This window comes from Anabrus simplex, chromosome 3 (genome assembly GCF_040414725.1).
Source record: "Anabrus simplex isolate iqAnaSimp1 chromosome 3, ASM4041472v1, whole genome shotgun sequence".
Lineage (NCBI taxonomy): Eukaryota > Metazoa > Arthropoda > Insecta > Orthoptera > Tettigoniidae > Anabrus > Anabrus simplex.
In genome coordinates, this window is record NC_090267.1 from 422504800 (window position 1) to 422648978 (window position 144179).

Sequence of the window (144179 nt, forward strand, 5' to 3'; positions counted from 1 at the left end):
TAATCTGCAGTGTAACTCTGTCAGGGGGGGGCACATCGTTAATGCCCAATACTACTGCAACTTTCTGCTGTATCATCTGAGACGAACACTTCGGCGCAAACGTCCAGCACTGCTGGATAATGCAGTCACACTCCATGATAACGCTACAGCCTCACTGCAGACGTCATCAAGAATTGTGTGCGGGTGGGCGTGGGAAGTACTATTTCACACACCCTACTTACTAGACCTCAGTCCAAACGACTTCGACCTCATCCCGCAACGGAAGAAAACATTGCGTGGGAGGCTCTTCGCAAACAGGGCGGATATCAGCACGGCATATCGGTGGCAGGTGGCACACAATGATGCCAGTGCCATTCTACACCTTCCCCATCGTTGGCAACGCTATTTGAATGAACTGGGGGACTATTCTGAAGGACAGCGGTTGAGTGTGATTTTGATTCAGTTTTGTTCGATTTTTACTCGTGCACAATGCGTGTGTTTCATTTCAACCTTTGCCGTGTCTTCCTGTACTGGAACCCTATCTTATACTGGCATTCAGATACACACTGCTTTACCGGTTCAATGCACCTCGTGGAATTCTCATGTTGATATACCAAGATATACCATGATTGCCTTGACTAATGGAATGACTCCGGTATTGTACAAAATGCTCTGATGCTATATTTCACCTACACACACAAATATATCTGATATCTGCATACACTTTTACATATCACTAAGCACTAAATAACCAACAGAAATAAGGCTTCACACTCACCATATCGGTGATATCGTTATATTTTTCTGGGGTTACTCACCTGAAATGAGAAAAAGGTCAAGATTAAAATCAAGAAATAGTTCAGTAAACAAAGGCAGAACACATAACACAACATCTGTATGTACAATAATTTTACCCGATTTTACGTCCTACTATAAACTTCGACGGTTTTCGGAGATGCCGAGGTGTCGGAAATTTTTCATCATGAGTTATTTAACGTGCCAGTAAATCTACCAACAGGAGATGACATATTTGAGCATCTTCAAATACCAACGGTCTGAGGCAGGATGGAACGTGCCAAATTGGGCTCAGAAGGCAAGCGCTCTACCGTCTGACTAGTCAGCCAGGCGTTTGCATATACATATCTACACGATCAACAGTAGATTCTCTGTCACCTCAGAATGGGAAAGTGCATGCAGGATGTTGAAGGAATTTAGAGATACTCTATACGCATTGTTACAAACCTATCAAAGACAAATTTATACTAGATAATAATAATTTCGTGTGGCTATTTCTAGACGAGTGCAGCTCTTGGAAGGCAGACCCACCGATTAGGGTGGGAGGCAACTGCCATGTGTAGGTAACTGCGTGTTATTGTGGGGGAGGATAGTGTTGCAGGGATATTGGGGACAGCACAAATACCCAGCCCCAGAGCCATTGGAATTAACCAATGAAGGTTAAAATTCCAGACCCTGCCTGGAATCGAACCCGGGACCCTCTGAACCGAAGGTCAGTACGCTGACCATTCAGCTAACGAGTCGGACTTTACTATGTTGTAATATTTCTGTAGTCACTCCGGTCGCCATTTATAAATTCTCTGATTCAACCGACCTTGAATTTACATGAAATAAAAATATGTATTATAATAATAATAATAATAATAATAATAATAATAATAATAATAATAATCATAATAAATGTCGCCTTCTATGATTCATAACTGTACAGATTACGATATTAATCTTCATGGGATACGATTAGTTGGAAATAGATAGTAATTTAATGAATACCATGCAATTAACGAATTATAGGATGGTCGAACACAAAGTCATCTCTTTGCGGAAGAATATGAAAAATCCATTACTTACGTACAGCCTACTAATTGAGGGAGAAATCATTTGTGTAATAATGATGTCCTGTATCTACGTTACTCCGTATTGCCGCTGTGTGAAATCTGTTGAGGTGTTAAATAATATGTTTTTAATTTTACAAACAATATGAATTGAATGCAAGAAGATTGATTTTAAAGTATCGTAAATTTATAGTGTTCTGTTTATGCTGTTTGTACAGCACAAAGACATCACCAGTAGCCGTTTGCCAGGACAGCCATGCTTGCCGCAACCCTCACGTAGTGGCCAGCGTCCTTAGGCCTGGTGTAACCCTAGGCAACCTTCGTGACGTGCCAAGAGTTTTCGAAAGTGTACGATAACGTTTCGATGCTGTAATACAGAGTCACTCATATAAACCCCGAACGAACGCGCGGTGTTTTTGGCAGATGCAGTATGGGAGGCGCGCGCATAGTTCTTGATCTTGCAAGCAGCCTGTAAGTGCTAGACCTGGCAAGCATGAGTCGCCAGACTGAATCTCAGCTGTTAACTTGGCGAGGCAGTTATTATTGCAACAACGTATTTCCGTATGTAAAAGTTCTGGTTTCATTTTAATGGTCATGTGAACAGTTATACCTCTCCCTAATGGCGTGTACAAAATCCTAATGATGTTTATAAACTTCAGGGCTGGCATTTTAATGCCATGTCATCTTTTAATTGGTTCACTGCAAACATACAGAAATCCTGATCATAGCTCTTACATTGTAGAAATGCTCTTTTATTGGGTAATTTTGAACATTTTTTGCCATTTAGTTTCTAGGTCATTTTCTAAAATTATACATCATTTTTGCTTATTTTATGGGATTTATTAGACTATTTTATACTTTTTGAGTCATTTTCTTACATGATCGATATTTTTCAAGTATTTACGACTGTGGTATTGTATATTGTCGCAACTTTAAGTGAGGATGAATACTGAGACTTGAGAATCTTCACAACGCTTTGTCAATCTGGGGATGAAGAAACTTTGTTCACCCCTTACTTCTTGGAAAAGTCCACATTCCAGGAGATACACCTCCAGTTGGAGAAGTCTTCCTCGTGAACAGTCGAGCTTTCCTTCTGAAGACGCGGAGCAAATTTCTCTGAGAAACGTGACATGGCAACAGCCCGAGAGCTCATTATAATGTGTATAACATAAATATATGCAATACCAACTCAATTAGTAAATCACTTAAAACTGACTTCATTTTTTAATGTTTTCGGATCACTTTACTGGATTTTTGTCTTCATTTTATAGATAATTTTCACACTTATTTAGGTCATCAATATACTGGCCCTGCTGATTATCAAGCGATCTTGGCTCGGCTAACGTCTGGTTTACAGTGCCCCGTGTTTAATTCCCGTGGGCAGGATCGGGATTTAAACCACATGTAGTAAAAAGTGAAATGGCGTATGACTTTTAGTGCCGGGAGTGTCCGAGTACAAGTTCGGCTCGCCAGGTGCAGGTCTTTCGATTTGACGCCCACAGGCAACCTCACGTCGTGATAAGGATGAAATGATGATGAATACGACACATACACCCAGCCCTCGTGCCAGCGAAATAAACAAATTATGGTTAAAATTCCCGACCCTGCCGGGAATCGAAATCGGGACCCCTGTGACCAAAGGCCAGCACGCTAACCATTTACCCATGGAGTCGGACACTACATCCGGTTAGTTCTTCTGACTCGGAGACTGAGAATTCGCGTTCAACTTAAAATAATATCTTCACCTACATACAACTCATCACACTACTTACTACAGCAGAAACACGTAACAGAGAATTGATCCCTCGACATAGAGCTGGCACCAAACAGGACATCTGGTCGTAAAACTTGGCCAAATCCCATAAAGTGCCACTGTCAATAAAATGGGAAGAAGAACAAAAAGATTATGAAGAAATAAAAGTCCATTCCCTTAGAAATATATATACATTTTTCTTTAAATTTATGGCAATTTATACTTAAAGTGAAGTGAATTCTGTTGCTAGTTCACTATACCGTGTGATTCATCCGCCCCTTACAATGTAGTTTCATGCAACCCGCAATATTCACCCGCACTAAAAATCATCTGCCCTGCCGGTATGCTCAGACGAAACAACCGGATATCTTGGTATTTACCCCCTCACCATGATAGGACGCCTTAATATTATACTCATATTAAACACTGTAAGGCATGCGTGTGCCTTCTAGGTCATAAGAACCTGACTCGCCGGCGAAACAGTACATTGATATTGTGGCCGCAATAAACATAATACAAGCTATAAGCTTCACAGCGTGTCGTACGGGACCGTAGCGCAGTCGGTAAAGGCGCGGCGGAGAAGGCTTACGTGGGACGTTCGAGTCCGGGGCGTGGATTCCGTATTTTTTTAATATTTGTTAAGTATGTACCGCATGTAATGCAGGTTCAATACCCGCTTCCATGAAAATTGTGTGTGAATGAATGTGTTTCTGGCCCTGAGAAGATACGATTAGTTAGCAGGCCGGACACATACGGACCGGAAATAATAGGAACACAACTGCACTGACAAATTTTATCGCAGCAAATGCTCGATGTGGTCCGTCTCTGTGGTGTAGTGGTTAATGTGATTAGTAAGGTCCAATCAGGTGATTCCCCAAGATTCCACACCACACATACCCTCCCCATCGTACGCTTACTTGATGGGCCGTCTGTCGCACGCAGTGAGGATCGTCCGGACTCCAATAGTGCATGGTGTGGCGATTGAGGTTCCCATTATTGTAGAAGCGCGATTCGGCCGAGAACAAGATGTTCGATACGAATGCTGCATCGTACACCAGCCTACCTAACAGCCGCCAACAGAACTCCATTCGTGCTTCGAAATCCCGCCCATGGAACTCTTGGTGTAGGAAATTTATGATCATGCAGTATTCGCCGGGCGGATGGCTGGCTGGTGTTCACATGTTGTGCAGTCGCTCTTGTACTGATGTGTGGACTATTACGAGCTGCCTCCAGAACGCCCTGTTCTGTTCCACCTAATGTAACGGGCCTATGGAGAACTGGTGGCTGCTTGGAAATCCGCTTGTTGTTTTTAGGCGTCTTTAAACACGGTGGAATGTCTTAGCAGCCGGGTGTCGCCTATCTGGATACCGTCCTGGTACAGAAGTAGTGCCTCGCACACGTTGTCTTGATTCTCCATAAATGAGGAGCATGTTAACGTATTTCTATGCGGAAAACATGCTGAATGATGTTATATTCAGGCCCTAACTAGAGGAGCATGCGCAGGGCGCAAGATGAATAACAGAGACGTTATACAGTTCGAACGTGACAAACGTGGGCCTGTGTTTACGTATTCAAACATTATACCTATGCAAAAATATGTGGATGATGCTGTATTCGAACCGCTGATGGAACATTTCACTGATTGCTACGATAACGTCTAACCACATCCACTATGCTACACTTCTGGGAACATGCTGGTAGTACGAGAGTACAGTATATACGCCATCCGGTTCGGTGTTTAAGACATTAATTACTGCACTGTTACCTATTTTTAAGCATTGATTCCCGTCTTCGTTACACCCGGTTGCGGGGTACGGTACATTAACAAAGTAACATGGTCAAAGGACGTCGCTACATGATTTCAAGGAGTCATGTTTTGCGAGCGGACGATATAACCTGTCGGTGAGGTAGAGAATCGTGTGCAAAGTGTGCTCACCGGACATTAGTACCATAGAGTACGCCAGCAAGGGAATAGCCGCCTTATGATCATGACGCATGTTAGTTGGGTTGCATTAAACTGCATTGAAAGGGGCGACTGAATCACACGGTATGTCAATGAAATACATAAAAATAAAGCGAGGAAGAATTTTTTCCTGTATTACCGATTTGTGAGCAACAGTTTGTTATGTTATATTGATATAATACCACAATTATTATTATTATTATTATTATTATTATTATTATTATTATTATTATTATTATTATTATTATTATTATTATTTAATCAGTCTAACATCCAGCTTTGGGTTCTCCCCCGTACTCGGCGAGTGATCTCACCTCTACCACCTCATGGGCACTGTCCTGGAGCGCGAAAGATTTGGTCGGATGTACAACTGGGTAGGAGGACCAGTATCTCGCTCAGGTGGTCTCACCTGCTATGTAGAACAGGGGCCCTGTTGGGTGTGGGAAGATTGGAAGAGACAGGCAAGGGAGAGGGAAGGAAGCGGCCGTGGCCTGAAGTTAGAAACCATTCCTGCATTTGCCTTGAGGAGAAATCGGAAACCACGGGAAGCCACTTCGGCGGTGGCTGAGGTGGGAATCGAACCCACCTCTACTCAGTCTACCTCTCTATGTTGAGCAGACCCCGTTCCAGACCTCGTACAACTTTTCAAATTCCATAGCAGAGCCGGGAATCGAAACCAGGCCTCCGCGGGTGGCAGCTAATCATACTGACCATTACACCACCGAGGCGGACACAATACCCAAATACGAGCTCAAATTTAGATCAGTTCTAGTTTTTTACGTCACAAACCGGCATTATGCCGAAAAGTACCAGTTCATATTTTCCATCGGTAATAATCGATAATAGCAATCATTTTGAAATTTTATGTTTATGTATTGAGTACATAATCGTTTCATTTTATCTGGTTTTCGTCTTTTGAAAAACAAAATTTATAAATAAGTTTACTACTCTTAATATCATTACTCAAGACTATTTGAAGTAAAATGTCAGAAATGCGTCAACACCATACCCTTTGAGAAGTGAAAAAAAATATGCAGGACCATCTGGGGACTTCTCAACGAGTTCTGTGCGTGTCCGTCGGGAGGTGCGTTCAGAAAGAATGCCCGTAGGGGAGCCTAATGAGCTTCACTCTTTAATGAGAACTCTTAAGGCAAAGTATGAGAGCAGCTGCCTTTAATTAACGTATCTGACAATATCGCTGTGAAAGTTTTCTGAGCCCCACATTAAATAAATCCTGGTAGCAGTAGCAAACGTTATTTATTTATTAATTCATTCATTCATTCATTCATTCATTCATTCATTCATTTATTTATTTAACGTAAAGGCTGTGTGGCTCAGGCGGCAGCGCATCATCCTTTCACTGCTGGGTTATGTGGTTCAAATGCCAGTCACTCCATGTGAGATTTGTGCTGGAAAAAGCGTAGGCGGGACAGTTTTTTCTCCGGATATTCCAGTTTTCCCCGTCATATTTCATTCCAGAAACACTCTCCACTATTATTTCATTTCATCTGTCAGTCATTAATCATTGCCCCACAGGAGTGCGACAGGCTTCGGTAACCGGCACAATTCGTATCCTCGCAGCTAGATGGAGACTTCATTCATTTCATTCCTGACCCGGTTCAATGACTGGAAGCAGACTGTAGATTTTCATTTATTTAGCGTAGAATATGTTATTTCGGAAGAACTACTTGTTCAAAAGCGACACACAGACATCCTTCTGATCAGCTGTGGTCATAGTTCTCATAACTATTTCAAAGCACATCTTCAGGGTTAAAAATACACCTATTTAGAATTTTTAAAGCACTTTTAGGGAAAATAATTGTTTATTAGAATAACTTAATTAAAAAGTTATCTGATGTTTAAAGGGCCTAACAGCTAGGACACCTGCCCCTAATGGTACAAAAATTTTTAGTGTATCCCAGTTACTTTCTGGGTTCGCTGGAGCCACCCAGATGCATTTTGGTTTTGGCCGGGAGTTCATGACCGGTTGCCCTTCCTGACGCCTCGTGATTTTTGAGACGAAATTATCACGCAGGATCGATGGGATTCGAACCTCAACTGTCTGGGTGGGAAGCCAGCAGCTACGTCACAGACTTGATCACGCCCCCCAAGTATTAGTAATTATAAACATGCTGTAAATACACACATAAAAAAGAGTTTTGAATCATATAGGACCCAGGAATTCCCGACCATTTACAAGAAAACGAAAGCGTGCAGAGGTACCATATCACCTTTATTTATTTCCAGGAAAATATATGACAACTTCTACAATGCAGCGTTGGTTTCTTAATTTGAGTTAATGAGTACAGCATACACCAGTACCTTCAATACCGGGCAACAAATCCCTTTGCACTGATGCACACCTGATTTCGTCTTGGCATACTTGGCATGTCTCTCAGAATGGATGGTGGGTCGTGACGTCCATAAAAAAACCTTTCTGTAATTTATCCCAGACATATTCGATAGGTAACACGGCAGGCATGCTAGTCGAACGATATCGTGACCACGAAGGAAGTCATTAACGAGAACCGCACGATGGATGCGCGCTTTATCGTCCATTAACCCGAAATTACGCTCCAAATTTACGGCGTTGCGAAGTCATTATGGGTCGGAGGATCTCCTCCTTGTACCGTTCAGTCATAACATTGTCTTGTATGATGGCTAGGAGTGACGTACGGTGGTCCCACATAATGCCACCCCGAAATATCAGGGAATCACCATCTTGCTGCACTTGCTGACAGTGTGTCTGAGACGTGACCTATGACCTCTTTTTCCTTTTATAATTTGCTTTAGGTCCCAACGACACAGATAGGTCTTAATTATTGCGACAATAGGACAGGAAAGAGTTATTATCGGGAAGGAAGAGGCCGTGGCCTTAATTGAGATACAGCCCCAACATTTGACTGGTGTGAAAATGGGAAACCATGAAAAACCATTTTCAGGGCTGCCGAGAGTGGGGATCGAGCCCACTATATCCAGGATATAAGCTTACAGCTGCGCGCTCCTAACCGCACGGCCAACTAGCCAGGTCAGATTACCTCTAAGCACGTTGTCAGATTTAAAGCTTGTGTGACACACATCAGTGAAAGGGAATTTATAACAATTCTGAAGTGACCATTCAGCAAAATATTGTGCCCATCTGTACTGCGCACTGTGATGTCTAGGTTTGGAGCTGGGCCTCATCACGTGTGCCGAGAGTGAAGTTGTGCGTAGTGGAGCATGTTTTTTCACAGTTTGTGTTAAAATAATAATTTCGTATGGCAATTTCTAGCCAAGTTCAACCCTTGTAGGGCAGACACTACGATAAGGTGGGAGGCACCTTCCATGTGTAGGTAACTGCGTGTTATTGTGGTGGAGGGTAGTGTTGTGTGTGGTGTGTGAGTTGCAGCGATGGTGGGGACAGCACAGACACCCAGTCTGCGAGCCAAGGGAATTAACCATTTAAGGTTAAAATCTCCGACCCGGCCGGAAATCGATCCCGGGACCCTTATCCATGGAGCTGGACTCAGTTTGTGTTGACATGTGGCTCCAAGAAGACCATCATTTAGCACATTGACGTAGTGGTCATGGTTCCTCCTAGCTGAAATTTTGAGGTAACGGTCATCGACTGCTGTCTTAGAACTTGGATGTTCTGTGGTAGGCTTACATCAACAGTTCCTGTCTCCCAGTACTACATCACTTCGATTTCAGCCCACACTTCGAGCAACTGCCCTTGTTCACAAACAGTGTGATTATGCGTACACGCTCACATGTCAGCATTGCAGACGCCCATTACACTGCTCAGAACACAACTCTAATGCTTCCACAGTAGTTCTTAAACGTGAACTGAAATATAGCTTTCCATTTGAGGGTGGCGGTATGCCTGTTGGTTGGGGTACATGCAGTTGCATGTTTCCAAACATTGTAAGGGTTGTCTTTCCGTCTCTTTGTACAATACGACGCATGGTTCTTACATTGGGAAGTTTCAAGTATGTTTTGCTTAATACCTGAGCCATCTGTTTATTTATTAAGTACGGTATGTACTGATGTGTTAAACGTTTTATGTAGTCTTGCATCAACCAAAATCTGGAGCACATGCGAGTCCTTCTTCATGCAGTACCTCTTAAGTACCCATGGCAAAGTGAAATGGACAATGTAAGATTAGTACCCACTTTCATGCAAATTGTGTGTGAATGAGTGTGTTTGTGGCCCTAAGAAGGGCCAATTAGTTAGCAGGCCGGACATATACAGACCAGAAATAACAGGAACACAACTGCCCTGACAATGTTTTATCGCAGAAAATGCTCTATACGATGACCGTTTTGGTTTATGCACAATCGGGACCGGTGTCGAATCGATCGTCTTGGGCGCTGAAGCATTACAGCTGTAATTGCTCGGCAGGCATCCGTGATGAGTTGTCGCTGGTCGGGATTTTCCGGCGCTTGAGTGTAAAAGACGTTCTTCAAATGTCCCCACAAGAAGAAGTCTAAAGGCGTTAAATCCGGTATTTGGCGGGCCAAGAAAAAGAGCCTCCTCGTCCTATCCATTTCCCTAGCAGTTCCTCGTTCAGATGGTTACGAACGGTCAAAGTCGAGTGTAGGGGAGCTCCATCCTCTTGCAACCACATCGTCAAACGATCCGTCCAATGGCCCAAAGTCCAATCAGGGGAGCCCCCAAGATTCCACACCACATATTCCTCCTCATCGTACTTGATGGGCCGTCTGTCGCACCCAGTGAGGATCATCTGATCTCCAATATTGCATGTTGTGGCAATTGACGTTCTCATTATTGTGGGAGCGCGATTCGTCCGAGAACAAGGTATGGGATACGATTGCCGCGTCATTGTCCAGCCTGCCCAATAGACAACGACAGAACTCCATTCGTGCTTAGAAATCCCGCCCATAGAACTCTTGGTGTAGCTCAAGATGGTACGGGTGAAATTTAGGATCATGCAGTATTCGCCAGGCGGACGGCTGGCTGGTGTTCGCTTGTTGTGCATTCGCCCTTGTACGGATGTGTAGATTATTACGAGCTGCCTCCAGAACGGTCTCTTCTGTTTCATCCGATGTAACGGGCCTATTAAGGACTAGTGGATGCTTGGAAATCCGCTTGTTGTCTTTAGGCGTCTTTCAACACGGCGGAATGTCGTAGCAGCCGGGTGTCGCCTGTCGGGATACCGCCCTGCTACAGACGTAGTGCCTCGCACGCATTTTGTCTTGCTTCGCCATAAATGAGGAGCATGTCAACGTATTCCTCAGTGGAAAACATGCCGAATGACAGCAGAGATTACAGTACAATTAGGCCCTAACCAGCCGAGTATGCGCAGGGCGCAAGATGAATAACGGCGTCATTCTACTGTTCGAATGTGGGCCTGTGTTTACGTATTCAAACATCATACAGGTGGAAATATATTTGAACTATGGAGGATTCGAACCGCCGCTGGCACATTCTATCGATTGCTAGGCGAACGCCTGACCACATCCGCTACTCTACACTGCTGGAAACATGCTGGTAGTACGACGAGAGCAGAGAACATACGCTATCCAGTTCGGTGTTTAAGACATTAATTACTGTACTGTAACCTAGTTTTATGCATTGATTCCCCCAGAGGAATGCGACAGGCTTCGGCAACCGGCACAATTCCTATCCTCGCCGATGGATTGGGGCTTTATTCATTTAATTCCTGACCCGGTCACATGACTGGAAACAGGCTATAGATTATCATTCTCCTCTTCGTTACACCCGGTCACGAGGCACGACACATAACGTAGTTACATGATAAAGGGACGTTGCTACATGATTTCAATGCGTCATGTTTTGCGAAGGGATGATATAACATTTCGCTAGGCTTCGGAATCGTGTGCAAAATGTGCTCACTGAACATTAGTACCATACAGTACGCCTGCAAGGAAATAGCACCCCTATAATCACGTGCACGTTAGTTGGGCTGCAGCAAACTATATTGGAAGGGCCTGCTAAGTCACGCTGTGTAACTTGTATGATACAATATTGCATGGTCACTCTTGCTGTCAGGAAGGATCCGTTCTTTCGGAATAAACTGTAAATGACACTCTCATGCCCTTGCAAGAAAATTAGAATTATATAACTAGAAAAACTCTTTGATGCTAAGTGTTGGATCAGGTTCCCTATACGTCCAACCATTAAGGTCTTTCATAGACGGGTAGAAACTTCATAATATCATACAGTAAATTAGGAATGGATTCCGCATTAATTCAATAACAAATAATGATATACGTGAAAAAGTGTGCTTATTGTACACGAACCAAAACAACATATACGGTAATATTGAAAATTCACAAAATCATTTTTATTTAAATTACGGAATTGTTCATATCCATATATATGTATAAAACTCCCATAGCCCAGAAGCAAAGACATAAAACTGTTTCAAAAATAAATTACACGATAGAGACAAATATAGTCCAAAATTCAATGACCGAAGTATTGAAATTCAATTCAGTGTTCTCTTATGGATCAAAGCCAACTGGTATAGAAAATATATGTACCCCTGGAGCGACATCAATACTCGTGATTGCGGTATACAGCCCTGTACGCAAATACTTAACATCGTTTTATAGCAACAAACAGGTCGTTGATTTGATGAAAAAAAAACATTTTAAATGTTTGAGGTCAGACAATTTACTCTTATCGAAACGAGCCATGTTTATATGGCAGGTAATTTATTTCTAAACATTTCAGCCTGTGGAATAAAATTCTGGAGTACAAAAGGCTGTATTGATACAAAGAATGTCGGTTTAGTGTTTTAGGGGAAATTATTATTTCGAATTTCTCTTTAACTTCATGCATGTTTCATAGATTTTGAATGGCTACAAATATTTATAAACTTTAAAAATCACTCCTGTTTATAAGAACCAGAACACCTTGAAGGACTGGAGGCAGGAAGTTCATATTCACAGAACAGGTGCATAAGTATGTTCTGAAGAGAAGGTTAGCATTTGAACCATGTCGGCCCTCAGGTTCAAGGTCCACATTGATATCTCAGCGCACCACCACCGACTGATAACATATGCCTGCGGCTCTCAGTGTTGCTATAAACTGAAGGCAATGGATCAGTGTGACTTGAGCAGACGTGCAGGATGCCTCGCAGACGTATGCGAGAACCGTACCGTCAAACGAGTGATTTTGAAAGAGGGTGCATTATGCATCCATTCGGGAAATTGCTGCTCGTGTGGGACGAAGTGTGTCGGCAGTGCAACGGGTGTGTACAGAATGGTTCACAGAAGGCCGTAGAACACGATGAGATGGGTCTGGTCGCACCACCAGACCACCCTCCGAGAAGATCGACACCTCATCCGAATAGCATTGCTGGACAAATCTGTGTCTTCATCAGCTCTGGCGCAAGGTTGAAACAGTGTAACACATCGTACACTATCAAGAGTGACAGTCTGTCAACGTTTATTACGGTCTGGGTTACCGGCGCGTCGTCCACTTCTCCGCCTACCGTTGACTAATGTGCATAAACTTGCTACAATGCAATGGCGTATGCAACGGCGTCGCTGGGGACAGGAATGGAAGCAGATAGCGTTTTCAAACGAATCCAGGTCCTGTTTGTTTGAAAATTATGGCCGCATTTTGGTTCACCGCAGACAGGGGGAGGCATCACATTGACTGAATTCGCACAAGACATACAGCGCCAACTCAATGCCTTATGGTATGGGATGCTATTGAGTACAACCACAAATCACAGTTGGTGGGTTTCCAGGACACTGTCACCTGTTTGACCTACGTGAATGACATCCTGTGACCCGTAACCATACCCTTTCTGCACGACACATCAGACGCCATATTTCAGCAGGACAATGCTTTTCTTTTTTATTTTGTTATTTATTTATTTATTTAATTATTAGATACAGCCTATGGAGGGCCATTTTACACTAGTAATAATAATAAGTTTAAATACGTATAAAAGATAAAGGTATAAACAACAATATCAAGTAACAATAATAAATTAACAATTTTAACAGTAACAACAATGACAACGGTAACTGGCAAGGGTCGGTTACTGAAATTAGGAAGAAGAAAGGTCGAGGGTTGGAGGGACGGAAGAAAGTTAAAACCTGGGGAGGACTTAGAGGAATCTTCTAATTTTTTTTTTTTGTTTGAAGGATGCGAAAGGTGTGAATATGTCAATATCGGGTAGTGAGTTACCAAGAGTAGGGAGACGGTGGAAGATAGAGCGTTGTTGTAAAGTTAGGCGCGGATGGGACACATGATGGGTGCGCTGGTTGCGTGTAGGCCGGGGAGGAACGTGTATAGGGAAGTACGCCGGAAGAGTATTACATTTGGTGTAGCCATTGATTATTTTGTGAAGGTAACATAGATCAGAGAACTGTAAACGGCTTCTCAGGTCAAGTATATCCAGATAGTTCAAAATGTCAGATTTAGTTTTGTTCTTAAAGACAGGATTGCGAGTCTTAACAATGAAAGTGAAAAAGTTAAAAATACTATTTAGTTGAGATATGTTTGTTGCTTTACGTCGCACCGACACAGATAGGTCTTTTGGCGACGATGGGACAGGGAAGGGCTAGGAGTAGGAAGTAAGCGGCCGTGGCCTTAATTAAGGTACAGCCCCAGCATTTGTCTGGTATGAAAATGGGAAACCACGGAAAACCATCTTCAGGTCTGCCGACAGTGGGGTTCGAACCTACTATCTCCCGAATACTGGATACCGGCCGCACTTCAGGACTGCAGTTATCGAGCTCGGTACAGGACAATGCGCGATCCATGCTGTTGTCACAAGATGTCAGACTGTTGCCCTTTCCAGCCCGATCACTGGACATGTCGCCAATCGAAAATGTGTGGGATATGGAGAAACGACGGGTGCAAAGCTGAGACCCCATTGCAAACCACGAAAGATGAACTGTGGAACCATGTGAATTCAGTACGAATGGTTACACCCAGGACGCTATTCGCGCCTTATACGCATCGATGCCAGCACGCATGGAACAAGTTATCTGTGCCCATTGAGGACCCAGTGCCTACTGGGCAACAGGACACATACTGAACCCAGGTGACTGAAATACTAATCGTTTCTGCAGAACATAATAATGGAACACGTCCTTTGAATATGGACTTCCTATCTCTAGTCTTTCAAGGTGTCCTATTTGTTAGGAATATGAGTGTATATCTACTGCACAAGCCATTTGTCCAGATTTCGTGAAGACTTGTTCAGTTAAGGCAAGAAATATCGAGACTTACTTGTCCTAGAAGGTGGTAATTTATGTTGATTTAGAGTAAACCGCCTGCTGCATAAGTTGGATACATTAGTTGCTATGATGTCACTTCCTGTCTGCCGTAGTGTTTATGTGGTAAGAACAACTCGGATTCCCTAGTGCCGGTCCCAAGCCCGGTAAAGGAGGAGGGTCAATGGCTGGTTGTTGAGTCTTGGGGGTTGCACTGATGTCGAGTAAGTGCTGCCATTGAAACTCAAGAAATGCTTTAGTTGACAGTCCATCTGTCAATGTAACCAGCAAATCCTACCCCTCATGGGGATGGGTGAGGGCGAGTACCTGGCGCCTTAAAGCTGGGTCCACCGGGCGAGTTGGCCGTGCGCGTAGAGGCACGCGGCTGTGAGCTTGCATCCGGGAGATAGTAGGTTCGAATCGCACTATCGGCAGCCCTGAAGATGGTTTTCCGTGGTTTCCCATTTTCACACCAGGCAAATGCTGGGGCTGTACCTAAATTAAGGCCACGGCCGCTTCCTTCCAACTCCTAGGCCTTTCCTATCCCATCGTCGCCATAAGACCTATCTGTGTCGGTGCGACGTAAAGCCCCTAGCAAAAAAAAAAAAAAAAAAAAAAAGCTGGGTCCCTCGGCTAAGGTATGGTAACCCCTACAGAAGTGTCCCTGGTCCTCCAGGTTGGGGGTTGTGCGAAGGGCTGGTAACTCTTCCACTTAAAAACTTACCTCACTCATAAATCTCAGATGAATAACCGGACGGATTCTATGATGACGACAAAGGCAAGATCAAAGGCCAAACGATTTGGAATTAGAGATACATTAAAGTTGGGAACTTGGAACGTGAGAGGCATAAAAGGAAAAGAAGAAGAACTGGATAGAGAGCTGGCTAGGAAAGAAATCAGTGTTGCTGTAATTACCGAGACAAAAAAGAAATTACAAGGAACAAAATAAATTGATAAATACACTATGATTTATAGCGGAGTTACACAGGATAAAAGAGCTGCAGCAGGAGTCGCAATATTAATAGACAGGAAGTGGAAAAACAAAATAGAAAGTTACACCATTATAAATGAAAGGATTTTGGTGCTGAGGTTGAAGGTAGAGAGAGGGAAATTAACCTTGGTAGCTGTGTATGCTCCTGAAGAAAACAAACAGGAAGAATCTGAAGAGTTTTATGAAGTTCTTCAATCAGTGTTGGATAACATATGTAAAAGTGACTTTGTTGTTCTGGCTGGTGATCTCAATGCTCGAGTAGGAAAAAACCAATTGCAGAAATAGTGGGAAATAAAGGTGAACCAACTTTGAATGAAAATGGTAAATTATTGATAGAATTTTCATCCTATAATCAATTAAAAATTACTAACACCTTCTTTGAGAAGAAAGATATACATAAATTCACATGGACTGCAAGAGGACAGCGATCAATTATTGACTATATAATGGTCAATAAAAAGTTAGGCCCAGATGTAACAGATGTCAGAGTACATAGAGGCAGCGATTTATATACAGATCATTATCTGGTCATTGCAAAAATCAGAATTCTTGATAAATGGAGGAAAAGGCTGAATAGAAATATACACAGAAACCAAGAGATCTATAAGGTATATTTACTACAGGATGATGGAATAAAATACTTATATCAAAATCGGCTGCAACAGTATTTAGGTCAGATTCCGACAAGTACTGGTATCAACAAAGAATGAGAAATCATAACCTCATCAATTCAGAGGGCAGCAGATGAAGCCATTGGAGTGAAGAAGAAATTTAGGAGAAAAACTGGGCTTAAAACATGGAATAAAGAAATTTCAGAAGCTGTCAATCAAAAACAAATATTATATCTAAAAATTATACAGCATCGAACCCCACAAAATGAGAAAGAATATAAAAACAGCAGGAACAAGGTCAAGTCACTAACGAGAAAACTCAAGCAAGAATCATGGGATAGGTTAATAAACTCAATAGAAGATGATATCCATGGTAGGCAAGAGATGGCATATAAGTTATTGAAGCACCTCAACAGTGATGAAAGAGAAACTGCTAATATAAATGTAATCGAAGAAGAATCGTGGATACAACACTACAAAGAATTGTGGTATAACGGAAAGTATGGAGAGAGTCAGGAAGATCAAGATATAGATATCGACATTGAAGGAATTGACCTAATAGATATAGAAGAACTTAATACTGTTCTGAAATCTTTCAAAAATAGAAAAGCACCAGGGTTAGACAACATAAATATGGAGTTGTTCAAATATGTTGGGATCATTCTTAAATTTAGAATATTACATTTAATTAATCTTTGTTGGAAAAGAAGAAATATACTCGAAGAATGGAGAAAAGCTAAAATAATATCACTTTTCAAGAAAGGAAATCGAAGTTTTTGCAGGAACTATCGAGGAATAAGTTTATTAAATGTTGGCTATAAAATATATGCTAACATAATAAATAATAGACTTAAAATCATTACACACAATCTCTTATTGGAAGAACAATGTGGATTTAGGAAAGGCAGATCCTGTACAGATAATATATTTAGCCTCAAACAGATACTAGAGAAGAGAAGAGAATTTAACTTGAATACTTATGTCGCTTTTGTCGACTATGAAAGGGCTTTTGATAGGGTAGATAGAGAACAGTTATGGAATATAATGGTAAAAAATGGATACCCTAAACATCTTATTCAAGTTATCCAAAGTCTGTACAAAAGGACGAGAACTGTGTTAGATTTAGGATACAAACTAACGGAAGAAATATTAATTAATTAAGGTGTACGTCAGGGATGCAGCCTCTCTCCAACACTATCCAATATATATATAGATGAAGTAATGAGAAATTGGAAACGAATTGTGCACTCTGGAATAAAATTGAACACAAACACATACATAAATACTATGCTCTTTGCAGATCAATTTATCCTGGAGGATGATGAAGATAAACTCCAGAAATCAATACATCAGTTAAACACCATTTGTAAAAGTTATAATCTTCGGCTATCCAGAACAAAAACCAAAGTTATGGCATGGTAAGGGAAATATCCTATCAGAGCGAAGATAGTAATCGACAATCAACCAGTAGAACAAGTCACAAATTTTAAGTACCTTGGTTGTGAAATATCTTTTAATGATGATGACGAGGTGAACAAGCAGCTTCATCGATTTCAATATATGTGTGGGACAATTCGCCGAACACTGAAAGGAAAAGTAAGAGAAGATACTCAACTTAAATTCTATAAGACTATGGCTGTACCAACTTTGCTATATGGAAGTGAGACATGGGTAGATAAAATAAGCTATAGGAATAAAATATAATCATCTGAAATGAGATTCCTAAGATCAGTGAAAGGATACTCCCTAAAAGATAAAATACGAAATGAAGGGATAAGACAAGAATTAAATATATTCTCAATGAATGAAAGAATATTCCAAAACAGGATAAATTGGAAAAACCACGTTCTGAGGATGGATAACGACAGAATCCCAAAGCTTGCCCTAGAATACCATCCTACAGGAAGAAGAGATATTGGTCGTCCTATGAAGAGATGGAATGAAATCTGAGGTCGGAACAGGCTATTAGCCTAATCCATGAAGAGGAAGTAAGTAAGTAAGTAAGTAAGTAAGTAACAAAGGTAGCATCTACGTCTTCTAAGTGCCATTAATTTTTTTTTGCTGATGTTCCCCATTTTCCCGGAGACTACCAAAGGTAGAGCTATGAATTTTTACCTGTCATCACCAACATTTTGTTGTTTATTTATGGATCTATAATTATAGAGGTACCACACATAATTTGATCATAAGTTTTTTAAATAAATTAATTTCAAAATATGAACTTGACTGAAAATCATACCTTGATTTCTATATAACTTGGAACCAATAAAGTAGATCACAAAATGTATTATATATGAGTCTATAACTATATAAATTCCGCGTTATTACCTTGGACAGTCCCAGAGAAAGAGGGATGTAAATCTGTTACACTTTACATTACCAGGACAGGCCTTTGATATCCCCTCAAAGCCGTAAATTAATGCCAGCCGCTTCTCGAGGGTCAGAGAACCTATATCTTACCGCCCATGGTACTCTTCATATCGTAGAACTAATCCCAATAAAAGTCGACTCGTAAAATAATAAAAAAACACTACTTGGCCTGAGCAACGGTTTCTTGTTAGTTGAGGTCCATGATTTCGTCCGTTTCTCCGACTATTTCCATTAGACTGGCAGAGCTGGTAAGAAAGGAGCCGGCTGGGGTCATTGGCTTAGACGGCAGGGTCGGGAATTTTAACTATCATTGGTTAATTCCGCTGGCACGGGGACTGGGTGTCTGGGTGCATGTGTCGTCTTCATCATCATTTCATCCTCATCATGACGCGCAGGTCACCAACGGGAGTCAAGTAAAAAGACCTGCACCTGGCGAGCCGAAGTCCTCGGATACATCCCGGCACTAAAAGACATTCGCCATTTTATTTTTCCATGAGTAACGTGGACTTACGGTGTTCCACACACAGTGGTACTACTCACGGTAAATGTAATGCACACAGGTAACGCAGACCTATGGTGTTTCTCATATTACGGCCCCATTCATAGGCAACCGAAACCCATGGTGTTCCTCACATACGTATACTAGTCACGCTGACCCGTACTATGCCGTCTTGTTTCTCACATAGTGGGTACTAATCACAGGCAACGTAGACCCACGGTGTAGCTCACATACTGGTACTAATCACAGGCAACGCAGACCCACGGTGTAGCTCACATAGTGGTACTAATCACGGGCAACGCAGATCCACGGTGTAGCTCACATAGTGGTACTAATCATGGGTACTGTTAAACCCATACTGATTCATCATCTGTTGCTACTAATCACAAACCTATTGCGTATCCGTCATAGTGGTAGTACTCGATAGTAAAAGCGACCCATGATGTTCCTCCGTGATGCTACTAATTACAAGTAGTCTCATGGTTCTAATTCAATCATCCCTTGATTAAACCTTTTAGTCGCCTAAAACGACAGGCAGGGGATACCGTGGATGTATTCTTTGTCTGGGTCTCCCACCCACAGATGGCGGAAAACTGTTGCATCAGTTGCGAAATACCACTGTATTTCTGAAAGGCCAAAACTGTTTTAATTCATGATATCAAGATCAAGACTTCTGTTAACTGCTCCTGGATATACACAGTAGAATATAGAATGATTGTTGTTGGAAACCATAAAAGAATTACATTTCCGTCATAAACAAAATAATTGTTCTCTTTAAAGTTGTTTTGTTTCACTTCAGTTATTTTCCTCCCTCTTGTTACGGGGCGGGAGGACGGGGGCGGATGCGTTTCTTTCCGTCTTGAGAGGACTTAGCAAGAAAGCTGCTTACTTGCATACAGAACAAGCAGGATCGGAAAGAAATTCTGTTTCTTCTACTTACAAGTTTATTGCTGTAAGAGGGTTGTTCGCGAGGCTTAATAGAAGTCACGACACACAATGATATTTCATTTAAAAGGCATCTCGACGTTTTTCAGAAGACGGGTTTAAGGACCATGTAGAGAAAATGATGGAAAAAAGATAAAATGTTCACAGCTCATAGGTATTAGTCTTATTAGGGACCATGAATCTTCTCCCTCCGAGACAGATGAATAATAATAATAATAATAATAATAATCCCTCCCAATCCTGTGGACGAGAACGTTAGAATACATCCATAAAATCCGCTGATTGTCGTAAAAGGCGACTAAAAGGGGACACAGAAGGATTTATCTTGGTAGTGTGGGTTGGCAACCACGGACCCCCAGCCGAGGATGGTATTGCTTCCACTTACTTGTGCCAAGATCCTCACTTTCGTTTTCCCCATCCGACCTCCTTTGGTCAACGCCTGAACTGTTCCAACCCAGGGGGTGTTCGATTTTCAATTCCTAGGGGGCCTTTTATTTTCACTCCCTTCGCGGTCTTATATTTCTTTGGCCGATACCTTCATATTTCGAAATGAATAACCCTTTGTACTTTCCCCTCTGATTAAGTTAGTGTTAATAGAGGATGTCTGCCCAGTTGCACTTCGTCTTAAAACAATAATCAACACCACCACTACGTCTCCTTATACATACGCAGCTGCATCGGAGCTAATGATTCCTATACATTTTAATTTAACTTCTTTTCGAGCATAATATGATAGGCCAATTACATGTGACGTAACTGTAGTAGTAGTAGTAGTAGTAGTAGTAGTAGTAGTAGTAGTAAAAGTAAGTTCATTTCTTGCTTTTCGGAATTGAAGACATTCGAATTACAATATTGACAGAGCATACACCGAATAGAATCCGGCACCTATAATATGTAACTACTGTAATGCGTGAGAATTATATACATACAAAAATTGAAATAATTCATGCAAATTTTTTTTGTTGTTGAATATTTCTCTTAACCACATTTCTCCACTCCCTCTTTCGTTCAACAAGTCCTCTTGACGCATTCTTCTTTCCTCTTTGTCCGGATACACTCTTATAACAAGTGTATTATCGTTTGTCTTAATAATATCCATTAAAAGTACTGTAGGTACTGCTCTTATTGCAAGTTTCGACTTCCAACTAACTACACCCGATATCAATTCGTGGAACAATCCTCAAGCCTTCGAAGCAGCAATCCACAATGGACGCTCCCAAGATGAAACCCTCTGCGTCCACTTTTGGTCGTCTTTTAAAACAGACAGGGGATACTGTGCATGTATTGTATCACTCCCATCACAGGAGGTTCAGATGATGATGATGATGATTATCAATATTGCTAAAAATTTATTACCGAGCTCGATAGCTGCAGTCGCTTAAGTGCGGCCAGTATCCAGTATTCGGGAGATAGTAGGTTCGAACCCCACTGTCGGAAGCCCTGAAAATGGTTTTCCGTGGTTTCCCATTTTCACACCACTTACTTGTGCCAAGATCCTCACTTTAGTTTTCCCTATCCGACCTCCTTTGGTAAACTCCTGAACTGTTCCAACCCAGGGGGTGTTCGATTTTCAATTTCTAGTGGGCCTTTTATTTTCACTCCCTTCGCGGTCTGCTAGCTCTTTCCTGTCCCATCGTCGCCATAAGACTTATCTGTGTCGATACGACGTAAAGCAAAAAAAAAAAAAAAAGAAAAAAAAAGAAATTATTGCCGCAAAATTCGGAGAAGATGTACCGTAAAGTAGTATATAAGATTTTAAGCCTGTTAGATAGAAAAAGTTTTGAACACATTTCATAAATCTCCCCGCCATTTTGGCCACTCTGTTCATTCTTGTGACCATAAGCTATCTATAACGTAGTCTGAAAAATCCATCAAATTGATGAACTATTCTAACTTATTAATGGAAGAATGTTATTGGAGGAATACACCCTCCAAAGAAATTAGGTAAACGGTGATTTTTTTTTCTAATTCCTGAACTTGGGAGGAAATTGTAATATTAAAGACAGTCAGTGCAACTTCGTACACAGTGTTTTTGTTGTAAAATGTATTTTGTTGATTAGATTGTTGAAATATCTGCATTATAACTGCAGTGTTTAATTCCATCAAAATTATTAATTCATTCTTTGCTATTCTCATGCGAAACTTTATATTATTATCCTTTTGTATAATACCCTTTATTTCCTTCCATACAACTGACCATTTCATACCCTAGCTCTGCATCTGGTCACATTAGTAATTGAAATATACGGAAATATAAGAAATAAGTCAAGTTACCAGTTCGTATGGATTAATTCGTATCAGAATTTCGATCACAATAAAACTAACAATTGTTAGGTCATTAAATTATACACACGCGTATTTCTACTAAAGCACGCAACACCTTCAAAGAGTTTTATATATTTTCCGGCGTTGTAACGTCTCTGAAACAGGGTTTCTTCTTACGAATATAAAAAGTGATGCAAATTATACCCATTTTACAATATGAAGAATTATATGGAGTTCATGCAGTTAATGGAAAACTGAGTTCATTTCCTATGTTTTGACGTGTCTTCCTTTGAGATTAAAATCCGTGCAGGCCATCTTGTTGAACTAGTCGGGAATACGCATGGCCTATACAATGCCAAATATATCTACGCTCTGATGGAGCTAGCTAGAGCGACACATCAAGTCAGCCATAGTCAATAAGCTATATACCATGCAGGTAATCTCTTGCAATGCTAGAATACCGACCTGTGTGAATGGATCTGTATATTTTTTCAAACTATATTACACAACGCTGGATCATTTGGTAATTTCTGAAAAAAGCATTAAAGGTGTTCCATATCAATATTTTAATCTTATATTTCTTAAGAGGTATTTCTTGTAAAGATTGTTTGTTTTTAGACTTTATCAAAGTATTCGGTAGACGGTATAAACACTGTATTGAACCTGAAGTTCATTCAGTATTCAATAAGTAACACTAAAATCTGAACACTTAGGCATTTAATTTTGGTTGGAAAAGACAGTCGTATGCATCTTGCCTATAATGTTTATTACTAAATGCAATTATAGGATCGTTGCATAATATAGTAATACACCAATGTGTGCTTCTGTTTGGGGCCCATTCCATTAAGCTTAGACGAGAGATCTAATGATAATTTTATGGTTTTACGTCCCACTCACTACTTTTGCGGTTTTCGGAGAAGCCGATGTGCCGTAATTTTGCCCCACGTAAGTAACTCTTCGTGCTTGTACATTGAAAGACATGAGGCAGACATATCTGAACACTTTCAAATAGCACCGTATTGAGCCAGGATAGAAATGCAAGTGACTCATTCCGGGTAAATTTAGTGCTTCTGGAATTCTGACGTTCAGTTTAGTAATGGGAATTTAAAACCGACTGCCTTAGCAGGGGCACCACGAGCGGGAATCAGCTTCACCCTAAAACATGCACAGTACAAGATCTACTTCAGGCAACAGAAAATATACTGGATGTCGCCAATTTCTGGGCAAAAGTAGTATAGACTTCTTCTTATAAGTGTGACTTTGTGTATAATATATTATTTTACTGAATTATATACATGTATTTATAGTATTAGTGCTTCTGATGCGAATAAATAAATAAAATAAAATTCCGGGCAAATGTGGAAACGATTATTGTACTATAACTTATAAAGGATGAGGCGGTAATCGTATTCAAACTCATATAACCGTGTACCAACCAACAGGCAGAATGAAACATTCTCTCTCTTTTTTTTTTTTTTACAATTATTCTGTACGTCTCACCAACAAAGATAGCTCTTTTGTCAACGATGGTATGGTATAGGAAAGGGCTAGGAGTGGGAATGAAGTGATCGTAGCCTTAATTAAGGTACAGCCCCCAGCATTTGCATGCTATGAAAATCGGAAACCACGGGAGATCATCTTCAAGACTGGTGACAGTGTGGTTGGAACCCACTATCTCTCAAATGCAAAGTCACAGCTGCATGCCCTAACCGTGCCGCCGCTTGCTCGGTGAGGGGAAGAAAGGAAGATCCGCGATGAATGGGGATACAAGGCGTCAGTGGAGATGGAACAGTTCTGTCCATCTATTCCATGATGATGATGAAGATCACAGACGTTTGTGCAGTAATAGGATAGGCCAAATAATTTTGCACTCCAACATTTAACCATGCAGTAAATAAGCTAAGGAATCTGTGAAGTATGGTCGCGCATTATATCACTTCACTTTTTCCCAGCTAGTCTCAAGAAGGAAGCAGAGAAGTGAAGGCGGCTCTGAGGATACCACATATACCGAGCTCGATAGCTGCTTTCGCTTAAGTGCGGCCAGTATCCAGTAATCGGGAGATAGTGGGTTCGAACCCCACTGTCGGCAGCCCTGAAGATGGTTTTCCATGGTTTCCCATTTCCACACCAGACAAATGCTGGGGCTGTACCTTAATTAAGGCCACGCCGCTTCTTTCCCATTCCTAGGCCTTTCCCTTCCCATCGTCGCCATTAGACATATCTGTGTCGGTACGACATAAACCAAGTAGCAAAAAAAAAAAAAAACAAAAAAAAAGAAACAAAAAAAAAAAGGTTCCACATACAGCTTCACGCACAACGCAGATCTGCAGAACACGTTCGAAAACTGTCGTATTACGCACTTCTCTTAGCCTATCGTAATTTAAAAATATTTATATACAGATTTTTCTTTATGTTATGAAGTATGTTTTATTTTCCCATTTTTATTCTCTACTTTAAGATCAACAGGCAAATGGGTAGTGTCAGCGTGCTTTTCCTGCTTTCAAAGTATTCCTTTCGTGCTAAAATACTCATTTGACCAGCCTGCTTTCACGCTGCCTGCGAAGAAGGCTTGCTTTTTCCACTTCCACTTCACAGTTTCCGTGAGCGGACTTCAGTAGGTTGTACCCCTAATGATTATGATAATCTTATATTACAATTTTTGTAAAGATTAAAATTAATATTCGCTTTGTTCAATTTGCTTTCTGACCTATTATTGCGTAAAATTCTCGGTTCTATTTTGTGATCGTTTCCTTGACCGAGCAGCTTCAGCTTGAGCAAGCACGCCCGCTCATTGCTGTTCGCGGATCATGGGCAGTAGAATAGAATAATCCCATCGCCCAGTTCCAGATCGCCTGGAACTGAGGAGAGAGAAGTCATTTATTCTAATTCATATTATTCTGACAAATGAATGTTTTTATTACATTTTAATTTATCTACTAAAACAAAACCAAAACGCCATGGCACTACAGCCCTTGAAGGGCCTTGGCCTACCAAGCGACCGCTGCTCAGCCCGAAGGCCTGCAGATTATGAGGTGTCGTTTGGTCAGCACGACGAATATTCTCGGCCGTTATTCTTGGCTTTCTAGACCGGGGCCGCTATCTCACCGTCAGATAGCTCCTCAATTCTAATCACGTAGGCGGATCGAGCCTCGAACCAGCAGTCAGGTCCAGGTAAAAATCCCTGACCTGGCCGGGAATCAAACCCGGGGCCTCCTGGTAAGAGTTAGGCGCGCTACGCCTACACCACGGGGCCGGCAAATTTATCTATCACTCCCTTGAAAATTTCATATACACATAATTACTATTTATACCTAATCTCTAAATTGTAGTTCTTTTTAAAAATTATTTATTTTTCTCCCAGACATTAACACGTTGGCTGCCGCCTGACACGCATATTGTATAAGACCCGGTTTTGCTTGTGTTTATTGGTCAGAACTGTGATTGGGCTTTGTTACTCTATAACGACACTGAAATTCAGGTTCAAGTTACGCTTTCGTGTTATTGGTTTGTGAAATATCGCTTTCAAACATGGTGTAATGATGGTCGAAAGTGACAATGACAGTTCCATTCGTCCTTCAAATTCCAACACAAAAAGTAAATGAAAAACAGATCAATGAGAAACGACGTAAATTGTGCTACGAAAAGTGGAAAAGAACTGACTCCATTTATTATTGTGCTCAGTTCCCTGGAAACCCTGCACTTTGTTTAGATCCATGCTTTATGATTTACCATTAGCGCTATAGAAGATGAGAATGACTACAATAATATTCACTACTGCATCAAAAACCAGTTACTCAAAGATATTCTTGGTGTGAAGGATTATTACAAAACACTAACATAATTTGTTACAATGCACTATACAAATGCTGTATTATGAACACGCATATTGATGAGACACAGGTGCGTCTGCCGCTACCTAGGATAATATATCGCTCTTCAGTGCCGATGCCGCACTTGTGATTTTTCATGTGTACGCATAAAACATTCATGTGTAATGTACTACCATCTACTACCAACTAATAGAAAATAAAAGGAAAACACATTGGCTTCTAGGGCAATTCATAGGTTTAATTGAGGTGGCAGTGGACGTGTTGAAGAGTATTTTATAGCTTAAGACAACATGTATCTTACCCTTGTCATTAATTACTGCGAGTACATATTTGTTTTGTTACGTATCCGTACAGATTTCTCCTTAGCTTACAATAGACATTGTGAATTATTATCTGAGTGACTGGACGGACGGGACGGGACGAGATGGATTAGCTGCTCACGTATGCATGAATGAATGAACACCTCTCTCCCCCAGTCACGGATAGCCACCAACTGAGGAGAGAGCATTTATAACTAATGAGTGACTTGGATGATTGGATGAACTTAATGCTCTGAGCCTACATATACGGAGTCCCAGTAGACGAGGTGAGAACACTCCAGTGTGGATGGATAAATGATGAATGAGTGAATGAGTGAATACATGACTGAGCTGAATTTAAAAGTCTATCTGCCAGTCACGGATAACCACCAACAGAGGAGAGAGCCCTTATTAATTGATTAACGACTGGGTGAATGAATAGATGCACCAGTCATTGGCAGTATCCGAGTGAGTTTCCCAATTGAAAACCAATATCTGCAGAGCTGAAATAATTCTAAGCTCCATTCCCCAGTATTTCAAATATTGTACATGCTGTTTCTGCTATAAATACACGGAATAAATACGTGCGCGTAGAGGCGCGCGGCTGTGAGCTTGCATCCGGGAGATAGTAGGTTCGAATCCCACTATCGGCAGCCCTGAAGATGGTTTTCCGTGGTTTCCCATTTTCACACCAGGCAAATGCTGGGGCTGTACCTTAATTAAGGCCACGGCCGATTCCTTCCAACTCCTAGGCCTTTCCTATCCCATCGTCGCCATAAGACCTGTCTGTGTCGGTGCGACGTAAAGCCCCTAGCAAAAAAAAAAAACGGAATAAATAAAATGTGAACTTTGTGAGCGAGAATGTAATTATGTGTGTGTGTAATTAGAGAAGAGAAAACATAATACACACAAAGTCAGGATTGGGATTATATACACCAGCCTTATAGAATTTACACAAAATACCCGTTTTAACGGCACAGACACACAGTGAATAATATATCAAGTAAAAAGAGTTAACTGTTTGCGGTGTCCATGGTAGCAGCCTTGCTGATTAACTTTGTGCTGATCTGATAATAGAAACGACACTAAATTACATGGTGCAGATAAAACCAAAAAGATGTCCTTCTCTCTTTAAATTCATTGGAACAGAGCAGAACGCAATAGGAGGCTTTAATCCAATTAGTGTGGGTTGTACAATTAGAACGCAGCCAACTTAGTTAAACTGGGATTACCCTTGGCGACGCATTTATTGAGTTCAAGGGATAAACCCAACCTACAGTAGTTTCAATATGGTAACAGGAGAAATATATAAGTATCGGAGTGCGTCCAGCTAATATAACTGATACTTCTTAACGTCTGCACATTGTAGCTATGTAACGTTCACGTTTACCAATATCCAAAAACTTTAGTGTGGATTTGGTCCTCTGATGCCCTTGGTGTGCAGAATGTAAGGTATGATCGCATTTGAATGTCGGCTATTATGAAGGTTGCCATTATATCGGAGTTATAAAACAAGACAACAAGTAAGCTCCAGGATTAAGCTTAACGTTGAACCAAGATTGGTTTGAAGTCATAATTTACTTCAGTAGTAGCTAATTACGTTGTCTACATATTTACCGGACTCAGTTTCTTATATACTAAACACTTCTAATACCATTAATAATTTTAGAAATTAAGCTTGTAATTATTTTACAAATTAAACATATTATTAATATTTCGTTATGCCCATTCATAAAGCGCCTTGGAACTTGTTCATTGGTTTGAAGACTTTCGCTTCCCTATTCTTCTGAAAACTCTTCATGAGCTCACTGTGTTGCCTATTACGTTCTTCTGACTTCTTTGTACGAGTCAGTCCAACTGCTAGTTTTGACCACAAATATGTGTGTTTATTTACTGAGGTCCTGAAGACTTAGCGATGTCCAATTCATTCAGGTCCCCTATTGTTTCCTCCAGACAATTTATTCTCCTGTTTTAGGAATTTATTACACTGAATATCTTTTTGTGAGTCTATTATTATCCATCCTAAAAATGAGTCAAAAAATTTCAAACATCTCCTCCGCGCAGTATTGATAAAACTATCTGTTTTACTATAGAGGTGTGCAGTTTGCCTTTTGATCCAAATTCCATTTTCTTGAATCGGGCCGAAAATTTTCCTAGGAACTTTCCGTTCTTGTTTTTCAGTATCTACAAGTTTAGAATGACCTCCTACAGTTAAGGTTTCTCATGCATATAGAGTTTCCGGTAGAATAACTGTTTTCTAATGTTTAACATCAGCATTACGTGACATTACTCGTTTAGTGTAGTGAACTCATGTTAGTCCAAATGCCCTCTGAAGTCGTGAGGCCCTTTCTGTATTGGGCAATCTGGCTAATCCCGAAGGAAGAATTTATTTCTTTGCTAGTTTCTTTACGTCGCACCGATACAGATATATCTTATGGCGACGATAGGACAGGAAAGGCCTAAGAATGGGAAGGAAGCGGCCGTGGCCGTAACGTACAGCCCCTGCATTTGCCTGGTGTGAAAATGGTAAACCACGGAAAACTATCTTCAGGGCTGTCGGCAGTGGGGTTCGAACCCACTATCTCCCGGATGCGAACTTACAGATGCACGCTCCTAACCACACGCCCAACTCGCGCGGTAAGAAGAATTATTAATTTACTGCTACTACTAATAATAATAATAATAATAAGAAGAAGAAGAAGAATCAGAAAAGAAGAAGAAGAAGAGGAAAATCGCAACAACATCAACAGAGTCGAGTCATGATATCAGTAATACCACGTAAGGTGAAACCTTGGGTGTGGTAATTTAGAATATTAATTATAAAGAAAGAAAATATATTTAAAAATAATGCCTGAAGTATGAGTATGAGTGAATGATGGGTACGATCTACACAACATGGTGGAGCATCGAACAGAAATTAAATATGACGACGTGATAGTTTCACTTATTTATTTCTTCAATAACAATTTTATTATCCAATGCAAAGGATTTTAGACGCTTCAGACTCATTTCCTGGATTTATGAAGTAGCAAAATAACTGTTTGTAATTCCTAATTCCAGGCACCTGATATCTCTTGAGTTCATTTATTTAATGAACCACATTCTTTTATATGTACATATGTGGGAAAGCAGTGAATTATCGGCCTCTGGATGCCAAGATCGCGGATTCAAACTCGACGTTGGTAAGTGGATTTATGAAGTAAGGGAAAAGGACCTTTTTGTGTTTATCCAACAATAGGCCTATTCATTAAAACTCGGCAATAGGTCACCTAGTACTGTGGAACCTTGACCAAATGGTCAGGGTAGTGGCCATCGATTCAGACTGTGATATGTTCGATTCCCGGCCGGACATAGAATTTTATACACGTCTTGTTAATTCTTCTAGGTTGTTGTCTGGGTTTTGTGTTCGTATGAACACATATCTTCACAACATAGAAATACGCAGTAGTGAACACAAACTTCCACCTACTGTAGGATTTACGTCAAATAAGACATCCGGCTGTAAAAACGAGATAATCCACGTTAAAAACCAAGTAATTAAGAAAAGGCGAGGAAAAAGTAGAAGGAGTTCATCAAGTAGATTTTCTTTTCCTCTTCATCAAAAATTTTAATGATAACCATACAGAAACTTGAAGGAACACAACAGCAAGCAAGCCTCAGTTTTTTGGCGAACTAAGGTTGAGCATCTTGGAGGACGGAAAACACCTCGTGAAGAATTACATGTGGAGTACTGGATGACTAGGTTATCTTTAAAACGGCTGCGCTCGAGTGTTAACAGGTGAAAGACGACCTTGTACAAGTGGGGATACGGAAAGTGAAGACTATGGCCCATCTGCTAGATTGTCATCTTCGTCCTGCTATATGCACTAACAAAAAAGCTGTTTGAGTCGACAAACAATGCACTCAAGATTGCTTATTTCTGGTGCACCACAATAGGAACCTTTATTGCACCGTATTCTATAGACTTTTTTTGTACATTTTTATATACATATATATTTAAGTATGTATTTACCTAGACTTTTGACATTCCGGGCGAGTTGGCCATGCGGTTGGGAGCACGCAGCTGTGAGCTCGCATCCGGCAGATAGTGGGTTCTACCCCACTGTCGGCAGCCCTGAAGATGGTTTTCCGTGATTTCCCATTTTCACACCAGGCAAATACTGGGGCTGTACCTTAATTAAGACCACGGCCGCTTCCTTCCCATTCCTAGGCCTTTGCTGTCCCATTCTCGCCATAAGACCTATCTGTGTCGGTGCGACGTAAAGCAAATAGCAAAAAAAAGAAAAGCCTTTTGACACAATATAAATATATAATATAATTCATTTTCTTTACATTTCTCCCAAGACTGTTTGCACATGTGTAAGCATTCCCTCATCATTTTACAAGATAACGGTCAAGCACATGATGCACAAACTGCGATAGACTTCCTGAGCGTAGCAGCCTTATCTTCAAAGGGTTCCAAATTAAATCACCCGTCGGGCCAGGGATTTTATCGCTGTGCGAGTTTTCATGGTGCACTACAATATGAACCTTTACTGCACAGTATTCTATAGACTTTTTTGTGCATCTTTATACAGTCTATATATGTTGTATGTAACTGGACTTTCGACACGATATAAGGTGAAGGTGGTTTCCCGTGATTACCCATTTTCACAGCAGACAAATGCTTGGGCTGTACCTTAATAATAATTATAATGATATTTGTTTTATTCTCCACTAACTACTTTTACGGTCTTCGGAGACGCCGAGATGCCGGAATTTAGTTCCGCAGGAGTTCTTTTACGTGACAGTAAATCTACAGGCATGAGGCTGTCGTATTTGAGCACCTTCAAATACCACCGGACTGAGCCAGGATCGAACCTGCCAAGTTGGGGTTAGAAGGCCAGCGCCTTAACCTTCTGAGCCACTCAGACCGGCGGGCTGTACCGTAAGGCCTCGGCAGCTTCCTTCACACCCCTAACCTTTTCCTATCCCATCGTCACCATAATACCTATCTGTTTCGATGTGACGTAAAGCAACTTGAAAAAATTTCTTCGGTGACAACAAGGTGGATAGCAATGTTTGATTAGGCATGGGCTGCAGTAATGGCGTAAAATATTTGTTCACTCTGTTGTATTTTATGTTCTTCCTAATTGGAAATACTCAGCTTTCTTTACATTTCTGTAATTTAATCAAAGAATTATTTTAATTACTTATTTCAGCATTTTAAATGCTTATTTTGAACTTAATTATGGAGCTTCAAAGTCAGCAGACTAGTGACAGGTTTCCGTGCAACGATAATGATTTTCAAAATATAAAGCCTTAACCTATAGTGAACTTAATTGGTCTGGAGAGATTCTAGAATAGAGGTTAAGTAGATCTTTTGAACTGCCTTTTTTGGTGATGAATAGTTGAAAGAATCTCCATCTATTCTTTGTTCCTCAGTAATGAATGAAGTGTCACAGCGAGGTAAAGTCTTTCACTTCACTCCCTTAATGATATCTAATATGAATAAACCCAAAGTGGATTTGCGGTGTAATTTTCTCCCTCTTCTGTAACTCTATCCCCATGTAAACGAAATTCTCTTTTCATATTTTAACTAACGCCCTCATTACATAGCTAACGTCTAAGGTGATACAAAACGTCTTAATGTTCTCGTGATCCGAACCTCTGCCTAAGGGAAAACCATTATTTCTTCAAAGAAGTCTAAACGCGAGCGGTCTTCACATTGATATAAACATGTTGCAATATATTCCCGCACACAAAATTTCGGAGTGCAAATTCATATTTATCGCTAAATCTTTTGGGTCAATGGGAGAGTGTCGGGCACTGGATTCTGTGAGCAGGTTTTTCAAACCCCTTCGAGGTACTGTTAATTCCTGGAATCCTTGCCTGTGCTAGAAGTGGGGAGAGGGAGAGAGAATTTTGAATTGAATTTATTGATAATTTACATGCCACTAAAGCTGAGAAGCCACTTTATGTAGCGTCTTCATATAATACTGTACAGGTTTATGAACACACTCATTTAAAATAATAAATTAAACTTTAAGCTTAAAAATGAACGCACTGATAGCAAACATTAAATTAAACAATACACTAAAAAATAAAATACGGCTACCAAATCCAGTAAATTAAAACGTACATTATATAATAAGAAAGTAAAACATTAAGCCTATTTATTGTTTTAGAGTACAACAATCTAAAGAATCTAAAGCGAAAAACAGAGAGTAAAACAATATTCTAAGAAATATTCGTATTTGTGATTGTTAGACCCAATAATGCGTGATCTCAGCCTCTTGAGTAGCCTACTCCTCCAGATGTTAAGGACCGCTTTACTTGAGTATAGTTGTTCGTGATATTTGCGAAACGGTGAAGATGATTATAACTTTTTTTTTTTTTTGCTATCGGCTTTACGTCGCATCGACACAGATAGGTCTTATGGCGACGGTGGGACAGAAAAGGGCTAGGAATGGGAAGGAAGCAGCCGTAGCCTTAATTAAGGAACATCCCCAGCATTTGCTTGGCGTGAAAATGGGAGACCACGGAAAACCATCTTCAGGGGTGCTGACAGTGGGATTCGAACCCACTATCTCCCGAATACTGGATACTGGCCACACTTAAGCGACTGCAGCTATCGAGGTACGTGATGCAGTGCAAACAAAGGGTTTGTTAAATTTAGTGGTACGATGGGGGGGATTGGAAGGGCACTTTTTAAACCTATTATCTCTGTTACGTATCAACTCCATTGGCTTAAAACAGAGGTACTAACTCTGGACATTCCGGCCCGCGGGCGCCCAGCACTGTAAGTGGGCGGACTGGCAGGCGGTGAGCGCAGCGTATGCTGTTCAACCACAGTGACGTTGTGGCTACGTCACAGGCCGTGAAGGTTGGGCGAAGTTCTCCCACTCAGTCTCGATCACTGCTGCTATACCCGATATTGAAACACAGACAGAAAATAATGAAAGAAAGAGGGCAAAAATCCAGGTCATTTTCAATTTAAGTTGTAAGAAATAAATTATGTTTATATATTTTGACCGGATACAATAACAAAAGTTAGGCCTACAACCTCAAATATTTTTATAATGTACGTAATGAATTGCAACTTTCACTATTACATTTTAAGAGGTGCTTTAGAAACAGTTCTAATATAATACGGAGTTAAGGTGGATAAGTTGTGGCTTGTGCTTGTTTGGGTTTAAATTATCTGATGAAATCACCAACAATCCAATCATGCTTACCAGGAATAAAATCAGTGAGCTTATTTATTTCAATCAATCTCATACTACTGATCTGCATTTAGGGCAGTGGCCTAGGTGGAAGATTCCATATCCGCTGTTTTCTTAAATGACTGCAAGGAAATTGGTAATTTATTGAACTCTCCCTTTGGTAAGTTATTCCAATGCCTAACTCCCCTTCCTATAAACGAATATTTGCACCAATTTGTCCTCTTGAATTCCTACTTTATCATATTGTGATCTTTCCTACTTTTAAAGACATCACTAAACTTATTCGTATGCTAATATCATCCATAACAGCTCGGAACACACCACTTAATCGAAAAGCTCGTCTCCTTTCTCCCAAATCCTCCGAGACCAAACTTTGCAACATTTTTGTAACGCTACTCTTTTGTCGGAAATCACCCAGAACAAATCGGGCTACTTTTCTTTGGATTTTTTCCAGTTTTCGAATCAAGTAATCCCGATGAGAGCCCCATACACTGGAACCATACTCTAGTTGTGGTCTTATCACAGACTTACATGGCCTATCCTATACATCTTTACTACAAACCCTAAATACTCTCATAACCATGTGCAGAGATTTACAATCTCATATATGTGTTTAACCCACGGAAGATTTTTCCTTATATTAACACCTAGGTACTTACAATGATTCCTATACAGAACTTTTAACTCATCAACTCATTAATTAAAACTGAGAGGACTTTCCCTATTTGTGAAACTCACAACTTGATTTTGAACCCTGTGTATCATCATACCATCGCCTACTGTCTTTCTCATAGCATTATCGAGGTCATTTTGCAGTATTTGAAGGCATACTGTACATCCGTATGGCAGATACATGTAGTTGTTGTCCTTTAATATTGGATAGGAAATATCTATATCCTCCCTCGTGATGAAAATCCCTCTCACAGTTTAGGTATTATCACCGGATGCCTTTTACATCGTAAATACTATTTTTTTAAAATTTCACTGAACAGGGAAAGTCACACAACACGACAATACTGAGCAAAATTTTTGTTGCATTATGTAATTATTTAACGTTTTGATTAATGAATAAGGACAATTTTTCTTTTTTAAAAATGGAAATAATGTTATTCCCATCCAACGAATTGTAAATCGTAGCTTGTACTCTTAATCCCTGTACCTTTGTAGATTGTAACACAAAAATGTAACATGTCAGTTTTATTTGAATGAATAAATATAAGATTACTGACTGTTTATATAAAGCGCAGTATATATCAAACCGGAATATCTTGAAAAGGTCAGTTTTGTTATTGCTATTAAAGAGTTTTGTTTTAAATAATAATGTACCGCAATCAGCACTTTGCTTAGTAGTGGAGGAAAGCTTCGTAATCACAATCGAACGACAAAGTTCCCTCACTTCCCTGAAAAATAGGATCGTTGTCTCGCTTCACTGTGACGTATACTTGCTACATTTTAAGAGGTGCTTTAGAAACAGTTCTAATATAATACGAAGTTAAGGTGGATAAGTTGTGGCTTGTGCTTGTTTAGGTTTAAATTATCTGATGAAATCACCAACAATCCAATCATGCTACGTAAGCTGCCCGCATTTACGTCACACCAGCCTGGCCGCACTGGGCTAGCCTCAGCGGGCGCCCAGCTGAGCAAAATGCAAAGCAAAGTCACCCCCGTACAGGCCATGAAGGCCGTGGGAAGAATGGCAGGTAAAGGCACGTGATGGGATAGAGTGGTTAGCCCTACGTCCGGCCACCTTTGCCCCAGTAATTAACTTGGTACTCATTTTTGGTGCAGGCTGAGTGAACCTCAGGGCCATATGCATCTCCGGAATTGGAAATCTCGTTTCTTAAATTTTACGACTTCCTGACGGGGATTCGAACCCACGTCCTTCCGGGCGAACCGAGCACGCCTTTACCGCTTCGGCCAGGCAGCCCCTGCTCTGCTGAGCACCTCTTTTTTAAATGCGTTATAAAGGTAGGATGGGGTCTTCAGTTTGAAAATTCTGTGCGTAGTAACAGCTATTGAGATTTTCCGACGTTCATGGAGTTTCAACCATTGCAGCTGTATATAATTATATAATAGGATGTTATGTGGTCATCACGTCTGGCATTTGACACGTAAGGCGCACATGCGTCTTGTACCCTCTGTAGTTTTATGTTCAAAGTTCCAGATAAGTCTTTGTATACGACTGAATTATCAATGATTGGGAGGAGAGCTTTTTTAAATGTGAATTGAATTTGAATTTGTTGATGATTTACATGCTGCTGAGGCTGAAAAGCCCCTTTACGTAGCGTCTTCGTATAATACAATACAGGTTTATGAACACACTAACTACATGTTTATAATACTAAAATATTAAATTAAACATTAAACTTTAAAAAAAATTAAAATACAGATACCAAATCCAATAAAATTCAAACAAATTTTATTAGAAGTAAGAAAGTAAATCATTAAGCCTATTTATTATTTTAGAGTACAAGAATCTGAAGAATATAAAGCTAAAACAGAGTAACAATTTTCTTAAAAATGTACATATTTCTGATTTTTAGACACAGGAATGCCTGATCTCAGCCCCTTGCGTACTCCTCCAGGATGATACGTCAGCGTGACAACGATCAGTTCGGAAGCCTCGTTTTGGAGAGTGGTCAGCCGCACAGTTTGTTGTTTGTGAACACTCCGGCTGTGTTTTCCGTTTGGACAACATTAATTAAAACTCAGTCATAATCAACCAATAGAGTTCGGTTTTCCCTGCCGTACGTAGACACCTGAAAAGGACTTGAATCAAAATGCCTGCACAAAGAAGCTGAGGCCAGATGATGCTATTTATTATTTATTATTTTTCGTCACAAGCACTACTGGTCTAATAGAAATCCAATTAGCCAAATGACAGTTTGACATTGACTAACCATTTTAAATGAACTATTAATTGAACTGTTCATTGAAAAATGCCTACAGTACTAGATTGATAATCTGTAACTCCAATACAAGGCTTAGAGTGACAGTCTGCCACCAATCATTTTTCACAGCGTCAAGCTCCTAGACTAATTATTGTAACATTTTATGTCTACCATCTTGAATAGGCGATGCATTGTGAAAACAATGTTACAGAATATCGGACAGAAAACTGTAATTGTAGTCCTTTTCCACGCTCACCAGAGTGAGCGGCTCAGATGGAAGGCAGTCTTTCTGATCCGAAGTTGGTGGACTGGATCCCGACTCAGTCCGGTGATAATAAATTTTAAATATGGAAAGGGTCCAAGCACACCAGCCTCGTATCGGTAGATTTGATGGTGATGATGATGATGATGATGATGATGATGATGATGCTTGTTGTTTAAGAGGCCTAACATCTAGGTCATCGGTCCCTAATGGAAAGAAACGAAACGAAATATAATGCAATTTAAAAATTCAAAATCATCCACTGACCAGAATAAACAACGTGATGATTTATAATGAATAGATGGGTATGAATGTAAAACAACCAGTGGATCCGACCCACAATGCCTCATATTTCCAGAAACTATCATAAACAATAGTATTACTGACCATGGGACTGCTTCTGAAGAACAATCCTGAATTGAGGATGTTTGTTGTCTAAAGGGGTCCAAAATCAAGCACATAGGCCCAACATAATGGTACTCATCACTAGTTAAATAGAACCATTGTATTTGTCAAGTTGCGGTACTAATCAAAAGTAGCGCAGGGTCACGGTGTTCCACACATTATGGTAATACTCACAGTTAATGAAATTCGCACATGTAATACAAACCTACGTTGTTTCGCGCATTGCGGCGCCATTTACAGGCAACGAAAACCTATCGTGTTCAACACATAGTGGGTACTAATCACAAGGTCTCGTACTATCCCGTGGTGTTCCTCACATAGTGGGTACTAATCACAAGGTCTCGTACTATCCCGTGGTGTTCCTCACATAGTGGGTACTAATCAAAGGTAACGCAGACCCACGGTGTCACTCATTATTATTAATACTCTCTCGTTTCAGCGCAAGTAATTTGGACAACTGACACTGTAGCTTTTCTCTTAAACGAGACTAATCAAACATTCTACAATTCGGAAACCAACTGAGACAGCTACTGTCATCGACAAGGAAGAAATCGTCTTAATCCTCTGTTAAAATGTAGCAGTCAGGAATGAAAGTTAGCCACAGTGGAAGTTTAGTGAGAAGCTTAAAGTTATAAACCTCACCTGAACAGGCAACTTTTGTTTTCCATACCCTGTCACGATAGACCCGCGTGTGTGCATGTGTGTGTCCTTGTTGTTGCTATGTAAATATGGTTGGATATATCTTTAAGAAGCACTTCACGATCGTCACGCTAGGGCTAAAACTTATTTAAATTCTGAACGCGAATGGAATATATTATGCATGTTGTTTGCTCCCGTTTCGAGTGTCAGGTTTCCGCAAAATGCAAAACATTATAAACTGTAAAACATCTAAAATTTGAGGCGTCGGCAGTAGCACTTGGTTGTTAGTATAAAAAATATTGTAGCTTCTAAACCCTATTCACCGCTTTGGTCCGGAGCTTTTTAAAAATTTGTTCTGAGTTCAGTTACCACGACCACGACCTTAAAATCGCTTAGAGGAATTGGAATGTGATGAATTCTGCTAACGTAAATGAATGGTCATGCTTTATTTAAATCTACAAGAATGTTCAAAATCCGAACAAATAGGGTGGCTTGTGCATGTTATTGCTTCAAGAAACTGATCGATTTTCACCCATGAGCACATCCTTGAGTGGTATCCACAGAAACGTTCATCATCACTTCGCCCGGATTCTTAAGCTGTGATAGTGTAGAATACAAACGTACGATGGAAGTAATAAGTATGCTCTTGTCTGCACAATGGTTATGCTAAGAGGTTTCCATAAGCATTAGGGTACGTTTATGCTGCAGCCTGGCTGCTAGCACATAGCCAAGCTTCGCTGCTCGATGTTAGGCGATGATGAAACAAACCAATGAATCTCAATCAGTGCGTTTACCCTGGAGCCCGGCTCATAGCTACGCTGCTGGCTGCTATCCTCGCCACATCCATGGTCTCAAACACGTTTGATTTTCGAGCCTGGCCCATCGCCGGCTATCCTGTAACTTGGACTGTGATTGGTTGTTTCAAGGTCACCCGCTCTCCCACTCTCCCTATCTTAGCACTCTATACACACGTTCAGTTTCAGTGATCACTTGCTCACTTGCTATCTCAACCTGTCTTCGAACGCAATGCGATTTGGAGCCAGCGGCATGCCCAAGAGGTTCATATGGGATAAAAGGAGTGACGAGCGGCCAGTAGACCTTTTCCTACGTTTTATGAGGGAGAGTAGCTTGTTTTATCGTGTTTAAAAGTAAAGTTTTTATTTATTTTAATTGGTTTATTGTTAACTACTATTTTACTTTACCAGGCGAGTTGGCCGTGCGATTAGGGGATTGCAGCTGTGAGCTTGCATCCTGGAGACAGTGGGTTCGAACCCCACTGTCTGCGGCCTGAAGATGGTTTTCCGTGGTTTCCCATATTCACATCAAGGCAAATGCCGGGGCTGTACCTTAATTAAGGCCACGGCCGCTTCCTTCCAATTCCTAGGCCTTTCCTCTCCCATCGTCGCCGTAAGACATATCTATGCCGGTGCGACGTAAAGCAAATAGCATTTTTCTAATCCTAGTCAGAGGGTTAATTACAACTTTTAATCCATTTCGTCTCATCTCGTACCATCAGGGGCCGATGACCTACATGTTAGCCCACTTTAAACAACAAGCATCATCATCATCATCATCATCATCAAACTATAGAATGACATGGCAAAAGAATGCGGAACGATTACGTAAACTTTGTTCTTTTATTCTTTGCCATTTTGGGGACCTCTATCATTACAAGCAGGTGATTTATATGAAGTACCTCGTTTTTTATGGAAAATTCGACAGTTATTTTTTCAAACTGTAAACACATTTTGTTAAGGAGACCTAACTAAAGTCAAAATGACATACTCCATAACCCCGTATTTTACATTATTCAAAAGTACACTGTTAAATTAGGAAATTAAGCATTTGTAGCTTCATTCTTCAATCAACTCCCGCAGTAGAAATGCACTGAAAAATCCAGGCGAAGCATTTTACATTTTTTATTTCACATTCAATGCACCAAATTATTGTAAGATGCACTCGCCAACAGAACTGCGACTCACTCGTTAAAAACATCTCTGAATTTATTCCGCACTTCAGAAGCTTCAGCTGGAGCTGTGTTGTTTGTCCTCGACGGGTTAGCTCTGGGAAGTACGTCTTCGTAGTCTGTTTTTTTTTTTGTTTTTTTGTTTTTTTGCTATTTGCTTTGCGTCACACCGTCACATATATCTTACGGCGACGGTGGAATAGGAAAGGCCTAGGAATTGGAAGGAAGCGGCCGTGGCATTAAGGTACAGCCCCGGCATTTGCCTGGTGTGAAAATGGAAAACCACGGAAAACCATCTTCAGGACTGCCGACAGTGGGGCTCGAACCCACTATCTCACGATTACTGGATACTGGCCGCACTTAAGCGACTGCAGCTATCGAGCTCGGTAGTCTAAGTGTTCATGCCCTCTATATCTATAATCAAATTATGCAAAATACAAACCGCCTTAACTATCAGTTCCTCTGTTTTGAATTTTCGTCTACAGCTGAGAGCTGCCAGCAGCGTGCGCGCTGGGCTGCTGTAGGGTAAAAGCTCCATGGCGAGCAGCCAGGCTATAGCAAGCAGCGAGGTGCTAGGGCGAGCATCCATGAGCCAGCAGCGAAGCTGCAGCATAAACGTACCCTTAGGCGTACGGCCTAGTGATGGAATAATCGAATAGTGTTAATAATAGAATAACCTCCATCAAATTATTAAAATACTCTAATGAATAATCGAATGGGTTTCAAATATCATTGTTTTAGTGATGGCGTTTTCGAAGACTTTTAGCACGCGAGATGTCGCGCCCGCGGCAGTTTGCCGCACTTTTTAAATATTCGTTCATAATTTCGTCGCTAGCCGCTGTAGAGCTTAGGGCGCTCGTTTCATCCCTCCCCTCCCTCTCTCTCACTTGACGTTGATTATCGTCAGTGTAATGCCTGCTGCCGTCCGGAGTAGTTTAAGTTTTCTTTCACTCTTGCATACGCCGCGGCAAATTGCCTTCGTACGAACCCTCGCGTAGTGCAGTCTTACATGACTGCATTTCCAAGAAAGTCTCTTAAGTAAAGTTCACGAGGTTTATGATGGCTTTCAGTGAAGTATGGTGCTGTAGTTTTATCTTGAATTGTGACCAAATCATTCATTGAAATGTACAAATTCAAATGTTGAGGCAATTTGCTCTCGCGTGACCTCTGGCGCTATTTAAAAATTCACGTAATTTTCCCAGATTTTGCAAAAAATTTAATAAACTTTTTTTATGTTGAGAAAATATTTTTGCTGGGTAATGATGTTTGTACTAGTTTAAAGTCAGTTAAACAGGGTACATCTTTATATTTTTATCAGGGCATTCAATGCAAAAGGAAAATAGCAGCTCATTAAAGTATTAAGCGTGAGCAATTTGCCTTCGCGCGACCTCTCGCGTTCTGAAACGTGTGCAACCTCTCGCGTGTTAATATTCAAATAACCTCCATCCAATTATTTAAATATTCGAATAAATAATCGAAGGAGTTTCAAATATCATTCAGTTGTATAGCATAGAATAATCGGAATCGTCATGATAAACTCTTAGGTTTAAGTGTGTCGGATGGATAAACGACTGTAATAAGCGAATAGATACTCTTACGAAAATTAGAAGTACGTCTTTCTTTTTTCAGATGTTGGCGCGTGATGCAGTATATTAGTCTATGCAATATAAGTAAAGCCAACGGCCATAGCCGTGTTGAAACACCGGATCCCGTGAGATCTCCGAAGTTAAGCAACATTGGGCGTGGTCAGGAGTTGGATGGGTTGCCACGCGCTGTTGGTGGGGGGGGAAGGGAATGGAGGATCGGAAAGAAACTGGCCACCCTACCGCACGTAAACTCCGGCTCAGGAACACCTCTGCGGAGGTTTGGACCTGCCTTCGGGCAGAACACCCTTACCTACCAATATAAGTAATGGTATCTGAATGCATGACTCATTCACACGTGTGGAGCATGTGTTCTTATTATTTTCGGAATGCTTGTAAGAGACCGTTCGTTCTACTTACCCACTTCCTGTAAGGTAATGGAGATAGGTAATTTTAATTTCCTTGTCATGAGATTGATGAGTTGATGGCAACCTTAAGATTACTTTTCATTCCAATATTTCGACAGAATTCACAATTATATTGCCCCATTAATTCCAATGAAATTTTGATAGAACAATCGAAAATTAATGGAGTATTTTTTGTTTATTTTTGGGTTATTCGATTACTTAGTATTAATCAAATAGTGGAATAAAATGGAATAACCTAATAAGGGTTTATTTATATTCGATTATCCCATCATTAGTACGGCCCATCAGAACCCGGGAATTTATGTTATTCTCGCTTAATTAAGGAAGGGGGGCTAGTTGACACTTCCTAATAACCACATTAGTTTGTATTCTAACCAAATACTACCCGAAAGCCCCCCTCGTGGCCATGAGTGCTAAGACATTGCAGTCTATATGGTCTGATACTATGTTTAAACGGTTCGAGTCCCGTTGTTCGAAGTTTGTTAGCATTAGAATGTTGGCCGACAGGGTGGGGGAAGTGGTGATACAAAATTTCTAATTATAATCATTATAAAGTATCAAAGCTGATAGTAGTACTTGTCTGCCTGTTGCCATTTCTTGATGGATACAGTATTTTTGTATCCGTCTTTTGGCACAGGCCAGAGCAAAGTGTAGCTTCCACCGAAGTCCCAGTCTCATCCATGGCTGTGACAATATGGAAGCTACTGGGGTATGGGTGGTGCTGAGTAATGACATTTCGAGCACAACTGGTGTCTGAGTGTTATGAAAGGTGTTGCTCATAGGATCAGTCGTGCTGCAGTGGCACCTTTTGGTCCAGTGAGGAAAGCAATGGCAAACTACCTCATTCCTCATCTTGCATAGTACGCCTTATTTGGGCTCTGCCGTTATTTTTTGCAGTTTCCCTATAACTGCATAGCCTTTGGTGGTGCTATTTGAGGATCCAACCAGCCTCTGGGTTGATGACCTAACAGACAGACAGTAGTACTTAATAATAATAATAATAATAATAATAATAATAAACTTCGCTAATCGGCCAACTAGGGACCACGATAAGCCTCACTTTACATTCTGGCATTTGTTCATTTTTCGTTAGATCCACATCGTCTTCATTAGCTCACTGTGTTTAGCAAGACGTTCTTCTCTCCATTTCGCACCAGTTACCCGTTTTTCATCCCAGAAAGTCCTAAATGTCTTGATGGCCGTTCTGAAAAGATTTCGGTCTTATGCATCTTCTGCTTGTATGCCCAGTTCAGTAAGATCTTTCTTGACATTAACGTACCATGGCATTGCCGTTTTTGGTTTTGAGTCAAATATACTGAAGATACGTTTCGTCCATCGAGAGTCGATCATTCGTCGTATATGACCGTAGAAGCGAACTTGCCTATAGGCATTTTGTCCGTGATCTTCTGTATCTTAGAGTATACTTCTTGCCTGGATTTTCTAATGTAGATGCTGTTTTTGTAGTTTGAGCCAAGTATCTTTAGCTCTTTCCCCTCTAAATCCGCAAGCAGACATTTCTTGGACAGGATAAGGTATTCGAATGCATACAACAGCGATACTGGTTTGATGGCAGTGCTGTAGTGACGAATTTTTGTGTTCAGGGAAAAACACTTTCCGTTGTTTATGTTGCGGGTGGTTTGGAAAGCGACTTCCATTTTCTTGATTCCTGCTGCTCTGGTCTCTTTGTCAAGTCCATTTTGCTGTATCCATTCCCCAGGGTATTTAAATTTATTAACATAGTTTATCGTTCCATATTTGGTGTTTAGTTGTGCCGCATCATCTTTGATGTTCGACATTACTTCTGTCTTTTGAAAGGAAATTTGTAAACCTCTGTTCTGATACTTCCTTCAAAACATTTATCTGTTCTGTTACAATTTCGAAATTTTCTGTCATCAGGGCTATATCAGCAGCGAACGCTAAGCAATCTATTTACGCTCCGTTTTCCTTTGTACCAATCCTTACGGGTTTGTTAAGGTTTCTTTATTTTAACATATTTTGCCACTCCTGCATTTCCTTCTCAGGTACGCAGTTGAACAAAAGAGGTGACAGCCCATCTTCCTGTCAAACGCTTGTCTTGATCTTAAAGGGTTCGTAGAGATATCCTTGGAATTTTACTTTGGATTTGTTATTAGTTAGCGTTGCCCTTTTTATCATCAGCAGTTTCTCATCGACTTCCATTTCTGCAAGTATGTTATGCAGTACATCACGGTCGATGGAGTCGTATGCTTTCCTGATATCTATAAATGTCGATACATAGGTTTGATCTCTCAGCATATGGAATCTTATTATGGTTGTTAGGTTAAGTATTTTTTCTGCACTAAATCGGCCTTTCCGAAAACCTACTTTGTATTCCCCGAGTTTGTGTTCAACTTGCTGTTCTAGTCTTTCAAGGATGGATAGTGACAGCATATTTCAGGCCACTGACAAAAGAGAAATACCACGGTAATTGTTCACATCAATATTTCATTTCTTGTGTAAAGTATGGATCAAAGCTAGTTTCCAGTCCTCTGGTAGCTGTTCTTTTCCCATATATCAAGAACGGTTTGTGTAGGACATCAATTGCTTTTTCCGAGGCATGTTTCCATGGTTCTGCAATCATGGAGTCATCATCAGAAGTCTTGTTATTTTTCAGTCTTGTTATGTGACGTTTGATTTCATTGCAATTTGGTGGAGACTGTGGTAGGTTTTGGCTCAGTGGTTTGTTTGTTTTTATGGGGGTTGGCTGGATTTCACAGTTTAGAAAGTCGTTAAAGTACTTAGCTAAGATTTCGCAGTTTTCTTCATTTGATGTTGCAAGGTTTGCATCTTTCCTTAGAAAGCAAAGGGAAGGTGCCTGGTATCATTTTACTTTCTTTTAAAAATTCTTTTTAAAATTGCTGAAGTATACGTGGGTCCCAGCTCTATGAAAGTCTTGTTCAATCTTGTCCATTAGTTACTTTCCACTTGCGTTTCTCATTGCGTATTATTTTTGCTGTTTGTGCTTATTGTGTTTTGTACATCTTCCAATCTTCTTCATTTTTCGAGGTGTAATACTTTTTCCAGGCATTTTGACGATCCCCTAAGGTCTTCTCGCAGATATCGTTCCACCACGTGTGCTTCTTCTTCTTCTTCTTCTTGATTTCAGCCATGCATTATGCAGCTTGTATCATCTGCTTTCTCGTGCAGTTGAATTCTTTTCCAACCGAGAGGGATTGGCCGAAACTATATTACTGATACGTAGTGATCTGAGTCTATGTTCATTCCCGTTTTTACGGTAACGTTCATGATTTCCGAACTGTATCTTCGAGATATAGCAGCATGGTCTATTTGGAATTCTCCTATTGTTTTTGGGCATCTCCATGTCGTCTGTTTCCTAGGTAAGTGACGAAATTGTGCTGACATTAGTCGAAGGTTATGGTTATCACATAGTTTAATGAGGCGTTCATCATTCTTGCTGGTTCTTTTTTGTGCTGGGTAGAGCCCAACAACTTTCCTGTGTTTCCGTTCACGCCCTACCTGTGCATTAAAATCGCCCATTAAGATTTTGACGTGGTATTTCGGGATTTTCGCTAATCTGGCATCCAGGATTTTCCAGAATCTATCTGTGTCTTCCAGGTCTTTATTTGTTCATTAGTTGGAGCATATGTGCATTGACTAGCGTATATGTTTTCTTTGCACAACGCAGGGATACTACGTATAACCTAGCATTAACATCTTCAAAATTTGAGATTGACCGAATGATTATGGTGTTGACAGCTAAAGCTGTACCGAAGGTAGGGGTGCTTTTCATCACACTCTTATGGGATTTCCTCTTTAAAAACCGATACCCTTCAGATTCAAACATCTTCGTCATTGAAACGAATTTCCTGCAGAGCCATTACTGCAATTTTATTTTTGAGGAGGGCATTGGTTAGCTGTTTATGCAACCTTACCAATTAGTAAACAAAACATTCAAAAGAAAAGCACAAACATCAAGAAGAAAACAAGCACAATACTTACCGAAAGGCAGTAGCATAAAATATGAAGCGTGGAGGGCAAAAGCGAGAATAAAAAGGCCAGAGTCTTACATGACTTTGACAGGTTGCCAGGTAAATATTGCTAGCTACCAAATGACACACCAGATAAATTTGAAATGAAGAAAATTTACTAAGCAAATGTAATTTGAAAATGGTATAAAATAAGAACAATAAATATATATATATTTCTTTTTCTAAAATTTAAAAATGCAATCAAACTAGATGAGAAAAACAGTATTTTAAAATAAAGCTGAAATTAAGGAGAAATGAAGCTCACATTAACATAGGCTTCCGCCGAAATTAAGGTTTGAAAATTCATTAATAACTCATTACTTTACATGCAGAAAATAATATTATTTAAAAATTGGTTGCAACCGATATGCGGGCCCGCGATATAAAATCACTTTAAAATTGAAATTTGCTACACTACTAAAATACTAAATTACAAGACGCACACAAGGACACACGAAAAAGAAGAAAAATTAGTGGCTCCAACCGCGAATTAACATTACACCAAAGAAACGAGCTAGATGGAAACACAATTAAATAATAGCGCACAGCAACCCCAACAAAATGAAGTATATTAAAGGAAATTTACAATTAACGGTGCGCTCATAAAAATAATTAAAGAACACTGAAGCACCCAACAGGAGCTACCCATTACCGACGCGAAGCCAAGATCCCGTAATAATCATCAAAGCCACCCAAAAAATAGCGTATCTTCAGATTAGATAAGAAGGGGTGACATGACGTAATAAAGACAAAAGCAAGGAACCCAAACAAAGGGAGACACGTAATAAGACAACCAAAGAAAGCCCCCAAATTAAACTTAATTTCGACCAGCAAATTTCAATTTTAAGATTTTAAGTTATTAAAATAATAATAATAATTATTATTATTATTATTTATCCAAGAGGTGATAGTACCAGTTTACATTAGCTTTAGTTAATCAATTTACCTGCAGTTTACATACTCTAGAACAGAGGGGGCCTTGGAATGCGCTACGATGCGAATATGAGGTGTCATTAATAAAGGCCCGTAACAATGCGATAATAATCACGTACAGATAATCAGCCACGAAGGCAATAGGACTAAAATCAGACAGCAAATACAACCAACAGGGAAAAATTAAGGGAGAAAATACGCACCTAAATGAATTACAAAAGAATAATAATAATAATAATAATAATAATAATAATAATAATAATAATAATAATAATAATAATAAGATTCATCATCATAATGAACATCAAGAAAAACAGTTGGCAATAATGCACACCGACAAAACGTAAGATAAAATCACTTACACAAAATACCACCTCATAGATGCGTAACTAGCGATCCCGAGCTCCCTACATTACATTAAATTTTCTTTTTCCAACGGATTCAGTTCAAATATATATCAAATTTTGCTTACAAGGTTACACTATACCAAAATTGGCGTTTATAATGCTGCTCATGTCCACGATGAAATTACTCACACTAGTGCCTGAACGAACGGGATCCCTTCAATAAATATAATTTTCAGTACTTACTTGGAGTTAAGATATCCAAACTTACAAGACACTTATAACTTTTCATACCGATAACGGTTAACTCACTGCACCAAGTTTACATGTTTCATTAAGAAAATATTAAGGTTGGAGCACACTGGATAACTTTCAAAAAATAACAGGGCCTAGCCCTAACATTATGGTTTAGCCGCCGGAGTCCGGCTCCATTGTAATTGCTTTCCCTTCTTGCCAAGCCGTCCGCTTGGGAGCTTCACACAACACAGCCATCTTGGAGAGTCGCGGCAAGCAGACTACTGCAGACTACTGAGCTCACACCGAGCTAGGCGAGTAGCCAGTCCCATAATTCAATGCGTGCACCGCGAAGGTGCGCAGAAGTTAAATGATAATTCAGCGCATCACATAGTCCAGTCAAATGCCTGACAATAATGGATAGATAACTTGAATTAAATTGGTCTGGTAACTTCCACAGTTAGGAAACAGTTCCAACAATAGCCGATAATATAGATAACGGCTGGATACACAAGTTGACATGACAGATGAATAAATAAATACACTTAGATGCTTTGATGTAACAATTCAGCTACGTCCAGCAAACATTAGTTCCCAGTTTCACATTACAGTTTAATCTTATCAGTTTTCATTAGACTGTTTATGTTGAACGTTGCTAGAAAAAGTCTTAGATATGGGTTTCAGTTTTCGTGATTATTTAGGATTTCCAAGACACTCCGACTCGTCTTTAGCATGATGTTGTACCCCCCCCCCCAACAGAGCCCGAACGGGATGCATGCGTCGCTTATCCGCGACGGTGGATTTCTTTGGAAAGTTGCCACCTGGGATATTAACTTCATGTCTTTGTTTTACCGTTATGCTTGAGAAGCTTTAGCTTAGCTTGGAGCAAATTGCTCATTCTGAATACAACCAAAGTTGTTGTTAGATCTGGAGGATCTCAGTATGTTCTCCGGCTGCGGGCAGGCATTTCCTCCTAATCCGAATAGTTATGGTTTTTCCCCGCCGATACTCGGGTGCCTGATTACAGTGGTTTCCCACCGCGCGATGGGTTTGCCATAATATTATTATTATTATTATTATTATTATCATTATTATTATTATTATTATTATTATTATTATTATTAATCACAACAGTCGTATAGGCATACTACTGTATATTATTACATAACCAGTTTTCGAACTCTAAGGTCCTTCATCAGTGTTAAAACTATTTATAAACTTAAGTACGTGTCGTCAAATTGATTAAAAAATGTGATAAGATGGAGCCCTGTGGAGAAAACTGTAAGATAAAGGAAGAGAAAGAACAAGTGTGAGAGTGTGGATATAATATATAACAACATTGTACGGTTTATATACTTGAGGACTGAGAACGTAGCGGTCGTGGATTTAAGGTACAGACCTAGCATGTGTCAGGTATTAATATGGGAATCCACAGCAAACCAACCAACTCTCCTGACGGTGGGATTCGAACCCACCTTCTCCAGAATACAAACTCACAGCAGTGGGACGCAAATCGCGCAGCCAAGTCGCTCGGAAATTCTCAACCTCGCCCCTACGGGAATGAAAATGTGGGACTGAAAGAAAGGATGTATGGGGTGGAGATGTCTTTCAAACTATGTCAAATAATCACAAACCGAAGTATATCTTCAAGGCTTAAAGCGTTATTGTTGGCTGGTCAGAATGAAAAATGCATCATGCTGCAATAAATTAATGTAGTTGAGAATTCAGTTAAGATCAGAATTGGTACGGAGACGGAGGCAAACAATGAACAATGCACGGAGACATCTAAATCTCCCGGCAGTAAATTACTGGACAGCTTAATTAAATCCGTAAGTTGCTAGTATTCCTCGTCGTCGAAAGGAATGAACTGAGCTTCACTGTATGCCTTTTGAAATTTTATGTTGTGAAATATATTCATGCAAGCGCTGTTCTACAAGTAGGCCTACACAGGTTAATACATGGAAAGTAATTATTATACGGATCGCTTTCTAATGTGGGGGCAGCAGGTGCTAAGTTAAAGCTATACAACAGCAACAGAGTACATTTTTGTATTAAATATTCTGTATACATAGCCAATAATAATAACTACTGCAAAGAAATACCATTACGAAGACAGCTGTATACATCATATGGAGCAAATAAGGTTTATCTCCTCGCCAAATTCCGTCATAGAGCGATCCACGCCGTTGGTCATGTCACTTAAGGGGACTGATAAATCTGGAATGCATGCGTTTTGTAAATTACTCTATATCTATGGAACCATAACAGGGATTTGAATTAAACTTTGTATACTTACAGTACAAATGCTTTAATTACATGTTTACAGTTTTAAAATTGAATACATACGAGTGTAATGAAATATGCTTATTAAAAATTTCTTGAAATTTACAAAAAAACATTTCTCGAAAACTATCAGTGTAATTGGCATAGAATATGTTTTCCTTAAAGTCAACACTAAATTACCCAGAATAGACCTCTATGGACTTAGTTGAAGAATAGCTTACGCTTTAATAAGTAATTAATTTGAATATTTAAAAAAGTTAAGAATTTCACATAATGTTTTCGATGCACTGAGCATATTTTTCAAAGGACTTCAATAAGTGAGATTCATCCTCTGTAACTGTCCGGCTCCATGGCTAAATGGTTAGCGTGCTGGTCTTTGGCCACAGGGGTCCCGAGTTCGATTCCCGGCAGTGTCGGGAATTTTAACCATAATTGGTTAATTCCACTGGCACTGGGGCTGGGTGTATGTGTCGTCTTCATCATCATTTCATCCTCATCACGACGCGCGGGTCGCCTACGGGCTTCAAATCCAAAGACCTGCACCTGGCGAGCCGAAGTTGTCCTTGGGCACTCCCGGCACTAAAAGCCATACGCCATTTCATTTCATCCTCTGTAACTTAGTTCCAACAAAGGGAATTCCAAATTTACTGCATTTTGGACCATTAGTTCTTGAGTTATTGCGTTCTTGTGAAAAAATAAACTTTGTGGAAAATGGCTCTAAAGATAGTACATTTTATTCCACTTACACATAACACTAGAAGTCACCTGCTCCATATTTAGTGCCCTCTATCTCTATGTTCTTGCCATGTTCTTCCATCCTCAGCCTCCTTCTTGTCCGTTGTTCCTCCTTTGAAGACTCTCGAAGCCGTTCTTCAGAAAAATTTGACCCGAAGAACGTCTCGCTCAGAGAGAGCAGATGTTGCACATTTCCCAACTTTGAATCCTAAACAATGTAGATTTCCCAGATTACTTTTATTACCATCATTAAAAGAAGGCACAGCTTCATAATCTGCAATTTTTACAACCATCCTCCCTGAATTTGAGTAAACAGTCCATACTTTGTTGTTAAAGGACTCATTACAATTTTGAGTCCGATGTTTCAGACATCTCCTTAGGAGGTCAGTAGCAGAAAGTCTTGGAATTTTGGTTTAACTGTCTTCATTACAGCCATTGGAATTGGGTGAGGGTGATTATTCTCCTCAGTTCTATTTTCCGGGGCTTGACGCCACCCATACCATGATCCTGAATTTTTCGGACAACATTAATTTTGAGGGCCAATGTCAGTAGGGATTTCATGGTACTATTTAGCCCATATAGCTTTCCTCATGTCTTCCAAGTTGGCTTTACTTTCCCTTATGGTATTGCCATAATAACACTGCAGCTTGTCGATGATATCATCGGTGAGACTTCCCGCACCACCAACACCCTTACCATCTTCTAATTTTATGTCAACTATAGTCCTCTTCCTTTTTTTGTCTAAATCTTACAAACTTGGCAACATTCAAAACAAAATTTCGTGGTTAGGTTACAGGCACATAATAACAAAGCAAGAGAAGCAGACTATAATTTCTGGTTCAAAGCATAATTATTAAATGGTCCTGATGCCATACCAAAACAGTTAAAATTGGTGGAGCGCACAAATGCCACGCCCACACAGCTTACAGTTCAGTACACGCATGGATTTAAATTGAAATATCTTGGTCCAAATTGGAAATTACGCTGTAAAAAATCAGATTTAGGTAATAAAATGTGCATTCTTTCATTTTAGATCAAAAACAAAAAAGAAAAAAATATTTCCAGGTGTATCAGCCCCCAGATCAAAGACAACAATCGTCAAGAAACCGAAGTGACCAGACCGCAATCCTTCACAGGTAAAGGGATCATTTCAAGGCTTTGAGTAATAAGGAATTTCCCCATCCAGCAATAGTATGCGGATGCCCAGTTTATGGACTTATCCCAGCCATTACCATTCAAGAAATCTTAGGGGCTTTGCAAATCATGAAAAATAACAAAACGCCATGACCGGACGATATACCTTCTGAGGTCTGGAAGATCCTTGGACAGCGTGGAGCGGAGAATCTCACGAAGCTGTTTAACATAATAATTCATGATGTTAGCATACCTGCAATTTTGTTGACCAACACTAATGTCCCTATCTGGAAAGGCAAAGGTGATGATGGTGAATGCGTCAATTAACAACCATTACGTTTATTATGTCGGACGATAAAGATATTAGAACGTATTTTTGATCGTCGCCTACGAAACATCGTACAAATTTCTACAAACCAATGCGGTTTTGTGAAAGTCTTCAGTACAACTGACGCTATTCATATGGCCCGTTTCCTGGTGCAGAAGCATAGAGAGGAAAAGAAACCTTTACACCTAGCCTTTTTGAATTTTGAAAAGGCTTTTGGCCAGGTACAACTAAGCTAATTTTGAAAGCCCTCCAATCCCATAATGTTCCAGAAACGTATGTCCAATGGACTCATCTATTCTATGACAAAGTCACCAGTGTGGTTCGTTGTCCAGTAGGGATCTAGCCCAGATTTTCTATCAATGTTGGGGTTCATCAGGGATTGGCACTGTCACCTCCCTTATTTATCTTACGTATATGGATAGAGTCACATCTGACATCCAGACGCTATACCCGTGGACCATCTGCTATTCTGATGATGTGTACCTTGCGGATCATTCCCGAAGGAATCTGGAAAATCTGCAAACTTGGAAAGACCGTTTAGGAGAATATCGGTTGCGTCTTGACATTACTAAGACCGAGTATGTGCAATGCATCTTGCAGACTGCTGATAATATTCGCAATAACCGGAAAGACCTAGTTAAAGCCAACCAATTTTAATACCTTGGATAATTCATCATCTCAGGCGGAAAGACATTACCAGACACCCGAGCATGAGTAAATGCTATATGGTTGAGAGGCGTTTGGTCACTGGTGTGTTATGTGACAAGAAAATTTCCACCAGCCTGAAAGGAAAAGTCTATAAAACCATGGTTTGACCAGTTGCACTCTATGGGTCGGAATGCTGGCCTACAACTAAAAAGAATGAGTAGGTTCTACATGGTATGGAGATGAAAATGTTACGTTGGTCACTGGGTCTTAGAAAACTGGACCATGTTAGAAATAAAGATGTCCGAAGGTGGTTGGGAGTAGCATCTATCCCAGAGAAGATGCGACAAGCACGACTTAGAACGGAATGGTCATGTCAATCGAAGCCTTCCAGACTCAATGATACATGCAGTCCTCCAATTTGATTCTGGAGGTTCTCGATCCCGAGGTCGTCCTAAAAGGTGATGGTTCGACTGCATCAAGGAAGATAAAATAGGCCTGCAGTATCTCCGATAGTAGCAAGGGGTGACTAAAATGGGAAGTCAGTGTTATCATCCTGTGGGAAGGTAACTTCTCGCGAGGTTACATTCATTAAAAAAGGCAAATTTGCTCGGTGCCTACTTCGTGATTTTGTAAGCACCGACGTCAAGTAAGTGCTGCCCCCAATGCCTCGTGATCCCATGGCCTAAGAGAAAGAAAACTAACACAGAAAACCGAAGTAGCGTCTGCACCTAATGTAAGGGGTGGCTTAGAACCGTATCAAGCGGAACCACCCCAAGAAAAATGTACCATAATCCAGCGGCTGCACTTGTTCCCACATACGTTAGCTCACTGGTCAGCGCCTGTATCCAAATCAGATCGGACCTCTCTGGTTCGAAACTTGGTGGGGCCTTCGGGCTACATCCTCTAAGTGAATACTTCTTTATTTTTGCAATGTGCTTTACGTTGCATCGGCACTGGTAGGTGTTACCGTTTTTCTTGTGGTAGGTAGAGGTGAAAGAAGGTGCGGGGGTGAACGGGTCTCAAACTACGAAATTAAAGTTAATTTAAAATTTAACAAGGTTATATTTTCTTTCCAAAAATAACACGAATGGCAGGTACAGAGTAGCAAGGCAACAAAAGAGCAACAACAGTATTTACAGGCTTTGGGCTTCGAGCCCCGAATTCACAATTCTTGAGAAGTTAGCCCAAGCTTACATGTACATAAGGATTAAACAAAGGGGCAGAAAACCCCAATCATGCCCAGGAGCACTTGCTCCAAATTACACAGTAAGACCTCCTAGAGGCACGCAGAAACAAATTTCAAAAGAGCGATCCGCTCTCAAAGTTTTAAGTCTATCAAAAGGCCACACCTAATTCCACCTTCAAGCTGTCCTCTAAGGACATATACACAGGGGTAAAATACCCAACCTACTGAGGTCTATTAAGTGAGAAAAGGTTAATTACATTACCTCTAAAATAACAATTTGAGAGGAGGCGATCTGCACTCCTAATACATTTTGTTTAAAACCTAATCTGGCTCTAGGCCGCTAATGCAAGGGCTAATCCCATACTACGGAGGTGACTTTAGAAAAGAACAATTTACATTACATTAAGGAAGAATCGGTTGTGAGAAATAAGTTCACCTCAAAACAATATGAGTGGGAGCTCGAGAGGGTTAAGCACTCTCTATCCCAATACGTAGCTTAAAAGAGAATAGATACTAAGAGTCTTTACATTTTAGGGAAAGGTTACATGGTGAAAAAGCTTCGGACCCGCCCCGAGAGTTAAACTGCTCAGCTAGCAAGAAAAGAAGTTATTATACGGCCATTACCTGGTTGTTGAACTGCTGTCCGAAGAAAGAGGCGCTTCCCGCCCCCTGCTATGTACTTTACACACTGAAAGATGGTACTGAAGTGGCGCAGAGACCCTAAAATCAGCAGTTTATATACTCTCGCGGAAAGTTCGAGGCGTTTCAGGAAAGAAAACACCCGCCCACAATCATTTATTGGTTAGGGCTAAGCAGCATATCCAATTTGAAGAAGAAACCCCTTATTGGTCGTAAATTAATTAAAGAAATTCGGGATTGGCTAAATTCAAAACAAGGGGAAAGAAAGGGGAATACAGCCAACTTAAACAATACCAGAAAGAAATTTAACAAGAAACAAACTTTTGAAATAAAAATTTCTCCAAAAAACAGTTCTTTCACGTTGCACTAGGGTGCACTATTGTAGTTCTTCAGTAGTGTCCTCTAGAAGAGAAAGTTCACACTTCTTACTACAGGTAAAACAAAAATACATCAAAAACGACCCAGTTCAGAAACTTCAAAATTTCCAAGTAGTGACATCTTCTGGGTAACTTGAAAATTCATACTTTAGATAAAGTTCGGACTTCCTCCAGCAGAGGATCTTCAACTGGCGCAAAGTTTGAATTAGCGGCGTGGAGGTGTACCGCCCGGTACAGTAGGTATTATGGTGACGTTAGGAATGAAGTAGGAAGTGCATGACCGTGGCCTTACTTAAGGTACAGCCCAAGAGTTTGCCTGGTGTGAAAATTGAAATGCACGGAAAGCCATCATCAGGGCTGCCGACAGTGGGGTTCGAATGGACTATCTTCCGAATGCAATCTGGTAAGTACGTGATCCAAACCGCGCGGCCACTTGTTCGGTCAACGAAAGTTACTATGACAGGAAAGCACGCATCGGAAGTAACTACCCCAGCCGATTCAATCTGGGTCATTGGATTTTGGAGATCCTGCACTATCATGTTGGTATCAGTAGGAGAAACCCTCACCTCTAAAGATCAGGATCAAAAGGAAACTTTTCCTTGGAACGTTGACGTGAACACCAACCGGGCAATTTGTGAAGAGATTGAATTTGTCAAGAAAATTGAGAAATATCAACCGAAGCTCCGCGCAGTACAAGAAACATGGTTCCTGTAAGACGAATTACCAACAATGACCAGCTACAGGGTAGCGAAGGTGTTAGCAAACAAATACCTCTACGGACTGCCTACAACTCAATCACGGACGCCATCGACGAATTTAGATTATCATCTCCGAAGTTTTAGTTGAGGAGTGGAAATAATGATGTTCGTTGTTTATAGGGGCCTGATATCCACATCATCAGTTGGTACGACCCAATACATTACAAAAACAGGATGAATTATGGAAAATTCAAGGATGGAAACATACTATCAAATAGTTAAGATAGAATCAGCAGATTGTTGGGAGGAACTAACAGGAGGTCGAGGTCATAAAGACCTCGGTCTAGGACAAAATGGTCTTGGAAGGTCAATGATGCTGCTGAACAAACTATACTGCTAGCCAAAAATGAATAAAGAACCCTGATGGAGTTATTATTGTGAAGCGACCATACAAGTAACGAAACGGGCCACCGAATAAATGGTGGTCCAACCAGGATACGTTTTTAACGATTTGCTTTACGTCCCACCGACTCTTACAGCAACGATTGCACAGGAAAGGCTAGTATTGGGAAGGAATCAGCCGTGGCATTAACTAAGCTAGGGTCCCAGTATTTGCCTGGCATGAAAATGGGAAACCACGGAAAACCATCTTCAGGTCTACCGACAGTGGGGTTCGAACCTACTATCACCCGAATGCAAGCTCACAGCTGCGCGCTCTTAACCATAAGGCCAACTCGTCTGGTTGGAGAATATAAGGAACAGAGAAAATGCACAGCTAAGATCTTCACGAAGAACACATTCTACACTACGAGAACAGAATATATCCAGCAGGACCAGGTTTAGGACGTATGAGACAGTCATGTGCGTGGTGCCGGTGGAAGACGAAGACGTGTAGGTCCCGGGAGCAGACGGAGGTGCGGAGACGGAAATTCATCGGAGCTTCGCTCGCCATGAGAGAGACCATGAATTGTTATCACTGGGATCAAGGACATCTCGCAGAGAGGACCTCCCTCACCACCACCACAATATAGGAAGATGATGATTGCCCATTTGGATTGTTTCGCGTAATAAGGTCGAGCAGTTCAAGACGAGCACGCTTAAGGAGGGGGTAATGTGACGGTGTCCACCGTGGTGTTGTAAGACCTTGGTAATGAGCAAGATGGGTCGGCTCCGCTTTGGGAAACTTCGGCATTAATATCCAAATATGATTATCGCGCAGTGAACCAATCAGTAACGATCCAGGCGCGCAATGCCGTCCCCTCTCTACTACCACTCTATTATATCACTGAAAGCCTCTCGATGGTGCGAGAAAGACCAGGAATGTAAACCCAGATCATTTCGAATCGATAGGACTCTAGAGACTTTCTCTTTCGGGAAGAATCTCAAGGAAATGGCCTCCCTATTTAAGGTGAGCCAGAAGAGCTCAAACGTGTTCTCGGTGTCCTCAGTCAGAGTTGAGGGTCATTTGAGCAGTGTAGTGCAGTGAGTGGTTCTGCCTGTGCAACTGAGCCTATCGTTCAGTTATGCCTGTCGTAAAGGAACTGAGTCCCTCGTGTCCAGCTGCTGTGAAGTGAATGTATCTGGTGCAATGTATGAGAGTTCGACGAGGGATGGGCAAAATGCATGAACGAGAACTGTAGAGAGTGAACGGACAGTGTGCAATGTATAAAACTGTGTGTGTGGGTTGTGTGCAAGTTCTGAACTAAGTGGCTGTGGTAATGTACAGCGAATACAATATTGTCGAACTGCCTTGGAGTGTAACAAAGTAGTGAACAGTGTTAATGCGTGCTGTGTAGCTAGCATGATTGTGTTAGTTTGTATGTGGTAGAGAGAACAACCAGTATGACTGATTTAGCGAGAGTAGAGAAAGCGCAAACTGGTGTTCTTGTGTGTCTGTGCACTGTGTAGGAATTAGTGGTAAATACATCTTAGTCTTAGAATTTAACGCTACCAGTTGTATATTTATTTCCTACCAGCCGTCACGTTAAAATATCATTTAGGACTGCCTATGAGATCGCACAAAGATGAACAGAGAGATCTGTACCTAGAAACGCCACAGACAGCTGTTGATATTTTAAAACTGTAATTATGTTACAAATATATTTGACGTACAATAAATAATAAATAAATCGGGGATAAAGCTACATGAGAGACTTCTAACAAAATTATTTGAAATAGAAGTATTCAGCTCTGGGAATTTGTGTTTCAAAAACGAACAGAAAAAAGGTAATCATGACTAACAAGAAAAATTGCAAAGTATTGGCCAGCCATTACCAGAAACTCCTAAATTTTGAGCCTCCTGAGGACGGATTAGTCTCCGAAGTAACGAGAAAAAAATTGAAATACTCACTGTCTCCAAACAAAAGAAAAATTAAGGAGAAATCCAAGGAAGTAAGGAACACAAAGCCCTAGGAGAGGACTATCGCTGCAGAGGTACTTAAATACTCTGGAGAAAATGCTGGAAATACTAGGGGAACTCTCATCCCATACTTGGGATGCAGGAGGGATACGAAGTGACTGGATGAGAGTAGGCATTCACCCATTGTGTAAGAATGAGGATAACTACAGAGGCATTTCGCTTCTCCCCATCACTTGTAAAATCCTCTTAAAATCACCGCATCCTAGAACGAAGAAACTAGGCGAATATCAGGCAGGATTCAGTAAGGTCGTTCATGTTCAGAAATAATATACCCGTTCAAATCCAAATTTAAAATCAAAACAATGAGAAACCGAAAGAGAAGAGTCACGTCCTTCGTGGATTTCAAGAAGGCACATGAATCAGTAGATAATGGAGTGCTCATCAACGTTCTCCAGGAGTTTGGGCTGGCCAAATTCAGGCAGACCCTTACAGACACATCTTATTGATGCTCCAAAGCATTTGACGTAAAAATGGGTCTGACATAGAAGACATTATCTCAACACATCAATTAAAATGTATCGTACAAAGGTAATGAGGGAATGAATGCTCACTTCTGAGATAAAGAATGGAGTAAAAATTGGATGTGGAAAAATTGCACTAATATTCGATTCTCTTGCCTTCGCCGGCGACGTTTTACATCTGGCAGACAGCCCCTTCACCGCAACGAAGCAGTTTGAACTAAAAATTGTGGCTGTCAAGCCCTGGGGATAAGCATTTCCTCCGAATGAACCACATATAACAGCGGATCGAACAATTGGAAAAACTCTCTATAGTCGAAAAATTACCAAGGAGAAATTCTCACCCAAAATTAGAGACGGTAACATAATGGGTGATAAGGATGAATACGACTTTTAGACTATGTCATGGACTTTCTGTCTGTCTCCAAGCCAAACTGAAACATTGTTGTTGGGTGGTCATAATGGAGCATCTCCATGCAATAGAAACTCTGACCAAGCTGATATATCCAGTCAATGATAAAGGACAAAGTTCTTAATGAAACATATAAAGAAATCACTAAATGCGCGATTTACATTCCGCTTGAGGCAGAACAAGATGTCTTTAAGAATAAAAAATGCTATGGGAAAATCCGAAACTAACATTCTATGGATATGGGAACAATATGAACCCAGGGAGACCTGCCCACACCATACTGTTCCTGAAAGATAAACGGAAAATCCAACCTCCTTAGGTAAAGAAAGTACACACACACTTAGAAAGAGTAGCTGTCGAAAAAGGAGAGTAGTTTTTTTTTGCTAGGGGCTTTACGTCGCACCGACACAGATAGGTCTTATGGCGACGATGGGATAGGAAAGGCCTAGGAGTTGGAAGGAAGCGGCCGTGGCCTTAATTAAGGTACAGCCCCAGCATTTGCCTGGTGTGAAAGTGGGAAACTACGGAAAACCATCTTCATGGCTGCCGATAGTGGGATTCGAACCTACTATCTCCCGGATGCAAGCTCACAGCCGTGCGCCTCTAAGCGCACGGCCAACTCGCCCGGTGGAGAGTAGTTTGGAAGATCGGTCTATAGCAAGTGAATTGCGGGGCAAGTGGCTGTGCGATTCGTTTGAGCTCTTCTGGCCCACCTTAAATAGGGAGGCCATTTCCCCGAGATTCTTCCCGAAAGAGAAAGTCTCTAAGCTATCAGTTTACATTCAGGAGATAGTGGGTTAGAACACCACTGTCAAAAGCTCTGAAGACGGTTTTCCGAGATTGTACCTTAGTTAAAGCCACGGCTGCTTCCATTCCAGTACTCGCCCTTTCCTACCCCATCGTCGGCAAAAGACCTATCTGTGTCGGTGCAACGTAAGGAAAATTGTAAAGAAACAACTTACCAAGCCGCGACATACAGGATGTCTCTTATAAACGCAGTCCAAACGAACGGTGTTTGTACTTTGCGCTACGGTAGCTGCCCCAACAGAAATTACGTCTGCGCAGCCGCCCTGCTTTAAGCGTGTATATAATCCTATATGAAATCTTACCTTATAAAAGAGCCTTCCTTTCTGGGTTATACAGGCATTGTATCTGGTAACCACATTCTGGCTGACGCGAGTGACTGCCACTGTAATATTTTCTTTCAGCTCCTCTAATGTGTGAGGATTTGTTCGATACACTTTTCCTTTCAGTATAAGCCACAGGTAAAAATCGCACACTGTTATATGTGGAGAACGAGGAGGAAATAGACCAGTACTGATTACTATGTCTGCAAACACTTCCGAGATTGTAAGAAGGGAATGAGCAGGCGCTGAATCTTGTTGAAACCACCCACGCGACTTTTCTTTCTCCTTTAACTGATGGAAGAACGACGTCAACATGTCATCTTGGTATATCACAGCGTTTACTGTAGTCTCGAAGAAACTTAGGCCCACTTATTCGTTTTGCACTAACAGCACACCTAAGACCAATCTTCCTATCATTATGAGGGACTTCATAAACACCAATAGGACCGGGTGAGTTTGCCGTGCGGTTAGGGGCGCGCAGCGATGAGATTTCATCCGGGAGATAGTGGGTTCAAACCCCACTGTCGAAAGCCCTGAAGATTGTTTTCCGTGGTTTCCCATTTTCACACCAGGCAAATGCTGGGGCTGTACCTTACTTAAGGCCACAGCTGCTTCCTTCCCAGTCCTAGCCCTTTCCTATCCCATCGTCACCATAAGACCTATCTGTGTCGGTGCGACGTGATTAGAATTAAGGATTTTCTGTACACCAATAGCGGGAGTTCTGACTCTTCTCATGACCAGTAAGATGAAACGGGAACTTTTACATACGAAAATGCGGTGTTGCAATGATAACTGTCTCACCATATGAACAGCTGGGATTCAGACTGACGACTGATGCTTGCCAGGTCGAACAAGTGCGGGTTGCTTGCAAGGTCAAGAACTATGCGTGCAGATATCGCAGCGCAGAGTAGCCTACAAACACTATGCGTTTGGTCTAGATTTATAAGAGAGACCCTGTATATCTCAGTGCAAGAGCAAGAAAGGAGAAGACAAATACTTAAGGACCCTCTATGGGAGCACCGAATAGCGTGGTGTGAAATTGGGAAACCACGGTAAAACTATTTTCGAGGAGAACCATTTGAGCTATAAAGAAAATTTATATCGTTGTTGCGCCCCGAATTTTAAGTACATTGATTAGCTTTATTGCCGGCCCCGTGGTGTAGGGGTAGCGTGCCTGCCTCTTACCCGGGTTCGATTTCCGGACAGGTCAGGGATTTTTACCTGGACCTGAGGGCTGGTTCGAGGTCCACTCAGCCTACGTGATTAGAATTGAAGAGCTATCTGACGGTGAGATGACGGCCACGGTATAGAAAGCCAAGAATAACGACCGAGAGGATTCGTCGTGCTGACCACACGACACCTCGTAATCTGCAGGCCTTCAGGCTGAGCAGCGGTCGCTTGGTAGGTCAAGACCCTTCAAGGTTTGTATTTCCATGTTTTTTTATTTTTGATTAGCTTCATGACTCGGCAGGATTATTTCCTACGTATCTTTGTTTTTAGCGGATAAAACACACGCATGTGTAGTAAATACCTACATATTAATTGCCGCGGTATTGTAATAATTATTAAAAAATCAAAATAGGTACTTCTTTCAATTAATAGCTAACACAAAATAAATTTCGGCTCAGTTGATCTTGTAGCTCGTTTTAATATATGGAGAATAACGTACTGTATGTACATTTCCACAAATTAGTGCGGACAATACATCATTTCACATTCTCAAGCTTATCAAATCAGAGTTGTGAGCTACCTTTTCCCTAACAGCAAACATTCATTTGCGACGTTTACATTCTCACTTGATTTTACGTTGTTGTAATTTCGAAAACGGAAGATGAATAACCCTTTCTCTCTTTATTGTTTATTTGCCTTTCTTCTCATGCAATGCGTTCCTGTTTCTCTACTTCATTGTAAATATATATTCTGCTCTGCTGTGTTATCCTGAAAACCATTATACTGATTAATGCTTTCATTCCATATTAAGAATAATATGGGGTCTGTTCAACCAATCGATAGCTTGGAAGGTTTCGGAATTTGTTTAATTTAGATGGCGTAGCTTCCGGCCTGCGGATAGAAAATGGTGCTGGGCTTTTGATTTGACGTCGATTGAGTGAGGATGGATCCTTACTTATGATGAACTCTAATGATGAGGAAATAACCAATGGAACTTAAAATCATTAACCTGGCCGTGAATCGAAGGCCATGGAGCTGGAAATGTCCGAGAATGAACGAATAGTCGAGAAGTAGTCTTGTCTAGGGTAGCTGGATTGTCTTCTAGAACACTCTGATAGATATAATCAAACATTAAATATTCCCTAACTCATGATTTTTAGACAGCTAACACAACATTGGAATATGCTTCACATTTTATGAATTCGAGGTGAGAAACCTAACACACAGTAAACACATTAAATGAATCAAGGTGTAAGAATTACAGCCACACGTGAATATTTAAACAGGCTCTTTTCTTTTACATCAGTCCGCCTCTGTGGTGTAGTGGTCAGTGTGATTAAGTGCAACATCCGAGACCCGGGTTCGAAAAGTGGTACGACGGCTGGAACGGGGTTCACTCAATTTCGGTAGGTCAGCTGAGTAGAGAAGGGTTTTATTCCCACTTCAACTGAACTCGAAGTGTTTTTCCGTGGTTTCCCACTTCTCCTCCGAGCAAGTGCCGGGTTGGTACGTAACTTAAGGCCACGACCACATCCTTCCCTCTTCCTTGTCTATCCCTTCCAATCTTCCCATCATCAACCTCCCTCCCCCCATGTCCGTGTTCAGCATAGCAGGTGAGGACGTCTCGGCGAGGTACCGGTCCTGTTCACCAGTTTCACCCACCGACCCAGTGTCACATGCTCCAGAACACTGCCCTTGAGGCAGTAGAGATGCGATTTCTCGCTGAATCCGAGGGGAAAGCCAATTCTGGTTGGTGAATGGTTTAAGAACGAAAGAAAGAAAGAAAGAAAGAAAGAAATTGTATATTAAGCTTTAGTCTCGAAGTAACTGTAGTTGCATTTAGAAGGATATTTCGGGATAAAATATGTAGGAATGATATCCACACAGACCCCAACACTCAAAAATAAAGTAACAGAAGCAACACATGCTTAACTGAACTCGGAAAACTGTGCACAACTAAGATTTCATAAATATGCAATATGGTGTATTTTCGTAACGATAGGTAAGAAAATAAAATATGGAAACAATGCAACATATTGCTTATTTGTTTTTGGAACTTTCCTACATAAATTATTGGCTGCGGACAACACAATGAATACTGACATCCGACTTGAGGTATTTTGCCATATTATGAATATTCCATAGTACCGAACCATATCGCGTACTACACGCGGAGTAGATTTTTGGTTGAAGAAAAAAAGATCGGTCCCTTCCACGTAAATAATATAGACTCACACACGGCTTGAGTGTCCTTATATTGATAAAGAAGAAGTAGAGGTTCTCCTCTGTGGTGTAGTGGTTAGTGTGATTAGCTGCCACCTCCGGAGGCCCGGGTTCGATTCCCGGCTCTGCCACGAAATCCGAAAAGTGGTACGAGGGCTGGAACGGGCTCCACTCAGCCTCGGGAGGTCAACTGAGTAGAGGTGGGTTCAATTCCCACCTCAGCCATCCTGGAAGTGGTTTTCCGTGGTTTTCCACTTCTCCTCCAGGCAAATGCCGGGATGGTATGTAACTTAAGGCCACGGCCGCTTCCTTCTCTCTCCCTTGTCTATCCCTTACCATCTTCCAATCCCCCTGCAAGGCCCCTGTTCAACATAACAGGTGAGGCCACCTGGGCGAGCTACTGGTCACCTACCCCAGTTGTATCCCCCGACCCGGAGTCTGAAGCTCAAGGACACTGCCCTTGAGGCGGTACATGTGGGATCCCTCGCTGAGACCTAGGGAAAACCGACCCTGGAGAGTAACCAGATTAAAAAGAAAGAAAGAAAGAAAATTATAAATTATAATTATAAAAAATATTTATTGGAGTTGATTCGAAAATGAATTTTATTGAAGACACCTTAACTGCGAGAGATGTAAAATATTTGAAAAATCTTCCATCGGCGGGATTCGATCCAGCAATCCCACGCTTGCGAAGTGAATGACTTCCCACTACGCCACGAGCTCGTTGTCTTTTTCGAAAACATAGCTTGCACATAAGCGCACTGGAATTTTTCGCTAGTTCATTTCTCGGAAACGGCTGAGAATCGCGCCTTACCACTCGCACCTGTTATACTCCTCGTCATGCCCTACACGTGTACCAAAGGCGGATCGAATCGGTCACCCATGCGCAATAGCCTCCCCTTGTAAGTATGAATTATTAGTAAATTATTCATAAATTGTAATGTTTTCTTTTATCTGTGGGTCCAACATTCCTCTACCTCAGCCATTCCCAAATTTTGGCCCGCGGACCCCTGGTGTGCCGCGACAATAATAATGTAAGTTGTAAGTATTTAAAGGACGATATTTTATTGTACACACATACAATTAATAGATTTTTATTTTAAATTTAGGAACAATTTATTCACTGTTGTGTAACTTACATACAGTATATGGAATTCTTAATCGATAAACGGTACAAGTTGGTAGTATCTTGTGAAGAACTTGTATCACCACTCCACGTCTCTGATCGACTTTTGGGTCAATGGCATCCTCTATGTCCTACAATTTCTAGAAAGGAAACTCTGCGCTTAATGCCTTTCATGGCAACATACCTGTATGAGTGTAACTTTTCTCTCTCACACAAATGAAAACGAAAGAAGCACGGAAAAGGAACAAATGTAGAGGCTGATCTCGATTCCGAGAGATAACGCATGATTCCATAGATAGACACACTCTATTTCAGACCCTTCCCTGAATAATTGAGACTAGATAATAAGACCCAGAATCTCGTAAAGGCTACTTTGACAAACACAATGTCCAAGATAAAGTTCACAGGCGAACTATCCAAAAGCTTTGATATCAGAACAGGTGTTAGGTAAGCGGATGGTTTATCCCCTATTATCTTAAACTGCATGACACTTAAAGTCATTAGTAAATGGACGAAATCTCTACTAGACAACTCGGGATTGAGAATATGTTTCAAGAAAGACAAGTTAAACATCAGTTTCCTGGCCTTCACAGATGACCTCACACTCCTAACATCAAATATGGAGGAAGCTACACACCAACTCTCCTCCCTCAGTTAAATAGCAGCTAAAGTAGGGTTGAGTACTGTCATTAACAAAACGTAATTTATCACCAACATCAGAGATGTACCTAACTCAATTCCATATGGGGATGCAGTGATAAAGAAGAATAACTCCTACAAATATCTCGGAGAATGGATAACTTCGAACGTTAGTGAAGATCTAATTACGAAAGCCAGGTTTACCAAACTGGAGAGAGCTATTCATCTCTGTAAGAACGTTCACAAGTCTAAATCCCTTTCCCCTTAGCCTCAAAAACGTCGACACTATGAATCCGTAATAAGACTATCGATAATGTATTCCTCAGAATGCTTGAGCATGGTCAAAAAGAGACAACTCAGGAATTTGGAACTGAAAGAACGAAAGATCTTGGGAAAAATCAAGGGCTGAATTGAAGAGGGAGGACAATACAAAATTCGACATAATAACGAGTTTTACCAACATTTAGAGAACATAACATCAGCCATGAGAAAGACGAGACTTATCTTGTACGGGCACAGTTAGAATGGGCAACAAGAGACTAGAGGGAAGGGGACAAATGATAAATGGACGAAGCTGGCTCTGAAAGAGCTAGACTTTTTTAAATTGATCCAGAAGATATTCTGAACAGGGATAAATTTAGAATTCTGATCAGAACATCCGACATTCTCCAGTCACTGACAGCTAAAACATTGCGTCCTGGTGTAGAAGTGGACGCAGGAAATGAAAGCAACCCACAGTGCAAGGATGAAGAATACTGGGTTAAGAAGAAAGCTCACCAGAGTAAGAAACTACGTGGTCCGAGGAGCCTCAAAGAAACAAGAAAGTATCCTTATGTAGGCATAAATGAAGTTACATTTAAATTAAAAGGAAAGTAAGTCCTAAATTATACGAATTACAACTAAGCATGGTAACATTACAAAATTTTGTTTTTTGTTCATTGAATTCTGAATTGTGTTCTGTGGCTAGGGGGCTTCTTGGACATGAATGCGATATGGTGAGTGGGTGGTGGATATAAAAGTTTTGGGAAACTCTGCTCAATCTTATAATCCATTTCATGCCTCCCACCCAATGTACCTTCCATTCTAAACTGTACCAGGAAATGATTATAGGACCAGAGCATGGGAAGGATCTCAGGTAGTGTTCGGTTACTTATTTGAGCAGGTACAGAGATGGATAGTTTCGCAGGGCGAATAATAGATGGTAATTTTTTTTTTACAATATTTATTTAACATATTCATGAAAATCACCCTGCAGTTGAATCATCAAAATTAAATTTTCAATTAATATTTTCGATAATAAAACATCGGTGTTGTTATATTCCGAGACATCCTCTTGATAAAAAATGTCCAAATGAATATCACTTTCTTAGATATTGTAAACACCCTATAGTTCATCTAAGGACTCATAAATGGATTTAAATACCAAAATAACACTTTGCACATAAAATTTCACTTAACCAAATTTCTAGGTTGCGTAAAAATCAATTCATCACTTGTGATGCAAATCTACAGTTTTTCTAATATTTTAAACATAATATTAACACACACTTCCAATAATAATCCTATAGTTCAAATAAAAGTTTTCAAACACTTGCTGTATACTCCTATAGTTCATCTAAGCTGAAAAATAAAATAGTGCACTGGCAAACCCTAGAGTTCATCTACGTGAAATTACTTCAAGTTATAAAAGATTTTAAAGAGTAATTTACAGTTCAAAAGAAAGACACGAAGCCTTCTTAAATTATTAGAAATAGCAAGCTGAAATTCACATGACGCACTTTTCTGTTGTTAGATGGAACACTATGATTAACGGAGTGCTTTGTTAAAACTCAGTTAGTGTTCAAGTGGAATTACTCACTCAAAATATAAGATCACCAACCCTTATATGCAGATTCCAGGTGAAGTACTGTTGTGCGGCTTGGTGACTGGAACTTTCTGCAGCGTGCAGCCAAGACTCGAACTCAGTACCAGCAGCCTGACAAGTCCGTTCAATGAAGATACCACGTTATTATCCCTCGTCGACGTCCCTCGATGGGTACCATGATCGAAGAAACCACGTTAATCCCACGCTGGAAATGACGTTCCACGCAACAGAATCTCACAACACTTTGCCAAGATTTCTGATGTTCTTTTAAAGATAATGTCGGAACACGCAAAGTTCAATTGGCACAAATAATGGACTATATAGCTCTCAATTATCATTAAGATTGGTATAATACACTGACACAAGTCTCAATGCACAGTTCATATTCTCACTTTTTTTTACGATTTTGAATACGTGACTTAAAATATCACAGTGTATGCTACAGTATGATTCGTAAGTCAAGTTAATGAAGTAATGAACTACGGTCGTTTTCAAAACGGAAAACACAGTTTTTCACACACACAGTTTATAGAATAAGGATTGACACTATCACAGTTCATAATTGTCACTGATTATGTCTGAGGTTCGACCGTACAATAATCATCACAGTCCATGAAACACTTGAAAAAATGTCATTAATAACAGTCTCTACAACAGCCTCTGGGATAATAATGTTCACAGATTAAGATTTTATGACTGAATTTGTATAACACGAGCCCATACGACCTAATTTTGCTTTAAAAAGTTCTTAACATTCAGTTACTTTCTCGTTGAAGTAATCGAAACTTCGAGAAAATACACAAAAAATTCACATTTAGCCCTGTTAGTAGTTGAACGTTTCGTGGAATAGTACCTCACACTGTTCACAATTGTACTAGTATAGGAGAAACGCGTCTCAGAATCACTTAGTCACAAAGTAGAAGTTTAGTTTACCACACGCAGTGTCTTAGAATACTGTCACAGTCAATGACAAAGTTCAAAATTACAAGAAAATGACGTCCACACTACCGTCAACTGGTAGTTGAAATATTTTAATCTCCAATTACACTTCAATTCACATTTTATATTGTAACTTCACTCGGTTAACACACTCCTAAATATTATAGATTGACGATTTAGTCGGAGAAAATTTTATATAACATTTCATTCGTCACGACGCGGTAGAAACTTTACTTGCGACGTCTTCGCACAATTTCAAAGTGCTCGAGTGTGACTTCTACGTCTTCGCGGATCGCGACAGAGCATACTGTCCTTCTGTCATAATCGTGGAGTTCAAGGTACACACTGGTTATACGATCGGTTCGTTGAGATAATTATATTCGGCTGCGAGCAGCACTCTGAGTCAGGTGATGAAAGGGTGATAACACTTCTCAAATTTCAACTTGTTAAATCTTGGAAACCACTGGACGGATTAATCTCAAATTTGCAGGGTTGTACGTTTAATATATGGTCTACAATTTAGTGTTGGTCTCATATTTATTGATCCAGTCGTTGAGAAGCTTAAAAATGGTTTCGAGAGTATTCTAAAGGGAGGCAAACTACAGACAGTTCTGACGTCACTTGACCTTGCTCCACTCATGCGGTCTCCCTCACGCAGTGCAGTGAGAACGAGAACCTTCTCTGGCACAGTTGTCTGTGCATCGTAACTTAGCCATTTGCTCATGAATAAAGATTTATAACTCGTATGTGCCAGGGCCTATGCATTCCTGGTAAAATACCCTAAGGTATTTTGGGTCTAAAAACACCCAAAACCCCTTCAAATACACTTACACAACACAAGAATATTAAACTAGTTATTGTAAATGTCATTAATGCTAAAATAGCAATCTCAGAGGAGTAAATCTACTAATTAATTAATGTCGGGCTCCATGGCTAAATGGTTAGCGTGCTGGCCTTTGGTGACAGGGGTCCCGGGTTCGATTCCCGGCAGAGTCAGGAATTTTAACCATCATTGTTTAATTCCGCTGGCACGGGGGTTGGGTGTATGTGTCGTCTCCATCATCATTTCATCCTCATCACGACGCGCAAGTGGCCTACGGGAGTCAAATCAAAAGACCTGCACTTTGAAATTATAATATTTTTACGTCCCACAAGGTATTTTTACGGTTTTCGGAGACGCCAAGGTGCCAGAATTTTGTTTCGCAGTAGTTCTTTTACGTGCCAGTAAATTTACCGACACAAGGCTGACTTATTTGAGTACCTTCAAATACCACCGGACTGAGCCATAACCTGCCAAGTTATGGTCAGATGGCCAGGGCCTCAACCATTTTGAGCCACTCAGCCTGACAATCTACGAATTAAAAGGACATACAATAAGACTGAGCCTCCGTGGCTCAGACGGCAGCTCGTCGGCCTCTCACCGCTGGATACCGTGGTTCAAATCCCGGTCACCCCATGTGAGATTTGTGCTAGAGAAAGCGGAGGCGGGACAGGTTTTTCTCCGGGTATTCCGGTTTTCCCTGTCATCTTTCATTCCAGCAATACTCTCCATTATCATTTCATAGCATTTATCACTCATTAATAAATCGCCTTGGGAGTGGCGACCCCATTGTAATAACAGCCTAAATATGTTTCATTCTTACATCCCTGACCCGGTCAATTACTGTACTGGAAAACAGGTTGTAGGTTTCCAATTTCACAATAAGACTAGAAGTTCACGAAGATATTAAAATATAGGCTACAGTGTATAGGTGAAGAAAAAGAAAAGTAAGAAGAGGAATAGAACAGTTCCTAAAAGGAATAGGGAAATGATGACGAAAAGGGAGGAGGAGGAGGAGGAGCAGTTTTAAGACCACAACGAGGTGATCATTGGAGTTTTCTTAGTATTTCGTCACAGGCACGTATATTTCCTTTTGCTACTTGTTTAATGTTGCACTAACATATCTAAGGTTTTCAGCGACGGAGGGTAGGAAAGTGCTAGGGTTGCGAAGGTAGCGGTTGTGACCTTAATTACAATATAGCTACAGCATTTGCCTGGTGTGAACATTGGAAACTACGGAAAAGTCATCTCCAGGCACGCACGTATACGAGGTGAATATATCTGTTCTCTTCAATTTTTCTGTGTGGTTGTATGTGGCTGTATCGCTGTCACCAGACCGAAAGTCATAAAAGACAGCTGAATTGCTATGTATGCCTCTAAATTCCACTGGTAGAGATTCCATTGTCGGGCTGCACTAACTATGAATAGTTTATTGCTGGCTATGGTTCTGTGCATGAAGGAGCAGGTATTCTTGTGGAGAGTGGCCAACTGTGTTAACGCGCTGCGGCTACGGAGCCAAGGTCTGCGTTCGGGAGACGGGGTTCGGCTGTATTGAGGATTGTTTTCTGTCTCTTTCCATTTTCACTTCCGCTTCCAGGCAAATGCCGGAACAGTTTCTGTTATTAGGCCACGGACTATTGCTACTACCTCCTAAACCGATTTCATTCACAGCCGTTTCATCTCCATCAGTTCCTCAACTGAGGTTGGCGTCAGGAAGGACATCCAGGCGTAAAATCAAACCATAAAATTCATCTCAGCTCATCCCTGAACCCATGTCAGGAAACGGGACTACTTTAAATTGAGAGGAGTTTGAGGCGATCACAGGGGTGGATTGGTTGAGTAAGACAAAATGAATTTTATTACTACAGGCCATAGCGCAGAATAGAGATGAGCACTATCGACTGATAACTATCGAACTAGTCGATAGTTTAAACTATCGTAATAGTCGACTACTTTAAAAAACAAGTCGACTGAATTCAGTCGCATTTCCGCCACGTATCTTCCCACGTTTCACTGTCCAGTCAGCACAAAACAAATCGACTGAATTCAGTCGCATTCCCGCCACGGATCTCTCCACGTTTCACTGTCCAGTCAGCACAAAACAAGTCGACTGAATTCAGTCGTATTCCCGCCACGCATCTCTCCGCGTTTCACTGTCCAGTGAGCACAAAACAATTCGACTGAATTCAGTCGCATTCCCGGCAAGGATCTCTCCACGTTTCGCTGTCCAGTCAGCACAAAACAAGTCGACTGAATTCAGTCGCACTCAAGTCACAGCAACATGGAAGCGAATGGAACTATCAGTTTATGGTCACTTCGGATATGTAATATATAATTATATTAACTTCATATGTACGTACCTACTATATATGGCGATTTTCTCTTGTCGTTTATATGCCCTTTATTTCGTTGCATATTTGTTTATGTTAATCACGTTAAGCCCTATTCATATATAAGGCATAATAATAATAATAATAATAATAATAATAATAATAATAATAATAATAATAATAATAATAATCTGAATAACTATATTAATAATCTAGAAAATACGATAGTATTGTGTTTGGCTGCTCTCATATACAGTATATCTTGATTGTGTACTACAGCAACGCGTTTTGCATATTATTATTGTTAGCATTGTTCGGGAATAGAGCCTCATTGTCGTCTCTCTACGTTTCACTGTCCATTTAGCACCAAGAAAGGCCATTAGTATGATGTTGGTTCGTATTAAGGGCATCTCTCTATCTATTAGCCCCGTGTACGAACGAGTGCGTAAATCAGATTTTAATGGGTGTCTATACAAGTGATTTCTAATTATTGGTAAATTACGTTAAAATGAGTCGAATTCGTAAAAGTACGACTCTCCACTTTTGATACGGAGACTTTCGACTGGAAACATTCGAATGTTTTTCATGGACTGACTACTTGCGTTATATGAATACTTTCATTCGACTGAAATCATTCGACTGTTCGGTCTTCTCCACAGGAAGTAATGAATACTTTTGTTCGACTGAAAACATTCGACTATTTAGTCGATAGTTCGAAGGGACTATCGCCCGACTAGTCGATAGCGGTTTTCAGTCGATAGTGCCCATCTCTAGCACAGAATAATGAATACAAACTTTGCCATTGATACTTCTCCACAAGAGTCTTCTTTTTCTACCGGAGTTTCCCCCTGGCGCAAGGTCCGCTGTTCTTATCTTGGCTGGCCATTTTTGACAGTCTTAGGCATCGTGTGGTCTTAAGTTCAGAGTCTTCATACCAGAGTTCACTGTGTCATGCAAGCGTTACTTTCGAGGTCCGCTTGATCGTTACCCATTAATCCCAAATGAATGGATGAAAGTGGCAACTGTTCCAGGTGCAGCACGTAGGACGTGAAAATACGGATGGAGACGATTCTCTAGTGCCTTCTCAGTGATGGGTGGTGGACCATGTCGTTTTTGACACAATGCAGTAGTGTGATGCCCATCGACCAACGGAGCATACGCATTTCCATGGTGTGTAATTGGCGCTCTCTAGTTTTGTCAGCTGGTCGACATTCAACAACGTATAAATCAACAGGACGTACAATCATGCGGTATATTTTGGACTTCAGATGTAATGGCATCCTTCTGTCGCAGAGTACGCCTGTGCCTTCCCTCCATCTCATCCATGCTGGCTGTATCCTGGCACTTCATCTCGTATCCCATCATAAATCTGACAGCGAGATCCTGGATATCTGAAGATTACGGTCTTCTTTAAGGTCTCTCGATCAACTTAAATTGAGCTGTTGCTTAGGATGGTTTCCACGTATTGGGTCTTCATTTTGTTCAGTCTCGTGTCGTGAGATTTGCTGGCACGTAAAAGAATTCATGTGGGACACAATTCTGGCACCTCGGCGTCTCGAAAAACCATCGAAGTAGTTATTGGGACGTAAAAAATAACATTATTATTATTATTTTATACTTTTGGTCAATCTAAGATTGTATTGTTAGAATCTGCTCAGAATAATACACAAAGCCGTAGAGACGTCTGAAAAAGAGGAGGAAGGCGAGAATGTTAAGAGTCCTACACGGTGTACAGGATTTTTCTTCAGTCCTGTGCATGAATCTGTTGCTGATGAATTTACTTGAACATGAAAAAACAAATAAGCATTGACACTTAAAATACTTTTCTTGCTGATTGTTCGTGGTGACCTTCATAGAAAATAACCAAATAGTACAGCCTCATATGCGTAGTGTTCCGTGCTGTTCACGTATAATGCAGCTCTAAGCAACACAATTCCATCAGCTAAGTGTCTAAATTAAACTTGAATGTTCCTCTCACAAATGGAGCTTCTTTTAAAAGTCTCATTTCGTGTAAGCATTACATTTCAGAAGGTTCTCGCTTCGTAACTACCTGCTAGCATTGTGCACGTTTGCACATTTTCTCCTTCCTCCTCTACTGTACATTCGCACGAAAACCCATTAGCTAGTATGAACTCCTTCAAATTAGATTAACCGACATAAGAGTCTTTCCACAAATGTCGTCCAAGTGCCTCTTGCGGTAACATTGTTACCTGTCCTCTATGATGATCTTCGAGCAGAGAGACTATTCTCTCTTAATTTTAAAAGAACGAACTCTGGTAATTAAGTGGCAAAGTAGCTTGGGAGTTGGTTCTCAATTCTTTTGAGGGATCTTGGTATCTTCATGTGGTATCCCCTTTTTATTCTCAAAGCAATTGGATACTTAACTGTAGAAAGGCGCAAAGTGCCAAATTTATGAGCAGAAGTTATTACAAAAAACTGTCTGTAGTGCAGTGTTTGAATTATTTATTCCTCAAATGTTCGTCCGGCTCCATGGCTAAATGGTTAGCGTGCTTGCCTTCGGTCGCAGGGATCCTGGTTTCGATTCCCAGCGGGGTCTGGAATTTTAACCATCATTGGTTAATTTTGCTGGCACGGGTGCTGGGTGTATGCGTCGCCTTCATCATCATTTCATCCTCATCATGGCGCAAAGGTCGCCTACGGGCGTCAAATCAAAAGACCTGCACCTGGCGAGCCGAACATGTCCTAGGACACTCCCAGCATTAAAAGCCATACGCCATTTCATTTCATTTTCCTTAAATGTTTCAGAGTTACAAACGAGAGTATCTTATCATACATTATTGGCAGTTTCATAACAAAGTTGGAATATTTTGGTGGTGAGGGAAATTCAAACTTAGACATTCATGAGTTGCGAATTCCCATTAAATTTTTCTAGGTGCTGTGTTCTCAGTTACTCTCCACAGATCTGCATATGCAATTCTTTATGTTAATGTCTTTCCAGGTAAGGGATCATAGCCTTTAAAACCTTCTTATATTCACCTATAATTGAGCTCACTGAGGAAGTAGATTCAAAGATAGCAGACTGAATGTTTATTGCATGCTTCCCTTAATTTTGTTTTAATTTTTTTTTTTAGGACTTTCAACTTTCGGACCTATTCTATGTCGGTTTAACATTCTTTTACGGTTAAGCGTTCTACATCTAATGAATCGTATGTGATGCTGACACTTTTGAAATGTTCAGATTCGTAGTAGAGGTTATCTCGTCTGAATGTCTAAAAAAACGTGAAGTATTGATCGAAATTAATTTTAAAGGTTTAACAATCTTTGTTTCCTCGACCATTTTGCATAGGTCACTAGGTACAAATGCCTTCATCACTGACTTCCTTACCGGGCGAGTTGGCAGTGCGGTTAGGGGCGCGCAGCTGTGAGCTTGCATCCGGGAGATAGTGGGTTCGAACCCCACTGTCGGCAGCCCTGAAGATGGTTTTCCGTGGTTCCCATTTTACACCAGGCAAATGCTGGGGTTGTACCTTAATTAAGGCCACGGCCGCTTCCTTCCTATTTCTAGGCCTTTTCTATCCCATCGTCGCCATAATACCTATCTGTGTCGGTGCGACGTAAAGCGAAGGGCCAAAAAGCTTTTTAAAAAGCGATTTCCTTCTCTTACAATCTGAAGAGCAATTATTCACAAAATACGATAGAATAAACGTCTATGCATTCAAATATCACAGCAGGAAAGAAAAAAAGAATCGAATGGCACATTGCACCATTCTTAAGAAATAATTAGGCAAATTAGCACTATTGCCGCGTAGCGGCGGAATTTATAATCGGTTGGAATTCTCAGGGGCATAGCGCTTTTCACATGTAATCCTCCTCTTGCACCTTTCAAACGACTTATCACTTTTGTGTATGAATTTGGCACTTTGCACCCTTCTGCGGTTACGTATACCATTGTTAACATCTAAGAGAAAATAAATAATAGTTAATGTAATAATAATAATAATAATAATAATAATAATAATAATAATAATAATAATAATAATAATAATAATAATAGCAATAATGTTATTTGGTTTACGTCCCACGAACTACCCTTTTACGATTTTCTGAGACACCGAGGTGCCGGAATTTAGTCCCGCAGCATTTCTTTTACGTGCCAGTAAACCTACCGACACGAGGCTGACGTGGCTGAGCACCTTCATATACCACCGGACTGAGCCAGAATCGAACCTGCCAAGTTGGGGTCAGAAAGCCAGCGCCTCAAACGTCTGAGCCACTCAGCACGGCATTATTTAATGTATTAATATTCAGATAATTGTAAGAAGGAGAATGTAATACATGTATCGAATTCAATTAATAGCTATAATCCAACGTTCTCTCCCCAGTTTTAGGTGATCCAGGACTAGAGGATGGGAGAATTTTATTCTATTCTTTATTCTCAAAGCAAAAGATACTGCTACTCTGAGAACTTCTCACTTGCACTGTCAACAAAAATAATGAACAAACTTTGCGAATAAAATATGGTATAACCGACATAACTCACGGGTAATAAGATCAAGAACCAAGGAAAGAAATGTCCAAATCGAAAAGTACGAGAATGTCCTTGTCCATACCCACGTCGTTGAAGGTTGAAATAGCAGCAAAACATTTCACATTAACATTTTTCCTAGTGGTTTAACGTCGCAATGATACGTCGAGGCTTTTCCCGACGCAAGGATGGGAAGGCAATGGCCGTGGGAAAATTTCTAGAAAATAACTAAATAATATAGCCTGATGTACGTATTTGCCTAGTATGAAAATGGGAAACAACGGTATGCCATCCTCAAGACCGCCGTCAAACCACAATTTCTCGAACGCAAACTCACAGCTAAGCGACTCTAACCGCTCGGCCAACTCGCTGATTAACTTTTTTAAAGAGATTAATTACACCTGTCTCGAATACACCTTTACTTTATGATATATCAGTCTTGTGTCTCTTGTTAATATTGTTACAGCTGGAAGACAGATTAGAAGGGGTTGTTGGATTATTGTGTGCTGAGTGTGAGGAAGTTTCTTGGAGCTCATTGAGTATGCTGGAATGGGAAGAAACACGGCGAGAGAACAGTCAACCATAATATTCTGAACGGAAATATCCATTTAAAATCCCGAGGATGAAACTCAGGACAGTTACCTGTCATCTAATGAGCAGCGGCGGCACATTTCTTGTCCTTAATACCTGCTACATAATACGATCGTGACTGAATTGTATAATAAAATAGGTTATCATAACATCTATAATGAACGTTAAGTATTATTCGTCCGATATTTTTCATCATCGTCATTACCTTATAAATAAGTAAAATCGTAACGACCGTGTGTCTGTACATTTTGGCGAAATTTTCGCGTAGTTATCCGCTTCAGGTGTAATAATGACCAGCTGCATGTTTCTTAGCTTCGGTGTCTGTCTGTCGATTTGTCTGTAGGAGTTCTTATAACTGAAAACGCTACTAGATATATTTCTACCAGACTTCATATACAGAAACCGCCTGTCCTTGGACAGGTTTTAGTGCCAATATTATTTCTAAATCCCTGAAAAGACAGGGAGTTTATAGGGAGATGGGAACAGTAATTTTACACTCCTATAACATATACAAGACCAATCTTATAGAAGGTCTATTTCTAAAACTTCTTTTCTCATGTGCACCTTTTTAATTGGAGGATTAACAAGGGATATATATCATTAACGAATTGTTCTGCAGTCCCAGTGGATTTAGTACAAAAGCGGGTGCAATTTTTAACCTCTTCACTGACGATTGTGTTGTTAGGTTCATATGACGTCAAGGTATCACTTGGAGTTAGCGTTTATAGAAAGATTATTGCCAATATATACAGGGTTATTCACCTAATATGTTACACTGAAATAACTTCAAAACCATTAAAGATATCGGCATTCTGTTTTCATATTCGTAAATGGTACCCAGTGTCTTGTAAAATAACGTGCTACTTAGTCTCATGGGGTGATTAATAACCGAGATATTGATACTAACTCCATATTTTTAAATGGAAGGGCACATATTCATACAGCTGACCTAAACGTTCAACTGTGTACAAGTTTAAATATGTAAGTATTTTCAAAATCGGACAATTACTTTTCGAAATATAAAAAGAATAGCATGAGCAGTTTTGCATGCCGCATCAGACGGCGTGAAGTCGGGCGACGACATATTGAGGCGCAAGCTGCTTCCTGGCCTTGATTCCAGCCACAGAATGGATACCAGGCATGTACTGTAAACTTAATGTGATGTACCGTAACATACCCTGGGTGTGCAACGTTATTGTATGACTGGCGAACACACAACGGGGAAGGGAGATTAAAGTTTTGTTCTGTTTTACATGTGTACGAGGTGCTTACATGCCTGGTATCCATTCTGTGGCTGAACTCACTCTCAAGAAACTGCTTGCGCCTCAATATGTCCTTGCCCGACTTCACCAGTCTGATGCGGCATGCAAAACCGCGCATGCTGTTCTTACTTATATCTCAAAAAGTAATTGTTCGATTTTGAAAATACTTACATATTTGAACTTGTACGCAGATTAACTTTTAAATCAGCTGTATTAATTTGTGCCGTTCCATTTAAGAATATGGAGTTAGTATCAATATCTCGGTTGTTAACCACCCCCACGAGACTAAGTAACACGTTATTTTACAAGACGCTGCGTGCTACTTACGAATATGAAAACAGAATGCTGATGTCTTTAATGGTTTAGAAGTTATTTCCATGTAACATGTTAGGTGAATAACCCTTTATATTCGTTAAATTAGATGTATCGAAAAAATTCATGTAATAAACGTTTAGGAATATGTTATTTCCATTATTTTATGTCGAATATATTTATCGTACGACGGATAATAAAAATGCTTACTAAAAATTGCCTTTTTAGTCAAGTCACGTGGAACACTGGTCCATGTCACTTCAAGGTGGGTTAATGGGAAGAACTATAGAGCCACGTTACTCTTATTGATAGAACAGATAATAAGGGAGGTAATCATCATGAGTCTTCAGCCACAATGCCACTCCAGTGGTTAGAGGAACAACAATATGTGACCGAGAAGCAGGGAGAATTTTGCACAATTTCGGGCCAGGAACTGTTAAGTACAATAAACTCTCTGATCGTCCTCATTCTGTCTCCACTTTGTTCAGCCTCATCGCACTTTACGTTACTGCCAAGTGCTTTCGTAGAAAAATACAATTTTCTTTCTTGCTGTTTGCTGTACGTCGCACCAACTAAGATAATTCTTACGGCAACGATGGGATAGGAAAGAGCTAGGACTGGGAAGGAAGCAGCCATGGCCTTAATTATGGTACAGCCCCAGAATTTGCCTGATGTGACAGTGGGAAACCACGGAAAACCATATTCAAGGCTGCCAACAGCGGGGTTCAAACCCACTATCTCCCGGATGCAAGCTCACAGCTGCGTGCCCCTAACCGCACGGCCAACTCGCCCAGTAAATACCAGTTTAGCATACCGTAATAAACGTTTGAATTTAGGCATGTAACTACGCATAAATCCTTGAAGGGATATAAATACTAACTGTTATAATATTATCAATGAGCCTCCGTGGCTCAGGCGACAGGGCACTGGCCTCTCACCGCTGGGTTCCGTGGTTCAAATTCTGGTCACTACGTGTGAGATTTGTGCTGGACAAAGCGGAGGCGGGACAGGATTTTCTAAAGGTACTCCGGTTTTCCCTGTCATATTTCATTCCAGCAACACTCTCCAATATCATTTAATTTCATCTCTCATTCATTAATCATTGCCCCAGAGGAGTGCGAGAGGCTTCGGCAGCCGGAACATTTCCTATACTCGCCGCTAGATGGGGGCTTCATTCATGCTATTCCTTATCCGGTCGCATGACTGGAAACAGGCGGTGGATTTTCATAATATTATCATTACCACTGTAACATCCGTTGAAAAATAAAGGTCCCATTTAGGGACATTCAATGTGTCCCATTGACAGTCCAGCTACTTAGCTACATGATCAACATAGTGGTCTTCGGTTCAGCGGGCTCCGTGTTCGAGTCTCAGTCGGGTCGAGGTCATTAGCCGCAACTGGTTAATTCCTATGCCTCTGGGGCCGGGTGTTTGCGTCCGTCTTTTCACAAGTCTTCATCCAAATTCATTAAAACGCACTACACTAACGACCACGACACAAGTTTTCAGTAATTAACCCTTTCCCCCCACATAGGGTTGGCGTCAGGAAGGAAATTCAGTCGTAAAACTGGGTTTCTTAATTAATTATTACATGGTGATAGAAAAGGGTTCACTTAACGGGCTCTTGACATTAAGAACGTGGTTTTCATTTGAAGAATTTTATAGGAAATATTAACTGAGATATAAGAAGAAACTTCCAGGTCTAAGAAATAATTCGGCATGAACAATATTCTTTGTATCTATTTCATTTTCTACCGTATGCCCTTGTTCCTCGCTGTCTTGAATGAAATATTTAAAATTTAAATTTCTATTAAAGACAGAATGCCCGTTTGTTGGAATCCTCGTAGGAATTTTCCCTTATCAGTGTTGCTACATATTTACCGGTCAACAGCTATAGGGTCTATCATATAAACTAAGACCGAACGCATGGTGTTTGTACTCTGCGCTACGGCAGCTGCCTCATGCGAACTTAACTTGTGTCACGCACGGCTGCCCTGCTTTAAGCCTTATACTAAAACCCTACTTTATAAAAGATCCTGGAAGTGTCGTCCTTCCTGAGTTTTACAGGCATTTCATCTGGTAACCACATTCTGGCTGACGCGAGGGAGTTCTGCCACTGTAATGTTTCAGATTTCATTCGCAATGTTTTCTTTCAGTTCCTCCAATGTGTGAGGATTTGTTCGATGCACTTCTTTCAAGTTACCCCTCAATTAAAATTCATACCAAGTCATATCTGGAGAACGAGGGCAAATAGACCAGCACTGATCACTCTATCTTTAAATACTTCAGAGTTTGCAAGAAAGGAATCATATGCTGTTTCTTATTCAAACCACGCACGCGATTTTCTTCTTCTTTTAACTGATGGAAGAACGACGTCAAAATATCATCTTGGTACCTCTCTGCATTTACTGGCGTCTCGACTCATCTTGCACTAACATTACACCAAACACCAGTCTTCCTATCATAATGAGGGACTTGATATACACATTTTGTGCACACCAGTAGCGAGGATTACGACTGTTCACACGACCATTGAGATTAAACCAGAACATTTACATACGAAAACACGGTGTTGCAATAATAACTCTATCACCATGTTAACAGCTGAGATTCAGACTGGCGACTGATGCTTGCCAGGTCGAACACGTGCAGGCTGCTTACAAGGTCAAGAACTATGCGCGCGCCTCCTATACTGCAGTTGCCGTAGCGCAGGATTCAAACACCATGCATTCGGTCTCGGTTTACATGAGGTGTCATGTACCTACGTGCGGGATTTAAGTTTCCAATGCTTTATTCAGGGTTACCTTAAAAAGTTGCATATATTGATTTTCGGCCATATTTTGTCTTTGGGGTGTCTTTCATCAGCGTCCAACAGTAGTCGCCAAGTATAATGGGACTCAATTTGCCATCGTACATCCTTTCCTACGTAAATATGCTGAAGAAAACGCTCGCCATGCTCGTCACGGACAACCAATATTTTTTTCTCTTCACCATTTATTTAAATTCACCCTAACTCAGACAGGTCTTATAGTGATGATGAGATAGGAGGGCGCTAGGACTCGGAAGAAAGCGACCGTGGCGCTAAGGTATAAGCCCAGCATTTGGCTGGTGTGAATGAGAATATAATTTTATCATCCGATGTGAAGTGGGGAAACGCCTGTTTAAGAACGACTTGGAAGCTGCCACTTTCGGCATTCTGCACACACGCTGAACGAGCAGGAACGTTGGAATATTCTCAGAGAATGAATTGAAGAGTTTTGTTTCCTGCAGATCAATGGACACACTCCCCCTCTTCGTGACACACAGACTTGGGACGAGTATACTGCGAGACCTCCGAGCAGTGTTAGTTGGTTTACTGCATTCCACTTTTTTTTTGTTTGAAATATGGTTTTAAGTATATACTATTCAAGATACTTAGAACGAGTCAGCAAATATTTTGTTATTTTGGAATAAATTAAAAGCATTTTAATTGATTCAGGAAAAAAGTAATTATGTAAATATAGCTAAATAAACGTTCAATCGTCAGTTCAGGCATTTTTAGGCTCTATAGAACCACCGATTTTAACCGTATAAATACATGAAACGTTTAAATACAACTTCATTTTAAGTTTCCACTTCAGGAAAAAAATATGTGTTTGACTAAAATCCGAGGTCTAGTCATCACATTGGAAAAATTTGCCCAGAGAGTGAAAAATAAAGCAATGAATGGTGTTCTGTATCCAGACGTAATTTCATTACAAACGCCCCCCTACCCCGAAGATTAATCTTCAAAGAATTACGAGATTTATCTACGAATATTGTGGGTACCAGGTCATCTAGGATCACGTTTATAATTTTCTAGGTTACATGGAATATTCTCATTAATTTCTATTTAATTGATTTGTATATTTATATTTTTACATTATTACAATATGATTTGTATTAATTTGTGCTCGTATTAGGAATGCAAATTCTCACACTTGGTATATAAATTCATACCTTCGCCATATTTCAGCATTTATTTACAAGTGTATAAAAGATGTCTTCGTGAGCGACCAAAATTTGCATCTTGATCTATGCTTTGCCGACTCACAGTTAAAGATGATCAATTAAAGGTTCGGATGTTATAGAAAAGTCATACTTCTTTCATGAGCACATTTTACCCCTGAAAAATAAGTTTGAATAACGGGTCGCTGAAAAGCATGTTGCTTAAAAATGCATATTTCGGCCTTATTTTATTGTTTTGGTCAAATTTTTCTCATTTTAGTGATATAAGGTCATATTTGGTTTTAATTTCAGAAATTTTGTTTAATTGAGGCGTCGTTAACAAGGTACGTGTTATCTTCCTCGAGTTCCAAATTATGTAGTACATATATTTTTCTTTCTTTTCACGGAACAGACAGCTAGCAGGGTTAGAAGACCTGATTCCTAGAAGTAGCTGCTGTACGGACGTCCTTTAGCACATCTTTCTGGACAGGTTAAATTGCGATATAATATCCGTGAGCTCATTTAACGTGACGACGGTGCGTTTCCACTTTTTCAGTAGATATGTATAGCTCAGAAGCAATTAGCAAAAAAGTGAATTTCATGTTATCTCTCGCCCAGTTCTTCTCTGAAGTGTCCAGTTACAGTTCTTATCTCCTTTCGGTACCAACGTACTTCAACGGAATGCCCTCAATAATTAGGCAGTGTCTTCTAACATAAGCCGACTGATACCATAAGCCATGCTAATATTTTATTTTTGTGGATTTATTTAGGAAAACCGTTAGAGAATTGCACCTTGAGGCTATGACACTGAATGAATGTTGAAAGTTTTAACGTACTGTAGATACTCTGTCATTTTGAATGATTCAATATGTCTAATGCATTATCGCTTATCACGTGTTGGTAAAGATGTTGAATGTTAGTAGGCCAAGATTCATGTCATATTTTACTGTTTTTAGGTCAAATTAAATTGGCTTTTTGGTCATATTTGCTTGCATATTTTGTACTTCATTAGGTCATAAACTTCCGAACCCTCATTTTTTATCATGATTTTCTGTAGCCTGTTGGTTGACTGTAGTGCGAAGTCATTAACATAAAAGGTATCAGATGAAAATTCTGAAAGCAAGGTTCAGTTTTTTTTTTTTTTTTTTTTTTTTTTTTGCAGAGTTCCGTCGAATCTCCAGTGTAATATCCAGCCTTCCCCTTCCGCAAGTTATCCACGCTCTAATTAAAACATGACCGTAATATTTTGCTTCGCCTCTGCAGTGCTATTGTAGACGTAAGAGCAGTAAGGTGCAGGATTCTGTGTGGTTTGCGTGGAGCTACATAAGAAGTAAGGCATTACAGAGTTCACCAGAGCTAGGTCACTGATGAAAATTATCCTCCCACGGCCTTCTTCAAACACAGAGAGCCGCACGAAATTTATACTGCCCTCCTCGAGCTAACAGACGAGAGCAAAAGAACCTCCCATTTGATTCCCAGCAGCACATTCACTGCGCCACCACCACTCTGGGTGAGAATTAACGGCGTTACGGACTTTAGATAATGATCACATGTTGCAGTAGGTTATCGAGTAATTTAAACCTTCAGAAGTGTTTGAATTTATTTTGCAATATCGTTTACTAATTTCAAAACGACATTCGTGCACCGATAACTGAAGACAGTGGCTGCATAGTGTCAGCTTGCATTCGAGAAATAGTGGGTTCGAACCCCTCTGCCGGCAGCCCTGAAGATGGTTTTCTGTGATTTCCCTTCACACCAGACAAATACTGGGGCTGTACCTTAATTAAAGCCACGGCTGCTTCTTTCTCACACCTAGACCTTTCCTGTCCCATCGTCGCCGTAAGACCTATCTGTGTCAGTGCGACGTAAAGCAACTTGTAAAAAAAATTAAAAAACACTGCCCATAAACAGATAATGACGAACATTCCTTTCTTCATCGTTCTTCTTGAACCTAGCACATGTTATTTCATTTCTTTTAAGTCAAAATTTCGAATTTTTCTCCTCCTCCTCATTCTATTGATTTCTCCTACATTCGTTTTCCAGAAACGATCCATTCTCAGTATACGAGCTAACCATTTAGCATTTCTCTACTATGTTGCGCCCATATGACCGAGAGTTTCTTTCTTTCTTTCTTCTTTGCTAGTGGCTTTACGTTGCACCGACACAGACAGGTCCTATGGCGCGATGGGATAGGAAATGCCTAGGAGTTAGAAGGAAGCGGCCGAAGCCTTAATTAAGGTACTCCCCGCATTTGCCTGGTGTGAAAATGGGAAACCACGGAAAACCATCTTCAGGGCTGCCGACAGTGGGATTGGAATCCACTATCTCCCGCATGTAAGCTCACTGCCACGCGCCCCTAACCGCACGGCCAACTCGCCCGGTACCGAGAGCTTTAAGGGTGCAATATCTTCTACTAAATTGTACCAGGCACCAGTTTTTAATATTTTCCACTATATTAACTTTCTTCAAAATGTTTTTATCCTGAAAATACGCAAGTACTTCTCTTCATTTATTTAATCTCTAATCTCTACTTTCTTACCTACCATTTAGATCTTCTAGAAGAGTGTATTATTATTATTATTATTATTATTATTATTTATTCAGTCCTGAAGTGATGAGTGTCATATCATTATTTCTGCATTTGAGTAATGCATCATCAGATAGGTATATATATAATTTCGTGTGGCTATTTTCAGCCGAGTGCAGTCCTTGTAAGGCAGACCCTCCGATGAGGGTGGGCGGCATCTGCCATGTGTAGGTAACCGCGTGTTATTGTGGTGGAGGATAGTGTTATGTGTGGTGTATGAGTTGCAGGGATGTTGGGGACAGCACAAACACCCAGCCCCCGGGTCATTGGAATTAACCAATGAAGGTTAAAATCCCCGACCCGGCCGGGAATCGAACCCAGGACCCTCTGAACCGAAGGCCAGTACGCTGACCATTCAGCCAACGAGTCAGACATCAGATAGGTGAAGATGGATAATAGTTTAGTGCCAGGAAATGGCAACATTGGCCCATCTAAGAGATAAATAACTGATTACTTCCTGCTGAATAGGTTTCGACGGGGTTGAAAGAAACTTGGTCAAGTCAATTCAAAGTACTTCAATCCTTCGCCTATAGATGTCTCTAGAGAGAGCTAATTCCTAATCTAATACGCTGAATTTGACTATCTCAAATGTGGACCATCTTGCAAGATACGGTTTACGGTTTCGTTCAGAGGGTGGGGAATTGGGGTACAAACCCAGAAGGTGGTCACATGTTAGTTCTCTCGACCTGGATAGCTTTTCTAGATTGATTACAGCTTCTTTCATGCCTACATATCTTTGTTTTTCCGTTACAATCCTGCTTAGGCCATTGTGTTACAAGGTGATTCTTCGCAGCCGAGCCCAGTGCTTTAACACTAGTTAACTACAAAAATTAGAATAGTGTAAGCTGGAAGGATTTCACCTCTGTTCTGGTGAGATGTGCTCGTATCATATAATGGCAGAAATGGTTGCTTTCCTCGGCTCGATGTCTTCCGGAATTGCACCATATTTTCGGTTTCTTTAGAATTACTGTCCTTTCGCTTTTACGTTGTTTAAAATTTTCTTTCAGAGAGTCCCATAACATGAAATCAGAGCGGTTAAGATCGGGTGATTGTGGTAGCCGTACCAAATGCCTCGGGATTTTAAAAATAAATTAACTCTTCTGAAGAATAACAAGTCATCCCTCTTGCTAGAAATATCCTTGCGATACTTCTACGTTACCAACTTTCTCCAGAACTGCTGACGTAAAAAGTAGTTTCAAATGTCTTCCGGACTGACTCAAAACTTTTGAAACCAGATAGGTGCGCCATATTCTCACTTTTACCGACAGTATCTGCGTTTAGTACATATCATCGTGATTTTCAGCAGACTTTTACCTCGAATTCTGTATGTTGACGTAACTAGACACATGAACCACGTTTCATATGCGAATCGCACAATATACAACACACGCAAGTTATTTTTAATTACCGGTAACTTATGTCTCAAATCCACCGACAAAATGGAATATTTTTTCCCATATCGGAATCCTGCTGCTGCTACGCTGACTGTTCTACCGAAGTTCCCTCCACTCTTTGCCACGCTTAGTACCTGTATCCTAGAAAAATCACTGCGAAGGATTCTTACGTGAATGTTACAGCCTCCATCTTACATTACGTACATTTACAAACAGGGTACCCGGCCGATGTTTCCGTCGTCAGTTCGTAAAGAATCCGGTCATGAACAGTTTTCGAGTGAAATCATGAATTCATGCATAGTTGTGGCGTATCGTCCTCGAATCTCGGTACTGAACTGCCTCTCCGTTGCAAGAAACAGTCCTCTGGCCTAGTAAGTACAAACAATAAAGAGACAGCACATTATCCCCATTGTTATCCATTGTCTGATCACTCGCGAACTGCTATTGTCATCAGCTGAAGTACACAAAGGAACATTATACGTGCTGGTTTAAAGTGCTTTTAAAAAATGAATCTATGTCCTAGTTTCTAGATTTCTGGGTTTCGTTGTGTTGAAATCATCCTATATCCAATCATTATGATTGGAGGTAATGAATCCAGGCTGAGTGGTGTAGATCAGTGTCCACCAACTGTCCGACGTGTGACGTCGAAGAGCCCGCGTGACGTAAGAGCGCAGAATGGTCAGGTGCTTCAGTCGTGGAGTGAGACGTAGGAACTTCCTCTCATTGTAGTAGGCAGGTGCTATGCCGTACATAGTGGTGTTAGTTAGGGATGGGCTGCGAACGGTTTTCCACGTTCCTCCCTTGGTAACTTGTTATACTATGAATACAAGATGATCATTAGCCAGCAAACATTAAATATTGTTTTGGGTTTTTATCATCGTTATTGTTAATGTTGTAGGTCTATTTTGGCTACGATGAATGATGATGGTGATGATAACAGTAGTGGTAATAATAATCTGACAGTATACTTTTAAATAAATGCCAATATTAATTTCAATGACATATTTTTAAATTTATTTAATTCACCTTTGTTGGTACAACATTTGGTCATCCTCCATGTACAAAGAACACTTACAGCACACATACAAAGAAAATTGTCAGTGTAAAGGACATATAAGAATGAAAATCAAATTGTCACAGTCTTCAAGTAGAGAACACTACACTGAATCTCTCTTCCGAAAGAAGAGAGAGAGAACGATCAAAACACAAAACACACAACACAAAACGCTACTAAACACAAAAAACTGGCAACAATGCGAAGAGCACAAAGTCAAATTCTAATTTCCGCGGCTCTCAAAAAGTCCATCACAGCTTTGAGAACGGAATTGTTTTCACCGTGCAACACCAATGCAGCGCTGGTCAGGAACGGCATATGTAGATCAGATAGTTCAAATAAAACGCGGTTTCATAAGCTTAATAAAGGCCAAACTTGAAAAAAATGTGGTTGAGATCTCCATCCTCCGCATACTGACATCGACAGCGCGGTGAAGCCTAAACTCCTATGCGATGGGAATGTGAAGGGAATAATCCTTGATTGAGCCGCATTTGGATTACGGAAACCGTTAGACCTCGTGATTGATGAAATTTACAATACCATAGCTTAGGAAGGATGTTGGGTTGTACGAATGCATAAGCTCTACCTTTATGCAGATGAGATGTTTCCCATTCCATAGACCATTTGTGTCGAATTTGTGGGAATAAAATCTGTCCATGGGTGTTGCAGCGCTGTAAATAGCCCTTCCTATGCACCACATTTGGTCAGTAAGTCAGCTCCTTCAATGCCGAAAATTCCGCTATGTCCTTTGACCCAAAGAAATGCTATGGATCAACCTGAAGAGTAGATGTTAGAAGTGAGCATGCGTTTGGATATTCCACGGGAGATTTTGTCATTTCTTCATAACACTTTGGGAGTCCGTAATGATGAGAGCGGAATCGAATTGTTTGTTTTGACAAAAGCGAAGTGCAGCACATTTAGTTAAAATTTCCTCTGTATAAACAGAGGTTTCGGGTGGCAGTTTGAAGCTACGACATTTTCCCGTTTGTTGGCAGTAATATGCATATCCTCCCGAGTCGGCGAATTTGGAACCATCCGTGAAGATATAAGTACTATTGGTCAACATGGAGCGAATCAGAGCCGGAATGCAGTTCTGTGTATGAGCTTCTGTGGTGAGATATCTAGGTAGTTATTTTCAATGACGTAAAACAGAAAAAAGGCGAGTGCTTAGATTATGATTTTACGACAAAGATTTTACCAAATTATAATGCATCATATAAGTCGCCTCCCCAGACTATGGAGGCCCTGGGATCGATTCCGGCCAGGCCAGGGATTTTTACCTTTATCTCAGTATTCGTATGATGGTGAAATATGAGTGAACGTCATTGGTATAGGTCATTCTTGAAACGTATTTTGTGGGACGAATATTGTTCAGTGTTCATTGTCGTACTGTATAGCCATCAACATGTGTGGGAGACAAAATTGGCGTTGTTTATTAAAGCTTCGTTCACAGCGTTTATTTTCAATGGTTTCATCTCTGTTCGAAATATGTTAGATTTGTTTCCGTCGTTCATGTGCAATTCATAATGATTTACCATCGATATTTGTTTACCAGTTTCCTGATCACGACAAATAAAAACGTGAAATGAAATGCCCGTGGTCTACTAAGCCGACAATTACTCACTTGACACGTTTTATTTCATTTCAACTACACCGTTACGCTCGTTGTCTTCGTTAAAGATACCGTACTTCTGTCTATAATACTCTTAAAAATCCCAATGGGAAAATGAGCAGAAACATTTACAATATTTCATGCTATTTTCCGCGCTTCGACATGCTAGCGGCCCCGCAACGAGAGTCAAGTTATATTGGAATCGCGAGGCTTCATGCGAAGCGACCGTGCGGCCCCGTAATGTGCATCAGGTTTACTTGGAGTCGCGAGGCTTCATGCGAACCGAGTCCGGTGCTCGGAGTAGACACACTCGGTTCCAGGTTTCATTAGCGCCCACCCCCAGTGTTAGTAGTGGTACAGTACAGTACTCCTCACCGGCTAGAATTACACATTCCTTCACGTATTCACCATCACTGAACGCTTTAAGTTTCATTGCAATTAAATATGAAATTTTAAAACTGTCGAACTGCGATGATGATGATGATGATGATGATGATGATGTTGTTGATGCTTCTTGTTTAAAGGGCCAACATCTCAGGTCATCATCCCGTAATGGTGCGAGATGGACGACATGATATGTATCCACTGCCTAGAATTTAAAGCAAATGAACGTGAACAATGATTATGAATTTAAAATAATCAGTGGATCTAATTCGCAATGACCGGGCGAGTTGGCCGTGCGTGTAGAAGCGCGCGGCTGTGAGCTTGCATCCGGGAGATAGTAGGTTCGAATCCCACTATCGGCAGCCCTGAAAATGGTTTTCCGTGGTTTCCCATTTTCACACCAGGCAAATGCTGGGGCTGTACCTTAATTAAGGCCACGGCCGCTTCCTTCCAACTCCTAGGCCTTTCCTTTCCCATCGTCGCCATAAGACCTATCTGTGTCGGTGCGACGTAAAGCCCCTAGCAAAAAAAAAAAAAAAAACTAATTCGCAATGCCTTATTTTCGGTAAAATGATAGATGATAGATTATGTAGAATAAGACATTGACTAAAAATGCAATAATATATCATGCAAATTACTATTTTAAAAAACACATTTAAATATACAAACTAAAACAGTGTCAAGTTAATTTTTTTTTTTTGCTATGGGCTTTACGTCGCACCGACACAGATAGGTCTTATGGCGACGATGGGATAGGAAAGGCCTAGGAGTTGGAAGGAAGCGGCCGTGGCCTTAATTAAGGTACAGCCCCAGCATTTGCCTGGTGTGAAAATGGGAAACCACGGAAAACCATTTTCAGGGCTGCCGATAGTGGGATTCGAACCTACTATCTCCCGGATGCAAGCTCACAGCCGCGCGCCTCTACGCGCACGGCCAACTCGCCCGGTGCCAAGTTAATAAAACGTTGTGAACAATAATACAAAGACTAATATGGAAACACTACGTTTATATGCGATAAAACAAACCACTATCCCCAATAAAACGGATGACGAGGTCTGCTGACTGCTCGTCATTTCGCAGGATGAGGGAGATGGTACTCGGGAGTTTTAGACTACGGCGCAGAGCGACCAGGTACACATACTCAGTAAGGATGTGTACCACGGTAAGGAAACGAATTGATGACTCACTGATTGAATGCTCGACAGGGTAATTTAATTTAATTTACCTTTCTGCAATTACACGTACCCGCCTTGATACTTATCATAATCTGTAGCGTGACACATACTGTAGCACTTTTCTACAAACTAAACATTTAGCCGTAGCATTCCTACAATTCTTAACAAATAAATATACTGTAGATCTTCCTATAAAGATAAAAAGATCGAAGGCATAGATTGTCGCACTGTGATGTTATCGGTTTATCCATGCTTATGCACCACTAACACCAACAGTGAAAATGAAATGGCGTATGGATTTTAGTGCCGGGAGTGTCCGACGACACGTTCGGCTCGCCAGGTGCAGGTATGTTGCGTTGACACCCGTAGGCGACCTGCGCGTCGTGATGAGAATGAAATGTTGATGATGACGACACCGACACCCAGCCCTCGTAACAACGAAATTAACCAATAATGGTTGAAATTCCCTACCCTGCCGGGAATCGAACCCGCGACCCCTGTGACCAAGGGCTAGCACGCTAACCATTTAGCCATAGCTCTGGACTACGGCACAGTATGTGCCTACAACAAAGCGAGGCAGTCCCTCCTACTCTACGACTGAATCGCCTGACCACTCTAAAGTTCGTCAGCCAGTTGGTGGACACTGGTTCAGATGTAAAAGCCCTGTCTTCCTGAGGCAGAGTTCATTGGAACGAAAGTGATACTGTTCTGGAGGTGCTAGTACATACCAGCCTCATGTCTTAAGAATTATCTATAAGTTAAAACACTCCTTCAGGGACAAAATTACTGACACCTTCAGGTGTCGGCGAATCCACGATCTACCGAATAGTGGACACTGCAGCTTTCAAGCTCGGAGGCAGTGATGTTTAATGATGAATAGCAGAATGAGACGTTGGGCTATGATCGGCTTGTTTACTCCTGAACTACGAATTCTCTGGGAGGTTTTATCTTTACTGATACGTATACCTCGGATTTGTAGGTGGTAATAGGTTAGAATGCAAAGTAATTTGGTTTGTAGGAAGTGTTATGCAACCCGTTGTACAGAAGTGTAGGAAGAGTAGCATAAAGTCAAGGAGTTCTATAGGCTGTACCCGTAATATATATGCAAATCTCATAGCATAACCGTTGTACAGTGTAGGGGATACTTGTTACTGGCTTAAGTAAATTTGTATTTTAACCTATCAGCACCTAATAATCCGGACTCTACTGATAAGTTTACTTCGCAGATCTGTGTTGAAGATACGGACCTCTTTTCAGAGAGAGATAGTAAAGCGAACACGTCACAATAGTTTAATAAAATATTCCACCTATTATAACAGAAGTTAGTAATAATAGCAGAAAATTCCCTTTTCTTGAGAAATAACAGCCTATCATAAATTATGTTAGAGATATTTTATGACTTCCCTCTCAAGGAATGATTTATCGCTATGAAGAATTCAGTACGGTAAAAAAACGCAGCATACGACAATCTCGAGAAATGCCGCACGGAAAGAGTAAATCTTGCAAGGAAAGAAAGAAACAGTCGCAAAAACTTCCACACAGTTCAATAATGATATATATTTTATTCTGAGGCGGACTAAGGAACTGTAATGAAGTGGAACATGAGTGATTACTATATTTAGTACTTTTTTCTACAAAGACGTAATGATAGTGCTCCTACAGACTCAGCTGCAAGAAGTACAAGGAACGATGGATTGTAGTGTGTGTGTGTGAATGCGTTACAAGACTTCTGTTTGAGTGACATCACTCAAGTTTCGATAAAGAGCTGCGACATCTATCAGTGAGGTTAGAAAATAGTGCAGTTAACCATAAAATTCAGGTCAACAATTTTTTCCATTTCATCCGCGAAGGAGAATTCGATTTCTACAGCGTATCTTTCAGTACTAAGGACGTCCTGCCCTTATCCATATCTTTTGAAGTATGTTTTCGGTAATAATATAATAAGAACTGCGGCCTTCGGAGGGACCTGTTTCTATTCTTTTAAGCTGACATCCATGGGCAGCCTGCGTATCTGAGAGAATGGGACCCATCCTACGATGAATTCCAATGTTGAAGATGGCAAACAAACCCAGTCTAAGAGCCAGAAGAATTACACAATGAAGATTATTATTATAATTATAAAATACCTTTATTTCCTCATTGATCTGTACATATTCCTCCCAAATACACACTTATTCACCTGGAACAAACGAGGTATAAATACTTGTCTATGTCTTACTTCTACTGAGCTTGTGCCTGCAAGGGTTTATACCCCCTTCCCCCCGTTCCAGATAGCTTGCAATATGGGGCGCATATCCCTCTTAAAATCCATCACTCTCGTGTCATTTGGGAACCCCGCATCCCGACCCGCCTCCTTTATCGTACTAGCCTTTCCCTCTTCCCTCCTTTCGTCGGATAACCAGTAGCTGAGGAGGCCATCTCATAATGTGCATGATTGGCACTAAAAGGTACATTCTTAATGTTACCCGGGAATCCTGAGTTCTGGCTTGGGTTCTCGATACAATTCTAACATAGACGATGACGTGCATTGTCGCCTCAGATTCCTTATCACTCCGACTGGTCGTCTCCTTGAATAAGTCTTCGACAACCAGGATCCCAATGTCTAGATCAAGTTATATATTTTCTGTGCTATAGTGGCACTAGTATTCACATTTGAATGCGCGACTATGAATACTCACAGAAGACAAAATGTATGGAAAACTACGATAAGCACTTTCCCGTAACAATACTTAAAGTTAAATGGAAATACCATGGAACAAAATTCAACAGATCTCAGTTGAAGAAGATACAGACGTCTTTTCAGAGAGATGATAACGATTAAATAACAAGTGTCTTCTGTATATCAAATCGTATCAGACTAGTTGTTTTCTGATGCCAATACCCTCATTCTTGATGGAATGGGACCGCCTTGCAGAGACGCGATATCTATAGTGTAGTCAAGAACCTACGCTATCGTGGTACGTTTCCCATGACAACTCGTTCATAGAGGGCACGGCAAAGTGATCCGGAGAAAATTGATATTTTGAGAGACGCTATTGCCACTGAAGCTCATACAAGCAGTAGAACACTAGTACACACAGTGTTAATACAATATGTTCAAGTACATAGAATTATTACGCTAAATCTGCACTGGTTCGAAGTACACACAACTCAGTGCTTACAACCGCATGATCATGCTCGTTATGAGGTTCCCTGCCAATGATCGCCGAACAATTGGTGAGCGCACATCCGAGAATAAATTGTGTTGTGACTTAGACTATACAGTATGTCGTACATTTATATAATATACACAGTGTCTGCTTTGCCAGGTTACATGTCCATGGAAGTTTTTATAGAGCTATTAGATGCAAACTAGGTTGGCCTTACGCATAAACGAAGTGCAGCAACGACAGGTATTGCATTGGCAATGGTAACAAGAATGAGAGAAAGAGTTATTGTGTGCAGAGCAAGGGAAGGGCCTATTTCGAACATTTTTTGTGGTGAAAAGTGTGACAATTTTCATACATATTGTGATTTTCCTTTCACGTTCCTTTTTATACTGACGCGCCTGCCCGTTGCGGCAACCCACAATACTTTGAAGTGTACGCATGATCTCTGTGTGTGTGTGTGTGTGTGTGTGTGTGTGTGTGTGTGTGTGTGTGTGTGTGTGTGTGTGTGTGTGTGTGTGTGTGTGTGTGTGTGTGTGTGTGTGTTTTGTCTGCAGCAGCCAGTACATCAATGAAAATCCACAACCTGTTTCGACTGGGTCAGGAATGGAATGGAATGAATGAAGCCCCAGTCTAGCGGCGAGGACTGGAATTGTGCAGGCTGCCAAAGCCTGTCGCACTCATCTGGGGCAATTATTAATTACTGATAGATTAAATGAATTATATTGGAGAGTGTTCCTGGAATGAAATATGTCAGGGAAAACCGGTGTACCCGTAGTAAAACTTGTCCCGGCTCCGTTTTGTCCATAGAATGACCGGGGTTTCAACCGCGGAACCCAGTGGAGAGAGGCCGGCGCGCTGCCACCTAATTCACGGAGACCAATTAGCCAGTAAACCAGATACAAACATTTCCATTTATATCATTGTTGTCAAACACAAAAGCACTTTATTCACTGTAGGTAGTGATTATTGTTTTAGAAGAAAGTGGAACCAGATAGTCATCCTGTCTTAAAACTAATCGAAAAGATAAAAATGCCCAGGTCGTCAGAGAATGGAACTACGCCCGAAAGGAAGGGAAGTGCTGAGAAAGGTGTGGGAAAGGAAACACTCCGTAAAGCTTCGCAAACTGAATAGTTAGGAAGAAGAAATGAAGAGCAAACCAAGCGAGCACAGTTGGTGGCGAGCAGCCGGACAGGCAGGATGTAATACAGCTCGACTTCGCCATAACTAGTGAGACTTGCCAGTGCGGCAGTGACACTGTCTTAGAACATGAACATTTAATTGGTGAAATAATCATTGTTTACAGTTTAATAGAGTGAATTTCGGACAAGTACAGTATCATTTAGTTAATAATATACAATGACTATCCCCTAGATTCAGCGCAGTCCGTAAATTGGCACTAGAGACATGGTATATGAAAGACTCGCTACCTCAATAAGACACGGTGAACCATATTCTTTAGAACGAAAAATTACAACTTCAGTCAGCAACTGCAAGTTATGATCACCAAAAATTTGCATGTTATTCTCAACAACATCAACAACAACAACAACAACAACACCAGTAGCACCAGCAACAAGAAGAACAATATAATGGAGTTCTGAACACACGCACTAACACGCCCTCACTACAAAAGGGATTCATATCTGAAGGTAACAAGTTATATTCTCCCCATCATGGAATTGACTTAGTGGATATGACTGTAGATGTTCTTAATCAACCAAAGAAACGATTTTGTGGAAAATGGTACGACAATCGAATGGTAGTATAAACGAAGTAGAAAAGTTGATAGACGTGGATATTTAAGACCATTCAATATCTAGTAATCCCTCTAACAAAGACGTGTCACTAACTAATCAATCTAGTTCAAATAAGGTTAGTTCTGATGCAGTGCCTACCTATCAAAGTAAAGACAATAGATATAGTCTCACAGACAGAATTTTTGTGGAAAGTTTGGACAGTAAAGCTTGCCAACTACACCCCATGTCGATAGGTAAACTGCTTTTTCAACATAGTAATGCCTTTAAAAAGGAGGTAGTTGACATCAGCTCTATTGTTAAAAATCGTACAAAAATTGTAGCTCGTACGGCAAGATCTGCAATTTAATTGTACAATCTGATATTTTTAAACAAGGAAATTTAATAGCTGACATTCCAAGCTTCCTAATACATAAACAGGGTATGATCAGCAATGTTGACACCACGTTAAGCGAGAAGGAAATTTTAGAAGAAATAGTCTCTCCATATCCAGTTACGCGTATAATGAGATTTACCAAAAGACCACATACTAACCCAGATCAAGATAGCAATCCTGGCGTGTCTCGTATTTTTCGATCGCAGTCTCTTCCTACTCATATAGCTATATTGAGAACTCGCTGTGTGGTGGAACCGTATGTTCTTCTGGTAGTGCAGCATGACATAGGTTTACCTTTGGTTCACCGTCAAGGACAATGTAAGACAAGAGTAGCACGATGTAATAAATGTGCATATCCACACTTAAGTTTATATCTACGGCCACCGAGGACGAGGTGGCAGAGCTCCCGTCAGGCTTCCCATTCCAGCCGCTGCCGCGAGCACCGGTCACCCGCACCCAACAAACCAAAGGGAGGGGTCGCGGGAGTCGGGGCGGCAGAGGCAGAACAGCACCTCCAGCGGCTCAACAGTAGATGCGGCCTTGATAGATCCGGCGGTGTTCAACCTCCCCGGCTCATCCGTCCGGCAGACATTGCAACGCTTCTCTTCCGCCCAGGCGTTGCACAGGACGAGACCTCGAGTATCACAACGTCACCGACCCAGAAGAAAACCACGGAAACGTCGAACGACGCCTCGCTACGTTCGGTAGGCCTGTCTCATTATTTGTTCTAGATATATATATTCTTGTCCTTTGGAGATGTTGATCTATGATATGAGAATGGATGTAGCATCTGCATTTAATTTATACTTCGTATAATTTGTCTTGAATGAAAAGCACAGTGGGGACACTTTGAGGTCCTCACGACTATCGCCTCTTATCCCGATGCGGCTGCGGTCGTGCCCCTTTCACTCTACACGCGTCCGGCCATTCGGCTAGAAAAGGACACGGGTGGTAGACCTCGGGAGCAGTTGCAGCTGGGACAGGAGACGAAGTCAAGATAGATACGTGAAGCCAACTGCAAAATAACGATAGATTTCATACAGCCTGCATGCTTGTTCATTTCAACGTTTCGTTTTCCTCTAGCAGTTGGTAGAGATAGTCCTTGCTTGTTTTCGTCTTTTTTCTAGTTGCTTTACGTCGCACCGAGGGAGACAGGTCTTATGACGGCGATGGGATAGGAAAGGGCTAGGAGTGGGAAGGAAGAGTCCGTGGCCTTAATTACGGTACAGCCCCGGCATTTGCTTGGTGTGAAAATGGGAAACCACGGAAAATCATCTTCAGGGCCACCGACAGTGGGGTTCGAACCCACTATCTCCCGGATGCAAGCTCACAGCTGCGCGGCCCTAACACACGGCCAACTCGCCCGGTTTTCGTTTTTTAATTTATTTGGCTTCAGGTCAGTGTCATACAAAGCAGCCATCTGGATATTATATAATACTGATTTAAATCTTGCATTTCAGTACAAGTAGGAATGGTCACGATATTAAGTTAAAGATGGAATTCAAGAGAACAAATTGGGGCAAACATTCCTTTGTAGGTAGTGGAGTTACGGATTGGAATAATTTACCGAGGGAGATGTTCAATAAATTTCGAAATTGTTTGTAATCATTTAAGAAAAGTCTAGGCAAACACCAGATAGGGTATCTGCCTCCTGAGCGACTGTCCTAAATGCAGATCAATATTGACTGAATGATTTAAATTGGGAATAGGCCAAAACAGAAGTAGAAGAACAAGCTGAAGTTCCTGCACGAAACCTTTCAAGATAAGTCTGCAATCCTCTTCCGAAGAGCACAACTCAATTACATCTGAACTGATCACAGCTGTTATCTCTCCTTTTCAACGAAGGCCGTTTAAATTCCAAGAGGGTCACCATCAATAGCGATCAACAAACCGTTCAGGGCGGAACGATCTGCTCCAATGGCTTTTGCCACGGCTGGGTACCTGGTCACTGTTCACCGGACTAGACCTTACTTAATTTACAAACACTGCTCGTCTAGTACGTGTAACCTAAGAACTCTCGGCGTACTTAGATTCCCTGCGGGTTTTGACGGCCTACACTATATAAACTGAATCTTCGCATTTTGGTATGCCTAATATTGTTCTTTTACATATCATTTATTATTATTATTATTATTATTATTATTATTATTATTATTATTATTATTATTATTATTATTATTATTATTATTATTATTGTTATAGTTTTTACCGAGTTTTCGTGGATTACAGAGGTGAAAGAAGGTGTATGGGTCTATCTACTAAAGTCAAAGATTAATTTAAAACTTTAAAATAAAGGTTGTTGTACCGGGAGGTACCCCCCAACGCCACGCATTTACATGTTGCGCCTAATAGAACTCCTCTACAGGAGGAACAGTGAACTTGAAACTAGACGTACTTAAACGTTTCCTCAGAAGATGTCACTACTGTAATTCGACGTAATTTTGTTATTGTGGAGTTTTCAGTGCTGTGTGAATTTCAACTTGTTTTTGTTTTCCGTTCATCAAGAAGTTTGTACGTTCTCTCATAGATGACACTGCGAGAAAACTATGATCATGCAACCTGGTGCGAAGTGAAAGAACATTTTTGAAGAAGTTTTGTATGCATAAGTTTGTTCTTTACTAAATTTCGTTCATTCACTTTTTTTGGGTTGGCAATATTGAACTTTTCTTTCCGCCAGTTTTGAATCCGGCCTATCCCTAATTTTTGTAATTAATTCCCAACCAATCCCGTACGTCTTCTTGGATTATGAGTGTCACTTTTAAATTTGACCAGTAAAATTCTGTGGGTGTGCCTTGATTATTCATGAAAGGTCTCGAACTTTCCCCGAGGGTTCATAAACTGCGGATTTTCACGTCTCTTGGCAATTTGATCAACATCTAATTTAGTGTGTGTGTCAAGCAGTAGGCGGGAGGTGCCTCTTTCATCAGACAGCAGGTCTACAGCAAGGTAATGGCCAGTTAACATATTTATTTCTTGCTAGCTCCGCTTTAACAGGAGGGAAAGGTCCGAAACTTTAACCATGTAACCTACTTTTCTTCAAATGTGATTTTCTGCCGGCTTATGTAAAAACTTCCTAACATCTTTAACTGTAAATCGGGGATAGAGAGTGCTGTACCCTCTCGAGCTCCCCTTCACATTGGTTTGAGGTGACTACGTTTGTAACTGGACTTTTCCTTTCCGTAATGTCTTAATTTATTTTTATACGAGTCACCTCCATAGTTTGGGAATAGCCCCCGTTTCAACGGCCTAGTGCCCTTTAGGTTTTAAGGTCACATCGAGGAGTGCAAGTATTCGCCTCCTTTAATTTTGTGTTCGGGCCATTTATTTAACTGTTATTTCTTTTACACGAAGGCCCTGTAGGTTGGGTACGAGATACCCCTGTTTCAATTTGTAAGCTGGGCCATGGAAGGCCAAGAAGTGTAAGCTATTTTTGGTGTTGCCGTGAATAGGCTAGAAAACTGAGAACCCGTTAGCTCTTTTCATGTGTTGTAAATGTGTCTCTGGGAGGCTTGACGTTGTCATTTTGGGAGCATGTGCTCCAGGTATTAGGGGATTTCTGCCCGTAAGTAATGTTATGATCTTTGTGAAGTTGAGCTTGTAGCTCAGGAATTGTAAAGTGAGGGCTTGAAGCCCAAGATCTGTTTATACCACCAATCTTGTCTTTTCTAGACTTGTTTATTGCTACTGGTTCCTGTTACATTGTTATTTGTTGATTTTTGAAAAAGAAAAATAATATAACCTTTGTTAAAGTTTTTAATTAACTTTGATTTTTTAGTTAGACCCATTCACACCGGCACCTTCTTTGACCTCTGCTGGTCCACGGGTAACGCCGTAACAGTTATATTTCTTTTCAGAAATTAAATTTTAACAAACAACATTTCAGGTACAAGTAGTTAGGTGAAAAATAGAAAAAAAGCAGGAAAAACCCAGAAATGATCATTTACAATTTGAGCTTCAAGCTCAGACATTACGAAGATCCCAACATCGTTAATTTTGCGTTTAGTTAATCAAGGAGATATATCTCACAAAACACAATTTTTATGAGCACTTTGCTTCAACAGTTACAAATTTACACCTTTCCAAGGCACCATTCAATATTACACAAATATTAGAAAAGAGCTTACATGCTCTACACACACTACCAAGGAGGCCGAGCTCCCAAATCCTTACGGCCTACTCAAGGCAACTTTGCACAATGCCTTACAATTTCTGGCCTCTCTAGGCACAACCTACAATTTACAATAACATATTAATTTAAGGGGAATTCGAGAGGGTAACGCACTCTCTATCCCCGATTTACAGCTTAAGTCTTTTAGTTTGCACAGGGGTATCTAGTACCCATTCTAATGAGCGTTCGTGGAAAGGAACAGGTTAAATTACTGGCCCAAACACAATATATGTGGAGACGTACACTTGCACTCCTAGAAAACCAAGTTTAAGACCATACTTGGGCTTGCGGCCCTATGATGCAGAGGCTAATCCCACACTACTGAGATGACTAGAACAACAGGTTAATTTGTAATTTATAGCAGAAAAACAGTTACAAAATCGTAGTCACCTCAAGATAAATTTAAGGGGAATTCGAGAGGGTAACGCACTCTCTATCCCCGATTTACAGCTTAAGTCTTTATGAAATTTTACATGAGAAAGAAGAAGCTTTACATTTTAGAAAACAGACGGTTACATAGTTAAGGATTAGAACTTTCCTCTCGGGTCAGTTTGCGGAGATGAATACTTAGATGGAAAAACTGTTGCCCATTACCTTAGCTGATGTTCTGCCTGCCGAAGATAGCGGCCCCTGCCTCCAGCCTTAACACACACACTCAGTAATTCGAAGATCAATAAGGCAAGTTAAATTGGAAAAGCCGCAGCTTTTATACCCGAGAGGAAGCTCGAGAACGCTTTGAACTAAATCCGAACACACTCTCTCGTTTTTATTGACAGATAAAATAGGTGCAAGAAACGTTTCATTGGCGGAAAAATAAATACAGAAAATGTATGATTGTTTAAGAACCAACGCTGGCGGGATGAGAAGGAAGTGTTGCAAACCTTGAAGTATCAAAATAATTAAAGTCAATTCAGTTGAGAAAACCTATAAACACAAAACTTCTTTTAACCTCTAATTATTCCACCTTGCACCTCATATTTTTAGTAGATACATCTCTGGAGAAAGGTGCGAACATCCTGTGATACACCAAAACAAAACAAACAAATCCAGTCAGAATAGGAAACTTTAAAATAACACATTACTCTGTCATTGAGTAGTGACATCTTCTGATCAATGTCCCAACTTCATGCACTAGCTGTTTCAAGCTTTATATGATAGATAGCGTTCCTTAAGGCGCTTCATTTAAATGCACGGGGATGAGATGTACCTCCCGGTACAATTATTATTCTTATTATTATTGTTATTGTAGTTATTTAGATTGATGTTTTCACGGTCCGTAATTGTAGACATGACAATAAGCTTTTGGGCTTTCGCCGTGTCAAGAAAATAAGGTGAATTTCTTTACTTTTCGCAGAGAATTTTGCTCCGCGTCTGGAGAAGAAAATCTCGACTGTTCACGACGAAGACATTTACAATAACGAGGGTTTGAATTTAAGAATGTTCTATATTAAGTGGTACTCTTATTCGTCACTGTGCGCTAGCATTCCGAGAGCGAGCTGACGTGACCACCTAATCTGAAGTTAAGATGTTTCTTGTTGCACCGTATGTGCGTTGCGATGTAACAACAATATCATCAGACGAATCAGGGACGAAAGTTGAAGAAGAAATAAGCAGAAATGAAATAAAGTTCAACGTAAGAATCAGAGGATAGAAGAACATAATACAGCTGAAAACTGGAAAGAATTTGTGTTGAAAAAACATACGGTGTACATCTTACATCAAGAGAAATGGTATGCCTCACATAACTGAAAGATTAGATTTGCACATCTAAACTCTTTATCCATGCTCAGTATGGCATAGCCACTTATATTAAGAATGATACATGTCAGTACACTGTCATTTTCTTCAATGACTGATATAAAACCCATTCAGTTTTCAATCGACCGGGGGGGGGGCTGATTATGAAAGATAGTATCGCGAATGTAGAGGAACTTACACCAAATTATTTTTAATAGTTGCTTGGTACCGCTACAGTGACAAGTTAGACATTCGTCGAGTAGATAAAAATGTGAAAGTCAATTCTAAATTTTATCTAACTTACGTTCGAGTTCAAGTTAATGTTCCGAGAGCCTAGTTCTTTACACTAAAGCGGTAAGTAACGTTTGGTTGCATAAGACTAAAGCGTCCAGTCGCACCTCTGCTTCAACCCACGGGCCGATGACCTTAGATATTAGGCCCATTTAAACAACAAGCATCAATAGCATCATGAAGCTTCAACCCGCCAATTTTTGGCATGATTGGAAACAGTAATAATAATACGCTTTATTTCCCTCCAGTGATATTCCAATCTAGTTAACAGCGGCTTTACCATTGGACTTCTGTGAATCAGGAATCCTCAAAATGGCACTGGGAAGCTGATGAGCTCGTGCCCTGGACAGCCTTTAACAATAAATCATTTTTGGCCATTCTGAGCATTTTCTTAGGTAACCACATTTCAAAGGCTTCTTATCTGTAAGTTAGTAGTATTTTTTGTGATATTTTCTTTCCATGGAATTGCTCGTTGTACTATTTTTGTTGCTGTTGTTAGTCATAGCGTAAAATTTTTAAATACTTAAGGTACGTATACGATGATGCTGGATTTATAATATTAAACTAATAGTAATTCTTGTATTCTTGTTGTTGTTGTTGTTGTTGTAATTCGTGGTGTAAAATTTTGAGATACTTAAGGTACGTGTGAATTTGTATATAACGGTGTTGTAATGTTAAGCTAGTGGTAAGCTCAACCTTTAGTATTGTAAGCCGTAAGGTTAAGCATTGGAAATACCTAGTTACGTGCGAATTTGTATGTTGGGGTGGAATTTATAATGTTAGACTGGTAGTATTTCTTGTAATAATGTATTTCCATGGAATTGCTTGTTGTAATCTTGTAGTAGTATTAGTAGTGTCAGTAGTAGTAGTTGGGTAATTATGTTTTAACTTTATTATCACACGACTGTAAGGGATCACTGCCACGCGATGTTTTCCATTTGCAATGTACCTGTTAATAATAATAATAATAATAATAATAATAATAATAATAATAATCTGTTCATGGACGAAGCTTGGATAGTCCAGGTCTCTATTCCATAAAGCAGTGTTGACCATAAATAACACCCCAACAGCGTTTGCCTGAGTTAATGGTTTAGATTAACGAATTATCTCACCTTTTGGAAGATGATCCGGAAATCTCAGTACGGCGTCTCATCACTTCTTCAGGGTCCAGGTTGCTTGTTACGGTGCTCCCAAGGTACGTGAACTGATTTACTCTGTCAATGATTTGATTATTTAATGAAATGGAGACACCTTCATGGTTGCTTCTGCTGAACACAATGAATTTGGTTTTTGTGGTATTGATGTTTTGAACATATCTTAACCCACTATGAATTCTACTGAGCAGTCCTTGAATTAATAAATAGTTTTTAGCATGTTCAGTTACGAATCGGTCATCCATTTCTGATTTATGCAATTCTAAAAGCCATTGCTACCTTTTATGACATTGTTATTGCAAGAACATTCATCAAGAGGATTAAGGAACCTTCAAGTAACAGATAACTTTTCCGGTATAGAGGTCATAAGAAATTAAAATAAAAAACTTTACTGGAATTATACAACTTTCTAGACGTTACCTCATGCTCTTAGCAACTGTCCCGTAATTGTTATCATATCTAGTAAATTTAAACTTGCAATAAATATGATGCGCTGTCAACAAGCTATCTTAAAATAGAGTTCTTGTATTCATTAAGGGTAATTTAGCGGCACATGTTTCGAGGAAATTCCTCACATCTGACAGCAAGTCATGAATAAAGTATAAGGGGGACAATAACCTCCAGTGGAATAAAATTTTGTCACTTTTGTTTTGGTGGAACGTCGCGCGTTACTTCCTCCAACACGAACACATAATAATAGCTGTTAATTAACATAGAGAATGGCCCTGTATGTAAATACTCAGACAGTTCCACATCAGCAAATGCAACAGTTATCTCGTGAAACAAATGAAGGAATGGAAGACAAAGTAGGCCATTTCCTCGTCATTTGTACTTATTATAGTTAGAAAATGGCTGAATACTGATAACTACCTTCGCCGGCCCCCTGGTTTAAGGGTAGCGTGCCTGCCTCTTACCCATTATCCATTATCGGCATCCCTGGAGATTGTTTTCCGTGGTTTCCCATTTTTCACAAAAGGTAAATATTGAAGCTGTACCTTAGTTAACGCCACGGACGCTTCCTTCCATTCCTAAAACCTTTCCTATCCCATAGTCGCCGTAAGACATGTGTGTTTCAGTGCAACGTAAAAATAACCAGAAAACCAACAACATACATTTCATTATAGACTGTTATTACTTTCAGCATTCAGTCTGCAAGCCTCTGTGAATGTAATAACCGCCGGCACAATCCCGTACTTGGTAACTAGTTCTATGGCCTCATTAAGTTCCATACGTCTTACCCTAAAATCGTTAGAAACTGAGTCTAACTATCGTCGTCTTGGTCTCACTCTACTTCTCTTATCCTCCATGGCCGAGTCCATTATTCTCCTAGGTAACCTATCCTCCTCCATTCGCCTCACATGATCCCACCACGGAAGCCGGCTTATGCGTACAGCTTCATCCATCGCGTTAATTCCTAACTTATAATTTATCTCCTCACTCTGAGTACCCTACTAACATTGTTCCCACCTGTTTGTACCAGCAATAATTATCCCTACTTTCATGTCTGTTCCTCTAAAGTATGAGTAGGATATCCTGAATCCAACCAGCTTTCACTTTCATAAGGCCAGGTTGGTCTGAAAACAGACCGATGTAAAAATAGTTTCGACCGGGATCTGACTTCCTTCTTACAGAGTACTGTTGATCGCAACTGCGAGCTCACTGTGTTAGATGTACTGCATCATGATTCAGACACACTTAATATACAACCATATGGGGAGAATACACATCCTAAATACTTCAAATTATTTACCTATTCCAGCTTTGTATCCCTATTCTGGCATTCAATAAAGAAGAAGAAAACAGAAAAAGAAGAAGGAAGAATGATGATGATGATGATGATGATAATAATAATAATAATAATAATAATAATTACGATCGCTTTCCTGAATTCATGCAATCTCAGTGTAACTGTGAATACGTACCTGTTATCACATATAGCTTTGGTGTATTAACATGGAGTGACGCGAACATAGCTAACGGACGTGGGTCGAATCTGACTATATGAAAGTGGTGTGTAAAGTGACTGTGGTGCATGTGCAACGAAGTGAAAGGCAAAGCATGTCAGTCAAGATTACGAAGGATCGCCACTTCCAAGTAAAGTTTGTCAGCCGATGACTTGCTGGGCGGAAAAGAGAGTTTTAAATAGCCAGTAATTACCGATTTGTTGTCATTCATTGTCAGGTGTAAGAGAATTTGAATTGAATATTTATTGATCATAATTTACATGCCACTGAGGCTGAAAATCCCCTTTATGTAGCGTCTTCTTATAATACAATACAGATTTATGATCACAGTAACAGAGAGAGAGAGAGAGAGTGCGTGTGTGTGTGTGTGTGTGTGTGTGTGTGTGTGTGTGTGTGTGTGTGTGTGTGTGTGTGAACAGTCAAGTGTTTTATTCGTAATAGTCTTTTTTTGTCAGTCCTCAGTAACTGCATGAAGAATACACATTTACAGTGAATGTGGTTAACATGGCTGGATAACAAAACATACTTACAAATTTACAGAGAAAATGTTTGTTCATACTCGACAAAATTAGTTTTATGTTTTATACACGTTGCTTTACGTCGCACCGACACAGATAGATCTTATGGCTACGATGGGGAAGGAAGGGGCCGTGGCCCTAATTAAGGGTGAAAATGGGATATCACATTAAGTCATCTTCAGGGCTGCCGACAGTGGGGTTCGAACCCACTATCTCCCGGATGCAAACTCACAGCTGCGCCCCCTTAACCACCCAGACAGCTCGCCCAGTAATATTAGTTTTACAGTAAGAGAGTTTAGTAGCGTACCAGCTGAAAGAGAGTAATTCTGGGTGGAGACTTGAGTGGACATGTGGGTAACAATAATAGAGGAGATCTATCAAAGGGAGTACATGGAGACTGGGGAATACGTGAAAAAATTGCAGAAGGTGAGAGAGTGAAAAATTTCGCACTGGGATCAGACCTTGTTATATGTAACACCTTTTTCAAGAAATGTGACCGGCAACTGGTAACCTATAAAAGTGGAGGAAAGGAAAGCCAAATAGATAACATCTAAAGGAAGTACAGAACTGTGAAGTGATGGTGCGGGAACACGTAGCCCCGCAACACAGGCTGTTGTTGCTAAAGTGCCAATGGTATAATTGCAGTAAGCCACGTCAAGAAAAGAAAACGATGCCTAAAATTAAGTGGTGGAGATTGGAAGATCCTGCTATGAGAGAACAGTTCAAAATCGAAGTCTTGCAGAAATATCAACAAATACAAGGAGTACATAAGTGGTGCGAAGTGAACAGTCGAGTGATCAAACGAGCGGGAGAAGCTGTTCTGGGCAAAATATCCGGTAAAGCTGCACCTAGGGACAAAGAATCATGGCGGTGGAATAATGAAGTAAAGGAAGTAGTCAAGGCCAAAAAGGCTTGCCAAGAAGTGCTGGGATCGATCTGGGTCCAATGACGACAGAAAACTTTACAGTCAGGCAAATAAAGCCGATAAACGAGCTGTAGGAAAGGCAAGGTCAGCCGCCTGGGATGATGTCTACGAGGAGCTGGAAACTACCAAAGGAGTTAAAAAGCTTTTCAGGATAGCGAAGGCAAGGGCCAAGGCATCGGAAGATTTCACGCACATCAAACAGATGATGAACCGAGAAGAAGTTGTTCTTGAAGATGATAACCAGATCAGAAAAAGATGGGAAGAGCACCTGCTTAATGAGGAAAATGAAAGACTGGTTTTTAAATATGGTGTCCCCCATTCAGGGGTTAACAACTGGAATTACTAGAGAATAAGTGATGATTGCTCTTAGGAAAGTGAAAAATGGAAAAGCAACAGGCCATGATGAAATTCCAGTAGAAATCTGGAAGTGCCTTGGAAAGAAAGGAACGGATATGCTCTGGGATCTAATGCAGCATATTTATGAGTAAGAAAAAATGCCTATGGAGTGGAGGAAGACAACAATAGTGCCTATTTACAAAGAGAAGGGAGACCTCCAGGACTGTTCTAACTATAGGGGGATAAAAATAATGTCCCAAACGATGAACATCTGTGAGAAGATTTTTCAGAAAAGGCTTCGAGGAGAAACAGCAATCGGGGATGAACAGTTTGGTTTCATTCCTGGGAGAAGTACCACTGATTCAAGTCTTACACTCAAACATCCATAGAGAGGCACAGGGAGAAAAATAAAAGGTTACACATAATATTTATAGACTTAGAGAAGGGATATGATAGAGTCCCACGTCAGGAAATCTGAAGATATTTGAGGACCAGGGCAGTACCGGTAAAGTTTGTGAGAATTATCCAGGATATGTACTTGGAAGCTAGAACGAGACTAAGAAGCAGTGTAGGGTTGACTGAATGGATACCAGTTAGAGTTGGGTTTCATCAGGGGTCCATAAATATTCAACCTTGTGATGGAAGGTGTACGAACTAAAGCACCGCGGTGCATGATGGTTGCTGATGATATTGTTTTGTGTAGCACCTGTAGGATAGAATTGGAAGAGAGCCTGGACAGCTTGAGAATATACTAGGAAGCCAGAGGCCTAAAAATTAATAGAAAGAAAACCGAACACCTGTGCCTCGGTGGTGAGGGGAATGAATTATTAGAGATGCATGGTACATGCTTAAAACTGTGGTTGGTTTCAAGTATTTAGTATCTTTTGTGTCTATGGATGGCAAACTAAACACGGAGATTAATCACAGAGTGCAGTCTGCCTGGATGAACTGGAAAAGAATGTCTGGCATCCTGTGTGACAAAAGACTGGCATAAGGGTTAAAGATAAAGCCCACAAGACAGCACTGAGGCCAGACATGTTGTATGGTGCAGAGACTTGAGCAACAACAAAGGCACAATGTAATACATTAAATTTTACAGAGATGAAGATGCTAAGATGGATGAGTGGTGTCACTATAATGGACCGCATTGAAAATGAGGAAATCAGAGGAACAGTTAAAGTAACAGAAGTATCTAAGAAAGTACAAGAGAGAAGAATGCTATGGTACGGACACATTATGTGAAGGGATGAAAGCTATATAGGGAGGAGAGTGATGGGTATAACTGATATGACTGTGGATGGGACTAGAAATAGGGGGAGACCAATAAAGAGATGGACAGATAATGTACGAGAAGATCTAACGGAGAAGAAATTATGGGAAGATGATGTGTGGGATAGGATAAAGCGGAAAAGACGAAGAAGAAGAAGTCAGACATTTTAATATCATGTAACTGCCACATGGATGGCATTCAATATTTCTTTCCACTCTCCGGTGAAACTTGCAGGGTGATAGCCTGCAACGATATGGTCCACGGCTTCTTGAGCATCACCACAGTCACATTCTAGGGAATTTGAAATTCTTCATTTACGCTGTTTACTTTCCATCTCCAATAATCAGTCCTAATACGATTTGGTTAGCACGTGATATCATGTGATATCCAGGAGATGGTTTCAGATAGACTGGCTGCCAGAAAACTGAGGAAATCCTAACATGGGACCTGTCCACACTAGAGGTCTCTTTCAAGAAATGGAGACTTAGTCCTAGTGCAAGTAAAACAGAAGTGTCATGCTTCGATTTAAATAACCGACTGGCTAACACAAAATTGAACATAAGCTTCTGCAATCGAGTTCTTCGCCATAACTGGTTTCCTAAATATCTAGGTGTAACATTGGATCGCACTATATCATTGCTTATCTAAGAAACTGAAACCTCCAAACTAAATTCTTCAGAAACTGTGCTGGACCACTTGGAGATCTATTGCAAGCATTTTACATCTTCCTGTCCTTGGCATGTTCTTTTTTTTTTTTTTTTGCCAGTTGTTTTCGTCACACCGACACAGATAGATATTATGGCGATGATGGGACGGGGATGGCCTAGGAATGGGAAGGAAGTAGCCGTGGCCTTAATTAAAGTACAACCCCAGCATTCACGTGATGTGAAAATGGGAAACCACGGAAAACCATCATCAGGGCTGCCGACAGAGGGATTCAAATCCACTATCTCCCGGATTCTAGCTCACAGGTGCGCGCTCCTAACCGCACGGCCAACTCGCCCGGTTTGGTATGGTCTATTCCCGTGCAGAGTATTATTCTCCTGTATGGCTTAATAGCCCACATACCCGATATGTTGACAAACAGCTGAACAGCAGTATGCGTTTTATTTCGGACACAATGAAATCGACGCCAATGTATTGTCTCCCATTTCTCACGGGAATAATGCCTCCTGATCTGCTCAGATCGAACGCCCACTTAAGGGTGTACCATAAACTCTACAAGAAAAAACCAATTACCGGTACAAGAAGACATCCCTGCACTCAATCTCAAAAGGTTTAAGTCACACCATCCACCTCTACGTGATTATACTGACATGGCTCGGAACTACTTCAACGCTGTGAAAGTTTGGAAAGACCGCTGAGAATTTTCAACAGACTTTTCCCTTCACAACATGTGTTCTCGTGCGCAAATTTCCTGTGGATCACACTTAACAGAGTTCGGACAGGCCATGGAAGATGGATATTCACTCCACAAGTGGAACTGCTTAACATCACCGGAATGTGTCTACGATGACCCACTAAAACCATCCCTCACATCGTTGGCAGCTGCAAGATAAGCGCCTACTCTGGTAGCTGGTTGATTTCCTGATTTCATCAGAGGTAGTATAAGAGTGAATGGAAAGACTGGACATCCTGAATTGAAAGTGCGTTTTCTTCTTATTGTCTTATATTTAGTTGTATGTACGTGAGATGTACATTGTATTCTATACGCTAAATAAATAATAATACGCACTAGACATTCCTTAGAAGTTGCATTCTATAAGGGGCGATCAAAAGGTTTGCGTTCGACGGCCGTACAGTCCTGAATCGGGATGCTAATCAGAAAAATCGCCGTGAGTATTAAGGCACTCATCCCACCGACGCATCAGGTTGAAGATCCCCGTGTGGTAAAACATCGTGTCCTGTTGCGTGAAGAAGTCCTTAACCACCTGCTGGACGTCCTCTTCCGACAGGAAGCGTCGACACTTCAAGGCCATTTTAAGGGGACCGAAGGCGTGATAATCACAGAGGGAGAATTCAGGGCTGTAGGGCGGGTGCTCGAGTGTCTCCTACTTGAGTTGGAGCACCTTCCGCGTTCCGGCGTATTGTGTATTCGTCATGCTGCCCCATACACAGTCTTCATTCTATGATGGATGTCTCCACCGCTGTTTGTCCTTCGGCAGCAAAGAACAGAATAACAGCTCATTGGTCCTGTTTGGACGCATTGGTAATAACGTTACCATAGTTCACGTAGCCGCACACACTTTGGCACCGACATGACTGCCAAACTAATCCCCTTGCCTACATGTCCGTGCTTATACACCCGCATCGGAGTCGCGCTACGTTGCATGTTCGCTGCACCAACTCCCTCAAACGGAAACGTTTTGATCACGCCTTATAGACAGAAATTGGACAAGGTCCTTGGGAAGTGCCTGTTTAAAGAGATAATCTGTTCTTTCCATTTCCCAGTAAAATGTTGATAGACATCCCAAACGATATCAATCAAAAATTCACACTTTTTTTTTTCTGATGAAAACTTTCCTGATCTTTTTGAATGTGATATCTTGTCAGGTTGGCCTATCATTTTACAAGGAGCCATTAGGCGTGCTTTTCCAAAGTCATTGGATCTGGCGGACAAGCGGTTGAATTCCATGTGGTTCGCTGGCTATAATCCTGCAACATGCTATCCCCAAGACCGCAATGATGTCCTTCATATTTCCATTTCCAGGAGGAGCCATGTTTAATGAGGAGCAGTGCCTGGAATAAAGGTCACAGCATTAATGAGGCAGAGAACGTGATGGTTGCGTTATTGCCCATTAGGACAGAGATTCGAGCAAGAAGACTGCTGAGGTCATTCCGGAGTTGGAATTCCAACACCACCGTAGTATTCTCCCTTACTGAATAACTCTGTCAGCTGGATGTGTCTAGAGAAACAATGAAACACATAACGACTAAAGTAATCAACGAAAACTGTCCGTCAGAATTAGGCCACTGGCCCCTCTTCTTACGTTTGGGTTCCAGATGTAATGTATTCCCCAGAATAATAACAAAGGATAAAAATATATTTCACAAACATGTATTAATATTATTATTATTATTATTATTATTATTATTATTATTATTATTATTATTATTATTATTTATTTTCCTTAAGTAAGCATCCGTGGCTCAGGCGGCAGCGCGTCGACATATCACTGGGTTCCGTGGTTCAAATCCCGGTCACCCATGTGAGATTTGTGTTGGACAAAGCGAAGGCGGGACATGTTTTCCTCCGATTACTCCTGTTTTTCCTGTCATCTTTAATTCGGGCAACACTCTCCACTATCATTTCGTTTCATCTGTCAGTCATTAATCATTGCCGCAGAGGAGTGTGACAGGCTTCGGCAGCCGGCACAATTCCTATCGTCGCCGCCAGATGGGGGCTTCATTCATTCCATCGCTGACCCAGTCCTTGACTGGGGAAAAGATTGTTGGTTTTCATTTTCATATATTTTCCTTAAATTGTACATATACAATCTAGGGGTGGTATATAAAGGGGAAGCCTCACATACACGAAAGTGCATCCACTCGCACATGAGTGTTTACATACGCGTAAACAATTTTAAATTTACATATTTACACTCCAGACATTGTACTCTTAGAATAATAATCTTGATTTATGCTGTACATATTAGCGTAAGAAGACCCAGTCATTTACACCCTCACTCATATCACTGTGTACACACTCATTCACAACCACTCTCACACCCGCACGTATATATGTAAATTCACCCACATTCAACTGTACTTGAATACACCACTTTTGAATTCTAATTTGTACGAGTTATATGCATCACATATTTGTTTCGATTTACATATACATTTTCTTTACTGCGTGGAGGAAGTGAAGAGGACGAAGTAGTTTTTTTTAAGTTAAAAGAAGATTCCGGTGACGAGCAGACCGTGCGTAAAATCCATTTAAATATGAGGTTTTGGTGAGGAGTGCAACCATAGAAACTCCTTGGCCTCTCTCAACAGAGCGACAATTAAGCTGCAGGCGGTGGAAAAAAAGAAAGGGGGGGGGGCGAGGTGTGTGTTGTCTGACAGGGATTTGCGATTGCTTGCTCCACAGTCATCATTAGACATCGTATTTATATGCTGTATAAATCACCAACATCAGCTTGAAACTATGCTGCAAAAAGTGGTGAAATATTAATTTAGTATGCACTTAATTCACGCTCTTAAACACTTGTATGAAATGTATACGTAACTTTCCGTTACTAGATTCACACGATTCACCCATACCAATATATAAATTCACTATAAAGTATAAACAAGCGAATGAAAAACAAAAATATCATACTACTTACAGCTGCGCTTGTTCCAATAGTACAATTAATCCGTGCCTAGTTTGTGAGACGTATCAAATATCAGTGTACGCTGTTGAAACAATATGAACACGTCTCTTAAATAATAAACAGTGTGTTATTTAATGCACATGATAAATCAGTTAGTAAGGCTTTAAGAAAATCGTGAAAACAAACACAAACCTGCAGAAACACACTTGTGTACATATTCTTGTTTCACTTTACACTGAGCACCCTTCTTTTTCCATCCATAACTTGCTTTGCCGTGTTCTCCAAATTTTCTGGTATAAATCTGTGGCGTTTTTATGTTAGCTTCAATGCGGATAATGATCTATCTCTACATATACGTATGTGACTGGATAGTACTTGAATTCTGGAGTAAGTGTAGATCCACATTCTGGTAGATCCACATTATCAGTACGAGCGAAATATTTGTTTATAGCTACCAGATGTCTTAACTGGAATTTTGTTTAATGACATGTGCGAGGTTTCCTGGGATACCTTCCAGTTCGTGCTTCACGTTCTGAATAATGTCCATCGAATGACCAAGACGCAACCTACGTGTTTCTAACTTCTTGATTTATTCTGGCATGAGAGTATGTCTTGATTAGTGCCACTTCCCTTTGAACCGTTTTATTGCCAAAACATGACTTGAATTACTTTACATTTTCTTGAAGACTGCTTGTTCAGCATGTTAAAATATGCACGATAAATGTCTAAAATGTGCACAATAACTACGAAATTTGAAATGTTTGCACTAATGTCAAATATATGCATATACGTGCACTATTAAACTTAATAATTCGTCAAATTTCACCTTCAAACGCACTTTCATGTCAGTTTTGGAGGTTTACATATCGGCAAACAAAATATGCATTTGCATACATATCCTACGTCTGGTCGTCATGAAATGACTAATACATATTTGCTGTTTAAAATCACGTCTGTGCTCCAGACGTAAATTTCATTACGTCCACTTTTTACGAAATAAAGGTTTTGATATATGTTCACTGTATAATCTAGCTCTTTTTGGAGTTAAACACACTACCTTCTAGGCCCGATAATAAGTGAGATAGCCAGTTCGAGGTAAAAGGCACCAAGTCCAGTATATTTCCAAACTCAAAGAAAGAATGACAATTTGAGAAGAAGGTGCTGAAAAGAATTATATTGTTACCAGTACATAAGCTTGTCTACGTCAGTAGATATAACTATATATATATAAAGTAATTGAACTTTCTAAATAGACTATTAATATATCTTAAGAATAAAAGTTACACTTCCCAGGTTTTATAAGGCACTCGAATGGAATCAAAATAGGCACTGTAGTATTTCCCTACAAACCATTTGGAGTACAGTTGTAGCTCGGAGTTGTACTTTGTTGTCTATGGATCTGCGTACTCTTGACAAAGCTACATACAACTGTCCAAAACGAATCACCATCAGTAGCGCCATAGGTTCTCATTCCATATGAGCACTGAGAAGAGGTTTCTCGGCACGCATTCTAGTGACCAGAAATTCCGTAACACCATCTCCCCTTCCCTGTCGAACGACTTCCTGATGATAAGTCTGTTTTTTCAAGGAACGTGACTCGAACCGTCTATCCACGGTTTCAGACTATAAAGATTTGACGCCTTAACAACCATGACCACTTTATGGGCTTTTCTAACTGATGTTTATCGATAGTGATAAATCCGAGAATAAAAAAAAAAGATGATTCATTCGTTTCACTGAAAGACAGTATTTTTCACTGAACAGTTCAAGTATGATGGTCATAATTGCATTGTTCCTGTAACCCGTAACTGGTAGGTACCAGTTTAAGTCTCAAATATATCTGTAGAAGGCAAAAGAAGCCAGGATCACTGTCGTCTTGATGCGTCGCTCTAGCTAGCTGAGGAGTGCAGCGAGGGATCCAGTCGGCCGTGCCAGGATGTACGCAGTTCGACATCATGCCGATAGGTATACAGTAGCTATGTACCTACGTCATAATGGCGAATGTGCGACAACGGCTTTGCTGATAGAAACGCGTTTTACCTTAAAAAGTGTATAACTCTTGGTTGTGAGGGTTTCATAGTATTTTCTCTTGTAAATAATACCGAGCTCAATAGCTGCAGCCGCTTAAGTGCGGCAAGTATCCAGTATTCGGGAGATAGTGGATTCGAAACTCCACTGTTGGCAGCCCAGAAGATGGTTTTCCGTGGTTTTCCATTTTCACACCAGGAAAATGCTGGGGCTGTACCTTAATTAAAGCCACGGCCTCATCCTTCCCACTCCTAGCCCTGTCACGTCCTGTCTCATCGTCGCCATGAGACCTATCTGTGTCGGTGCGACATATAAAAAAAGAAAGGAGACAATAATATATAACTGGTGGCAATTTGAGCTGTTGGAACCTTCTCGTTTTCTCAATATCGCTGTGAATGACAGAGGGAATTAGGAATTATATATAGATGTAACAGAAATTTACAAAGCTTTTAATTTAAAAAACGGGGAAGTGAAACGAACACTCAAAAACATTCTTATCTCTTATGTGACATTGCATATTCACAGGTATAAATACGCATTCACTCTTATGACTGGTTTGTTACTGCGATGTGTCTTCTAGTAAATCCCTCTTGAGCTGTCCGTTTAACGCCCCCATATATTATCACTTTTACTGTGCAGTTTTTCTTCGAGAAACACTGAACGATAAACAGAACTATAAAAGGTACTGCAGCTATTGTATATTCCTCCTAGTTTATTTGCCGCTTCTGTGTTTGCCTTAGTTGTGGTTCGGTGGTCTGCTAAGGCTAAATGAGGAAAGACGGTAATTTATTCTTTACTCTTCGCTTAGTCGAGAGTTTTCTGGTGGACAAGAAAGAGTAAATCTTGTAATGTCGTAGTGGAGGGGCGTAAATATTGTCGGGTGAAGTACTTGACCATTTTGAGTAGTTTATTTTTTCACGTTCTCAGAAAATGCTGAACACAATTTTCCAACACTGCAGTGCTTCAAAAAGCACATCTTAGGCAGTTTATTTATACAATTCTGCTTGAAGAATATCTATTCTCGGTGGCCTAGAAATCAAGATAATCGTAGATCAAGGTGTCGCATACAAGGAACTTGGCACAACATAAAAGTTTATTTCTTCAACACATTTATACAGTATGTACATGCAATAGAACGAAACTTTTCTTGAAGCTTGTTGAGCTGCACACGTTTAATGTTAATATAAGGTAGTAGGCTGAGGGCCTGAGTATTATTTACATAGGTACAAGTGAAGATCCCTGTATACATTCAATCTTGTCTTGATGAGACAGTCTGTTCAAATGAGAGAATGTTCTTGATAGTCGAAAACTATCGGTCATGTATAATAACAAGTGGAACTTGTAGAGAGAGTTCGTATTAGCAGAATGCTAACAGGAGGCGTATAACTTGCATGGAACTTGCGTCTAGTGTTCATATATAGCAGAATGCTATTATTGGAATCGGAGCACTGTAGGGGACTTGAGTGAGTAACAGAATGTTTGGATGGGTGCTCGATGTGGCTACGGGATGCAGGATGAGTGAGGCAATGTCCAGAGGTGAAACCTCACGGCCAGGAATCAGTCCACCTGTTCAGAACACATTTTTAAGAGGGTACCCCCGTGTCTGACTTGCGGTGTAGTCTGGTCGTTGGACACTGTAGGAGTCCTGAAGAGGCGAGAAACGTTGCTCCTTTTATAGCGCTGGCTGACGTCACCTGGCGATCACGTCAGCGCACTGCAGTCTGCCTCGTGGTCTCTGGAAACATCCATGTGTTGGGCGGGCTGCGGAGATTGTAGGCGCGGAGGGCACACACAACACAACGTAAGAGTTATGTCGGCATTTTTTCTTTTTGCTATTTTGCTTTACGTCGCACCGACACAGATATGTCTTTTTTCGACGATGGGATAGGAAAGGCCTGGGAAGTGGAAGGAAGCGGCGGTGGCCTTAAGGTACAGCCGCGGCATTTGCGTGGTGTGAAAATGGGAAACCACGGAAAACCATCTTCAGGGCTGCCGACAGTGGGGCTCGAACCCACTATCTCCCGATTACTGGATACTGGTCGCACTTAAGTGACTGCGGCTATCGAGCTCGGTATGTCGCCATTCATAGACTGGAATCTTGACATTAGAAGGCCTACTGAAGGAACAATGCAATTAACTGAGTGAACTGCTGTCTTAATGATAAAAGGAACGAGTCATTTGCGCAATTCAAAGAGCTATGCAATTAACTGCGTTATCTGCTGTGTTAATTTAGTTTCGACAGGCTGAAGAACATAACAGTTCGAGATGTTTAAAAAATGCATAATTAACAATGTTTTTTTCGTTTTCGTTCACGGCGTCGCACAGTAAAATCACTGTTCAACTCTTCATAGTTCTTCAGGCATGCACTAACTGGTGAAAAACCCTAGTATAAGCATTCCTCCCCTTCTGCGAGATATTTTATGTATTATATATTATCAGGTGTTTTACAGTCTAATGCCAACGGCCGTAGCCGTCTTGAAACACCGGATCCCTTTAGTTCTCAGAAGTGGTCAAGATTTGGATGGATTTGCCACTCGCTGTTGGTAGGAGGTAAGGGAATGAAGGAACGGAAAGGAACTGGCCACCCTACCGTACCTAAACTCCAGCTCAGGCACACCTCTGCGGGTTTTCGGACCTGCCTTCGGGCAGACTACACCCTTACTTTACTTAAACTCTAGTAGAATGACCGTAAGGATACCATATACAAGTCTGTTCCTCAGGCGTGATGATCTCCTCTTCTGGATCTGACTGATCAGCTGTCGTTCTTACTTAACTCTGTCTAGCTCATCTGTAATGGTCACCCAGATTACTTTCTCCAAACGATACCAGCACCACTTTCTGAAGATTTACCCCAATCGGTTCCCCACCAGAGTTTTATTGTCACTCAAGGAGTTACCAGTAGATATTTTATCCCCTTCACTGACTCCAAGACCAATCAGCATTACTCACACCTCTACGCAGAACCTCTTTCATTTGTCTGGACAGCATCTATTGAAGAAGAATGATCAATGATAAAACACTCAGAGCTGTGAGATGAAGATGAAGATGAAGCATCATAGATTCCCCAAGAGTGGTTTACGGTACACGTCCTACGTTATTAGGTGTACTGACCTGGATTACCTGTTAGGTTCATAGAACCATTGAGATGGTGGTGGAGGTGGTCGGGGTGGTGATGGTGGTGGTGGTGATTGTTTAAGAGGAAGTACAACTACGCAACAAACCTCTATATAACACTAATCAGAGAGAAAAATGGAAGGATCCGACACTTCGAAAAATGAAGGTATCGGCCAACTGCCATTAAGGGTGTGAAAATGAAAGACCGTCGGATTTGGAAAAGAACAATAGTTGACCAAGGAAGTTCGGATACGATACATGGAAGTGAGGAGCGTGGCACAAGTAAGTGGAAGCAATGCCAAGACTTAACTAAGCCCCCTTCCCCTATGGTCGCCAACCCACGCTCCCAAGTTCAGAGGCCCTGGGGCCCCTTTTAGTAGCCTCTTACGACAAGATGGGCATACCGAGGGTGTTATTTTACCACCCCCACCCAAGAAGGGGGGTAGAAACATTGATGCTATCAGTTTTGAATGCATTAGTGCTCGTCAGCTGAAGCAATTTGACCCGAATTATCTTCATCTAACTGTCTAGTTCAATGGCTGAATGGCCAGCATCGAGACCTTCGATTTAGAAGGTGATGCATTCGAATCCCGGTTGGATGTGGATTGTAGTCGCGTCTGGATAATTCTTCTGACTTCAGGGCTAAGCGCTTGTGTTTGTTGCAGCATACACCTCTTCATGAACCACCACAACCAACCGCTACAGGCACACGCAACAATGAATACATCCCATCACAAAGCGTTGACATCAGTGAGGTCATTTACCCGCAAAATTCATCCTGGTCCACTTGTGCAACACATATCCAAAACTCTGTCCCTAAAGGGTATGGGAATAGTGGCATAGAAATTAATAGTGTCTTAAAAATTTATTTATTGATTTATTTATTTATTTATTTATTTATTTATTTATTTATTTATTTTTATTTTTTTTATTTATTTATTTATTTATTTATTTATTTATTTATTTATTTTCCTTTGGACGAGCATTTCAATTTCATTTTTCACGTAAGTCTATAGAACTGTATAGTTGTCAGTGAACCTCATGTTATACTCTATATACATCGAAAATATATATTATAATTTACATACAAGTAAAAATCAAACATTCTGATTTACAGTTCATTTATGGTATAAAGGGACATGCTTATCAAATGATGTTTTATTGACTTTTGAACTTCTTTACCATTCAGTTTGGTTATATCCTTAGGCAGTTACAGAGTAAAATACCCTTCACATATGGGCTATGGTCCATCTGTTTACTGCGTGGAAACTCACGTGGTAATCGCTCCTATTTCTTGTACTGTTACTTACAGTCAATGTTTTACTGAGTTTAATGAAGAAAATAGATTTACATATATAAATATATATATGGAGAAAAGTGATACAATATTTTGAGCTATGAAAGTATTCGGAATGCGAAATATGATACGCAGAGCTTTTTTTTTTTTTTTTTTGTAGAATGACAAGTCGTTAAATTATTCATTTTCCACGCCACCCCAGACAACTATGCCAAAGTTCAATCGAGGAGATACTACTCTATAGCTCACTTTTTGTAATAGATTTGGATCGACAATGTTTAACAGCCTGCTAATATTCCAGATGGTAATTTTTACAGACATAATTACATCATTCTTGGAAGACATATGTATGTCTAGAAAAGTACCTAAGAATTTAGTACAATCTGTTGTTTGAAGGTATATGCCATATAGCCGAATATATCATCATTGCAATTCCTTTTGTAATCGAAGTTCGCCACATTACTTCTGTGAGGAGTTACCGTAAGGAAATTGGAAGCCATAAGACCTATCTGTGTCGGTGCGACGTAAAGCCACTAGCTAGTCTGGTAGAGAAATGGTGCCCGTATGTCAACATGATGAAGAAGAGGAAAGAGAGGCTTAGCCCATCGACACAAGCAACTCCCAATGCCAAGGATAGTACCCATCCACAGAAAATCGTGTTGTGTGTTTGGTGGAACAAAGATGGCATACTTCGCCATGAACTTCTTCCGAACAACGTAACGATTACCTCTGCTGTGTGTAGTGACCAGCTAAGACGGCTTGCCGTTGTTATTGACAATAAAAGACAAAGACAACAACCAGTCTTATTGCTTCATGATAACGCTCGTCATCAACTTGGCTGGGAACCTCTTCATGATCCTCCGTATTCTCCTGACCTTGCCCCGTAAGATTTCTATCTTTTTCGCTCTCTTTCTAACCACATTCAGGGACAAGTGTTTCCTGACGAAGCTTCTCTTGACCAATGGTTAACAAATTTCTTCCAGTCAAAACCAAAACAGTCCTACAGGCGAGACATTGAACTGCTACCTGAACGTTGGCAGATGAGTAAAATAATGTAAAATATAAGAACTGCACGAACTTGTGGATCAATCCATTATTTAAACAAGGTGCAAGAGTAATCTACACACTCTACAGTTGTGCCGGTGATTTGCATACATTGCAGGAGTCCCGATTGTCGTGAGGGTAAGTGACACTTGCGCCTTTATTAAATACATTTGTATTCTAACCTATTCGCGCCAAAAAATCCCAGTTCTGAGCTACGCACTGCCGAAGTCATTGGTAAACTTCCGTGCGATACACTATATTTGCTGGTACTAACATCAGTACAAACAGTCCGGCTCCATGGGTAAATGGTTAGCGTGTTGACCTTTCGTCACAGGGGTCACGGGTTCGATTCCCGGCTGGGTGTGAATTTTAACCATCATTGGTTAATTTCACTGGCACGGGGGCTGTGTGTATGTGTCGTCTTCGTCATCATTTCATCCTCTTCACAACGCGCAGGTCGCCTACGGGTGTCAAATCAAAAACCTGCATCTGGCGAGTCCTCGGACACTCCCGACACTAAAAGCCCTACGCCATTTCATTTCAGTACAAACACGCCTTTCTTGTGTATACTAGATTCAGGTACACCGGCATATCCGCGTCAAGTTTTATAGTTTGTAATCTAATTTGCAAGTATGCATTATTCAGCAAGTAGACTCCATCATCCAAAGAGTACTATAGAATACCTGCGAAAGTACACAGTTCGTTTTTTTTTTACTGCGACGGAAATTATGGGTCAAGTGAAACTGTTCCCACCTTGGAACATTATAGAAACATCACGAAACCCTTTCCTTCCATTCGGTCCCTGGCTGATCGCCTATCGGGTGCGTTTATCAGATCAAGTGTAGCGGTAGTTTCTATGTTAAATACGGGGCCACACACGCGGTACTTAGAATTCTGCCACATGCTAAGAACTGAGGAGAATTTCTTTGTCCCGTGTGATTCTGATGTATTACTTCATGAAGCTGAACTTTAAAAGAATATCAATTAAATTTACAAGTTGCCTTTACGTCTCATCGGCACACATAGGTCTTAGTCTGAAGGTGACGATGGGATAGGAAAGGGCTAGGAGTGGGAATGACGTTTCCTGGCCTTAATTACGGCACACTCGCAATGGAATAGAATAGTACAGAATAGAATACTCCCATCCCCCAGTTTCAGATCACCCGAAACCGGGGAGAGAGCAATCATTTATTGTAATACAAAATATGTTTTGATACTTACTACATTAAACATTACAATATTAAACTTAACTATTTCAATCCAGGTTCTGAAATGTAGATTTATCTTTAAAAATTTATTTATTTATTTATTTATTTATTTATTTATTTATTTATTTATTTATTTATTTATTTATTTATTTATTTATTTATTTATTTATTAATCTGTTTACCCTCCAGGTTTGGTTTTTCGCTCGGACTCAAGGGCAGTGTCCTGGAGTGTCAGACATGGGGTCGTCGTATACAACTGGGAGGAGGACCAGTACATCGCCTGCTTTGCTGAATAGGAGCCTTGTTGGAGTATGGGATGATTGGGAGGGATAGACATGGAAGAGGGAAGGAAGTTACGTACCATCCCGGCGTTTGCCTGGAGGAGAAGTGGGAAACCACGGAAAATCACTTCGAGGATGGCTGAGGTGGGAATCGAACCCACCTCTACTCAGCTGACCCCGATCCAGCCCTCGTACCACTTTTAAAATTTCGTGGCAGAGCCGGGAATCGAACCCGAGCCTCCGTGGGTGGCAGCTAATCACGCTAACCACTACACCACAGACGCGGACTATTTATTTCTTTATATTCTCCTAAACGTTAACGGAGTTCTATAGTCTGGGACAAACATGTATCTTACCCTCCCTAAGTTTTCTTAGTGCTTACCTTGGTGTCATCAGTTTTTATAGAGTTATCCTACAATCACCACATACATTTTGAATGAATTGAATGACTGAAAGAATGTACAATCCCAGTATTTAACTGGTGTGAAAATGGGAAACCATAGAAAACAATCTTCGGGGCGCCCACAGTGGGATTGGAACCCACTATCTCCTGAATGCAAGCTGACAGCTGCACGATACTAACCGCACAGCCAACTCGCTCGGTGATTGCAATTAAAGATATTTTGTACAGTAGTAATTAGACATTAAAAAAAGAAATACTATTTTCTGCAAATAATATCTAGAAAAGTTTTCACTTGGATAGTACTGTGAATAATACAGGCTATTAAGAAAGTTTATTTTTTGACCTGTCGCGGTCAGTGAGTCAATTTGTCAGTCCGTTGCAACAACAATGGAATTTCGGGAAGGAAATAAACTCAGCATTATCGATCTGCGAATTTATTCCGTAAATTCACCGACTCGAGGTTGGCGTGTTTGAGCGCCTTCAAACACCACCGGACTGAGCTGCGATCGAACCTTATTTCTAACGTCAGCAACTACGACTAGCTTACCTTCCTTACCTGAAACATGTAGCATATGGCCGTAGTAAGCTACATTAAGGAAGAGACAAATTTGTCATGAATTACGACTAACTATAAGGCTAATAATCTAATTTTATCTACCTTAAAATAAGAATCACTTCAATCACTTGACTAATGATGACAACGCTCACTACAGTGAATCGTTCTGAATCCGCATTTTCTTAGCATGTACGGAAATGAAATGTTAGAATGTTTCCAAATTCTAAGACGAGTATTTCAAAGTTAACTAAGGTTTAAGTTGAAGGAAAGAATCTCAACTTTCAATATTTATTTACTGTGTATAGCTAGTCTATGCAATTCCAAACATATTCCAGCTTAAAGTCAAGTTAAATGACTAAAAATAAGTACATGCTTTTTTCCTCTGTTTTGGAACATCTTCAGCTAAAAAATGTGTATTAAGGTACAAAAATTGGAACACATGAAATAAATACTCTTATGGTGATCAATATACACGTTTCCTTTTTTTTTTTTCTGAAGATACAGGAAAACAGCGGAACGGAACTTGTACTTGTTTAGTCATTTAATCAGACTTTATGCTGGAATACGTTTGTAGTTGCATAGACTAGCCATAAAAAGCCAATGCGTATTGTAAGGTGGGATTATTCCTTCAATCTAAACCTTAGTTGAGTTGATGCCAATACGGAATAAAAATGAGATTTATAAGTTGTATTTCAAGATTGTTAATGCCGTGGAGAAGTAATCTGGTGGAAAATGAAAGAGAATTTAAGATGTCTGTATATTTATGGCAGAGATACAAACGTTCACCGTGGGAACGAGACCTTACTCTGGCTTGTCGCGTGGGCGAGACAGAAGAAACTTTTTGGTATTCATCTGTTATGAATGAACTAAATCGCTTTCTTATTATAAACTCCTCTGAATGTAGGTAGTATAATATCTAAGCTCTTAAATGCATTACGTAAGGAGACAAAGAGAACCACCGCTTGTTTTTAAAGGAACATCTCATCCTAAACATTCGGCTGCAAGTTGAAGATTTTAGATTCATTTTAGATTAATTAACCATTAATAATTTTATTTCAGGTATGACATTTTGGGAATATGTTCTCAAATCAGAGACATTTCGTATAAACTTACTTTGAACGAATTTTAAAACACTCTTCCCCTCGAATTAACGAAACTTGACTGAAGTTCCCATCCCAGTCGAGAATCGAACCCGAGACCTAATGAACCGAACGCCAGTACGCTGATTATTCAACCAATGAGCCGAACACTAACTAAATAAGTGACTAAGGAACTCACTCACTAATAATCATCACATGCGCCGGTTTCCCACAGCTTACACCAGGCCTCCACACATCACATCATGATCTGAAAGATATATCATTCTTATTCAAATATATTTTGAATCAAATAGAAATGCCAGGTCGTGTATCTGAGTGTTACTGTGTTACAGTTTAGGGCAGGTGCGTGGCGTCAACGTTCCCGGTGTTGCCGCCAGCAACATATAGAAAATTAGGAAATAGGCATATTCCTTATTACATAATCTATATTTTCTACCAACAATCTAAATACGCCAGATTCACGTAAAACATGTTAGAAAAGATATGATTGTCATCTAGGGCAAAAAAATTAAAGTGATACCTAGAACAACGATTGACACGCATGACTGGCATGGCATGGGGTTTTAATTAACACCAACATAAAGTATACAAAATGGCCAACAGATGGCGCTGGAGAGCAACACCTCAGTGATGCCACTCGAGACCCCTGTACGATATAAAATGAGCTGTCGTGAGAGAATGCGTCAGATTCTCCTGCAGTCGTGGCATGTCATCCTTGGCCTCACCGGTCCCCCGACCTCAGTCCGTGTGATTATTGGTTGTGGGGTTACCTGAAGTCGCAAGTCTATCGCGATCATCCGACCTCATTAGTCCTAGAACACTAAACCTTCGTAAACGGTAGGTAGCAGGACGGTATTGTTTATTGCCTTCCGCGCATGCGTGTCTGCCGCCATTTTGTGTAGCTGATTTTTTCGAGCAGTTATTGACTGTGGCATGTGCGATTGTTGATATCTTTGCTCATTCTTGTAATAATTGGGCGGGTGTCTTCATACTGACGAACGGTTTGTGATAGTTTGAACTTATAAGTATTGTACCGGGCAGTACACCTCTACGACGCAAGTTCAAATCTTGCGCCAATTGAAACTTCTCTACTGGAGAAACCCGGAACTTTAACCACCGAACTAACTCGACTGTTTATCAGAAGATGTCACTGTATGTTTTTGATTTGCTTTTGTTTTTCAGTGTTCAAGAAGTGTGGACATTCTCTAACAGATGTCTCTACCAAAAACTATGGTAATACACTCTGGTGCAATGGAATAAACTATCTTGTAGAAATTTTGTATTCTTGTGTGTGAAAGGTGCCTCTGGGAGGCTTGAGGTTAAAAGTTGGGAGCAAGTACTCCATGCAATTAGGGGTTTTCTGCCTTTTGGTAATTTGTGGTTGTGAACTGAGAGCTCAGAAATTATACTTGGGGCTCGAAGCCCAGATCTTGTAATAATCCCGTAACACTTGTGATTTCTTCGTACCTGATTTTGGCTTGTTGTTGACTTATAACTTGTTGACTTTTGAAAGTCTATATGAAAATTGTTAAGTTCTGAAAATATAATCTTTATGAAAATTTTAATATCCACAGATACCTTGGAACAAGTATAATGAGTCTTCATGCCTTTTTTACATTTATACTTATTTTCTTGGTATTTTTGGTTTCTTTGCGGTGTAAATAACCCATATTCATAATTTTAAGGGTTTATTTGAATATGTTGTGTTATAAAATTCCTTTCTTATCAAAAGTGTTCATTTAATATATTTTTGTGTGTCAAGTTTTCTATATTTAATAAATAATCACATAACATTATTTAATATCTACGTATTTTGATTAATGATAAGTTTTCGACACCATAGGAACTCTAAATAACCAAAATCTTGCCAAATATAAGCTGTTACGTAGAAAATATAACAATTATTATAAATTGGAGTAGTCAAATTTACGAAGGTGAAATAGGGTTAGAGTTTTAGGGTTAGGGATACTAAAAGACAACATCAGACGGCAGTTTCTCACCATACCTGCGGACATGCTGTACAGTGCTGTTCACAACATTCACCACAGGTATTGTTGATGAATGACGGCCGACATGCTGAGCGTGTGTTATAAAGAACAACGTCTTTGCTACACCTCGAATGTTATACTAATTATTGCTTGTGTATCGTATGAAGCGCCATCTGTTGGTCAATTTGTGTACTTTATTTTCGTGTCAATAAAACCTCTTGTCATGTTAATCATGTGTGTGGGGGCCGATGACCATAGATGTTAGGCCCATTTAAACAAGCATCATTATCATCAATCATGTGTGTCAATTACTACCTCTCTACCTCCAATATTCCTTGAAGTATTGCCTTGTCAAATGTTACGGACCTTTTAGGTCACTCTGCACATACACAAAATGCCTTCAATGTCTCCGATTTATGCTACATGTTGCCTGCAGCGCTACAACGGCAAACTCGTCCAGGCTGGATGTCAAGTGACCTTCAGTGGTATGGTGAGAGTCTGTCGCGCTTGGTAATGTGCAATATTTGCCGGTTAGACACAAAGGCAAACTCTGTTTTCTTCGTTCCCCTACACTCCCCAAGTATGGCTTCTAAACTAACTGGTGAAGTATTCTCGTGTGTGTTATAGTGAGCCCTTTAAACCGTTCTTTAGGATCAGGTACATTTAGTGAAGAACGTAATATTGCAAGAGACAATTCTCATGGTTGGTCAGTATTAAAGCTGACTATAAGCAAATTATCACAAAATAATTTATTCTATCGTGCCACCTATTCAATACGTGCAACGTGCTACGTGGGTGAAATTTACATATTACTGTGTACACTTCTGAGGAACATGTTTCGCCCCTTATTAAGGGCATCATCAGCCTGCAGGTAACCTTGAGGTCAAAAGTCAGAATCATTAACCAATCATACAAGGAATACACTGAAAATAATAACTTACACTTTAAAACATCTTAAGTTAACATGCTACAGTTATAATATTGAAAAATTTCTATTACAAACTAAGAGTATTGAGAATAAACAGTGTCTGAAGTCATGAGAAATAAATTTAAAAGATTGTAAATGAAAACTAAAATAAATTTTTTTAACGAAAATTATGACTTTGTAGGTCGTGGGCTAGTAACAGTCGTGATAAAGATTGCAATCCTCTTTGGGTATAATAATCGCAAGAAATCTGTATCCGAACTTGATACGAGAACAATGTCTAATAGTTATTAATAACAACACCTCTCCTTTGCCGCACAAGTATAACACCAGGAGTAGAAAGGTTGATCAGGCAGGAGATGCCGGAACAGTCAGTTTACTTAGCACTATCTTGCCAAGTAAGTTATCTCTCAATTGACATATCAACTACTGAAGTTCCTTATCATTACGCGTGCTTCAAAATACTAATTTTCTCTTCTATTTAATTACAGACAATATACCTCCCAAAAGCTATTGATCATTTCTACAAGTAAGAATAATCACACACGACTGTTCGTGACGTCAGAACACAGTTCAACAATTATGCACCGCTTTACGCGACAGAAAACATACCATCAATTTTCAAATATTACAGCATTTTATTCTCAACACTCAACTTGCCCAAATTATTCTCAATCTCTAGCTGTTGTTTATAACTATTGGACATGGTTGTCGTATCAAGTTCAGGTGCAGAATTCTTGGGATTATTCTCCCCAAAGAGGATTACAATCTTTATCACGACTGTTACTAGCCCAAGACCTGCAAAGTCATGATCTTCGTTAAAAAAATCTTTTAGTTTTCATTTACATTCTTTTAAATTTATTTCCCATGAGTTCAGACACTATTTATTCTCAATACTCTTAGTTTGTACTAGACATTGTTCTATATTATAACTGTAGCATGTTAACTTAAGATATTTTAAATATTAACTTATTATTTTCAGTGTATTCCTTGTATGATTGGTTAGTAATAGAGATTTTTCTACGTTATAATTGTAGCATGTTAAATTAAGATGATTATAAAGTGTAACATATTTTCAGTGTATTCTTGTATGATTGGTTAATGATTCTGACTTTTGACCTCAAGGTTACCTACAGGCTGATGATGCCCTTTACACGGGGTGAAACATGTTCCTAAGAAGTGTACATAGTATTATGTATATTTCACCCACGTAGCACGTGGCATGTATTGAATAGGTGGTTCGATAGAATAAATTATTTTGTAATAATTTGCTTAAAGAACGTAAAATTCTGAATGGCAGACCAACTCCTGAATTAAAACATTTGAAGACATTGTAATGTTATCATGGTGTACATCGTAGCTCTGCGATACTGAAAAATTGTTCAGACTCTTTTGCTAGTTTACATTTTCAATAAAAAAGACTGAAACTCGTGGACCAGAGATAGTATCAAGAATGTGGATAGTTTTCGAGTTCTACGCGCACGTCATGAACATTCTTAAAATCATGCGGCATCCATTGATTCTCCAGCACGTTTTGGCGAAACGGGAACACGCTTTTCATTATGCGATGCATTTAGAGCGCTCAAAAGAACATCCTTCCCTCGACTGCAACAGTTTCGAACCAACAAACCCCAGGAAATTCCCACGGCACACCACTGGTTTTGGAGACTTAGAATTCTGAAGTACTGTACTCCGCATTCTTTGCTCCTCCCTACCTTCCAGACGATGCCACACCAAGATTCCCTGATAGTAATAAACGACAGACGTTTAACCTAAATAATCAAGTCTTTATGGCAGAATTAATTTTTACAGCATTCCATTTTCTTAATTTTTAAAATGTCATGCAGCGTAATTCATCTTTCTGCTTCTGGAACTCTAGAACGGAAAGCATCATCACGCCAATGCTATGTGAATACCCACCCCTTGTCCCGTTTCTCTACAAGATCGGGTATGAAGCGGGATGATTCTTCGTAGCGCGCTTTTATGCCTGGATGCCCTTCCTGACGTCAAACTCATCACATGAGTTGAGATGAAATCAATTACACACTATGTACGACAAAAAGAAGGGAGAGAGTGGAACCCGGTACAGACACATAGCCTACTCCCGTTGAATGTTCTTCTCAAGGCTTAACTTCGCCATCCGACGAACGAATAACCATCAACAGCGTCATAAGCCCCCACTGCATGTGAACACTGTGAAGTTTGGAATTAAGTCCAAGCTTTTGGCACGTAACGTAGTGATTAAAAATAGCATACTGCCACCTCTTTTACTTTGCCAGCCAGCATTCTGATGGCGAAATTAGATTTCGACCAACGAACCGGCTAGCTACTGTGTAAGACCATATAGACTTGATGCCTTAATGATCATGGCCACCAGGCTGGCTAATGCAAATACTTTTCCTTTTACAATTCGTTGTACCTCGCACCAACACAGACACGTCTTACGGCAACGATGAGATAGGAAAAGCCTAGCAATAGGAAGGAAACGGCCGTGGCCTTAGTTAAGGTAAAGCCTCAGCAATTGCCTGGTGTAAAATTGCGAAACAACGGAAAATCATCTTCAGGGTAGCCAACAGTGGAGTTCGAACCCACTATCTCACAGCTGCACGCCCCTAACCGCACGGCCAACTCACCCACTTTTAAAATTTAAAAAGTAATAATAATTATTATTATCATTATTATTCAATACACTGAATCCGATAACAATTATTCAAAGTATCGTAATTCGACAATACTCCTTTTTACTGAGCGATCGACATTATATTTATTAAATAATTCTTTCATTGTTTGTAATTGGGGTTCGTGGTTTGAGGAAAGTTTTGCATGACTGAAGTTCACTCCAAATATAACTGCAGGGGTAGATGGGAAAGGTCGGAGCGTTAGTAAAGTGCCACCACAGTAGTGAATGACAGACGTGCCAGCCGAAGCATGTACCGGAAGCTCTGCGCCAGCAAAGCGGAATGACCGTCTGCTGATGCAAGCACGGCCGCAGTAGCTTCCCGACAAAAGGGACCACAGCTTTCACTGCACCTTTCAGAAAATAGCACAGTAGTTCGGCATGTGTTATCGATCAGATGTGCGGCGCACATTGTTTCTCAAAATAATTACCTGGTATAATCCATCTGAGGGGCCGATGACCTCAGATGTTAGCCCCCTTTAAACAAGCATTATCGCCATCATCATAATCCCTTTGGGACGGAATTTCTGAGGGCCAAGAATGATTTGCTGCAGAGGTCTAGACACTATATCGCTTAGAGCTAAGTGTACCTGAGCCGGAAGTCGATAAATGAGCAAAATAATCATCTTTTGGTTTATGGTAGTTTTCCAGATGTTCAGCACAGGAAAATATTGCTGTTGTAACCCATTTCTAAGACAGTTTACTTAGATAAAATAAATTTGTGTAGAGAGTCCATTAGTCTTTAGCAATCAAATATTTTATCTCTCGGGCCCGCATGACGAAGAAAAAAACATCCTTTCAGGCCCTCCTCTACAGCATAATTTTTAAAATCCAAATGTAAGTTACAGTTTCATTTTTTTGCCAGTTTATTTTGTGATATTTTCAATACTACGTTGCTAATATCCAAATATCGCAATATTAGTCCTTCCATAAAAATTAGTTCTAACAGATGTGCAAATGAAACAACATTGCAAAGAAAGTCAAATAATCAAATATCAACGTTCATTGTGTAGGATGTGCCTGATATTTATGAAAAAGGTAGTACAATATCAGAAATGGAAGCTACTGGTTATTTCGCAATATTTAGTCTTTTAACGAAACATTGACGTACTCTTATTGCTTCCAAACAGAGAAGTTTATCTCGCATCAGGAAATTGTTGTAAAATGCTTCAAAATATTTTGGGCTTGTTTGCTCAATGTTGGTACTTCCCACTGACACTAATAGGCGTCTAGAACTATATCAAAGACAGTTCCTTAAATTTACTTTTCAGTAATGAATCGCTTATGACATTCATAAGACACTCTTGCTCATTTACGTTCACACATGATGACCCAGGAACAGTTTTTAGTTAATTGACTTCAATACAATTAATCAGTTCATTGGAAAAGTATTTTTATACAATTATTTCATTTCTTTAGCCACGTTTTAATTTATATCTGTAAGATAGTACGCTGCATCCCCCTTTGGATCACGCGCCATAATTTGATAAGCACTACCATGTGCACAAAATAATTCTCGGGTATTAACTATTTATGACAAAATCGCCAGTATTCAAAATAAGAGTTAGTTGCTGTATATTTTTTTTTACTATGCGAGCTTCGTTTGAGCAAAGAGCACTTGTGGGAAAAATCCATAGATATGTAGTATTATCGACAGGTTGCGATTGAATCGTGAAGAAGGAAAAATAACTATTGTACTTGTGACATTAGCGTGTTGATATAGCGGCTTGCTTAAGCGAAAATCCGTAAATATGAAAAATAATCCTCAGGTAAAAGAATTATACCATTTGTGATGGAAATGATGGCACCTTCCTTTCGGAAAGTTGGCAAGGACAAATTGGATTTACGCAAGTCCATTAAACGCAAAATTATAGGCATACATCAGATGAACTGGTTTGTAATGTGTGTAGCTACAGGGAATAAAACAATTATGAATCGCACACACAGTCGCATACTGACGAATAACAAGTACACCTGCACGAAAATGTACACTAAATGTTCCAAATAATCGCCATCATAACCCATTTGCAAAAGACAAGAAATGCATGTTGCTCAGATTCATTGCCATGACGGAGAGGGAGAGAACTACTTCCTGTGCTGTTGCCAAGTTCTCAAGAATATAGTGTCTGGGCAATGTCATTAAATACGCGTAATTTGTTTACTTGACTCTAATTTGTAATATAATATACAAATGAATGTGTGCAATTTTGTATATTTTAAGGCATTTCGTATTAATAGTATTTAACCTTTAAATGCACGGTTTAGCATATCTGCAACATTACTTTAAAGCATGATTTGCACGCATGTGGAGGGAATTTCCAGAACAAGTGAAGCTTCCCATTTACTCCATTACGTTAACCCTTTAATGCATGATGTTTAATTTTCACGTTTAAAAGTTATTTTTGGACTTTCCATAAGGTTAACAGAACGGGAAAAATATTGAAAAAGTTATCAATAATGCTGCATATATGATGCATCATGAATAAACATTCTTTTTCATACGATTGCCATTCAACTAGTTCCTACATAAAATATACACAAATGGGTAACTAAAGTCAAAGATATTCTATAAACAACTTAGAACTCATGTGTAACATGCACTGGTTCATGAAGTGCCCACCAGAGGCGTGCAAAACAGTTTGTTAATCGATGTTGCATATATGTTACACAATGCAACAAAGGGTTAAAAATAATATATTGGATTTTGGCAGAGTTGGGAAATAACTGATTAAAAGTAATCCAGTTACTTGTAACGATTACTTGTTTAGTAATCTTAATGTTGAAAACATCTCTTAGCAGACAAAGTAGGTGGTTCCCATACTAAGAAAAACATAATATCAAGCACTTTCCTCAATTGTTCCGAAAGATGAAGAGCTAAAGGGCCCAGAAAGGTTTCAAGTTGGGAGTCTTGGATAGCTCTATCAAACTAGAAAAACAAATTTCGAAAATCACTTCCGGCATAAATGCAGTTCCGGAAAAACAGCCTAAAATCGCTTGCTTTACTCGTCTGCTTTTGATTCAAATCCTAGACAAATTAACTTATTTATTCTTTTTGTAATGCGTTCACTGGTTCAGTATCCTCAGGCGTTCAGTGATTTGTTTGAAAAATGTCCACACAGAATGTAGTTATAAGGGCTTAAGGAAACTCTGCAATGACTCACATTAGCGCTCGCAGTGGTGCTTAAATGAAACAATGCATTGACTCGCATTAGCGCTCGTTGTGGTAGAAAAGGCTGAACTGCTAATCTAATTGACAGGATAACGATGATTAAGAAAATGATTTTAATTTTTCGGAATAAATAAGAATATATTCTCATACTTTATTATATTTTATTTACCTAAAATTCGTAGCTCATATCCCTAGCAAGTTTTTTAACATTAAGTTGCTTGCCAAAAGGGCTCTACAACTGTGGATTTTTACAAATTTCCTTACGGTACTTTTCACAAAATGTAATTTTTACTCGTAATTTACTTATTGAAATAAAATTTGAATTACATTTTAGTAATATACATCGCATCGAGAGTTTGGCCAATTTGGAGACACAGACTCCGTCGCGCCAAAGGTATAAAACCAAGGATACGACATGCACTTGTTCATTTACCCGCAGCTTGTTGTGGTGACTAGTTGAGATTTAGTGTAGATAATCGTCAACAATAGAACCGGAACAAAAATTTGACGAGGCAGGGTTTAAGGAATTTCCAACCCCCTATTTGATTACATATTTTGAATTATTTGCCCCTGAAAATGATGAAAACACGAAAGTGACATTGCAAACTTTGCTTGGGAGCGATCATTTAGAAAGTTTGTTTAGTATCTTTTAGTGATGATATTCACTTAATGCCACTATTCCAATTCAAAAAAAATACAAAATGAAGTACAGTTGAATCTCGATATCTGGAATGTCCATTACTCGAATTTTCAGTATCTGGTAGTAACTTCAACTTCCCGGCCATTCATCCCATTCTTCACGTGTATTTATTTCCCTGTTACTCGAAATTCGGTTACAGGAATTTCTCGATTTCTCGAAGTAAACGTTTCCTTCCTTGAAGCAAAAAATACTCTGTCACTCGAATTTTGTAAAACATTGACTGTGTAATACAACATTTGCAGTTCGTAAGGAACAGTTAACAAGTAAAACAAGGGTTACAGTGATGCTGGCAGTTAATATGAAGGGCGTCGAAAAACATAGTTCTAGCGATTGGAAATTCGGCGAAACCTCATTGTTTTTCGGGTGTGAATTCATTCCTGGTCACGTACGAAAGCAACCCAGGAGTCGTGGATGACAAGCTCCATTTAAGAATGTTGGCTCCTTGGTTTCGAACCTACTATTAAATTATGCATTTAATTGTTAAAAACCCTTTTTCTTCTTCTTTTTCTTCTTTTACTTCTTTGTCTGAGGACCACGTGGCTCGTATCTTCTCATTGCTTGGACCTTCTGTTTTCTCCTCTTCCAGTACTCCTTCATTTTCTGGCTGTAAGCCAGTTTTATTTCCTCCATCCCCATAAGTCTGCTGTTCCCTGCTTTTTTCTTACTATTAGGTGACGTTGGAAAAATTGCCCGCTGGATGGCTTACCGAAACGTTGGGTGGTCATGTATGGACTCCTGCCGGATCCCCACTTGTTCCTGGATGCCTTCTCTGCCTACCACAGCGAAGATCCAGTTGGTAAGTCTGCAGGGGTTCAAGCGGGTTAAGTGCCCATATAAGAACAAGAGCCTTTCCCTTAAAGGGTACGTTTATGCTGCAGCTTCGCTGCTGGCTCATGGATGCTCGCCCTAGCACTTCGCTGCTGGCTATAGCCTGGCTGCTCGCCATGGAACATTTACCCTGCAGCAGCCCCGCGCGCACGCTGCTGGCAGCTCTCAGCTGTAGTCGAAAATTCAAAACAGAGGAACTGATAGTTAAGGCGGTTTGTATTTTGCATAATTTGATTATAGATATAGAGGGCATGAACACTTAGACTACCGAGCTCGATAGCTGCAGTCGCTTAAGTGTGGCCAGTATCCAGTAATCGGGAGATTGTGGGTTCGAGCCCCACTGTCGGCAGCCCTCAAGATGGTTTTCCGTGGTTTCCCATGTTCACACCAGGCAAATGCCGGGACTGTGCCTTAATTAAGGCAATGGCCGCTTCCTTCCAATTCCTAGGCCTTTCCTATCCCACCGTCGCCGTAAGCCATATCTGTGTCGGTGCGACGTAAAGCAAATAGAAAACAAAAACAAAAAAACAATACTTAGACTTGAAAAAATAACTGTCGAACTTTCCATGAAAAACGAGGTACTTCATATAAATCGCCTGCTTGTAATGATAGAGGTCTCCAAAATGGCAAGATTAAAAGAACAAAGTTAACGTACTCGTTCCGCATTCTTTTGCCACGTCATTCCATAGTTTGATGATGATGATGATGATTGTTGTTTAAAGTGGGCTAACATGTAGGTTATCGGCCTCTGAGGGTACGAGATGAGACAAAATGGATTAAAAGTTATAATTAACCCACTGACTAGGATTGGGAAAATGCTATTTGCTTTACGTCGCACCGACACAGATATGTCTTACGGCGACGATGGGAGAGGAAAGGCCTAGGAATTGGAAGAAAGCAGCCGTGGCCTTAATTAAGGTACAGCCCCGGCATTTGCCTTGGTGTGAAAATGGGCAACCACGAAAAACCATCTTCAGGGCTGCCGACAGTGGGGCTCGAACCTACTATCTCCCGATTACTGGATACTGGCCGCACTTAAGCGACTGCAGCTATCGAATTCGGTAGATTAGAAAAATGAAAATGATGAGGAAAATTATTATGAATTTAAAATAAGCAGTGGATCTAACTCGCAATGCACTGACATTGAAGTAAAATAATGTATTTAATTCAAATTAAAAATACACAAAGGTAAACACATAGTTTTTTTTTGCTATTTGTTTTACGTCGCGTCGACACAGATAGGTCTTATGGCGACGATGGGATAGAAGAGGCCTCTGAATAGGAAGGAAGCAGTAGTGGTGTCTTAATTAAGGTACAACCCCAGCATTTTTCTGGTGTGAAAATGGGAAACGACGGAAAACCATCTTCAGGGCCGCCGACAGTGCGGTTCGAACCCACTGTCTCCAGGATGCAAGCTCACAGCTGCACGCCCCTAATCGCACGGCCAACTCGCCCGGTAGGGTAAAATAGTAGTTAACAATAAACCAATTAAAACACAAATAGAAACTTTACTTTTAAACACGATAAAACAAGCCACTCCCTCTCATAAAACGTAGGAAAAGGTCTACTGGCCGCTCGTCATCTCGTCACTACTTTTATCTCATATGAAACTCTTGTGATGATCCGCATGCCGCTGGCTTCAAATCGCATTGCGTTCGAAGACAGGTTCAGATAGCAAGTGATCACTGAACGTGTGTATAGAGTGCGAAGAGAGGAAGTGTGGGAGAGCGGGTGACCTTGAAAGAACCAATCACAGTCCAAGTTAAAGGATTGCCAGCGATGGGCCAGGCTCGAAAATCAAACGTGTTTGAGACCATGGATGTGGCGAGGATAGCAGCCATCAGCGCAGCTATGAGCCGGGCTCCAGGGTAAATGCACTGATTGAGATTCATTGGTTTGTTTCATCATCGCCTAACATCGAGCAGCGAGGCTTAGCGATGTGCCAGCAGCCAGGCTGCAGCATAAACGTACCCTTATACAAGTAACGATGTCTTCCTGATGTTCGTATAGCTCATCGTTGGACGAATTCTGTAGGTGCCTCCCTCTTCTCTTACGGGTGCCGGTATTCTCCTCATCAGATGGCCTTTCCTGGGTCATCACGAGACACTCAGATGTGTAGAGCAGATGGTTTTACTACTGCATTACACTGCCTGAGTTTGAAGGTTTTCGAGAGGTACTTTGATGAGTAGGTTCTTCTGCATGAATAGTTGCCTTTTAAAATTATATTATCATCAAATTAAAATGGCTCTTCTTACAAGCAGACTGTATAAAATCCAGTTTTTATTGCCGAAATGATATAGTTTACGAAACAAAAAAGGGACTTTAAATCGATAACAGGAATGAACCTTCAGAACAAAACGTTAAAGAAAGGAAAAAAGCCTTACTTGTTATTTTACCTTAATTTTTAAATCCACGGTGAACGTTCGTTCTCTTCGTTTCAGTCTGAAGACTTAAGACTCCGATTCTTCAGCCAAGTTGATTATTATTAGCTCCAGCGGCATTTCCTTACGTTCCGTAAATTTAATTTTAATGAAGAATCACTGGAGACGTCGATGATTTGTTCTTGCTCATTTACCTGAGTGTAAAGTCGAGAGTGCAATAAAGTATGAAAACACCGTACCATCATATAAAATATCCGTCATGCAACCGAGGGCAATATTTAGCTCATATTTGGTGAACTTTATGGGCTTGAACGCTCTGCTAACGAATGGCGTAATTATCTATATTTTCGTGTTCCACTAGTACGATATCAGAAAATCACCCTCATTTTTATGATGATATGCCTTTGCTGGCGGGACCTAGTGTTTACAGTGCACTATGTCTTCTGGTATGGGCTAGAGCAATCTTGTTACTTCCATTGATCTGTCTCAGCTTTCTCCTTGGCTTTGACAAAATGAAAGCGACTGAGGTATGAGTTTCCCTGGTTTCCCATTTTCACACCAGGCAAATGCCGGGGCTGTACCTTAATTAAGGCCACGGCCGCTTCCTTCTAATTAGTAGGCCTTTCCTAACCCATCGTCGCCATAAGACCTATCTTTGTCGGTGCGACGTAAAGCAAATAGCAATAATAATAATAATAATAATAATAATAATAATAATAATAATAATAATAATAATACCATTTCTTCTGCAGCCAGTCCCTGCTATGAATGGTGTGAAAATATTGCTCATAGGGTCGGTTGGTGTATGCATTTCAGTGGACTTGGCAGACTGATATGTAATAGCAACTTCTGGCTCGGTGAGAAAAGCAACGGGAAACTACCTCACTCCTCATTTCCCTAGTACGCCTCTTCAGTGATGCCTAGGCCATCTATGACAGCTGATGGCGGAGCTGTTGAGGATCCAACCAGCCTTCGGGCTGAGGACTAAACATACATACACTTATGATGATGCGAGTGAAACTACTATATAAAAGTTATAAATGTTATTACGTAAACGTTTATGGCCCCTGTAGTCCATAATGTTGGATACACAGGGTGCCCCAAGAGGAATAACTGGAACGATCATTTGAAGCAAGAAACTTCATATGGACACATGTTTTATTCCGAATGGTTTCCGAGGTAGAATACATTTAACGTACGCACGCACACCCAATCTCTTTGGCGTTCTGAAATGGGTACAAGTTTTCCTCATGTCATGTTCGCCATACACGTGTTCGTGGGACATTGATACGTGCAGAAAGTCGCCGTGTGCTGGTGGTAGGAATACGCTGCGCCATCTCAACAATGTGCTGCTGTTCGTTTACAGGTTGTTCAACTACACGTTCAGAAGAAAAATGGGAACCTGGAAGAATACCTGTTACACGCAGTGTACTGCAAACTCTCGTAAACACACTATGATGAGGAATTCGACGTGTCGGAAAGCGCCGACGGTATTCCTTGTCATCAGCAGGAGCACTACCACCGCAGAAACCGTAAATCCACACCATACCTGCGTATTTCTCATTAGTGTAGATAGCGAGCGCTTGTACAAACCCAGTTAACCGATGCTTCTCTCTGATACACACTCTCAGTCCGTCGCACTACTTCTCGCACAACACACCATGGACAACTGTGCGTTCAACTGGTTCGTTTAATGGCAGAAAGACATCCCGAGCACTAAGGTTGAAAGTAACGAGGTAGGTCGTGCTGGCATAAAACGTCAAAGGTGTTGCGTGGGTGGGACACACGTGGACGCCACTAGTCCAGAAAACAAATGTATATTAAATGTGTTCTATTTCATATAAAGTTTCTTGCTTCAAATGATCGTACCAGTTATATCTCTGAATATTGACCATTCCTGCTAGGATACTTCGTATAGTTGTGTACAAATGCAAGAAATTTAAGAAAAAAAATATCCTAAATATATACTTTCCTTCCCCTGGCGCGGTACAATGCTGAAGGGCCTTGGTCAACCAAGTGACCTCTGCTCAGGCACAAGGCCTAACAATTACGAGGTGAGGCGTGGTCAGCGATACGAATCCTCCCGGCCGTTATCTTGGCTTTACTTTTTTTGAACTTGCTTTATGTCTCACCGACACAGCTAGGTCTAATAGCGACGATGGGATAGAAAAAGTCTAGGAGTGGGAAAGAATTGGGCTTTGCCTTAATTAAGGTACAACCCCAACATTTTTCTGGTATGACAATGGAAAACCACGGGAAACCATCTTCGAGGCTGCCAACAGTGGGGCTCGAACCCACTATCTTCCAGATAGTTTGGCTTTATAGATCGGAACCATTTTCTCAGCCAAATAACTCCTCGGTTATTCCTACGTAGACTGAGTGGACCTCGAAACAGCCATCAGAACCAGGTCAGATCCACTGACTTGGTCGGTAATCGTACCTTGGGCCTCCAGGTAAGAAGCAGGCTCGCTACCCCTAGGGAGCGTGACCAGACATAGATCCATATAATTAAGCTAATTACTAGAGCCCGGAGTTAGGGAAAATGCCTTTTTTTTTTCTCATGGTGCATATCCTCGAAGTGTAATATAGAGACAAACGTATTTCCGTACATTTAGATGCATTCTCAGTGTTTTATCTTGAATAATATTTTGCCGTAAAATTTAGACACATTTTTACTCATTTTAGACACCCCTGAAGTTATTGTCTTCAGTTTAGTTATATATCGGTGCTTGGAAGTGGACAGCTAGGTCCATCTCTAGCCACTCAAACACGTAAGTTGAGCTTTTTACTGTTATTTTTTATTATTAGTTCGATTTTTGTTCATTTGTTGGCCTTTTATGTCGGACAACCTTGAATTTCCTGCGCAACATATAGCTAATTTTGTGTTAGAAAAATCAGTTTACGACCTTCCATATTTAGTATAAAAATATATGACAAGCAGGCAAGAATCCTCTGGTTTTTCCCATCTTATTTCCGACTTTTATGCATTGAAGTTAATTATTGAAAATAATTCAGCACAGGACTTTTACAAAAGAGAATTTATCTCAGCAATGAAAAGGTTAAAGCGGCCACGGAGGAGAATATCTGTACGGCTGTCGAAACTAATGCCACTCTACAGCATTACAGAACCTTGTCCGAATCTGTCCGCTTGCTCTACAACATTTGGCAAGTAACGCTTGCCAGAGTCTTTTCATATACGTACACGGCCATCACTTTGATTCAGAGAAAATCGCGACTCGTCTGTGAAAAGCACAACTCTCCAATGGTGTTGTAAATTGAAGTGGTTGCAAGCAGACAGAATAGTCCAGTCGAATTAGAAAAGAAAAGCAGCCCTAACGCGGATATTTGAAATAACAAGTCAAAATTTTGTGAAAATGTATAGGATGAAGTCCTTACTGAAATCTCGAAAGTCACGATTAATCCCATTGGGGAAAATTCACCATCTTGTAAAAAAACGTCATTTAGGTTTTTCGAGTTTTTTTAGCATAGCGTAGAAACCAGGCGGCCAATTTTCTTTGTACCTGTGCGAAATTGTTCATTTTTCCGTCTATTATTATTAAGAACACAATAAGTAAGTAAAGAGCAGTTACATTGCGTTAAGATATAATTTCAGAAGCAAAAGGGTTCAAAAAGTGTATGTTTTCCCATATACTTCGACTAACTATGATTTATATTGATTTAACTAGAGTGCACATGTGGTTTAAAGGGATATAAATTTAAGAAGAGTTAAAAAGGCTTTGACATTTATGAATACCACCCAAATCAAGGCAACGCTAATGCAGGTTTATTCTCTTTCAGATCGTGCATTGGCGCCAAATATTTCAATAAACAAGTGAACTCCGCACAAAATCAGCCGTCTGCTCACTTTTTGCCAAAACTATGTATCGCTGTTGCAATTTTTTCTCCGTCATTCGTAAATAATTAATGCAGTTCCCCCGCCCCCTTTTACTGTATGCTATGATAATATTCTTGGTAAATCTAATTGGATTTTGAATATGGTTTAAAACAATTAGGCCATAACTCATTTTTTCGACATTTGTTACATAAAACTGAATATTATTTATCAGGGAATATTTGGGAAATACTGAGCATTTTTAGTATTCTAGACGATAACAAAACGGTCACAATGGACGCTTGGTTCGGTTTTCCCTTCTCTTTACAACTGACTTTACGTCTCACCTACACGGATACATCTTATGGCGACGAAGGGATAGGAAAGAGCTAGACCGGGCGAGTTGGCCGTGCGGATAGGAGCGCGCGGCCCGGAGATAGTGGGTTCGAAACCTCACTGTCAGCAGCCCTGAAGATGGTTTTCCGTGGTTTCCCATTTTCACACCAGGAGCATGCTGGGGCTGTACCTGAAGGCCACGGCCGCTTCCTTCCCATTCCGTGGCCTTTCCTATCCCATCGTTGCCATAATACCTATCTGTGTCGGTGCGACGTAAAGCAAGTAGCAAAAAAAAAAAAAATAATAATAATGCAATTTCACAGCTGCGCGCCCCTAACCACATAGCCAACTCGTTCGGTAGTGTAATATCTCCGATCAGTTATACAACATCCTAGTTAGGCGTCTGGTTGTGAGTTATTCAAAGCAGAGAATGCTTCTGAAATCCGCCGAGACATAGCACACAATACTGCATGAATATTCCACAAAAATCTCCAAACCATTCGTAGCTCACTCGCATTCATCACAATTGTATGGAATAAATAAATAAATAAATAAATAAATAAATAAATAAATAAATAAATAAATAAATAAATAAATAAATTTTAATTAATACATACATACATATATTATCATTATAGACTGCTATGCCTTTCAGCGTTCAGTCTGCAAGCCTCTGTGAATTTACTAAACGTCGCCACAATCCTCGATTTGCAGCTAGTGTTGTGGCCTCATTTAGTTCTATACCTCTAATCTTTAAATCGTTAGAAACCGAGTCAAACCATCGTCGTCCTGCTCTACCTCTACTTCTCTTACCCTCCATAGCAGAGTCCATTATTCTCCTAGGTAACCTATCCTCCTCCATTCCATTAATAAAGTAAATAAATATAGTATACATAGAGCCTGTGCCACAACATTTCCAGGACTAGCACAGTAACAAATAAAATATTCATCTCACCGACAAAAGGTCCATGTCCACTTCACTGCCGTGCCCTTGGCAATCGAGGTTAAGGTTTCAAAATGTTTTCCAACCAGCTTGCGAGAGCGGCTTCCACGTATACAGTGCCATTCAAATCAATCGTCACCGTTTCCTAGATCGTTATGCTGTCCCACAGTGTAAGAAAGCGAAAACAGTCTCATGATATATCAAGAAAATATGGAATAGCTGTCATTTCGTGTCAGGCAATACATTTCTGCACTTGAAGTTCATGTTATAGAACCATTGTCATGACGTCTTGTATATGAGTCAAGCCCACGTCGAGGTACCTATAGAACGGCTAAGATTAAATACACATTACGAGAACAACTCGTGTTGTACAGGTTTCATAAGTATAATTATTATAACACTATATTTGTTCTTTACCGTTAGTATTTATTTATACCTACACTGCATCGGTCTATAATATTATTGTCTTTAAGTTCCATTGAAATGGCGTATTGCTTTTAGTGCCGGGAGTGTCAGAGGACATGTTCGGCTCGCTAGGTGCAGGTCTTTTGATTTGACATCCATAGGCGACCCGCGCGTCGTAATGAGGATTAAAGGACGGTGAAGAGGGCACATACACCCAGCACCCGTGCCAACGAAATTAACCAATGATGGTTCAAATTCCCGACCCTGCCGGGAATCGAACCCGGGTACCCGTGACCAAAGGCCGGCTCGCTAACTATTTAGCCACGGATACGGTATTACGTTCCACTAACTACTACTTTTACGGTTTTCGGAGACGCCGAGGTGCTGAAATTAGTCCCACAGGACTTCTTTACCTGCTAGTAAATCTACCAAGAGGGGGATGTCGTATTTTAGCACCTTCAAAACGTACCGGACTGAGCCAGGTTTGATCCTCCCAAGTAGGGGTCAGAAGACCAGCGCCTCAACCTTCTGAGCCACTCAGCCCGGCGCACATCAGACAACTCGGTAGACATGTCATTTACGATGGAAAAAAATCAAAATTCCGTTCAAAATCCAAAATGAAAAAAAAAAACGTAAAGAAATCGATTATAAATTAAACTAACGACTCATCAAAAACAGTATCAATTATTGTCCGATTTTCCTTTTTTGTTGATGCTTCTTCTCTTTGTACGGGGTAGCCTACATCTGGGAAGCGCTATGTTTTATTTCCCATGGGTAGAGGTGGTGCCTATTGAATCGATTACTCATCCTACTTCTCACTAATATGGTCTTGCGATTTATTAACTGATACCGCACTGGGAATTTTAATTGTCTTACTACAAAAGGGATATCCATATCCTCTCTAAAGTAGCGATTGAATGTATAATGGACAACAACATTTCCAGTCGGATTCGTCGTGGGATATAATTATCAACAGGATTCGAAAGTTTATGATCTAAAGAAGCAAAAAATATGCAAGCTAGTGTGTCCCCCGCCAAAGTAAAGTACTTTAGAGATGGATAGTGGGATTGCTAATATTAAACGCCACAGGGATATTTCCCAGTAGCGATGTACACTGACTGACAGAGCAAATGCAACACCAAGAAGGAGTGGTTCGAAAGGGATGAAAGTTGGGGAAAAAACAGAGACGGCACGGACGAATAATTGATGTTTATTTCAAACCGATATGCAGGTTACACAATGCGCACGGCATCGACTCAGTAGGATGTAGGACCACCGCGAGCGGCGATGCACGCAGAAACACGTCGAGGTACAGAGTCAATAAGAGTGCGGATGGTGTCCTAAGGGATGGTTCTCCATTCTCTGTCAACCATTTGCCACAGTTGGTCGTCCGTACGAGGCTGGGGCAGAGTTTGCAAACGGCGTCCAATGAGATCCCACACGTGTTCGATTGGTGAGAGATCCGGAGAGTACGCTGGCCACGGAAGCATCTGTAAACCTCGTAGAGCCTGTTGGGAGATGCGAGCAGTGTGTGAGCGGGCATTATCCTACCGAAACAGAGCATTGGGCAGCCCCTGAAGGTACGGGAGTGCCACCGGCCGCAGCACATGCTGCACGTAGCGGTGGGCATTTAACGTGCCTTGAATACGCACTAGAGGTGACGTGGAATCATACGCAATAGCGCCCCAAACCATGATGCCGCGTTGTCTAGCGGTAGGGCGCTCCACAGTTACTGCCGGATTTGACCTTTCTCCACGCCGACGCCACACTCGTCTGCGGTGACTATCACTGACAGAACAGAAGCGTGACTCATCGGAGAACACGACGTTCCGCCATTCCCTCATCCAAGTCGCTCTAGCCTGGCACCATGCCAGGCGTGCACGTCTATGCTGTGGAGTCAATGGTAGTCTTCTGAGCGGACGCCGGGAGTGCAGGCCTCCTTCCACCAATCGACGGGAAATTGTTCTGGTCGATATTGGAACAGCCAGGGTGTCTTGCACATGCTGAAGAATGGCGGTTGACGTGGCATGCGGGGCTGCCACCGCTTGGCGGCGGATGCGCCGATCCTCGCGTGCTGACGTCACTCGGGCTGCGCCTGGGCCCCTCGCACGTGCCACATGTCCCTGCGCCAACCATCTTCGCCACAGGCGCTGCACCGTGGACATATCCCTATGGGTATCGGCTGCGATTTGACGAAGCGACCAACCTGCCCTTCTCAGCCCGATCACCATACCCCTCGTAAAGTCGTCTGTCTGCTGGAAATGCCTCCGTTGACGGCGGCCTGGCATTCTTAGCTATATACGTGTCCTGTGGCACACGACAACACGTTCTACAATGACTGTCGGCTGAGAAATCACGGTACGAAGTGGGCCATTCGCCAACGCCGTGTCCCATTTATCGTTCGCTACGTGCGCAGCACAGCGGCGCATTTCACATCATGAGCATACCTCAGTGACGTCAGTCTACCCTGCAATTGGCATAAAGTTCTGACCACTCCTTCTTGGTGTTGCATTTGCTCTGTCAGTCAGTGTATTTAATAGTCGGACTCATTGGCTGAATGGTCAGCGTTCAGGCCTTCGGTTCAGAGGGTCTCTGGTTCGAATTCCGTCCGGATCAAGGATTTTAATCGCGTGTGAATAATTCCTCTGACCCGGGGACTGCGTGTTTGTGTTTGTTTCAAAGCATTCCTCTTCATATTCAGACAACACACTACACTACCAACCACCAAGGAAACACGCAATAGTGACTACATTCCTCCATATAGAGTTGGCGTCAAGTAAAGCATCCGGCCGTAAAACAGGGCCAAATCCACATGTGCAACACAGTTCGCACCCACGACCCCACCGATGTGGGAAAAGCGCTAAAAGAAGAAAATGAAGAAGAAGATGGAGATGCATTTGTTAACCATAAAGTGATTGGCAATAATACAGCAGATTCAGTTAATCATACAAACTGACAAAGCTACAGTCGGTCCAGAGGCGTAGTTCTCACTCTGTTTTCCTTTAAAAGCAACAAAACCCGAAGTATTAATATGATTTTTAGTATCTGTTGAAATCATATCTTTTAAATATGCTGCCTACCTGTTTCGAGAAAAGAAAGAAAAATACACCTACTACAGTATTTTGAAATCCTGTGTTTGAAATCCTTTGTTCGGAACTCTACGCATA